Source organism: Lissotriton vulgaris, chromosome 8 (genome assembly GCF_964263255.1).
Source record: "Lissotriton vulgaris chromosome 8, aLisVul1.2, whole genome shotgun sequence".
NCBI lineage: Eukaryota > Metazoa > Chordata > Amphibia > Caudata > Salamandridae > Lissotriton > Lissotriton vulgaris.
In genome coordinates, this window is record NC_141696.1 from 171,669,497 (window position 1) to 171,813,675 (window position 144,179).

The following is a 144,179-nucleotide window of genomic DNA, read 5'->3' on the forward strand; positions in this document are numbered from 1 at the left end:
AGTCAATTTCATTAACAAGGAATTTACATTTCTCTTTACTCACAGTCATGCCTTTGCTGCTAAGAATTCTCAAGACTATTTCTAAAGTGACATTGTGTTCATCAATAGACTTAGCAAAAATTAAAATGTCGTCTTGAAAAGACTGTACCCCCTTCACGCCACGAAACAAATTTTCAATTAATTTCTGGAAAACGCTGGCCGCTGACGCCAGGCCAAAAGGCATTCTCAGGAATCTAAATAATCCAAACGGAGTTATGAACACCGTCAAATCTTTAGACTCCTGATCCAGAGTGACTTGATGGTACGCAGCCTTTAAATCGATAATAGAAATTTTTTTTGCTCCATTTACAGCAGCCAACATTTCCTGTATTCTGGGCAAAGGATATGTTTCTACTACAATATTTTTATTGAGAGATCGAAGATCAACACAGAGCCTAATCTCTTGGTTCTTTTTAAGGGCAATAACGATAGCCGAAACCCATTCGGAGCTATCAGTAGGTTCAATGATCCCCTGGGAACAGAGACCATCCAAATGCAACTTGAGCTTGTCTCTCACCCCCAATGGTACCATGCGAACCTTGTGTTGCACAGGTAAGGCTCCTTTTTTAAGTTTGATCCTGTGCGAAAAGCCTTTGACCTCCCCCACAACATCCTCAAAGACATTCTTATACTTTTGAGAATAGGAGAAATAGGATAATCCAAAGAAATACTGTGTACAGGCATTTCCCTCAACTGAATAGGATGATCAGATCCAGGACATAGATTAACCCCAAGTTTACCCAGGTCATACCAACCAACAATGTTCTGCCCATCAATTACGACATAAATTTTGGTAAAAATGACACGAGACTCAAATTTTAATGAGTCTTCAAAGAAGCCTAGCATTTTGATCTTAAAATTACCAAAAGCTTTAGGATTAATATCAGATTTGGCCAGTTTAACATCCTTCCATCTCTCATAAAAGAAAATATCAGATAAAATGGTCACAGGCAAACCGGAATCAGCCATAGCTTCAAAGACAATCTTCCCAACCTGAACTATCCCTAAAGGAGCCTTGAAGGGAAGAGAAACACTATTTATGTGACTGTCAAAGGAATCATCATAAATGGTAATGACTAAATTCTCCAAATCATCATGAACACAAAAACACTGGAAACAGCGGTATCAGATTTACCACCCTTCCTTTGAATCCTACAAGAAGATGCAAGATGACCAATCTTACCGCACTTGGTACATTTCCTCTTGAGAGCAGGACAATCTGGAGAATTCGCCAAGTGTACCTTTGAGCCACACCTAAAACAGCTTAAAACTCTACCAGGCTGAAAATTACTTTTACTGCGCATTTGAACAGCACAAATCGGGGCATCATTAGTACACTTGTTTTCATTAGCAGAAATGACTTTAGAAGACTCAATAGATCTCTCAATCCCCTTGGCCAAATCAATTACTTCAGCCAGGGTGGGGTTGCGACAGGCTAAGAGTCGTTCTTGAACTTTTTTAGCTGCACAATTAAAAACAAATTGATCCCTTAAAGCAGTATCAACATAGGCACCAAATTCACAATTAGCAGCTAACACTCTTAGAGCTGCTATATAATCCTCTACAGATTCATCTGCAAGCTGTTTTCTCTTATGAAAGGAATGCCTTTCAATCATGACGTTAGGCTCATCTTCGAATTGTTTTTCCAGTCTAGCAACAGCTTCGACAAAAACGTTCCATCCATCACCACCTTCAAGTGGAGGTGCAATGGGCATAAGGTTCTTGAAGATCTCAATCGCAGCTGTTCCCAAATAACTGAAAAGGATGGCCTTCTTCCTCTCCGCTGAGAATTTAGTACCATCAATAGCAACTAAATAATTCTCAAAAGTATCAAACCATTTTTTCCAGCTAAGTTTGGGTTTGCCAGGTATCTGTAGAAATATGGAAGGTTGATTGCAGATTTGAGATGCTGCCATTTTAAACAGTAATACAAACAAATAAGTTAAATTGCTATAATATGTGTGCAAATCACAGTAGAGATGAAATAGCAAAATGCACTTTCAGCAAAAGTAAAGTGTGCACATCACTGTAGTAAAGAAAAGATGAAATGCACTAGCTAATAACTGAAGTAAAAGAACTCTTTTCATTAAAAAAAAGTGTGCAAATCACAGAAGTAAAAACTGCAACCTCATTTAAATATTGTGTGCAAATCACAGAAGTAAAGACTGTAACCAGCACAAGTGAACACGACAGAAGGAAATTAAGAATTGCCAGTTTACCACACCTGCGCTGTCATCAAGAGCACTAAATGAAATATCGGCTTGAAATAAGCATGAGCAAACTACTGAATTCGCCAGCAGTAATCTTCAACAAGTCGAAGTAAAAGTGAGCGAATCACTGAATTCGCCAGAAGAAATCTTGAAGTAGTTGCTTAACAGCGTCGCGAAGAGAACGTTGCTGCGCTGTGAAGCAGCGTCGCGAAGAGAACGTTGCTGCGCTGTGAAGCCGATCTCAGAAAACAGCTGACAAGTTAAAATGGCCGTTACGTAGCGTAGTGTGCACTGCGTTTCAGTGAAGCGCGCTGCGTCTCAGTGATGCATACGGAATTCCCAATAGAAGAGACGTTGCGTGCTGAACGCGCTGCGTTCCACCAGAAGTCCGTTGAGATTCACGGACGTCATCAGATGGGAAAAAGGCAGAAACGCGTGAAGACCAACTGCCACAGAGACGCTTAAGCAATAAGCGAGTGGGAATCCCAAAATAGATCATAAAACACAGTACCTTAGAGCTTCAAAGAGGCATCACCTTAACCAGCATCATGAACAGCGCTTGAAGAAAATTGCAGCGTAAGTCCGAATCTTCAAATGAATTCGTCAAAAATTTTAAATGTGCTCAAAATCATAGTGGGTACAATTATATATTTAAAAAGAACCTCGTCGCCATTGTAAAGATGCGGAGGAGGCAAAATAGGATTTTAAAGTATGGATTTATTTAGCTCAATCCAAGGACCCACCAGAGCACAGAGCAAAGCGTCTAAATCAGATAAGCTCCAACCGCTTCTCTGATTTAGAACACCAAACATAAAACATTCTCAATTACATGGGCAACACTCTACAATGACATATTAAAGCTCTACTACAGAAAGAGAAGAAGGATATACCACAAAGAGTGTTTACCTTAGTTAATTATCTGGCTAGTAATACATCTTTGACGGAAATCTTTTGCTACATTTCTGAACTTTGCGTTGTACCAGTATTTTGTAAGGATTCTGGAGATTCTTCCCATGAAGTGACTTTAACCATATAGGAATCTGGCTGTTCCCTGTAGCATTGAGTCTGGAAGATCCAAAGATCATTATCATTTCTCTTCCAACCTACTCTGACCCACCTTTTCTTTTCATCCTCTTAGTATCTCCTGTTACAACTCTCTAAGGTCTCTTAGTGTTGTTTTTATTGGATTCAACAAAGAACAATTTACGTTATCTGCATCATCAACTTTCATATCATTCAAGTTCTGATTCTTTTTCTTGTTTTTGTCATTTTGTCCTAGTAATTACATTTTCAAGAGCACAGTGTTTCTTAGCCTGATCAGCACAGTGATTGTCCATGATATCACCAGGTTTATGAGCAATGCACTTTACCATTCATATTTCTGTAGGTTGCTGTATGGCTTCTAACAGGTTTAAAATGTATTCTCCGTTACGTAGAGGAGCACCAAAAGATGTGATGAAGCCCCTTTGTGACCATAATTATCCAAACTCATGAACCACTCCAAATCCATATTGGCTGTCTGTGTAAATTGTCACACTCAATTCATTAGTTCGACAACATGCTCTTGTCAAGGAAATCAGGCTCTGCTATTTATTCTGAAATTACTCCAGACAGATGTAATGCTTTAACTTCAGAAATGGAACAGACAGCACAGGCTGCTCTCAATATTCATTGGTTGCCTCTCGACATGAACCATCTACAAACAAAGTCAGATCAGCCATTTCAAGGGACGCATCCTTGATATCTGGTCTTCGTTTGGTACGTAACACCGTGACATTGATACAATCATGATTGGGATCTCCATCATCGTCTTTGTCATTGTTAGGAATCAGTAGCAGCGTTTTAAAGGATTTAAGGCATTGCACAGTCTTATTGAAATGTTCTTAGCTGCCAATATAGTTTCTTCATACTTTGTAAGGTGGTTGTTTGCCAGATGCTGAGTTTTAGTACTTAGTACAAATGAGAGACAAACACTATAAGTGTATGGACCATAACTTTTACTTCACTTTGTTTAACCCCTCCCATGCTGGTGACGGAACCGCTCCGTCACCAGCCTCGGTCGCGCTGTGCTGGTGACGGAGCGGTTCCGTCACGGCCAGCTCGGCGCGCTTACGCGGCGTGGATTCCGCACCTGTGCTGAGCATTCCATTGAGCGGGTGTGGCCGTGACGGAACCGCTCCGTCACAAGCACAGCACGCCCGAGGCTCGTGACGGAGCAGTTCCGTCACGAGCATGGGAGCGCCGCGCCCCCCCGCTCCTCCCTAGCACTGCTGTGGAATTGCCGCCGCAGTGAAGGGGTTAATTGCCAGGCTAACAGCTGCAGCAGACTTCAAACAACCAGGAAGAGTTGCAACTATTGGATGTAATGTAGCAGAGAAATAAGCAACAGAGTGCTTTACCTCTCCTTGCTTTTGAACTAGGATTGAAAGAGCACACTTTTCTTTTTCATGGCAGTAGAGTAAAAATTCTGTATCGCAATAAGCATTCCTAAAGCAGGTGCACTACAAAGATTCTCTCTGAGCTACAGGAAGGTTTCATGCACTCTCCATCAAAGGGTGCCCAGGCTACTACATTGCTGTGAGTAAGTCTTAGTAAAGACTATGCCGTAAGGGAAAACTTTGGAATCCACTGACAACATTAGCCGACCATTCCCATGGAAAACCTCACTTCCCTCTGGGTACCCGGTGGAATGGAATTGGAGAAACAGATTTATTGGACACTTTCCTTGCCTCTTGAAAAGTTATTGGCTATCCTCATCAAGAGGAATGGAGAAGAACGCTTGGCATGGCATTAGTCAAAGACTGTACACCATTCTGTATCTGCGGAATTTGTAACAAGATCACAGCAGGATTCAGTATCAAAGGACAACATGGAAATGTAATTTAGTTTCTTTTTCTAAGCTCTTGGACTACCCTCCATTTTCCACTTGGTTTTTCAGTGCCCAGCTTGGATGAGTTGCGAGGACCACCTAGCACCTCTCGTAAAGTACCCTGTGCTCATGGGCGGCTCCTCCATTTGAGTGAAGGAGCATCGCCCTACTGGTTAAAATGCCCCAGAATTGTCAAATTAAACGGTAATAAAGTTGGTTTATTTCCATTTCATTTTTCAATATAACCCCGTCCTGACACATCAGGACGGGGGTAGGGCCACTTCTAAGTAACAGTAGCAGGAAGGAGAGTGGGCTGCCTCAGCACTTTTCAAAGTGTGCATGCCTTTTTGGATGGCCATCTTGCTTCGGCCAACCAGACATGCACACTTTGAAGCCTCTAACCCACCTGTCTTAAGGCTGCTGAGTTACAGTAAGTGCAGGACTCCAGTGTCCTTGGGAGCAGTGGGTGAGGCTGCTCCCTCCAATCAGGACACTGCTCTCACAGCATGGGAGTAGTGTCAGGATTGGTTAAGGCACTTCTCAAGGGATCACGCAGCACGAGGAAGACGTGCAGCAAGGAAGGGGTCGGAGTCGGACGTGTTGCAGGTAAGTGTTTTTTATTTTTTATTTTTACCCATAACTCATTTGCCTGCCCCAATACTCTCCATAGATGCCCACCCCCACTGCCTGTACTAACATCTTTTTTTATGACAGACTTCATTCCCTCTTCTGCTTCCTGTGAGAACTTGTATTATCGATTTATAGGATAAATTGCATCAGGATTGATCTGAATTTCAACTGGTTCTGCACTCTTTATTCCCCCTATTTCTTTACCTCTGAAATCCCATAGCTCTGCTTTCACTGTATGTTTTAAATCAAGAGGCAGGTTGTCGTTTGTAAGAACTGGGAATAACTGAACTCTCAACTCTTGTGATTTAATTTTAAATGCTGAATCTTCATCTTGGGTTTTAATTGGAACACTATCTGGTTTGCAATAGATCACACAATTCATCTTGCAAAGTAAGTCTATACTAAGTAAATTAACAGGACTCACATTACACAATATGAATTGGTGGTTGCTTTCCATGGCTCTATTTTAACCGAGACATTTGGTAAAACTTGATTAGTAATCTGTTTATTGCTTATTTCTACAACTTGGACTTATTTTCCAGAGTGACAGGTTTGGGATCTCCATGGCCCAAACCATGCAACAGGTAGCTCCAGTATGGATGAAAAATGATGTGGGTGGCCAATGACCACACCATGCATGCCTCTAGGACTGCACCAAGCCTGCATCCTTCTCCCCCTTATGCACCGTCATTGCAAATGTGTCACATCTGGTAAAACCTGGTAAAAATCATTGCTCAGAATCAATAGATTCTGTAGACTAAACCTCCCATGAGTTTGCTGTCTGCTATGGCAAATTATGCTGGCTTAAAATAAAAACATTACAATACAAAAAGGCACAATTTGCAGCATTTTTGTTACAGGCACTAAGCATACCTATCACAAAAATTGAATTGGCCCAGATGTGTGGCCAGCAAACCAGCAATGTACAGAGCAGGGAAGACAAGTGTTTGGTGCCAGAGAGAGCGCTGATTTAAAATTTTAAGTTGCACACTCTCTGTCACCACCCTTTCCAGGATCAAATACATGATGCTGGGGGGGAGTTGTTACTTTAGCCCCTTCCACTCTCCGCCCACCTTAAATTAAGATGTGAGGAGAGCGGAGGGGGCTAAAGTAACAGCTCCTCTTCAGCACCATGTATTTCACAGTAATTGTGCATGATGTATGCTCTAGGGTGGAGGTGGGGAGAGTAGTTATCTAGGGTTGGGGTGAGCACATATAAGTGAAACGGTGGGGGGTGTAGGTGTCAAAGACCACCAAAGGAGGCTGAGACATTAACATGTCTGTTAAGTCCTGGTCTCCTGCAGTGTTTTGTTTTGTTATGGAAGCAGAAAGAGTAGGAACACACCTCTCTCATGCCAAGCCTCTTTTTACTGGCCCATTGCGGCAGCGCAGTGCCAATAAAAGGAGGTTTAAAGAAAGGGTTTAATTAGGATTTTGCTGTGACTTTTATAAAATTTGCAGCATTTTTACAAAAGTCACAGGTTCAAGATTGTTTGTGCAAATCGCGAAATTGCAAAATCCTTGAGGGTCTTGGTTGAAATCTAGAGTTGTATGGCATTTTGTTTGTAGTGTTTTGCTACAACACTGGATCTACAGGCATATTCATACGAAATTGCCCCTGATTTTGCACATTCTGCATAGGAGTATATTGGGCTGAGACACATCTTACTGTCCTAAACTGTGTTATCTGATTTGTATTCTATTGCATCTGGGGAACAAAATCATTTTTAATTTGGGTTGTGCCTATATTCGTGTTTCTAATGGTCAATTTCCCCACAGAAATGACAAGTAGTACTCTTCTTTATCAAAGTGACATTCACATTCATTCAGGAATTAGTCACAAACTCTCTACCCCAACCGTAGGCTTGTACCAGCCCATATCACTCCTCGTTCCAGCTCTGTGCATTCCCTGCACTCCTAAATTCTAATTTACACTCACACCAGAATTTGCAGAGTGGTCTGCTTAAGTCAGACACTCTGTTCATCACCACCTCCTTTTCTGAATCGTTTTTGGCCACTATAGGTGTGGCAGGGTATACTCAGACATGAGTCCCTTTCTCACTGCACCATCAAGATTCAAGCAAGCCGGGCCGACGACGGCTGAAATGCCAGAAACCGGTCCTCGGTAGCTTGTCTCCTTTCTGGTGAAGAATTGGCTTGGTAGTTTAGTCTGCCCTGTTCCCATGATGCACTGGGCCAGGGACAGACTGATTTGCATATAGCCAGGTTCTGAACTGGGTTGGTGCAGTGAGATAAATAACGGTGATGGATCAAGCCCTGATCTTTGGACTGGGTAAGAGTGGTCTGCTTAATTCAGACACTCTGTTCATCACCACCCCCTTTTCTGAATAGAATTTGCAGACGGCAGAAAATCTGTATTTGAATTCACCATCTAATTTTTTCCACCTCTGTTTATCTATTTTTTCTAAGCAATTATCAACTTCTATTTGATCTTTTTCTGCTTCTCATTGAAACAATCAACACAGTATTTAGTGTACTTGAATAACTCATCAGTGCCCTTAGTTTGCCAACACATCACACTCTGCTAAATATGTGAGCTAAGATCTCTGGACACAAACCAAAATCAAAAGCCGATACAGATCCGCTTATGCCCTCTCTTGCTGGCTTTTTGACTACTGTATTTACTATAAATCAGCATAAGCCACTCATATTGTGCATGCACTGACTTTTTACGCTCTTGTGTGGCTCTCATTATCATTGTCCAATTTATCTCTTTCTCTGGCACCTTCTGTTTTAAATGATCTATCCCTGCTATGCATTTTTCCTTGACTAGAGTAGCCATGGCATTATTAGGCTGAACTCTTGCCGGCTACTCAGTTGGCCATCCACCAACCGCTTTACAATCTGTCCCCAAATCCTTAGGAACAACGATCTCAAACCATGTATTTAATTCAACTCTAGTGTACCATCTGTCTGGTTCCTCTCTCAATTTCAGAAAATTTGCCATAATAGCGCAGAGACCACCCCCGGACCAAGGAGCATTTACACAATTCCTTCCAGGCACTTCTCGCAAAGCTTTTGTCTTCCACATATCTTTTTATTTCCTCAACATTATCCCGTCTTTTATGGAATCAAGTAAGTCTTTGATATGAGCTCACTGAGTCATTATCCCCATGTTTTGTATTTCTACCTCACTCAGTTCCATTCTATAGTTTTTATGCAAGCTGCTAGTATCGTGCAAATCAATGTTACATTCTTCTGCTAACTCTTAAATATCTCAATTCATCTGAACTATATACCAATCATTAGGTGTCAATTGTAACCTGTAGATTTTCCTGAAAATCAATTTTTAAATTTGCAATAATAATTTACCTCTTTTCGGGTGGTGTAGTAGGTACAGCTTCAACAACAAAGACCCCTGTATCCACAATAGTGCCAGTCCCACTAGGACCAGGTACAGCTAACAGTGCACTCTCAGGCGGAGCACGTGCAGTACAGAGTGCAGTTTCTTGTGTGCTCATACCTGGTTTGCCAGCACCCATATCAGGCACTGGCAATCTCTGTGACTGTACACCAACTGTAGAAGGAGGAGCTCTAGAAATCCAGCAAATTGTTTAGAAAATCATCACTGTTATCTGAATCAATTTCTAGATCTTTTTTATGATTTTAATTTTTAGACTCATCAATTTTCTTTTTCTCTGAATTATTAACTATTGCAGGAAAAACTTGCACATCTTGCAGTGAATCCTCCCTCCACACCTTTTTCTGTGTGCCCCACTTGGATTCTAACCACTGACTTACTGTACCTCTAAATGCTTTTTTATTTACTTTCTCTCCTTTTCTATGGCCACTCGATCCCATTCATTTAATGCTTCAAACTGTGTAGATCTAAGTTATGGCTTTCTCTAACACATTGCATGTTTTAGGAAATCAAGCTTTTCTGTATTAAAAGGACCCTATAAAGGAAATTGCATGTCTTTGTCACTCGATGTGAACTCGTGCCAGTCTTATCCATACTAAGATAATAAAGAGAGAACCCAAACCTTTGAGGCGGGTAATCTCAGGAACCACAGCACCAATCACAACACCCAATACAGCGTTGGAAAGGGCAGTTGCAGCAGAAGGACATAGGCTATGCAGATGCCCACCACATACATTTAAAAGGTAAAAGAACGTGCCAACAAAGTAGTCCCTTGTGGGCGTGTCTGCGTTGTGCTGTGGGCGTGTGCTAGGGCGAGACAAACGCAGGGGGTGTGTGGTACGTTCCGCCCTTCATGCCATGTCTCATATCGTGTGCTAATCCCACCCTGCTCCCTTTAAATACTCCTGCACCCCATAATCATAACCCACCCTTACTCCTTAAAATACCCCAACACCCTTAAACACTAACCCATCTTAACCCTATAAATATAGCCTGTACCCCAAAACCTCAACCTATCCCTAAACCCTAAAAATACCCCTGTACCCCAAAACCCAAACCTAGCCCTGAACCCTATAAATACCCCTGCACTACAAAACTCAAACCTACCCCTGAACCCTAAAAATACCCCTGTACCCCAAAACCCAAACCTAGCCCTGTACCCTAAAAATACCACTGTACCCCAAAACCCAAACCTACCCCTGAACCATAAAATACCGCTGTACCCCAAAACCCAAACCTAGCCCTGAACCCTTAAAATACCCCTGTACCCCAAAACCCAAACCTACCCTGAACCCTTAAAATACCCCTGTACCCCAAAACCCAAACCTAGCCCTGAACCCTAAAAATAACCCTGTACCCCAAAACCCAAACCTACCCCTGAACCCTAAAAATACCCCTGTACCCCAAAACCCAACCCTAGCCATGAACCCTTAAAATATCCCTGCACCCCAAAACCCAAACCTACCCCATAACCCTAAAAATACCCCTATACCCCAAAACCCTAACCTAGCCCTGAACCCAAAAAATACCCCTGTACCCCAAAACTCATACCTATCCCTAAACCCTAAAACTACCCCTGTACCCCATAACCCAAAACTATATCTGAACCGTTAAAATACCCAAACACCCCAAAACATATACCTCGGTACCCCAAAACATATAACCCTATACCCATACTTACCTTATCCAAACATTAAAAACAACATGTTTTTCATGTATTTACAACGAATTTCGTTGTAAATGTATGCGTGGTAAAAGCATATAAAATGTAAGCCATGCGTTATAATGGCATTGCGAAGTCATGGTACTTTCGTAATTAAAGTATGCGGAGTGATGGTATGCGGAAAAAAAGTTGCTTAATAATGGGTGTTTACCCCCCCTCGGTAAGTACATTGGTGGCATGGCAGCCCACATCTCCAGCAACATACTCATATTTTTTCACCACCCATTTGAAAAATGCACAGGCCTCTCTCATTGATGGCCAGCACCGACATACACTTTTAGACACACCTCCCGCCACAAGTTCTAGAATTGCGAACTTTAGAGCTGGGGAGCTACGTTTGAATCTCGGCATCAGCTCAACATCCTGTGATTCCAGGCAAATCGCTTTGTCTCCCCGTGCCTATCACAAATGAATGTGTTCTTCTGTAATGTAAATTGTGCTCATGCCATGTTGTCGAGTTCGCGCTATATAATATTGCAAGGAAAAATAAAGTTGGGAAACTCAAGTTCACACACTACTGAACGCGCACTCTTAAGTGCATCAGCAGTGCACTGTGAATCGGAGCGTTTCACAGGCCTGTCACAGATAAGAAATGCTATCAATACGAAATCCTACAAAACAACATACTACTGGACGGCAGCAATTCATACCCGGACAACGTCGGGACGGGCTGCTAGAAACCATATAAACGTATAAAGGGCAACATCCATACTCATTTTGAAGGCAGGAGTACCGTCAGGAGGAAACTTCTCCATCCATAACAGAAACCCTCGTAACTTTAGCCTTTTTTCAACACAGCACCTATTATTCTCTCTCAAATGAATCCAAAGGAATTACAAAACAAACAGACAAACAAACAACCAATTAACCAATCCCAGAATGGCTATGGCAAAGGTATCACAGTTTGACTTACAGTGGCAACCAATCAATGCAAGCCCGACGAGACTCTCAGCGTCGGTCGGTCAATTGCAGTGCTAATTCTCCATGAATGAACACAATGTCTCTCGCTCGTACACTTCACAAGTAAACAACATAATCTTATCTACTCAACTTCAATATGGGGAAGAAAACTTGTGATAGATTAAAATGATTGTGCAATTGATAGAAAGTGAACCAGTACCTCAACGGTACTGGTTAAGCAAAAAATTCACACTAAGGCAGATTTCCATCAAGTGGTGGTCCACCCCTGATTAGCACGTTTACTTCTGTGTACCGAAGAATAAATAAACACCAATCCATGCTAAACACATTTACCCTAAAATGTGAAGACTCATATTGATAAAGAAATCAAAATGAAGAATTATATGTATGTACATGGTACCTCAAGAAAACACACTACACTGCATGCAAATTCAACAATATATCTCGAGATCTTGGACTATCACTAATTTGATTACCATAACTTACAATAAGCATAAAAATTCAACAACGTCTTAGACGCACATGCAATTCAAATAATTAAAACCCTTATTCAAGCACAGTTAGGAATATCGATTTCCAATTCTTAGGTAGGAAAAAATATCAAAATCACAATGATTAAACCACCTAATGAACCACAAATTAACAATGCATAACCAAAAAGTTCACGTGCTGTATGTCCTGATTGAACACAAACCTGCACTTTAAAAATACAAATCCCATAATGCACCAGCAGTATGCCAAAACCACTCTCAATCACTCAGCATTAATTCCACCCTTCTGATACTCACAATCCTTTTGCCCAGGAGCAGCACTGGAATACTGCAAATAATTCAAAGTACGGACTCTTCGAGAGTATAGCCAAAATCCAGATATGGGGCAAAAAATTATTTCAGAATAGATCTCTTATCCTATCTCTTTGTACCATTCATGACACTAAGACTGTGGATGCACTATCTTTTAGAAAATCTATATGACACTGGAGTGCCTAATATTTGCGAGTATCAGGGACGGTGCTAACCTCAAGAACTATGAGGTAATGTGAGCCAGAGATAAGATTCAAAACAGGATTTCAAAATACAGTCTAGAAGAAAAGACTGACTCAAAAAGGGATTTTGAGATTAGAAATTTAGGAGAAATCATGAAGGTTTATTAAAAAAATGTAGGTGGAAGATATCATTTAGAAAAATTTAAATGCAGCAATGAATCAATAAAAATACATATAGGAAATACCACCAGAGGTCCAACACAACCAAACATTTAAAAGGTTCCTCCTGAACTGAAGATCCCTACCAAAACATTCCCTGGAGATTAAGATGCTCCTGGAAGATGAGGACCCAGATGCACTATTTTTGAAGAAACATGGCTACACAATAAATCTGAACCTGATCTAGTTCAAGCTCTGCCTGCTGGCTTTAGGATCCAGGGGAATGACCGCAATAAAAGGAAAGGCAGAGGCATTGCCATAATTCACAAAAACTCTCTTAAATGTAGGGTTGAACCCAACGTAACTTTGGACTGCGAAAGTCTTTTTTTAGCATCACTCTATCTCCAACCCACTTCTTTGCCGGAGTTCTCATTTACCGCAGCCCACGGGGGTGCGGGCAATTTCTCAAATCTCTTCCTGAGGTCACAGCCACATTAGTGGGCATGTCCCCCAAAATTACTCTCATGGGAGATTTCAACCTACATTTGGACGACCCCAATAAGGCAGATGCAGTAGAGCTCACCCAGGACCTTCTAGTTATTCAATTTTCCCAAAAAGTTATAGGCCCCACACACAAGAAGGGCCATACACTAGATCCCATCTTTACTAAAAACACTGAACTGTTGGTGAGCGACCCCGTCTGCATTCCTTTGTCAGATAATTTCCTGATCCCCTTCGGCATAAGCCCTATATTGGGAACCCCGGGTATCCAAGCCACTTAGAGGAAAGCATGCCCTTGGGCCAAACTTCCCATAGACTCATGGATCGCTGCCCTTGGCAATCTCAAACCTAAACCCAACTTAAATCTCTACACAGCTGTGGAAAATGTCACTAGCTGGATTGAGGTCTCACTTGATATGATCGTCCCACCTAAACTCAGCTGCAATCCCAGGGAGAAAAATACTCCATGGTACTCCCCTGAATTGCGAGTACTTAACAGACATGTAAAAAGCTGGAGAGGGAATGGAGGAAAGACTATCAGGATTTCAGCAAACAAAAATACAGAGAATCCATAAAATTCTATCAAAAAGAAATAAAAATAGCACAAGCCCGCTACTACGAAGGCATCATTACGGCTGCAGCTAATACTCCCAGGGCAATTTTTCGCACCGCAAAGGATCTCCTAGCGCTCACAAAATCTGAATTAGCTCTAGAGGCCTCCCCAGAATGTTGTAATGCACTGGCAGATTTCTTCCAGGGAAAAATTACAAAGGTTTATACTTCATTCCCTAGTTCCCCCTTTCCCAGTGACCTCCTTCCAATGGACAAGCCCACACTCTATCTACAACACATGCTTAAGGAATTTGCTATTCTGAAGCTGAATACGCTGTCAGAAATTTTCTTGCAAATAAAATCAGGCTTCCCTCTAGAACCAGCACATCCTACATAAAGCAGGAAATCCTCCCCATTTTGGAAATTGTAAATCTTTCCATCTCCACAGGACTAGTCCCCGGTCCATGGAAACACGCCATGGTCAAGGCTCTACTGAAAAACCCCAGTCTAGACCCATGTGACCTAGGTAACTATCGCCCAATCTCGCTGTTGCCGGCGATTGTAATAATTTTAGACAAACACGTGAACACTACTCTCTCTTACTTCCTAAAAACTCATGACCTCCTGCATGCCACCCAGACTGGGTTCTGTCCTAAACACAGTACCGAAACTGCTCTTCTTGTTGTGGTCGAGGACTCTAAACAAATCTTGGATTGGGGAGGAGTAGTTATAATCATCCTCCTCAATCTAAGTTCAGCCTTCGACACAGTTAACTTTGCCATCCTAGTAGAGAGACTAGGAAGGCTAGGGATCCAAGATGAGGTGATCTCTGGATACAATCATACTGAGATAACAGAACCTTTCAGGTTTTCTCAGGGGATGCAATGTCAACGACATTAGCGCTCAGCTGCGGAGTCCTGCAGGGTTCCTCATTGAGCCTCACCTTATTTAATGTCTATATGAGGCCACTCCCTGATATCTTTCTGCCTCACAGGATAAAAATAGTCACCTATGTGGATGACACACAGTTGGTCATAACTCTTAATGGTCCCCGTAACTTCCCCTCCGACTTCAAGACATGTTTGGAGAAAGAGGCCTCCTGGATGGAGCACTCCTGCCTTAAACTTAACGGAGGAAAAACCGAACTCATGCTCTTAGGTAACCACTCCAACATGGATCTTAAACAGATATGGCCCAAGTGTCTAGGCCCCCCCAACTCCCAAAACCAAGATAAAAAGTCTGGTAGTCTGATTAGACAATTCTTTCAAGTTTGACCACCAAGCAGTAAAGGTGACTGGGGCCTGCTTTGGTACACTCAGACTACTTTGAAAGGTCCTCCCTCTCCTGCCAATGGCTGTAAAAAGAATCCTGATTCAGGCCCTGGTCCTATCGCGATTGGACTATGGCAACTCCCTCTACTTAGGGGCTCCCAAAGCAACATTAAGGAAGCTCCAAGTGGCTCAGAACTGTGCCGGCAGGTTGCTGCTTGGGATATAAAAAACCCAGTCAGCCAAGTTAGTCCTAAAAATGCTACACCGGCTGCCTATCTCCGAAAGAATAACATTCAAGGCTCTCTGCATTGCCCATAAGACTATGTGGGTAACGTGTCCAGCTATCAACAGATCCCTCATTACCCCCTATTGCCGAAAGAAGGACCTGCGATCGGCTAATCTCAATCTTGCAGTCGTCCCCAAAATCAGGAAAACACGAGCTGGAGGAAGATCCTTTTCCTATAATGTGGCAAAACTTTGGAACACATTACCACCACATCTTCGTGCTGAATCCCATCTCCTTCCGTTTCGCAAACTTCTAAAAACCTAGGGGCATATTATCAAGGGGGTTTATCTCCTCTTTTTTGGCTTTAAAAGCCAAGAAAGCTGAGATAAAATTATCTCCCTATTACCTAGCTGTCGCTAACACCAGTTAGCGACAGCTAGTAGGAGATAGCGACCATCTTGGGCCCCTCTTTGCCTGTCAGTGATAATTATCACTAATGACATGCAAAGTGGGCGTGCCAAGATGTTAGCGACTGGAAACAGTCGCTAACATCGCTATCTCCTATTACCAACTTTAGGAGATATTCGCGCTAAGTGGGAATATCTCCAAAAGCTAACACCTGCCCTGAGCAGTTCTTAGCCATGTTATCCAATGGGAGGTGGATAACATGGCTAAGAGCATTAGCTCGGTAATGCATGAATATCGCTGACTTTTCAGCGATATGCATGCATTTCGGCCGATTTTTATCGCTTAGGAGATAAACCTTGATAATAGCAAGGCTCCTAAGCGATAAAAATCGCCGCAACACGGCGATAAAAATATTGCCGCTAAGCCAACATAGCGATAATTATCGCTAGTTGTTGGTAATATGCCCCTTGGTTATTCCAACAATCGGCCTTATAATTCCATCTGTTCTCTTTCCGTCACTAGCACTGGGATACCCGAGGGTAGCTATGTGCTCTACAAATGCTGAATAATAATAATAATCATAATGCACTTGTAATACAGCGGACTGGATATCCGTCAAGTTTGTGACAAGTAACCCAGTCCGGCAAACTCTAAATGAACCGTTAGTCTCAAATGTGCAGCAAATCAATGGACAATCAGTCAGCTTCCCTAAATTCAAGGGTTTATAAGTCTATATAGCCATTCTCGGCACAGGAAATCATGTACACTGCAAAGTCTGCATGGTGTGAGCATTATTACAGCAAACCATATTTCATAGTTCTAAAACGTCGCACAACCCTACAATCTTAGTACTAACCCACTACATGAATATTGATTCGCCCTTTCTGACCTAAAGTCATCCATAAGTGACAGAAAAAGAATAGTGACATTAACTACAGAAAACAATTGTCAAGGAATGCAATGCAGTGGGCTGGCAGGAGGAGCCCTGGAAAGTAGCAAAAGGCTGCCTCCAGCGAGTTCTTCTAGAACAGTATGGCCATACAACAAAATAGTGCACATTTTGCTTCATATAGTGTCAAGAGAAAAAATAAACACAGAATGTGCATCATGATTTGACAGATGTTTTAACAAAGATGGTTACAGGATCTTACTGAGGCCTAGCTAGTCTAGGTCAGAAAAAAACATTAAAACTAATCATAATGATTTTGTTTCAATTGTAATGGCTCCAAGTTAAAAACACATGTATATGTCTAAATGTAGAACAACTAATATTGATGCACATTTTTATTTCAATTGTGGAAAAATTAACACACTACTTAAAGCCTGATACAACTAGTCAACCGAAAGGAAGGAAGCTAAGAAGGGGCGATGTCTGTAATGTTCCCAGCACAATGTGTGCTGAGTGTTCATCAGAAGTACGGAGGGGGGCAAAAAAATACTTAAAGCAGGTTCAAGGAAACTGAAAATCCCCCAATTTCTGGAGGAAACTCCAAATAAGGCGAACAGTTGACGCCTGCGTTAACTCCACCATATGAATAGGAATGTATGACGTTACAACGCATACATTTACAACGCATGCATTTACAATGCAGTTTTGACATCGCAACATCAACTACAACACTTTCCATTACGTCGCATGACACTACATCGCACATTAAAAAAATACCTTTACAACACATTCCATTACATTGCATACTACCTTTACAACGCATACCATTACAACGCATACCATTACATTGCATTTAAGGTAAGTATTGGGTAGTATAGGGGTAAAAATTACTATTCTAACTCCAGTGGGTGCAACAGTAGGGTAAGCGTTGGATAGTGTAGGGGTACTATGCGTTGTAAGGGTATGCATTGTAATGGTATGCGTTGTAATGCCTGCGTTGTAGTGACATGCGTTGTAGTGACATGCGATGTAATGGTAGGAGTTGTAATGCCTGCGTTGTAGTGACATGCGTTGTAAAGGATGTTGCGATGTAATGACTGCGTTGTAAGTGTAATGCGATGTAATGACTGCGTTGTGAAGGTTGTTTCCCATGAATAGTACTGTGGTCTAAATTCAGCTGGTGGATTATACTCTTTATTTAGAGTTTCCTCCAGAAATTGGTGCAATTTCAGTTCCCTCTAAAGTATATGCTAGTTTCCTTCCTTGATTTTTCAGAATGACTCTATCCTTCATTATCTCAATAACTGTTTCCACACATTGTTGTTCCTAGACGATACACTGGCAATAAAGCAGTACACAAATCTTTAAAAAAAAAATGTATTAGCATTTCATGTTAGTACATGTCGCTTCAGTATTTTAGAAAATAAAAGCGAAAAAGAAAAAAATATATCATTCAACCTCTGCATTTACATTCGTCATTGTGGTCAAAAACAGGTCTAGTTGATGTAAGCTTTAAACCACCACATGAACCATGGGAGAGACGCCCCTTGCTTTTTCGAAGGGAGGGGCATGTAGGCGTCACAACTGCACCACGAGTTTTCGTGTCAAGAAGTCTAGAATGCCAGTTATACAACAGGAAACCATACCAGAAAGCGGTAATAAACAATTCAAGAGAAGGTAAATAAACAAGCAGAGGGGCTGCGTACGTAGTTGAATATCAGTTAGTATTAACCCGTTCGCTGCTTTTGACGGCCAACGGCCGTCGCGAGCAATACCTGGCTTGTGCTGCGCACTTCCGTTGGCCGACGCGGCCCGTCCACTCTTTAAAACCGCCACACCGCGGCGTAAAGGGGTTAAATCTTTACTTTTTCAACGTCCATAGGTGGTGGTCCCCGAGGTGCCTGGACGTGTAGATTGGGGGCACAGGGGAGGGAAGGGCCCCCAACATCTTTGAGGATAATCAGTACTTTTTGATTAATGTCCATGGCATGGTATGTAGTGTATTGAGGTCTTGCTGCCTCTCCGCTCTCTGTCTAGACCATGTGAGCGGGATCCTTACTCATGAAAGAAGGATTCCCTGATTATCTCGAAGTCTACCTCCCCTGTCCGGTCTCTAGGTGTCTCAGCCTGCTTGCCCCGACTGATCGCCATTGTCTGTTGACCCCTCTCCGCCCAACCAATCTCCCGGTGTTCCTTAGTTATCAATATCTCTGTCCATAAGTATACAATGGGGCAGGCCCGTACCAACCTAGCCTCCTCTCTAGTCAATGCCCTCTCCTCAGCTTTCGCCCATCTGGTGACATCCTCCCTCCAGGTCTGTACTCTAGGACCTCTGGCTGATTTCCAAGCCATGGATATTCGTCTTTTAGCCAGCACCAGCGCTAAGTCCATGAACCTTGTGCCAACTTTTCACGAGACCTGTCTCTGGAACAGTCCCAAGAGATATGCCTCCAGGGAGCAGGGCGAGATCGCCCAAAAGTGGTTTTCAGGGCTTTACTTATGTCGTCCCAATAGGGCTTCAAATCTGGGCAATGCCATACCATGTGTACAAAGTTGGCATCTAAGTGACCGCATTTGGGGCATGGGAGGGGTCCGCCCCCATACACCACCTTGAGCCTGTGCGGTGATATATACATCATGTGTATACAATTGAATTTTATATATTGTTATGTTCCTAGGGAGCTTCCGTGGGGAGGTTATTCTCCTTCATTCTGGATCCGACAGATATCTTTTCAGGTTCCTCTCTCACATGCCCCGCAGGGCCAGCAGGGGGTTGCACACCATTGTCGCAAGGGATTTGTAAAGCCATGGTACCAAGTGTCTAGTTAATACCAGTGTGACCGGTAGTTGCAGGACCTCCTGTGACCTCCTTGATGGAATATGAGCTCACATAGAAGATTATTTGGATCATTTAAATCATAAGATGAGCAGAAAGCATAACGCATGATTTAGCAAAATAGTGCATTCTTAAATGGACGCAATAAGATGAGATGCCTATCCTCTTCTTTTCTTAGGAAATACATCTTAAACGGAGTAAACAATAGAAAGCGATCTATGCTAATGATAACTGCAAGAAAGTATAATTGCAATATCAGGATCTACCTGAACGAAAGGTGTGTAAGACACAAGTGAAATAAAATAATATAAAAAATCTGTCTTATATAATCATTATGATCATTTTTGCCCTCTAGTGCATTATATATGAAAATGACTCATGTGAAGGCTTTACATTCAATATCATTGGCTTTAGAAAACTGTAGGAATCTATAAAGACCGTTGAAAAATTCAAATACAAGGCATGTACGGACCTTTTGAGATATTATCTCTAGAGTGTCTATTAGTAGGAATTGTGTTAGAACATCACTCTATATCTTTTCAGTTGAAAATGGAATTATAAAATCTAAAAGAACTGACGAATATCTGCCCCAATAAGGATGTGAGATATAAAATAAAAATATAAATGTAGGGTGTATTATGAGCATGGATGAGAGATCGTGTGAGAGATGTTTGAGGGTTAATGTATTGAAACTATTTTATTTATTGCTATAGGCTTTCTTTTACCATCTTCTTTCTTCTTCTTCTACTTTTTGAATAAGGAAAACTTCAAATGACTATGGGAGTGGTGTTCCATCCCCTGTTCTTAGTAGTAGATAGAATTAAATGTGTCATTACATGAAATGATTAATGAACTTGTATTGAAACGGTGTCATTTTATAACTCTAAATGTTCTGAACGAATTATTTATTTTTTCAAATTAAACTGCTGTTTAAATTAGATAATATGGAAATGGAAATTTAATAGAGATAATCCTTGACAGTGTGTTAATGATCTCTGAATTACTGGTTTAGTCTGAATTTTGAATATCTTTATGTTGTGTATTCTTTCAGATTCTTCGTATCATTTAAAAAAAATTCGTCATGAGGAAGGAAGGTGGAGCATATTTGTGATTCCCACCGAAACGCGTTGACACTCATTTTTTAAAAAGATCACTGGTTTTTAATGAATTATATTGCTTTCAATATTGTGTTTGTTGTGTATTTTTATATGAACTAGGATTAAACATGAGGATGAACTATTGTTAAATTGTTTGTATAAATGAGGAGTTGTTACTCGATACGATATGGATGCTGAATTTTAACTGTTTTCATAATACATGTAATATAATATGTAAGACGAAAGAATTTTTCAAGAAAATGTGTGAATAAATCAGAGATTATACATATATTTTTAATACACTGTCTGAGTGATATTCCATTCCATTTTATTACAAATGATTTTTGTCTCTTTATCCTCACAACCTCTTGGTATTTCAAGATATAATTGCTTTTGTATCTGTGAAAAAGAGTGTGTATGAGTTACGAGAGGTATTGAGATCCATGTGGTAGGTTTTATATACAGTTGTCCAAAAGGGAACAAGCTTCTGTTTTCTTGTTGTCTTTGAGACACATCTGCGTCAGCATGTTGCCACTGCAGAGAGTAGCGCCCCTGGGTTTTGGAGAGTAGTCGGTGAATCAAGCAGCCCAGCTAGTAGGGTCTCCATTCTTAACATGAGCCCAATAACTCCTAATCCCCCCTACCGCCCCCCAAACCATCCTGCAATACACTGGAGCTGGGAGGCTAGAAAATATAGTTTGAAGTCCGAAACCTCTAATCCCCCTCCTCCACAGGGCGCCGGAGCCAGAGGTACTCTATGATGGCTGCCGTCCCAGATCAAGTCCTGCACCAGCAGGGCATCTAGATGCTTAAACCACAAGGGTGGTACTCTCACCAGTAGGTTCTCAAAAAAATAAAGCAGCCTTAGGAACATAATAATTTTAGTGAGCGCGATCCTGACCATTATAGGTAGTTTGAGGGATCGCCAAAAAGCGACACAGGCCTTCAGGGAACAGAGGGCCTTTCCCAAACTAGCTTCCCAAAGATCTTCCAGTTGATGAAAGATCTGTATCCCCTGATAACGAAAAGAGGTGGGCGACCACATCAAATCCAAGGAAAAGCCCCGAGGCCGCGCCACTCCCGGAGAGATGGGGAAGATGTGCGTCTCGGATTTATTGACTTGCAGGCATGACACCGCTTCAAAACTCCCCAAAGATGCCAGAGCACGCATAATGCCCTGTGCTGCATCTCCTAAATATAAAAGGATCTTGTCTGCATAAAGGGAGATTATATGTTAGCCCCCTCAAATATTATGCAGGAGCCTCTGTATTCTCATCTAAATAGCTCTGCCAGGGGCTCGATAGCTAAGGGAAACAATAACGGAGATAGCCGGCATCCCTGCCTTGTGCCTCTGCAAACTGCGTATTGCAGAGAGAGAAGTTTTGACCCGAGCCGTCGGGGTAGCGTACAGCAGCCGTACCCATTTGACCCAGTTCTGCCCCAGGCCCATCTTCAGCATGACTTCAAAGAGATAGTCCCAATGTACTGTGTCAAATGCCTTTTCAAGGTCTACCAACATCAGTCGTGCATTTGGGGTTTCAAGGGCTGTGGGATGGTGCATTATGTGATATAGCCGCCTAAGATTTTGGGAGGTGCTGCGGGAGGGGATGATGCCACTTTGGTCTTCGCGTATGAGGAGATTCATGTGAGGGAGCAAGTGAAGTGCCAGGACCTTGCTAAGGAACTTAAAATGGGCATTTAGCATCAAGATAGGGCGAAATTCAGTAACCCGTACTCCTTGTGTCTTGACCTTGGGGAGCAGGATAAGCATGGCGTCGTAGGTGGATTCCGGAAGCTTACCTAGTCTCCATGCTTCTGCGTACATTTTCACCAACTGCGGAGTCAACGTCCCAGCAAAGGTTGGGTAGAATTCTGCCAGGAGGCCAAAAGGGCCCATTGTTTTGCCCCTGGGCATACCCTTAATCGCTTCCCTTAGCTCCTGCTCTGTTACAGTTCCCCTCAATTCCTTACGATGGTCTCCTGGTAGAGAGGTTAGCGGTATGGTCACCAGGAAAGTCAATTGTGAATCCCCTGGAAGTGGCACAGGGGCGGCATACAGCTGTTTGTAGTATTCATAGAATTCATTATTGATAACAGTCTGGGAGTGCAGCGACCAGTTGTCCTCCTATCTTACGTGTGTGATAGGGGTTCCTCTGGAGTCCGGCCTAACAAGCCACACTAATCCTCCCTGCCTGACCTTCCTCTTAATGCACTGTCTTCAAGTGTTTGAAGGTCCCTGCCCAGCTCCCTCTGGGTTCCGACCGTCAGCCAATGCGGCGACCCCTTGTCACCACATTGAAGGCCTCCTACTCCGTGAGCCTTGTGGATGCAGCACCATGGTTCTGGACAAAGTAGTCTGAAATCACCTCCGCCAGGGTGTTGCGATAGCATGCGTCCTCCAGGGAGGCTGGACCAAGCCGCCACGTGGGAATGGGCGGGTGTTTCCCCGTCAGTCGAACCCATAAGCACAGGACTGTGGTCGGACAAAGTGTGCCCCAAGTATTCTGAGTATGTGGCGTGCTGAGTGAGTCTCTGGAAGCACATAAACCTACCTATTGTGGTGTGTAGGTTATGAATGTGAGAGAAATAGGAGAACACTTGTTCCTTCTCATGTTGTGACCGCCAGACATCTGCCATCTTCCAGTGTTCAAGCCACTTTCTCAGCCCCGCTGCTAGTTTGCCCATCCCTGTCAGCGGGGGTGTTGAGCGGTCTAATGACACGTTCAATACACAGCTGAAGTCACCCCCTATCAACAAGTTAGCAACCGGGAGGGTAACTAGATGTGTAGAACTCGGAGCAGCAATTTATATGATCCCGGTATCCCTTTTAGGAGGATTGTAATACAACAATGAAGCGTGAGCTGTAGAGCCCCCCCCTTTTTGTAACTATGAAGATGAAGTATGACCAACAGACTCTAGACGATCTATTATTTTGAGACAGACTAAGAGCACGCTCGCCCGCTATCTAATATCTGACATGCTGGTACATGAATCTTTCATGAGGAACTCCTGAAATACGATATGTAATAAGTACCAAAATTAGGGGACCAACAGAGATAATCGGAACTGGTAATCCGGCTGGACTCCAGAACTATTTTTGATAGACATCTTTCTCAATTTTTATGGTCTGACGATATAAAGCATTATCCTCATTCTCTGGTCTTTGAAAGTTTGGAGGTGATATCTGGATAGGTCTTGAGGAAGGTGGTTTTGACATCTTTTATCCCACCGAAACGCGCGTCGACCTTGCATGGAACCCTGTATTTTTTACTGTGGTTTCCTATTGTGGCAGGAATTTTCCTGACCACAATTCCTACTGAACTGTGTACAGATTTGGTGTGTTTGTGTATGGTATGAAAGTGGTGGAATGAATGTAAGATGGGTGTTTTTGTATAATTTGAACCAGGGTATTATGTGTTTTGTTTTTACAATGTCACTATATGCATTCGAGAAAAATGTTTATCTTTGATCGAAGTTCTCACTAATAAATATGGATTTATAACCAGACAGGCCATGCAAATTTGGAATAATGCCAAGCATCTGGTAGACAGCTGGACTCCAGCACACTTACAGCAATTTCCTCAGGGCTGTGATCAGGGGCTGCTTAGATTTGCGTATTCCACCCTATGTTGGGACATTGGTGAATAGCACTTTCTCTTTATACACCTTAAATGTCTAAAGAGTTCTTCATAGGTACTGTTCTGTATGGATTGTTCAAAGATCTGTTAGAAGTGCTTATAATAGGATAAATACATTGAGGGCATGCCTTTTCGGTACCCCCACTTGCATGGCTGTCTGGCCTGTGGAAGGTGCCGCAAATGCAAGTCAGGATGGCTGAGTGGTCTAAGGTGCTGCGTTCAGGTCGCAGTCTCTTCTGGAGGCGTGGGCTCAAATCCCACTTCTGACAATCCTGTGTTTACTCTACTGTTTTTTTGAGAGGGAAAATCAGATCATTTCCCTCACATGGGCTTATATGGTTGTCTTCTTGGAAACGTGCAGTGAGTTTTTTTCTTGCTCAAGCCACTCATGGCCTAAGATGTGTGCTTTGTTTGGTTCATAATATCTTTCTCGCTCTGTAGATGAACAAGCAACATGTGGTCAGGATGTCCGAGTGGTCTAAGGCGCTGCGTTAAGGCCGCAGTCTCTCCTGGAGGCGTGGGTTCGAATCCCACTTCTGACAAAACTTTAAGTCCATTTTGTCTCGGAGTTCTTTTAGAATCTCAGCTAAAAATTGGCAGTGCACATAATATCTGAATAAGTAACAAACTTTAGTTTCAACGGCAAATGAATTTGCCCAATTCTGTCTCGGTGTTTTATGTGTTTTTTGGAGGTTCTTAAAAATCACTTTTATTAAAGAAATGAGTTACATTCAGTCTTGTGATATTTTTGGTTTCCAATAAGTAGATTGTTAATTTTATGTAACCTCATTTTCTAATGCTCCATTCAAGAGATGTTTCCAGTATGAAATGCAGAGCAAGGGGAAAGAGCACAAGTGATAGAGCAAGTGAGTGAGAAGGGGTGTTGAGGAAGGAGAGAATGAAACAAAGACAGAGTGAGTGAACGGCAGGTAGGCCTAGAAGAGGAGACTAGAAGTGAAGGCAACATGCTTTTCCCTGCTCTTGACCTCCCACCCATCCCAAACCGACCACAAACATACCTTCTATGCAACGTTGGTATGCAGAACTTCACGCCTCAGCTAGTGAGGGTGAGTCCCAGGCCAGGGGCTAGAGAGCAAAAGACTGCATGTGCTCAGACGTTCCCTGCTAGGGACAGTTGATCTGAAACAAGGCCTGCTCTCTTGTATCCAGCAAGGATCTAGAAATCCTGCATGAATCTGCAAGGCACATTGACAGCATACATTTGCATAAACTGCCCCACCTTCTGCTTTCTTACTTCCTGTGCAGTAGTTGTTTGTGTAGAGAGAGAGGTCGCAGGCAAGGTAATTTTGTGAGTAGGATACAGGACCCTAAATAGCTGGTGAGAGTGAACATTCAAGCCTACAAAGTATAACATTTTGGCTGGGGACCTGCAGGATGACATATAGCAAATCCAAAGTTAGCTGATCCCGCCCCCTGCCCCAATCCCACCAACCCGCCATAACCCTGTGGTCTTGCACAACAAAGGATATCAAAGTGAATCATCTGTTGTCTGTGGTGTAATAATTGGGATGTCAGTGTCATCTCCTTGCGAGGACATGGAGTCTGAGAGCTCTGACTTGTGTTCAGAGGCAGTGTCCATCTCCGATGGCCTCCTACATTCCTGCACAATGTCTGCCACTACCTGCAAGGCAGCCGCCCATATGAGTTAAGTTTGTGAGGGCGTCTGGCCTCCCTCAGGGCTATCTCTCAGAGCCCGTCATGGGCACCTCCGTACCCTCTTCCTAGACACCGAGGGTCGTATGTGTGTAGAAGGGAGAGTCTTTCCCGCCCTGTAGGCTTCCAGCCAAGTCCAGGCGGATTCCGGGTCCTCACAGAAGTGTGTGGCATCATCGAGGACAATTCGTAGTTTCAACGGGAACAGCAAGGAGTATTGAATATTATTGTCGCGGAGAGCCCTCTTTAGCTCCAAGAATGAAACCCTGCCAGCCTGCACCGCCACCGTGAAATCAGGGAATATGGAGACCTTCCCATTTTCAATCATGTAGGGGCCTGCTGAGCTGGCAATGCAGAGCTGCGTTACCACCGGTACTCAGTGTGCTCGTTTCAGGGTGAAAAAGGGGTCAGCAAACCAGCTTTCACCTCCGTGCTTAGCCATGTCTCCAGGTAGTCTACAATGTCACCCTTTGCGATTTTCTCTGGTAGGGCAACCACCCTGATGTTCTGTTTATTTTGGTCTTCGGCATCCTCCGCTCTCCACTCAGGAACCTGTACTCTGTCTTTCAGGTCGTTCATTTTGCTAGTGAGCATGTTGCATTTGGGTTTAAGGTCAATAATGGAGGCCTCAACTTCTTTGACTCGGTCCGCCAACTTATGGTGTTCTGTATGAAATAGGCCTAGGCCCACCTAGGCTGTGCCAATATCTTGTTGAAGGGTGGTTTTAGAGGCTTCAAAGGCTGCTAGGATCTTGTCTATCTGGAGACTTATAGGGTTCACTACCTAAGTTTTCTCATCTTTGTCGGTCTCTGCGTCTCGGGGCACCGCCTGCATCAGGTGGGGCCCCTGCCAATTTAAGTTTTGCCTTTCCCATCAGGGCTGTAATAGTTGGTGGTATATTGGGCATTACAAGGCACCCAGGGAAGGGTGCACAACCTCAGTGACACAGCTATGAAGGCTGTGTGCTGTGGCAATGCACAGCGGGCCTCGCCGCTCAGTCCCAACAGTGTCTCAGGCCGATGGCCTCCCCATCTTGCTTATGGAGGGGTTGCGCAGGGGATCCATGCCCGTCGGGCACAGGTTGGGTATGGGGGGAGGCAGCCAATCCAAGGCGGAGTGGCTCAACACCTAAGGAGGTAGAAAATGACCACTGACTGTTTATAGTTCTGCATGCTATCGTTATCCTCCCCACTGCCACTGCAAGATTATCTAAGAGTTCCAGGTCCGTGTTCAGACAAGTAGGCCACCACACCAGTCTTTGCTCCTGCGCACCCCCAGAGAGCAACACATTGACACTTTCGCCCTATGAACTCACAGCCACTCCAGGGGTTCTCTTTGAGGAGCAAAACACCATCCAGGGCCTTCTGTCTCCAGTGTGCTCTCCGTTAGTTGCCAGCCGTACCTCCTGTGTCTCAGTGGGGGGAGGGTGTCCTTGATTCGCCACAGCTCAGCCCTACTCGGTCCTGTCAGCCACCGTTCCTGTGCATCAGCACAACTCCTCCGTCTTTCACCTCCGCGAAGGAAGGGCTTCTCTCGTAGCTGCAGGCAGTTCAGAAGTGTTTGGAGAGTCCAGACCCTGTCCTCCACTAGACCTCTGCGCCGCAATCTCCACCACGTGTGTCCATGTCGGCCCCTCCAACAGCTGCGCCTGCACCAAGGGGGGTCATGATAAGCGTTCCCTATGCTCCGCTCTCTCCACTGCCCAGTAGGGCCATCTCACAGGGCTCCGAGCACCCGCTGCTCCGTCGCGGCCTACAGCAGTCCTTCCTGGGATATTTCTGCCAGGCTTATCAAGGCGTCACTGCTCCCGTGGTACGGGTCACCGGCAATCAGGCCCCCTCCAGCTTACCTTAAGGTCTCATCTCTCCCTCGGGTGGCCCGGTGATCGCTCAGGGGCCGCAGTCCGTGGTCCTTCAGGGCGTAGACCCTTTCCATAGTCTTTGGGCACAATACTCGTATGGGCAGCCGCCTCCTGTGAGAGGAGGCTCCCTAGGCCACCCCCCACCGGTACCAATGGTGGCCACAGCCCTCCTCAACGGATGGCAGCCCTGTTCAACCCCACAGGAGGCCGCTGTGGAATGGGCAGTACGGGATTGCGCCAGTAAGGAGCTGATGTAAATGTAAATGTGTTTATATTTATATAGCGCCTTCTACCCAGAGGTCTCGTAGCGCTGTATTCATACCGCTGTGGAACACTTCCTGGCTTTCCTGTGAGATGTCCACCTGGGCACCCCCAAGGTGAAGCCAGGCATCCAAGCGCTGCTGGGGCCGTTGTGGAGATTAAGCAAGCTATTGCCCAGAGTCACAGAGTGGGACCCATGATTAGACTAGGCACTGAGGCAAGAATTATCGGGTCTGGGGAAATTGAGTCCAAGAGCCGCTGAGGCGGGAATTGAACCCTGGTCCCGTGCCAGACCTCTGCATCAGGGTCTGCCGCTCTAACCATTAAGCCACGCTTCTCCACATGTCTTCTCTGATGTCACTGGATTTCGGGAGAAATGGTGGGCCTCACATGGAGCTGAATTAAAACGTGTCCGATGCAGCCGTCATCTTGGCCACAGCCCCACAGTACACAAATCTTAATGAGTATCTTAACGTGGACCAGCTGCAGGTATGATGTTCTAGTACAGGATTTCCAGTCACAAAAGTATTTCAAGTTAAAAATTACCTGAACAACCTGAGTTTCACATATTTCCATGTCACCCTCTCACGTTGGAGCCTGCTGATAGAAATGCAGGTTGCGCAGAAGAAAAGGGGAACTTGTGTTGTCAAGAACCATTGCTGCTAAGATGATGTTTAGGTGCCTTGAAATCTCTTTCCTCCCTGCATTGACAGACACTATGCCATGGAGTGTTGCCACTGTTGTTTGATGTATGCCAGCTGTTCTTTACCTTTTGACTTCTGGTGGACCTCACTCAGTCACTGCTTGAAACCGGTGACCCCCGCTTAAGCACTTTCTTTGATATGATCCTCAGAATAAAGTAGCAAGTATAATTTAAACAAAAATGCAATACATGAAATATTTAGGTCTGGGCAGTAAACTCCACTCCACCAGCAGAGTTTGCAGAGTTTTTGTCACTCCATGCTCCGCTTAGAGCGTGGAGTTCAGCAAAAACTCTGCCTCCGCTACGAAGAGGAGTTTACCAGTGTGGTGCCCCAAGCTGCAGCTCCATAGTTTATTTTCACCTTCTTTTATAGACATTGTTTTACTCCCTAACTCTCTTCCACATTGTAGTCCTTTTCCTGTTGTTATGATAAGGCGATGCTTGCAATGCAAACCTCCTTCCTTTTGTCCTGGGCCGATAAAGCCCTATAGCTTTCAGATAAGCGGATATCCCTCCCAAAGTGATCTCAGCAATTGGTAGATTGGACGGACGTCCGACCCCTCTCTATCTCTGTGACTGGCGGAACTTTCACTAGTGTCTCCGCACTCTCCAGAGCGATGGGGGCCTGCTAATTGATAAGCGGCAACAGAGAGGGATCGGTCAGCGGGAAAGGAGGAAATGAAATTAAATGAAAGTGAGTTTTGTAAAGCGCATTACTACCCAAAGGCCTCGTAGCGCTGTGAATGAATTTCTCTGAGGGTCTACTGAGTTATTTGGAAAAAAGGAAGGTTTTAAGAGTTTTGCGGAATTTTAAAAGATTGGACTCGTCACGGAGCGTGGAAGGTAGAGAGTTCAGATCATGGCCGCATTCAGGGAGAAAGAGCGTCCACCCCACCTGGCCCGTTTGATCTTGCGTGTTGTTGCCAGAAAGACCAGAATGGGCCCGTACGGAAGGAAGACCTTGGGTGGCCACACTAACGGGTAAGTACACCAATGGGTTAAGATTCCATTCTGTACATAGATTGTAGAAGGCATCTGCACCTATTTCTCCAACTCTTGGTCACGGCTTCTGTTTCTAGAGACTTTATCTAAGAGGTCTTTTGGTATGCACCTGCTTCCTGCCTTTAGAAAGTTGTGTTACCTCTACCCCCTCTCGCCTTTCCTGGATGGTTATTATTATGCCCCTGCGTTCCTCCATTCCGCTAAATCAAACTCCTCCTGAAGGAACTGTGGGTGATGACAATGTTTTCAAACAGCATGGGACAAGCATTGCATTGTACCTTGTGATGTTGTCAATCGCCAGATGTGGTACCACACAGTTAAAATTTACAGCCATATGTCAGCAAAGCCGTCAATCACAATATTGCAGATTGCAGTATATTTAAACACAGTAATCCGAACTCCCGACCTGCGCTGTACAATAATTATTTATGTGGAGTGTACCTGTGTTCGGGAGTCAACATTAATTCCTGACTCATTGACAATTCCTGAATTTGTCATGAGATCTCATTTACAACCACTGCTATTAAACAACAGCTAAAATAAGGCTTTGCACCCCTAATAGGACCATTAGACTGCAGGGCCGAGGCCCGCACATCAGTAGTACTGGTACACTGTGCTAATCCGGGACTACTCTGCCTGCTCTTGGAACTCAGCAGAATTTTGCTGAGTTTTACAGCAACTCTGCAGAATTCCGCGGAGTATAAACTCCGCGAGCTCCACCCTCCCCTAAATATATTTAATTTGATTCACAAACAATAAAATCTGTGAAAATGTTATTGTGAATAGGAAGTTTGGAGCTTTTTTAAAATTTACGGGTCAATTAGAGTTTGGAGGTATGAACTCTGTCATAGCAGTTAGTGTGAATGTACCAAACGTTTGGTGGATTGCCGTCATAGGTTTTGACAGCCATTCCCCAAACCTTTTGTTTTTTGTTTGTGTTTTTATTACATTTTCCAAAAAACCTCAGTAACAAATCAGGCACAATATTCACCATTAAGTGCTCAATTGATAATACAGAGTACTCTGCCAAACTCTGAGTTGAGCTCTGTGATGTATTTCTAAAAGATGATGCTATAAACTGCACTCTAGCAAATCAATTTGTCTTTTTTGCTCCTAATTCATTCACTCTTTTTTCCAGCACTTACCAGTGCTTCTTCAGTTTAGGCCACCTAACACCCAAACTAGATTATGTGTGCTGTACTTGTGCTGGACCCATGAATCAAGCTAATCATGGCAACTTAATTTTCAGTTTCCTATTTCAAATTTCTTCACATTCACAGATTGTTTTAAAACTTTCAATTTTCAATGTAAAAGATTTTAATTAATTGTTAAATGGAGACAAAAAAATCAATTAATTGTTAAATGGAAAATAAATGTTTAAACATTTTATCTATTATTTCAATAAATTATTTTTTAACATTTAAGTATATTTATTTATATTTTGAAAGTATTCCAAAAATGGAGTTTTAATTTAAGCTCCTACCTCCATTATTTTATATCGGATGGTGTTGCACTACCAGGGGTTGGCCATGTGTGGTGCTAGATGTACTACTGTTCCTTTTTCGTAGTAATTTACACTTATAAATTAGGCTCCACCACCTTTTTTCAGGGGATTGAGATATGTATGTTACACTTTTTGAGTAACTTTACATCCAGATTTTGTGAATAGCCAAAAGAATTAAAGTTACTTGAAAGTGTAAGAGTAAATTAAATATGTACATTTCATTCATTTCATTTATTAACTTTATTTCGGCTGTTATAGCCATAAAAGAACAGAAAACAATTAAAAAAAACAAGCTACTGAGAGAATCACAGAGATGATACATTCACGAGTAGAATAGCACATATTACTAATACAAATATAAGACACTTTTTAGGGATTTCGGTCGCTAAAATGCATCAAAATCGGAAGTAGTAAAATGTCTAAAAATATAAATTAATATCCAAAGTTAAAAAAAAAAGTATCAAATACAAGGTGTCTATCTATTCCTCGACTAAAATCATAAAATTAGTTTCAGGACTAATATTATAGCAGGTGTATAGATGTCTATAATAGAGCACACATAGTTCTAACAGGGAGAAAACCAAATTACAAATTCCCAGAGCTCACAATACAACTAACAATGAATCTCACATAGTTCTTACACATCGTAGACAAACTACGAGTCCCCAGAGACCACATTGTAGCTGTTAGGGAGATACCTACGCTTTGACCACATCGCAAATAAACATTTTGAGATCACAATAGCAAAAACCGGGTCAGTATCTGTTTTTAGAATCCTATAAACTTCTATATAGTTTCTAATTCCCAGGTTCCTGCATAATTGGCTCACCCACTTAGATCGGGCAATCTTGTACGCTGGGCAGAAGAAAACCACATGAATCACGGTTGCTTCTTCTGTTAAACACCTGAGACAAGGGCGACCCAGAGTGCCTCTCCACTTGTTTGTTCGGGCGTTAAGCGGCAGGGTCCCGAATCTAAATTGAAGATATAGGGCCCGATGTAGGTACCAAATACCGGTCGGAAACGGCCGATTTCGGCCGTTTCCGACCGGTATTTGGCCTACTGAGATGTAGGGGACCTTTTTTTGTCCGATTCGGTATTTTACCGATTCGGTAAAATTACCGAATCGCAAAAATACCGAATCGGTAATTTTACCGATTTTTTAAATTTGGGATGCAGGTGGGACTATTTTCAGTCCCACAGGCCCTTCAGATTCGGTATTTTAACACCCAATCCAATTGGGTGTTAAAATACCGAATCCAGGTGTGCATGCACATGTGTGCATGCACACCTATGCCATGTGACAGACAGACATGCCCTTAGGGCATGTCTGTGTGCCACATGGCTCACATGCCTTTTTTTGGGGTGCTGGAGGGTGTCAAAGTGACACCCCCTGCACCCTTGCACAAATCGGTAATTACCGAATCGGTAGGGGGGCGGAGCTAGCCGGCGTCGATGGCGGACGCGTGAGCCCTCGGCTCCTCGCAAAGCTCCAGAATTATCCTGCTTAAATATCCTTAATGGGCTCGAATTGGCTATAACTTGCCAGGAACCATCTGCTGGCACCCCGGGCACTCCGAAGACCCTTTTGGCTGGCTGCAGAGCGTGAATTCCTGTACATCCTGGGGCATTGTGCCTGGTGGCGCGCCTGTGGCGGACTAGGCCGAGAGCAGCGGGCTATCCTGGTGAGGTGGCCGGGCGACGTCACTGTACGTGCGGCCATACCTCCGGCGGCTGTCGCACGCCGAGCAAGCCGCGGCAAGATTGACACGAACACTGATTTGTGAGGCCTTCTACCTTACTGCCCCGCACTGCCCTGGTGGGTGAGGGGACTGGAGAAGCAGCGGAGCGACGAAACACCTAAACTGAGGCACCGCGCCACGTGGTGGGGCGACATTGAACCTGGCGTGGTAACCTGGCTCACTTGCACAGACTACGGGAGGCTGTGCCTTCTCCTCTGAGGCTGCGGAGGGACGTAACACCTGGGACAGCTGAAAAGGACAGGTCCCTGTCTGGCACCGGACCGTTCTGAAAATTGCGTACGGAGAGGCGTTGTCCGCCATTGTCGCCGCCATTTTTCTAGCATCGGATACCAGACCGCTGGCACTGAAGTATCGTGAACTGTGGTGGACACTTCTTTGCAGGGCACTGCCACGCATCGTGAACACAATGGGGAAGACCGAGGCGAACCAGGGGAAGATCTCCTTTGAACGGCGCCGCCCGAAGGGTGCAGAGGCTCCGGCACCGGACTCATCGCCGAAGGGTGCGGCAGCGGCTCCGACCCAGGCTCCGACGGAGCTCCGGGACATGTTGGCAGCCATGGAGAAAGGCATTCAGGAGAGTATCGCGGCGGTGGGCACCAAAATAGACGCTCTGTCGTACAGGATGGACCATATGGCAGAGCGTGTGGACAAACATGCGGAGCGCCTTGACATGGCGGAGCGTCGGCTCACTGAGGCCGAGGAAGCCCAGATGGAGTGGGACAAGGAGCGCAAGCAATTCGACAGGCTCCTGACGGTCATCAGGGACAAGACAGAGGACCTGGAGGCACGTTCCCGCAGATCCAATCTACGCATCACGGGAGTGGCGGAATCCACGCAAACGGGGAAAATGGAACTTTATGTGGAGAAACTACTGAAGGCACTCCTGGGAGAGGAAGTCTTTTCCCCCATGTTCATTGTGGAGCGCGCCCACCGCTCGCTGGGCCCACAGCCCCAGCCTGGCTTGCCACCTCGCCCCATAATCGCGAAACTGCTCAACTATCGCGACCGAGACACTGCCCTGAGAGTGGCGCGAGAGAAGGGCCAACTCCAGCATGAGGGCATGAATATCTCCCTCTACCCGGACTTCACAGCCAAGGTGCAGGAGGAACGGCGGCAGTTCGCGCCCTACAAGAAGCAGCTCAGGACGCTAGGCCTGGACTACGCCATGTTGTACCCGGCCAAACTTCGGATTAATACTGGTGGGAAGTCGTACTTCTTTACAGACCCGAAAGAACTGCATAAGTCCCTTAAGACCTGGATGCGGGAAAGGAAGGAGAACCCGAGTGGCCGGGAAGACGAGGAGGAGGTATCTCTGGAGGAACAGGATTGAACGCCGGCGGCGGGAGGGTTCGACCCTCTACACACGAATCTGATTACGGACCCGGACAATATGGGCACCCCGGCCTCACAATGGCGCCTGATCCACGATTTTGGAAAGGACAACCTGGTTACCCTATGATGCTGGTAAGGGGGTGTGTGCCTGGTGGCAGTATACACTGAGCCGGGGGAGCCGGACAGAAGAGGGGTGCTGAGTGACACTTTTCATCATGCCATGAGCAATGACTCTTGAATGGAGCTGAGAGGGGGGCAGTACTTGCACTATTTTGGAACAGTCGGGGGAGTACTGCATTGGTGCACTCTGCCCTCGAGCTTTTGGTTGGTGCTGCTCTCTGTGGAGTGGGTGTCGGACTATTTGACACTACACCGATAGGGGGTACATGGGGGGGGAGTGTGGGGTCTGCCTGGCCAGGTTGGGGGAGGTCGGCTGTGGGTGGGTAGCTGTTCTTGGGGTGGGAGTTGGTCTCGGGGTGGGGAGGGGGGGTGTTTGGTTGGGGTTGTTGACGGGGTCTGCCGGTGAAGTGTGTGAATTGAAGTGTTCTGCTGTCCTTGTCTGCGAGCGCCGGAGGGCGCTTATGGGTCGGGGTGCCCTACTGTGTCCTACACTACCCCATCTTCTGGTCCACGATCTGAACCCACTTAGCAATGGCTGATGCACCACCAACTCTGAACGCACACACTCGGAATGGGCTGAATTTAATGACCTGGAATGTGCGGGGTCTGAACGACTTCCGCAAAGTAAGGAAAGTCCTCAGCTACCTTAGCAGACATCACATTGACATAGCTCTACTGCAGGAGACACACCTACCACTCTCCAGCAGAATGCTCAAATCCAGGGGATTGTCAGGTAATACTGTGGCGGCGGGTTTCACTACGCATGCCCGAGGGGTGTTAATTTGGGTCAATCCGAAGTCACAGTTGCGACTCATACCGGTGCACGCAGATCCAGATGGGAGATATGTCCTGGCGAGATGTGTGGGTAAGGGGATGGACATACTAATAGTGAACGTTTATGGTCCTAACTATGACCACCCTGAATTCTATAAGACACTGGCAGCTATTGCAAGAACGCACGCACAGCCTTGGGTACTGTGGGGCGGGGACTTCAACTTTGTGTTTGACCCATCACTGGACCGCTCTGCGGGCCCTGCCCGGAGGCCAGTGGCCTCGGCCACGTACATGGCGGCTGAGATGATTAAATCTGACTTGCTGGATGTCTGGAGGGAAAAGCATCCGAGGGCGGGTGGGTTTACACACTATTCTGCGTTTCACGACGTACACACCAGGATAGACTACTGGCTGGCTACTCCCCCGGTACTTAATAACATTCACACGTGCACAGTCCTCCCACGCACGCTCTCAGATCATGCCCCTATTCTCCTCCACCTTGCAACGCCCAGGAAGGGGATCCCGGCCTTCACATGGCGGTTCCCGCCCTTCGCACTGCTAGACGAGGCCTTCCGGGGGGAACTGGCGGAGGCAATAGAGCAGTTCTTTACTACTAACATAGGCACGGTGGATGACTTCTTTACGGTATGGGAGGCATTTAAGGTATACATCAGGGGGGTGGCGATGTCGAAACATTCGGGTGTGCTGCGATCTATACGCAGGGACCTAACTGCCCTGGAAACGAAGATGGCGGATCTGGAGGCGGAGCAGCTGCGGCTGGGCGGCGAAACGGGAGATGGAGAGATGTCCCGACTCCTGTCTGAGTTTCAGGCGCTGGCGGATAGAGAGGTCCTTTACATGGGCAAATACGCCACGGCGAGACAATATGGGGAGGGTGAGAGGCCAGGAGCGCTCCTGGCACGTATGGCTCGTAACTCCAGACGACCGCTGGTCATAGAAGGTCTGAGAACTCCGGAGGGAGACACGGTGACCGATGAGGAGCAGGTGCTCCAGACATTCAGGAGCTACTATGCGGAACTATACCGAACTAAAACGCGGGGAGCGGAGGGTGAGATGGAGGATTACCTAGACCATATAGCCATGCCGTTCCTCAAGAACTCGGACAGGGAATTCTTAATGGCCCCCTTCCACCAAGACGAAATAGTAGAGGCACTGGCAAGCATGCGCTCGGGCAGTGCGCCGGGCACGGATGGCCTCACGGTTGGGTTTTATAAGGCATTTAAGGACAAGCTGTTGCCACACTTGATCACCCTGTTTGATGCCATCTGCGAGAACGGTGAAATGCCGACCACCATGCGCGAGGCGCTACTGATCACCATACCAAAGCCCGGTAAACCCCCCGATCTCTGCGGCTCGTATAGGCCCCTCAGTCTACTTAATGTAGACGCCAAAATCTACGCAAAGGTCCTGGCTACTCGCCTGGCCCTGTTGGTGCCCGGGTTGGTCGCCCCGGAGCAGTCCGGTTTTGTCCCGTGCAGGAATTTAACCTACAACATCAGAACAGTGTTAGGCACGATGCAGCACATTAAGCAGGAGAATAGCGCATTGGCGATATTTCTTGACATGGAGAAGGCGTTCGACTCGGTTGAATGGCCCTTCATGGTTCGGGTGTTGCGCAAGTTGGGATTGGGCGAACAGTTCCTTCAGCAGGTCGGCGCGCTGTACCATCGACCCTTCGCTAGGCTCCGCCTGGGTGACAGGGTGACGGACCCGATAGACATTAGCAGGGGTACCCGACAAGGCTGCCCTTTGTCGCCGCTGCTTTACGCACTGGTGGCGGAACCCCTGGCGTGTGCCATGCGGGAGTACCACAGCTTAGAGGGGGTTAGCTTCCCCACATACAAGATAGGGATATCAACCTACGCGGACGACACGCTGTTGTACGTCAGAAAGCCGGAAGTTAATTTGCCTGCGGTCCTTCGCGAGGTGGTCCGCTTCGGCTCGCTCTCGGGCCTGAAAGTAAACTGGGACAAGTCGATTGCGTTCCCGCTCACTCCGGTGACGCGACAATTCGACATGGACTACCCTCTGCAATGGACCGTCGACTCAGTTCGCTACTTGGGCATACAACTTCACTCGGACCCGGAAGTGCTCGTTCGAGACAATTATGGGGTGGCCTATAACAACCTAGTGGAGGACGTGGATAAGTGGATTCGCCTCCCACTCTCCCTCTCGGGTAGGATTGCACTTATGAAAATGGTGGTGCTCCCCCGATTTCTGTTCCTCTTCCTGAATTTGCCGGTGGTTTTATCCAAGACCTTCTTCCGACAGCTCACCTCGGTGCTGGTGAAATTAGCTTGGGGGGGGAAGCAGCCCAGGGTTAGCTGGAAGACTTTGATTCTACCTTGCGAACTGGGGGGACTGGGAGCACCGGACCTGGAACGGTATTACAGAGTCGCCCAGGCGTCGCACTTATACTCATGGGTGCACGGCGACGCACGGACCCCGCACCTTATACTGGAACGGCTGTTTGCAGATCCGCTCCCTCTACCAGCCACTGTCTGCCTGCCCACGGATCGCACAATTGGTCGGATGGTCTCGTTGAAAGCGACCAATCACGCCTGGAATTGCCTGATGCGCTCACGGGGCTGCACACTGCTTTACTCCCCACTGTTACCGGTGGAATGGGCCCTGTGGCTCGACCCGCTTGGTGAGAAGGGAGTGGTCAAGGCGCTGAGTTCTCTTGGCGTAACCAAACTGGAAGACCTGTTTGAGGGCGGGGTGCTTAAAACCTGGGACCAGCTAGCAGTCGCCGGGGCGGGACACACCCTCTTACAGAAATTCCAATACCACAGGCTCCGCTCGGCCTTTCGTGAACTGCTGGGGCCGGATTTGGAGGAACCTGTAGAGATCCCGGAACTGACCTACGTACTGAAGTCCACCTCCGCGGCGAAACTCATTACACAGCTTAACAAGCTGGGTGTGACACAGCAGTGTCTGCAGCCGTCGAAGGCCAGGGAGGCCTGGCAAGCGGACCTACAATCCCCCATAGACGATGGAATGTGGCGCTACTGCTGCACAAACACGCGCAGGATCTCTCTAAACGGACGGCACCGCTTGGTGCATTTTAAATATTTACAACGAGTGTATTATACCCCGGCTCGCCTCCATCGCTATGGCCTTCGCACCTCACCCGAGTGCGAGCGCTGCCGGACTCCGTCAGCTGATTTCTTCCATTTGGCATGGCTGTGCCCAGGAGTGCAGGCATTTTGGGGGGAGGTCTTTGCGGAACTCGATCAAATGTTAGGGGAGCCGTTGTCTCGTGCCCCGGCCTTGGCGCTACTCGGGTACTCGAAACCGCTAGCCCCGGGACTGCGTCGTCTGGTGGACATGGCGTTGCTCCTTGCAAGGCGGGTGGTGGCGACCTGCTGGATGAGGGGGCCCCTCCCCACCAGGGCTAAATGGCTACGAGACCTGCAGTACTGCTGTACACAGACGGAACTGTATAGCGATCTTCTTCCGCCTAGAAGCAGGCCCAAGAATTTTTGGGACCTCTACAAAGAGTACAAACAGAGAGGAGAGGAGGAAGATACTGACATCGCGGAGGAGGTGGAACTGCAGGATAGAGTGGTAGAGATCGAAGTCAATTCTGAGCACGGGGACACGGGGGTGGCGGAAATGGGGAGGCCCCTGGTTGACTGAGGGTAGCTGTGAGAACCAGTAGGTGAGCTGCTGTAGATGGTGGAATAAGGGTAGGTTTCTGGGGGGGACGGGGTGGGGACACGGGATAGGGGCACTTGGGAGGTGGTATAGATGGGATGGGTCAGGCAGACACACAGACACACACTAGCGGGCGGGGGGGGAGTTAGTTGGGAGCTGTTTACATATACATGGTACACTAGTCGTTGGATCGCTGACTAGCATGTAGACAATTGATTGCCAGTTGACACATCACTACGGTACACTACCGGCACTGGGAGCCCTCGATTTGAATTGTTGTGCTAATTTCTTCCTACTTTGCCGCCAGGCCTCCGGGATGCTGGCACTGAGGCTGTGTACGTTTAACATCTAACAAGTACTGTGTACCCGGTGTCGATCCCGGCGTTTACTCATGCACATGTGATAATGCTGGTGCTGTCAATGGCTTTGCTGTCAATAAAGATCTGTTAAATAAAAAAAAAATAAAAAAAATTACCGAATCGGTAATTGCCGATTCGGTAATGCCCATTGATTCCTATGGGCTTCAAGGCCCATAGGAAGCAATGGGGGATACCGAATCGGTATTTACAGAATCGGTAAATATCGAATCTTACAGATTCGGTATTTACCGAATCTGAAATACCTACATCTCCCCCCCTCTAATTTACCACTTCATAAATACCGATTCGGTATGATTCGGTATTTATGAAGTGGTAAATGTAGATTTACCTACATCGGGCCCATAGTTTTTTTGCTAAAACAGGTTGGATGGTGTCTATCACTTGCTCAAACTTGTACTGACACTTAAAATCAAAGAACCCAAAGGTTAGACTGGAGGGCTCCACAATCTGTACAGTGCGTGTCAACTTATATTTCTTCACGGAACATGCTAAGGATTTTTTTGAGATTTCCGCACATGAAACTTCAGGATTGGTCCATAAATCTTCCCTGCCCATTGCCCTAAATGAGTCCCTGATAAAAGCCAGGCAAGGGATCCTGCCCGCCCCTAACATAGACAGAACCACTTTTAGTTCGTCCCTATAGTTGAGCAGTTCTGGGGTACTCCAGATGCGCCGCCAGTACATCAATGGGCGCGCAGAAATTAGATCTGCTATAGGGCAAATGCCCAAATTCATTCTGTGTGGCACAAGGGGAGTATTTCTCTGGAGGCTTAAGATTTGCCTCATAAAGTCGTTTTCAGTTACTGTGAGAGCATTCGCCTGGCAATGTCCCCTCAGTTCTGCCCCATATAAGGTAGATCCCATGGCTTGTGTTTTAAAGATCTCTAATGGTGGGCTTACATCTTTTAGGGCCGAAGTTTTGTGTAATTTAATGATCTCTCCCATGGCCTGGGTTAAGTTTAAATTTGCCTTGTTAATTTGTGGTTCCCACCTAATTTTGTCGTTTAAGGTAAGTCCTAGATAGTCAAAGATGGAAACCCTATCTAGTGGGCTGCCATCCATCATAGGATGTGGGCAGTTGGTGGAATTTGCGTTAAAAACCATGTATTTTCTCTTGGTAATGTTAACCACCAGATTCCTCCTCTTGCAGAACTGGCTAAATACCTCTATGACACGCTGCATCCTCATACGTGATTTTGAGAGGAGCAGGGTGTCGTCCGCAAACATCAATGCAGGGAATTTGCGGTTGCCAGTTTTGGTGGATCAATATCTTTAACCGCAAGGAGGTCTTCAATCAATCCACTAAGACAGAGGGAGAAAAGAGTGGGTGCAAGCACACAACCCTGTCTAACCCCCTTTTCCACAGGAAAGGGAGATGTCAATTTACCATTCTTTCCAAACCTCACCATAGCAAATATTCCCTCATGGAGGCACCTAAACTGAAGGCATAAATACGATGGAATGCCTATATCTAGCAGGATGGTCCACAGCTGGTTGCGATCCACCATATTGAAGGTACAAACTGCCACCCTCAAGTACTATGTGCTTCCAATAGATCAGCTGTAACCTAAACAATTGATCTATGGTCGAGTTTCGACTTCTAAATACGGCTTGGAGGGGAGTTAAAATGTCATGGTCCTCCATCCATTCGTGAAGTCTGGCCAATAGGACTCTAGCATACATTTTTTGTGACACATCAATAAGACTAATGGGTTTATAATTTAGGGGGTCAGTGGGAGATCCTTTTTTATAGATAGGGATAATCTCCGCCCCAGCCCATGTGGGGGGGGGGGGAGACAATCCATTAAAAATTGCATTAAATAGTAATTGTAAATATGGGACCTAGACTGCCTGTTCACTTCTTTACAGTTCCCCAGGGATTCTATCTAGCCCGGGGGCCTTAGAATTTGTGAAATACAGCAGTGGGAAGGCCTGAAACCGCAAGTACTCACAGACTGAAAAATCAAGGGTCATAATGAAACCTCTGAACAAACTTAGAAAACTGGAATACATTTTTGCAATAGCTTATGCGGCCCACAATTAAAGTGTCCAGACAGAAGTGAAGGAAGTCCAGAGGCAGCTCATCACCCCTACACGTAAGGAACACTTTGTGGCTATCACAGAGGACTAATTAAGAATGAGCAAGATGTGGTGATGATCCCATTCTTTATAGTGACGGCTTTGCTTGGGGGCAGAGAGGCAATTTCAGAAAAGTCAGCTGAAAGTCAAGGAAGCACTAAAAAAGTCTCCTCAAGCATTAAGTGCTACATCACCGAGCACTCACTGGCACTGAAAGATCACTCCCACTTATCCATACTGAATGCAAGGAAAACCACAGTTTCTATGGAATATAAGAAGGTGAAAATAGTCAAGATATAATTAATTCAAAGCAGCATTATACCTGGAGACAATGTCATGATCAAATTTGTGCTGAACATTAACATTTGTGGTACCCAAGCCCTTTTCTGATGCGGTTATGTTATGTCAATTTGTATAACGCACTAATCATCCGTGAGGGTATCAAGGTAATTGAGCCGGTGTGTAGGCGTGTGGTAATTTTACAGTTTTGCGAAGAACCAGGTTTACAGCTTCCCGGAACTCGAGAAGTGAGGACGAGGCTCTGATGTATTGTGGGAGGTCGTTCCATGTTTTGGATGCTATTTAGGAGAAGGAGTGACCTCATGCTCTGCTTTTGTGAACGCATGGGGTGTGCACAAGTGAGAGTAAGGCTGAGTGTAAAGGTCTGGAAAGCTGGTTGTGAAATCCGATATAAGCTGACACAACACCAGGCTTACAGTTCAAGTGGTAGTTTATTAGGGGTTCAAGTAAACAGGAGCATCAGCGACCCCAGCCACAGCAATGACCCCGGCGGGTGACACTTTGCCTTCCCTCAGGCGCTCGACTTAGAACGCTGGTCGCGGTGACATTCGGCATGACGTCACCGCGAGCCGCTCCAATGTCAGCTGAGCTGCCGGGGGTGAGAAATAGTGGAAGATACCACACATCCCCCTCCCCTGCGGAAAGGACCAACGGACAAAGAACAACCATGTATTTCAGAAGAATTACATCATTACGTACTGCTCAAAATGTCTGGGTGGTCTGGTCATTCTCTGGCCAACCCTTCTACCAGGTTGGGGGTTCGACCACCGTTTCTTGGGAAGGAGACCACTGTTTTCCTCGGAGTCGTCCTCCCTCTCACTGCCTCTATCTGAACCTTGGCCGGGTGGGCAAAATTTAACTACTCTCCCCAGGTTCCAGATTTGCCCTCCTGGGTCTTTACAGCATTCCTGAACAATTTCGTGATCTTGGTGGGTCTACTGTATCCTGACCAACTTGCCCTGCCAGTGGGTGTCCTGATCTTTATATCATCACCTAATTTTTTTTTTCTTTTTTTTTTTTACAGTTCAAGTGGTAGTTTATTAGGGGTTCAAGGAAACAGAAGCATCAGCGACCCCAGCCACAGCAATGACCCCGGCGGGTGACACTTTGCCTTCCCTCAGGCGCTCGACTTAGAACGCTTCGTTGCGGTGACATTCGGCATGACATCACCGCGAGCCGCTCCAATGTCAGCTGAGCTGCCGGGGGTGAGAAATAGTGGAAGATACCACACTGGTCAAAGTGTATGCGGCTGTTCAGGTATGCTGGCCCAGTTTGGTGTGTGCTTTTTATGTGTGAGTGAGAAGTATAAATGGGCTGCACTTGTGAATGGGGAGCCAGTGGAGCTCTCTGAGGTTGGGTGAGAAGTGGGTGTGGCTGAGATTGAGTATGAGTCTTGCAGCAGCATTCTGGATGGTCTGAAGTATGTTTAGGAGCTGCTTGTAGTTGAGTCTGCTTGTGATGAATGCTTGCATGACAGTGTATCTGGTGTTCTGTGGCAGCCACTTGAAGATCTTTCTTAGCATAGACAGGATGTAGAAGCAAACAGCGCTCATCGCGTTGACTTATGCTATCATGTTGAGCTTGTTGTCCAAGATGATCCCCAGATGTCAGGCATTGTAGGTGGGTGTTTGTGTTGGTTCTAGCGCTGTCGGCCTCCAGGTGGCATCCCATGGGGAAAGTCCTGTTTCCAAGGCCAGTACTTCTGTCTTGTCGGAATTGAGCATCAGGCAGTTGTTTCTCATCCATTTTGCTACCATTGTCATGTAATGTTTGAATCTGGGTCTTGTGGTGATTGTCTTGTTCATCAAGGAGAGGATGAGTTAGATGTCATCGGCGTACATGAGGATGATGCCTTGGTATCTGTGCTATTATCCCTCCAGCTGTGGCGACAGTTGCTGGAAAGTATTTGCGTTCCACTTGAAGGGCTGCCATTTTGGATTGCGCGTTGACGACAGCCTCGAATACATCACAGTGTGGAGACGTCGATAACATGAGACGCGGATGAAGAACATTGGTGCTCGGTTGTTTGTCTCACCATTACCCTGACAATTGGAATACGAAGGGAATGGCATTGCATCTCTACTCCTTGTGCGTCCCAGCTGTGCGGGGATATTCTAAGAAATGGCAATAGGAGTGCACCGCCCCTGAACACTGCCCCCTTCTGGTGGTTGGAGGCACATTTTCCAAGGCTGACAACAGGGAAGATACAAAAGAAACAAGCTTCATGCTTTCTGGCTGGCACAGTTAAGTACCAGTATCATTTGAAAATTACATGATGTTCCTCAAACTGTGTACTGAACACACATATTTATGTTTTAACTATAGTTCATGGAACTTCTAAATATTATTTCAAGTTTGATATTATACAATCGCAACCCTTGGCAACGGTGACTACCTTTCACTTGTTAATTTATATTTGTTTTCCTTTTTTGTTCTCAGAACAGAAGACAACAGTTAATACCTTGTTGTTTTACTTAATGTTTGTTCATCAGCTCTTCTAAAAACTGCGGACTTCTAGAATACATCGTGTTGTCACTTTTAATGGTCATATTTGCCACATGTCCGGTATCCTCATAATTCTTCCTTCATGCTCCTGGGGAACCACCCTTTGAATGGAATATGTGGTATGTGATTTTTTGGCTAATGCAGAAGTATTGGATGGTGAAGAGTGTTCGCACCAGAGAAAATTGTCCAATTTTGAAAAATTCTTTAGGTGGTGTCAGACGACATTCAGGTCTAAATCTGCAAAATCCTCACAAACCTCTTCTGAAACCATACTAATCTTCCTGCCTTTGCACACTCTCCCAAAATGTCCTTTCCTTCTACACTGATTGCAATATTTGTCAATAGCGGACAATTCCTTGAATTACCAATGTGGCTGCTGCTCCCACACCTGCAACATGAAATACATCCTTTTGTAGAAACTGGGTTCACTTTTTTCCTACCCTTTTCGAAATTCTCAATTTTTCTGATTGCATTGACTCCAGCCCCGACCCACTTGACCTCTGATCTCTTCATTAATTTCTGGAAGTGCTCTAGGCCAAACCAACTGCATTATAGAGGGCATTGATCTCTCAAAACCTGATCACATTTAATTTGCTCAAACTCACATTTCGCAGGCAAATATCTGAGATCCTTATCATTGTTGCTCTCAACTGCACTTTGCTTCTTAGCATAAAACTTAAATCATTCCATTACTCTATCAATTCTGCACCTTTATGTGGTCTCCAACGTTTTAATGGCATAGCCAAATGTATTTTAATTAACCAAATTTATCTTGGCCCGGCGCAGTTACATTTTTCAACCCTTCACCAGAGAGTGGAAAAGAAGTGCAGTTTTGCTCAAATGTACTTTATTGCTGGATGGGCAACAAGTATAATTCATGGTAGACTCGTGTGACGCTATCTTAAGGATAAAACTGATTCAGGAATCGTGGAAGGCAAGGAAGTTGGTAGCTACAGACATCCACCCTGATAGATACACTGAGCACAGGAACAATATTCTGGGATATTCTTGGAGCAACATCCATTTTAAAGGTCATAGGACTTGTCGGAAGGTATATGTTGCAGAAAAATGTAATGCTTTTCTGGGATGGCCACACCAAGAAGAGATGGGAAAAGACTTGATCCCCGGGAAGATCCCCAGTTCATGTGCTTGATTCAGTTAGTGAGAAAAGTGAGGGTATGGCGCACAAGGATGGCTTCAGAACATGTGAGACATTTACATACAAAGGTTGCAAGAGAAATTCAGAGGATATTACACTGATAAGTTGGGAAGGTACAACTTCTTTGATCGCCACATTAGGCTAACAGAAGGAGCTAACTCTATTAGACAGCAAGTTAGGAATGTTCCACTATTCTATAGAAGTACGTTGAAGGAAATTTTTAAATTCCTATGTGACCCGGATGATACTGAACCAATTGAATCATCTCCATGGGTATCACCTACAGTCATTTCACCCAAGGGTTCTGGGGATTTGTGTCTATGTACTGATCTCCGAAGACTCAACAATGCAATTTGGGTTGATTGTCACCCTTTCCCCACTATGTATGAGAAGATGCGCCTGTTAGGTGGAACTCTGGACCTGGCTGGTGCTTATGATCAGGTGGTACTAGAGGAAAGGTACAAGCACTCATCTGATGGCATTCGTGGCCCTGGAAGGAATGTGCCAATAAAAATGGATATCCTTTAGACGTGTGAGCTCTGCCTCTGTGAAGGGGACCTTGGATGGTACTGATGGAGCCACAACCTTCACGGACGATCTATACTTATTTTTGGGGAGAATGTGGAACAGCACGATTTGAGATTGGAAAGAGTGTTCCAAGCCTTGGATGACAAGGGGTTGACTTTGAAGCTCAAGAGGTGCCATTTCAGAGTGAATGATGTGGACTCCTTAGTAAACACAGTCTCAAAGGATGGAACTAAGCCTAAGGACAGTCACATTTGAACAATTGTGGAGGCCCCGGAACCTATATTCAAAGACCAATTGATGTAATTGTTAGTTATAATCAAAGTTTGTGAATAATTACTATGCCAAAGTGAACCATTAAGAATGCTACTTAAAAAAAGTGCAATTCATTTGCGACGAGAGGCAAAGGGAATCCTTTGATTTGCTGAAGCATGACATTGTTCATGCTCCTTGCTTGAAACCTTTTATCATTGGGAAGAAGTGTGTTGTTGCCCTCAATGCAAGTTGATGTGGCCTGGGGCTGTATCACAACAGTTCTGTGTCTGTGGCAGGAGAACTTCTGGCTTGCACTTTTGCAACTGAGTGATCCTGCCTGTTTTTTGCAAGGGACACAATTTGTTATAACAACACATCACAAGCTCCTAGAAAATGTGTTACAGGGTTAGACAGGGTAGACAGGGTTACAGCAATAATAGCAAGATTAGCCAGGTTGAAGGTTAAACTGTTATGCTACCAATTTGTAATTGACTATGTGACAGGGAAGGGGTTTCAGCACGCTGACTGCATGTCCCCCCTGTCTTTTACAGACCAAGGCAAGGAAGATCATGGGAAGGAGACTGTTTTCTGTGAATTAGATATTGCTTTAGTGAATTAGTCTGATCCAACTTGAATTAGTACTGAAGAGGAATGGTTGGAAGCTTCATGGGGCGATTCTGTTCTGAACGAGCTCAGGAAATTTCAAGTTGTGGGATGGCTGATGTACAGAAGCTACATAGGGAAATCAAATCCTATGTGAAAGGCCGAGCAGAGGTAGCCTGGGAAGGATGAACTCTTGTGGGGGGCTACAAGACCAGTTCACCACATGCTTTAAGAGAGGGGATAATTGTCCAAAGCAAAGAGGGATATATGGGAATATGCCTCTAATTTTGGTGGTCAGGTTTAGTTGAGATGGTGAATGGAGTAATAATACGTTGCCCTCGTTCCCTAAGGTACCTGTAACTCGCGCTCCCAACACACACATTCTTCTCACCAATGATAATATTTTAAATGTTGCAGTGATGTTATCAGTGATGTTATAGGGCACAAGGCATAGTTACTAGAGATATCTATAACTGGTGTGTGTTTTAGTTTTTTTTTTAGTTTAAAATGATACATTGTCACTGAAATTTTCACCTAACCACAACATCACTTTAACATTTGATTTTTTTTAACATAAAGTAATATTTTGTTACCATACACAACACCACCCCTATGTCACAAAAGGCCTTCGGCATTCAGGCGTGCATGGCTGGCATTGCTCACGGGGCCTAGCAATACCTAGGCAGACCCCATCCCTTGAGCTGATTTGCCAAACGAATCAACAATTTGCCGAATTCAGGAACCCCATCCTTTGGGGGGGTATTTTTTCATTAAGGGGGACAGACAACCCCCTCTCAAGACTTTTGCAAGCCCTGGGACCCGATCCGCCAGGGCCTTTTTTTATTTAAAGGATGCACACAGCCATCTCTCCAAGCCACTATGGGCCCCGGGGTCCCCAACCCTCTGCCCATGTTTTTATTAAGAGGAGACATCATCAAGTGAGTGTAAGTGTTTTTAAGAGTTTATGGGTGTTAAAGATTTATACTTACCTACTACAAAAGTTAAATTAGTATACTAGGTGCAATACTTCTGAGTGATATTACTTGTAACATATATTATGTGAGTATCTGTGTGACTGTATGTATCTTTGTGTGTATGGGTAAGTGGCTGGATGGGTGTATAAGTGGATGTGTGAGTAGCTGTGTGGGTGAGTGAGATGTTGTGTGAGTGTGAATTGGTGAGTGAGTGGGTTTGTCAGTGGCTCTATGGGTGGGTAAGTGGGTGTGTAGTGACTATGGGTGAGTGCTTGGGTGTGTGAAATGTTGTATGAGTGAGTGACTTGGTGTGTAAGAAGCTAAATGGGTGAGTAAGTGGCTGTTTGAGTGGGTGTTTGGTTAAGTCAGTTGGTGTGTGAGTGGCTGTATTGGAGAGTAAGTTTATGTGTGAATGGCTGTATGGATGAGGTGGCAGATGTGTGAGTGCTTGTTTATATGTGTGAATGGGTATGTACGTGGTTGTGTTGGTTTGAGTGAGTGAGTGTGTGAGTGCTTGTATGGTTGAGTGAGTGGCTGTGTTGAGAAGCTGTATGGGTGAGTGTGTGGGCTTGTGAGTGATTGGGTAGGTAAATAAGTGGGTGTGTGAGTAGCTGTATGGATGAGCGTGTGGCTATGTGAGTGGCTGTACGGGTGAGTGACTGGTATTATGAGTGGTTGTATGGGTGAGTAAATTGTTGTTTGAGTGTCTGTACAACTGACTGACTGGGTGTGTGAGTGCCTCTATGGAGGAGTGAGTGGGTGTGTGAGTACTGGTATGGGTCTGCGAACGGGTATATGAGTGCATGTACAAGACGTTGTTTGGGGTGTCAGTGGGTGTGTGAGTGGTTCTGTGGATGATGTCATCAGCGATGTCATTTGAGATGTCTTCTGTGATGTCATCAGTGATGTAACTAACCATGTCATGAGTCATGTAACATGTGAGGTCATAAGCAGTGCATTGCAGGGGCGTACATTATAGTCAGCTCAGTTATTTATAACTGCTGAATTTCACTGATTTTGTACCAGGGAAATCTGAGCCTAATTATAATGCCCCTGTAACCTTTATTTTTTTGTGAATTTCTATGGTTTTTAAATTTTATTTTCTAACTATAGCAACCCTGTAACCTTTGTTTTTAAGTGAATTGCTAAGATTTTTCAAATTCTTTTTCCTAATAACAACGTCCCTGTAACCTTTATTTTTTTAAGTGAATTTCTATGGTTTTTTTAAATACTAGTCGTGTTTGCAGAGTGGGGGAGAAAAGAGGCGGGCCTCTGACCACCTCTCAGGAATCCTGCTATGTCGGACTTACTGTAGGCAACAGGAGGGCTTCTGGGCCCCCAAGAACCCTCAGCATCCAAGAGAACTACATCCCCCAATCAGCAATGTGCCAGAAGGCGTGTTTGCTGAGTGGTGGAGAAAGGAGGTGTGGCCGGCCGAACCATCATGCGCACTTAGCCTTTCTCCACCTAGCTGTGTTGTACAGCTGGGTGGAAAAACCAGCACAGGCTTCCAATCTATGTCTGAGCTCCGAACCGAGGCGCTCAGATCAATCCCAGCACAGTTCACATGCGGGGAGTTGCATACCCAGCATTTGAGCAGCGCCCGGATTGGGAGCTGGGAGCCTGCACAGTGTGCACTAGGTTTCTAACAAGGACGTGAGGATCGGCTGGAAGGTGGCGGTCATCGGAGCAGGTAAGTCATTTTTTTAATTGTCTTTTTTTGTGTACCCCCCTCCCTTCACCCCACCACTCCATAGTACGAGCGGCTGCTCCTGTTTAATTGTGCACTAGAGGTTTTATTTTTATTCCTCATGTTTGCAAACATGCTCACTCTTTCATATGAAAGACCTATGCATCAAGGTTTTAAGTAGTTTGTTGGAAAGGTGATGGGGTGACCATGTATTATATGGGATAAAGTACCCCCTGCCATACATGATAAGGATATTCCAAGTTACCTTCGGGTTCCATAACCTTACAAAAGTAACTAGACCTTTTGTCTTTTTCCTTTATATGGTTATGGAACTCTACAGTGACTTGCAATATCCTTATAATGTATGGCAGGAGGTACTTTAACCCCTATTGAATATGGTGAGGCACTTGTTGGAGTTACATGTAAAACCTTGCTTACATGTCCTATCCACCTGCAACACAAAAGTGTTCTACAGGTCTTCCAGACATTCACCCATGTAGTTCCACTAAACAATTGTACTGAAAAAGGAGAAGTTCCTAATGGCTCCTGCAATTGAAGATATTGCACACTTGCTCAGCAGCCTCATTGGAAGGAACTCAGTGCACTGTGGTTTTCTCCCACTTGTATAGGGTTTGGCCTATCTTGGTTAGGTAACATTGCTTTTTAAGAGATCCGGTTCCCTCTTCCTCCTGGATCCTCCTTCTTAAGACGGGATGCCTGGCACCTTTTCCTTCCTAGGATATCAATCCTCTCCCGAGGACTACGGTATCTCATCCACAAGTTGGGACTAACAGTAAGCCCCACGCCGGCCATAATTCAGTCGCATGACCCACCTTTCACTAGCCTTTGGCAGGGCTTCCAGACACCCAGCCCTTTACATGAATATTAAGCACCCACACATGCCCTAGTAACAGCCACTGCCACATGTTAGACCCACATGAGCTATACAGCACAGGGCACATGGGCTATAACCCCACAGCTTTCCATACCCTATAACCCACTAGGTGGAGTTTGATAGATGTTCAATGTTTAGATATGTGGTGCTTTGCTAACAGCAATTCCAGTCCGAGTAGTATTTGTAGTGACCCACCTACAGTTATGGTAGGGCGGGTCCCACATCACATGCACCCTATGGTCAGGCGTGGTCCAGTGGAATAACAATAGCCACCAGAGCCCCCGGGGTGCGAGGGGTGGGGGATGGAGCTCAAGGGGGGGGGGGCTATGGCCAGTGCACAGGTGGTGGGGCCCCTGGCCTTAGGCTGCCGACTAGGTCTGTAGAGTAGGGGACACCCCCTCAAGTTTTGTTAAGTCAATGGCGTGATCAACAGGATAGATAAATGTAGTCGTGGTGGCGCGTGTGTGCATAAGTACCATAGTTGGGCCCCGCTCCACCACGCCTACAGCGTTCTTGTGCATTTCAAGAATAGATCTCTTACTACTGTGAGTAGTGTTGCACCGGACACGCGGAGGCCAGTCCTACGCCACCCTATCGAACTCAAGAAGACCACATATTTACTCCAATTGTAGAACAGTGGCCATATTTGTGTCACACATAACTTTTATTTCTCCTCACAGTTCAAGGCAGAAAGTAATAAACATCTCTGTTTCAATGTGACTTTGTATTTAATGGTCAATTCACGTTATTTAGCCTTTGAAACAGCTGGTCCCTTTAAACTCGCTTTGGAAGGCAGTGTGATGTTACCATGGCCGTCTCTAAATCCCTAGCGTGCTTTTCCACAGAGAAAAAGTTACAGCACAGAGAACCAATCACGGAACCGCTCCTAATAGTTCTGGCATTTGTAGGTTGCTAATATATTCTGCGATATTTAATTTACTCCCATTAAAGCGTGATTAATTGAACTAATACGCCACGTTGAGGCTGCGCCATCACAGATCTGCACTTTGCGGCATTTTCATCATATATGTCTGAACTCGGTGGGAGGCAGAGCTCCCGGGGTGCGAAGATGGTTTTTGCCTGTGATTCTAGCAATGATTAAGGAAGCTGTTCTGAAATTAATGGAGCCTTTAATGTGTTATTTTGCTGCAGGGGCTCGTGTGTATAGTTTAAGAAAATGCCTCCATTAGACTACATCGGGTGTCTGCAAGAGACCAAAAGCAATTCTCCTCAGAGCAGAGACAGACAAGAGAGTTAGGGGCGTTGGGGGGCAATGCACAAACTGACAGATCAAAGATTCTGTAAGATTGACTCTATCCATCGGAAGCCATTTACAAATCCCAGCAAAGGAGGAGACCCTAGTCTCAGACTCTTCACCAGTAATTAAATCCTGGATGACACCAGACGACAGAGAACAGACCATAAAGAACTTAGGGGCATATTACCAACAAGTAGCGATATTTATCGCTAAATGGGCTTAGCGACGATTTTTTTATCACTGTCTATCGCTGGATATGTTAGCGGAGAAAACATGCTATTAGCAACGTTTTTCTCCATTGTGCTAAAATATCCAGCGATAGCGGTGAAATGCGTGAATATCGCTGAGAACACATTAGCGACGAAATGCTCTTAGCCATGCTATCCACCTCCTATTGGATAACATGGCTAAGAACTGGTCTGGGCAGGTGTAAGTATTTGGAGATATTCGCGCTTAGCGCAAATATTTCCAATGCTACGCCTGGCTTGCTAATAAGCAATAGCGACGTTAGCGACTGCTTTCAGTCGCTAACTGGTTGGGTACACCCACTTTGCATGTCATTAGTGATAAACATCGCTGACATGCAAAGCGGGGCCCAAACCACTCGCTATCGCCTAAAAGCTGTCGCTAAGATCAGTTAGCGACAGCTTGCTAATAGGGCGATAGAATTATCGCCGTTTAGCGGCCGAAAACAGCCGCTAAATCGGTGATAATTGCCTATCGCCCACGTTGGTAATATGCTCCTTAAACTGAAGAGGAACCGCACCGTAAAGCCAGCAAAGGTGCGGTGGTGTCATTGACACTGAAGACTGCACACCAGTAGTAGCTGTTGAATTTAAATAATGACTATACCCCTGACAGCAAGACAGCACTGAAACAAGCAATCATATCCACATGAAGCAGAGTCCAAGAACAGGTCAGCAGACTGCCCCCAGGGAGACCAACTCCAGGCACACTAAACATGCTCTCCAATCAGGGGCGGCCTTAGGCATGTGCAAGCTGTGCACCTGCACAGGGCCACCAAACCCCAGGGGCCACCACGCCAATATATATCCTTAATATAATAATCCTCTGAGGATGGATACATATTTGCGTGGCGGCCCCTGGCAGGGTTTTGGCCCCTTCCAAACACCCTGACACCCCCCCCTCTACACTGGCCTCTGCGCTCCGCCCCGCCCGGTCTCCCTCTTCCAGGACCCCCTACCTACGCTCCCTGCCCAGGGCTGCCATGAGCCTAGAGCCGCCCCTGCTTCAATTCAACAAAACCAAGGGGCGCATTGGTCAATGATAGGTGGGTTAGCAAACTGACGAGTAACATCACACCATAGCATACATACCCCAGGGGTGTATCAAAGGCCCCCGCAGTGCGGGGGGCCTGAGCTCCAGGGGGGCCCCTCAGCACAGTCCTCAGTCCTGCGAGCTTCTGAGTGAGCCCGGAGGGGGCCCGTCAATGTGCTTTACAAGGGAGCCCCCTCAACTTTCGTTACGCCACTGACATACCCTGCAGCTACTCTAAGCCGAATCCAAGAACAGCTCCGCATACTGCCCTCAACCAACTCCAAGAGCACCTAACGTGCTCTCCAACTCAACAAAACACAGGGGCGCATTGGTCAATGATGGGTGGGTCAACAAACTGACAAGGAACATCACAGCATAACATACACACTCTACAGCTACTCTAAGCCGAATCTAAGAATAGTGCAGCACACTACTCCCAGACGAACCAACGCCAGGGACATATAGGGCCCTATTTATCAAGGTTTGCGTCACGTTTGCACCACACAACGTGGTGCATGTGGGAGGTAAACCCTAAAATGCCAATTATCGAGCCACGCAAGGCCACTTTGCACGGCCCTGCGTGGCTTTATAAATCAGGAGTGCCGCAATGCAGTGCAAATCCCTGCATTGATTTACTGTGCCCTGGGAAGGCGTTCCAGGGGCATCGTGACAGGGGTTCAAACGCAACTCCCATGGATTTTAATGCATTCCCATATTTACCATCACTGGTAGACCTGGGAATGCACCAAAAAGATATGCCTTCTCAGGGGAGGCACAACAAGTAGAAATATCTTTATTTCTCACTCTGTAGCACACATACAAAGAGGAATATTCCTCTCAGGGTTGTTTTTGTGCAGGAAGGTGCCCCTATCTGCACAAAAATCATCCTGCATGCAACGCAGGTACCCCGGCACAATGGTGCAAGGGTGCCTGCGTCGGCGCTATGCTGCTCATTGTGCGCCAGTGCTGGGAAAAGGACAGGAATGCACTGTATTTTAATAAATACTATCCATTCCTGCCATCTCCCTGTTACTCAGCACAGCAAGGTGTCTTGTTGTGCTGTGTTGAGTTACTTTTTCTTAATTATGCCCCTTCATATGTCCTCCATCTCCTCAAAGCTTAAAGATGCATTGGTCAAGCATGATTGGGGTCAACAAACAGACTGAAATATCTCAGGAATTATTGAATCAGTTTTAAATTCACATGAACTAGTTACAGAGCTACATCCAACACTTCTGTATTCCTAAGGGGAAGTCAACACCTTCAACAGCTGCCTGCTGGCTTCTGCTCTCTGTAGTAGCGAATGTGCTATGCTTAAATATACTAGGGAAGGCCACATACCAGCATGCCAGAGTATCATGCAGAACATTACACACAGGATGGTGTTTTTTGCAAAAAATGCTATCAATTTCGTAATGAAATTTATACTTAAGCATAGCTTCTGTTTCAGTGGAAGACTGAATGAAATTATGAAACACAGCATTTTTGCATTTAATCATGTCCACCTGAGCAACGTAACATCCATCCACACATACACTCTCTACGGAAATATCTATGGTTCTACTGATAATATATTGACAGTCAAATTGAAATACACAAATCCTGTGCATTCATTGGCGCTTGGCAGCTTTTTATGCCTTTTATTTTATAGGGTGTGTTATTTATACATTACAAACCTATCACCAAGGAGCAGCGGAGTGCTTTAGAGTCTCAGTAGTATGAGTCAAGCATGCGGGGTCCCTGAGTATATGCAAGACCTTCTGCAAAGTGCCATGGGTATTCAGATGTAATAGCTTTGGGTTTGGATGAGGGTAGATCAGTTTATTGGCAGGAAGAATATAGCCTTACAGCCCGCTGCAGAAGGATATACCGGTTGTTAAAGGCCCTGAACCTGAGGTATAGGCCAGAACCATAGTCCAGGGCCTAAAACGAGGGAGAGGCCCTTTACCAACATGTATAGTCCGAGGCAGAAGGGCTATAAGGCTATTACAAAACTCCACCCACTAAGGGTAGAATGTTCTAAATTAAAGTGGGAGAAACAGAAAGACCTAAAAAGGGATGTTGTTGTAGAGTATTTATACCAGCCATTATAAGCCCAGAGCCACTCTGTTGTCTTCAATGGAGCTCTCAACATTCCATTGTTCTCAAATGGAGTTCCGGGACTTCCTTAGCTCTTTCCTAAAGTAGGGTAGGGAGGGTTATAACCTGAGTTGCAGAGAAAGTTTGCTCCACAGGCTTGATTTATAGAAGACCATGGGTTTTTCCATTTTGGCTTTCTGAATGTCTGGCTTTGTGACAGGTGGGATGCGGTTTTTGCAGAGGCCCGTGGGTGTTACATTTTTCTCAGTAGTGTAGTCTGGTGTTGAAAGCAAGCCTTTGTAAATCATGAATGTTTGAATTTGATTTGGGCTAACAAGGAATTGTCTAATCATACCAGTTCTCTGGTGCCTATACGGCTCGAAGACAGTAAGTCAAGCCTTGTAACAAATATTGCCATTATCCTTGAAAATGCAGGACCCATATACTATTATGAGCTCAATGAATCACCAGCTGCCTTCTGCTTAGGTTTTGACTTCCAGGAGGTAGTGAGGTCACACAGTCAAACCTCATTCTTGCAGGGTGTTGTGGGATGGAACATCTATGTCAGGCTGCTATTGCATCACTTGTTATACATACAATATCCCACTAGTGCTACTTCTTGGGTCTCTCACAGCCAATGTGCACTGGTGCACATGCTTTTATGGCACTTGTAGTTGGCCATCTCATGATCACTGGGAGCAGAGAGAGATGCTGTGATGCAGGGTGCAGGCACATGGACCTTTCATGACATTCAGGCACAGAGAGGTACAACAATGCAGGGTGAAAGCTAATGGGCGTCCCATGAACATGGAGCCCAGATAGAAATGCGGCAAGGTAGAGCATATGTGCATGTATAGCTCGTAATATCTGGCACATGGCGATTGTCACTCAGGTCACACAGAGGAGCACACCAATTTCTGGGACAGCAGAGAAGGGAGAACCTAGGTCAGGTGGAGCAGCTGTTTCCAGCTCCCAGCTTCAGCAGGTTGGTCATCTCTGACCTCTTTGCAGCAAGATGTTCATGCTGAATGGGGTCTCTTGCTGAACAGGGCTGGTTCTCTCCATGTCGGGCAGTGTAACTCTTAGTTCCTTCAGCAGAGTCATTGTTTAGTACCTGGAGTTCAGACTGTATCATCTGAGAAGGGAGAGAGCCATGGATGCTGCCTCTGGTCCTCACCTTCCTCTACTGCTTATATCCAGTCCAGAGAGTAGTTGCTCCAAACCAACGGTCCAGTAAAAGTCAAAGTCCACTTCAAATGTTAGGATAGAATTAATCAAACCAAAGCGCATGTTCTTATCAGTAGAGAACAAAGCCATGGCAACCTTCTTCAGGTGAAACTGTCACTACTATGTAGTGATGTATATTTCACTCAGACTTTTTCTACGTCACGACACAAAACACAGATTGTGAAGTGATGGGCAGACAGCCTGTATCCAGTGCCTATCTTTCTCGCTCTCTTTCCATTGGTCCTTTTGCATGGGATGATATCCAGTGTCTCTCTTTCTCGCTCTCTTTCCATTGGTCCTTTTGCATGTGATGATATAAAACATCTCTGATTCTCGCCTAATGTGCTTTTTCAAGCTGTCATAGTGCAGTAATGCAGTAGGTCAGGCGAAAGGATCAATGGAAAGACAGCAAGACACAGAGACACAGGATATCATCACATTTGAAAGGACCAATGAAAAGAGAGCGAGAAACAGAGACACTGGATATCATCACATGCGAAAGAACCAATGGAGAGAAAGCGAGAAACAGAGATGTTTTATATCATCACATGCAAAAGGACCAATGGAAAGAGAGTGAGAAAGTGAGACACTGGATATCATCACATGCAAAAGGACCAATGGAAAGAGAGTGAGGAACAGAGAGGCTAGGTATCATCACATGGAAAAGGACCAATAGAAAGAGAACAATAAACAGATACACTGGATATCATCCCATGCAAAAGGACCAAATGAAAGAGAGCGAGAAACAGACGCTAGATATAATCCCATGCGAAAAGACCAATGGAGAGAGAGAGCGAAACAGAGACAGTGGATATCATCACATGCAAAAGGACCAATATAAAGAGATCAAGAAACTGAGACGTTGGATATCATCACATGCGAAAGGACCAATGGAAAGAGAGCGAGAAACAGAGACACTGGATATTGTCACATTCAAAAGGACCAATGGAAAGAGAATGAGAAACAGAGACACTGGATATCTTCACATGCGAAAGGACCAATGGAAAGAGAGCGAGAAACAGAGACACTGGATATCATCCATGCAAGAGGACCAATGGAAAGCGAGCAAGAAACAGAGACGCTAGATATAATCCCATGCAAAAGGACCAATGGAAAGCGAGCAGGAAACAGAGATACTGAATATTATCAGATGCCTGGTTGTACTGCTGGGCTTTGTCTGCTCTACAGGAGAGTTGTCATCTAACATGTAAGGGAAATCTTCAGAGTCGCTATAGTTTAAGCATGGAGGCTTTAACATTAAATATTGTCTATGATATACCAGCTTAAACCCATTGGGGTATATTAACAAGGCGGCGCTATAAAATTATCGCCGCTTTTGAGGCCGTTTTCGGCCGAAATGCGGCGATAATTTTATTGCCTTATCAGCAAAGATACGCTATCGCGTGTTTTGCTGACTTAGCGCCCGTTTCCAGCTCGCCTAACTTTGAATCTCTAATGAGATGCAAAGTGGGCATGGCTGTGAAACCAACCAGGGCAAATATCGTGAAGGCAACTTCGCGATATCAATAAGGAAGGGTAGCGATTATTTAAATTGCGTAAAGTATGCCTTAACGCAGGAATTTAACGTCTGTTAAATTCCTGACTAAGGCATACTGAACATAGGGGTGGATTCTGTGGCTAAGACAACAGGCCCTATCATCTAGGATATCGCCGTTTTCCACCATGGAATATGGCGATATCCACACAATCTCTGGAATTTTTATCGCCTCGGCGATAACAGGCTAACCGGGCAATAAATTCCAGAGATAGCCGGCGATAAATATGCAAGCGCTAAGTGCGCTTTGCTATATTTACCGCCGGCCCTTGTTAATATGCTCCTTAGTATTTCTATTCTCTTTAAAGGTTTAATGCTCAATCTTTCTTCTGAGCAATTATTTACAATAAAATTCGATATTATACCAGAAAATTATCAGGGTTACCATAGATTGTTTGCCAATGGGAGCTACCTTCAATATTTGAAAATACATTTTTGTGCTTTGTTTACGTTTAATTGACAAGGCGATAACTGTAAAATGAAAAACATTTATTGGTATTACATGTTTAGTTTCTACTCTAAGTGATAATTAAGGCTCCCGGTTTTATAGTATTTATTTTTTCACATTTCCGTAAGTATTTATCCATATTTATTTCTTGCCAGTATTTAGTTTGTGTTTTGTGAATAAATTCAGTTGTAAAATCGTATATTTCCACATTTAACTGATAAATGAGCACTCGTGCTTTGATGCCTGTCGTGTTTTAGCAAATGAAGCAGCCAAAAATGACATAACAATACACCCACAGGTAAATATTAGCATTATTCTATAAATATATGCTGGAGAACCCGTTTGTGTGCCTGAAGCTTTGTGCTTCCTATATACTGCAGGCCACATGGGCATACCAACACGTAAATCACGTATTCAGTTTTATATGTCAAAAGTTTGTTGATTTCATATTCTCTTGCGGTACAAAAGGGGGTGGTGATAGACGGAGCATCTGAACCAATCAAACACTCACACCCAGTCAACAGATCTGGGTTTAATCCATCACCGTTCTTTAGCCCACTCTGCCACTCCAGTTCAGACATGGCCATATGCAAATCAGTCTGACCCTGTGCCTCATGTGAACAGTAAAGCCCGAACTGCCAAGCCATGCCTTCCCTGGACCGGAAACAAGCTTCCTCAAACCGGTTTCTGGCATTACAGACGTCTTCAGCCAGGCTTGCTTGAATCCAGTGGCAAAGTGAGCAAGGGACTCACGTCTGAGCAAACCCTGCCAACTTATGGCAAACAAAGCGGCACAAAAGGGGGTGGTGATGGACGGAGCATCTGAACCAATCAAACACTCACACCCAGTCAACAGATCCGGGTTTAATCCATCACCGTTCTTTAGCCCACTCTGCCACCCCAGTTCAGACATGGCCTTTGAGTGAGATACCAGTGCAGTACAATACGTTCTGAATCGTATGGCTGAATCTACCTGAAGCAGCAAGTGTGAAAGTTCAGAATCCTAATGGATATCTGCTTATCAAACACACAAATACTATCAAGTTTGTAATCCTTAGCAATCACTCAGTGTAAAACAAACAAATGCTATAAGGTCTTTAATCCCTAAGGCTGACTCCTTGTGAAGGAAGTAAATATTGAAGAGTCCATTATGTGGATGGATGACCCCTTGTGAAACAATGGCCGCAACCTTCGTCAAGTCTCTTGAGAGTCATGTGGGCTCACGGGATATGTAGGCCTCCTTGTCTTTACTTAGGTGTTTTACAAAAGTGCGCCTTTCTGAGATGCAAGGCACTGTACAGGCAGTACCCAAGCTCTCTGCCTTCTTCCACCCCTTTCTGCTCCTGAAGGTATGCACAGTCATGAGCCTCAGAGTAGCCTACTGCACGGGAACAACACTCACTGCTAAGCACCGGCATCTTGGGATGTAATAATTGATATAGGATCAAGGTACAGGATTTCCTTAGTTTTAGGAGAAATCTAAAAACCTGGCATTTCCAACTTCAGTAGAGAGCTTTATGTCGGTCTGTGTTTCTGTTTCTGTCTCTGGGTCCTTCTTAGCATAGGGGACACCCTGCGGAGTAGCCGTGCGCTTTACAAGTGCCAAGTAACATAACATAACATAACATATAGTCCATAATGAGCTCTCCATAATTTACCAATGAATGTACTCAAAGATTATACCCATACCAAATCCTTCTGGCCATTCCAAGATCTCCCAGGTCCAGAACCTCAAAACCAGTGACACTTTGATACAGGACCTGCAAAAGACGAGAGAACAGTTGTTATTAATTCAACAAGCTGTCCCTAAAACTGCTGCAAGTGATGGGTAAACACCTAATCCAGGCAAGCTCGTACAAAAGAAAATGCATTAGAACCACTTAGGAGTGTTTTAATTGCGTGCGACTGATTCTGTTCAGATGGAGCCAACACCAACATAGCATAGTCTCTGGCTCAGTCCGCTTCAGGACAGTCCTCTCATTTATTTGTCAGCACCCCAAGATTCAGTAGCTCCCCTCAACACTGACAATTCAGAGGATTCAGTGGAATCTGTTATGCAAGAGTTAGATTCTGCATCTGCAACTTCAACACTTCCACACGCCCAACATTTCAATGTACCTCAGTTACAACCCTGAGCATCCATCCAGTAACTGTCTGCATACACAGTGGACTTTAGCTCAGGAGACACAATAAGATAAACGTTTTGTTCAGGTAATTAGAGATCTGTTTGTCTGTCAGTGCAAAGACAAACAGATCCGTCAAAAATTGTTATCCATGGGTACCCCATCATTGGACAAAGTTATCGAGAGTATTAAAATTTCACAAATCTCTGTGAGGAAGCTTGAGGAGAAATCTCCAGAATTGATAAGTGTAGTTAAATCTGGTGAAGGTTCTCGCAAAATGACTGATTTTCATATGATGATAACAGAGAAAAAGGTTGTCGTGCTAAAACGAATGCACCATCTTCCAATATGTGTTTCCGTTGTGGAAATCCTCCACATGGCAAAAGTGGGAGTATGTGTCCAGCTAAAAATGTATCATGCAATTATTGTAAGAAAGTATGGCATTTAGCTAAGGTCTGCCAGAAGAAAATGAATAATACACTTAGGCATAGATGCATCAAGGTAAAATCCGCTCGCAAAGGGGCAGATTCACAGAATCTGCCCCTTTGCGACCGGTATTTTTGTATTTGGGATGCATCATCCCAAATGCAAAAATCGCAAATTAAGAAATCGCAAAATTGCGATTACTTTCATTTAAGGAATCTCAAATATGCTTTTTGCATATTATTATAGGAGTTTATAGAGCGCCTGGTGACGTCTCTCGACGTGTCCCCGCGCTGTGGAGAAGAGTGTTGCTTGTATGGAGCAGAGCATCAGACAGTTTAAGTGGTGAAAAGATATGTTTTTAGGTGTTTCCTAAAGAATGTTTCACTTTTTTCCTGTCTGATATTCATAGGAAGGGTATTCCATTCCTTGGCTGCGAGAATGCGAAAGGATCTACCTCCAAGTCTGGCTTTTTTTGGGCGCATGATCTTAAGCAAACCTGTTCCCTTCGAGCGAAGGGATCTGGAAGGTTCATAGGGTGAGGCTAAGTCAAGCAGATAGGAGGGGGCTCTGTGGTGAACAATTCTGTGGCACCAGAGAAGGGCCTTGAATATTATTCTCTTTTTTATGGGCAACCAATGTAGAGCATCCAAGGAAGGTTTGGAAGGAGCTCTTCGCGGAAGTCGTAGCACAAGGCGTGCTGCTGAATTTTGTAGGACCTGTAACTTCCTGACGTTTTTTTCTGAGGTTCCCAAAAGAAGCACATTCCCATAGTCAATTCGGGATGTGATGAGGGCCTGCGTCATGGTACGCCTGGAACTCAGGGGAAGAAGATCCAGGGTGCGACGGAGTGTCTTCATCACTCCGAAGCATTTTCCAACTATTTTTTTGACATGACTGTCAAATGAAAGTTTGGTGTCAATCCAGACGCCCAAGTTCTTGGCCTCCTGACTGGGGGTGGGTAATGATCCCAGACATGAGGGCCACCAATCCTTGGTCCAGTTGGTGTTGTTCCCACCTATGACGAGTACCTCTGTTTTTGTTCCGTTTAATTTGAGGCAATGCTCGTTCATCCATGTAGCCACCTTGCACATACATGAGTTGAAGTTATCTGCCTCAGAGGAGGGGGATTGAGACAGGGAGATCAAGAGTTGAGTGTCGTCGGCGTAAGAGACAAGCTCTACGCCGAACGATTGGATCACCTCTGCCAAAGGGGACATATATAAATTGAACAGGGTGGGACTCAGGGTCGAGCCCTGAGGTACCCCCTGTTCTAAGATCAAACTTTCAGAGAGATAGGTCCCTCTTTGGACCTGAAAGCTTCTGTTTGTTAAAAAAGCCTTCAGCCAGCATAGAGCCTTTTTAGTGACTCCCGCTCTGTTTAGACACTGTAGCAGTATGGAGTGAGCTACAGTGTCAAACGCGGCACTGAGGTCCAGCATGATCAAAGCCATAGTTTTGCCTTTATCAGCTCCCTCCCGCAGAGTTTCGATAGCTCTTAAGAGAGCCGTCTCTGTGGAGTAACCTGTTCTGAAACCCGATTGAGATGGGTGGAAGATATTTTGGGTTTCGAGATGGGTCATTAGTTGGACGTTGACCACTTTCTCGGCCAACTTGGCAAGGTAGGGGAGTAGGGAAATTGGGCGAAGATTCTCCAGTATGTCCTGACTTAAATTTGGTTTTTTCTTAATGGGAAACACTATGGCTTGTTTCCAGTCAGCAGGGAGGGTGGCTGTGGAGAAAGATGTTTCCAACATACGTCTAAAGTGTGGCTCCAGGACCGGGAGGCTAGCATTTAATATTTTCGGAGGTGCGGGGTCACGGGGTGATCCAGATTTAATCCCCTTACACATTTTTTCCAAGATTCCAGTTGGAGGTACAGAGAAGGCACATAGGTGGAGAGACGTGTTGATGTGATCTACATTCTCTGAAAAATCAATGCCAGATTTTATATTGCCAGAGAAATTAGCGTAAATGTTGGTGATTTTGTCAGAAAAGTATTTTGCAATTTTATTACAGGTATCCACTGAGTCTTTCTGAGAGGTAGGGTTGGACTCGACTGTGGAGATTTCTTTATAGATTTGAAATAGCTCTTTAGAGGAATTCTCCGCTTCCACAATGCGTGTGTTATAATAGGAGGCTTTGGACGCTCGCACCAGTTTATAGTAGTTTTTTTGAGCTGTTTTATATCTAATTTTTGTTTCTGGACAGAAATTTACACGCCAATCTCTTTCGAGTTTTTTGCATGCTGTTTTAGCAATCTGGAGCTCTTGATTATACCAAGGGGCAGTTTTTTTCGTTCTAGTAGCATTGGTAATAGTGCGGTTGGGGGCGGTCGTATCCAGTGCTTTAGCGATATTGTTTTGTAGCTGAGCATATACAGTCTCACTGTCATTTCCTATTGGGAGGCCGGTGGCCTGGATTATGTGAGAAAAAGCATCTATGGAAAAAATTTTCCAGCTTCTACGCTTGAAGCGCTGAGAGCTTTGGTTATATAACTCCGCCTTTTCTAGTTGAATAACTATCGGCACTATGTGATGATCAGACCAGGGGATTGGCTGAGGATCAAAGGTCTCAATTCCCTTCCAATTTCCAAAAATTGGAAGGGAATTGAAGGGAATGCATTGCATGCATTTTTAACATTGCGGCGGGTGCAGCTTGAAGCCGCACCCGCTGCAATGTTGAAAATAGAGGATGTGACCGCCATGGTGGCGGTCACATCCTAATTGCACAGGAGGGAACTCCGCAGGCCATGCGGAGGTTCCCTCCTACTCAGTGATCGCGGACGGACTCAAGTCCGTCCGCGATCATAATGGGCCCCTAAGTGTGGGAGAAGGTGATTCATGTTCTGATAACATTCACAATCATACGAAGGTCGTCCAATTTCAGGTGATCCTGCATCATATGTTGATCCCATTGTGGACATTCTTGTAGGTGATACAATTTTAAAACTTTTGGTTGATTCAGGGGAAGACGTGTTGTATCCTGCTTAGCACCTGAATCTCTGTGCCTGGAGTAGAATCTTCTACTCCTCAGGTTCCTATTGAGGTTGTTGTTGTTTGAATGTACACATCTGCGGGTTGATACTGAGGGTGCAGAGAGAGAGAGTACATTTGTACTATGGAGGCAGCCCAGTTGCCTTAATAGATTAAAGTTCCTCTCTAATCTTTTACTGCGTCTGGAGTCCATTACCACAGTAGAAGCAGAGAGGTGCAATTTTAAAGGTTTAGGTAAAAAGCACCAACTGTGGTTATCTGGTCGAAAGGGGCCGTGACATAGTTAGAAGTTTCGGCTAACCGTGATGGAGGATTCAGGATTCAGGAACCAAGTTGAGTCTGCTGAGAAAAGTACCTTAATTCCTGGTTCTGGAGCATTGTGAGGTCCTGCGTCAAGAATGTATCATGCAGCAACAGCAGTTCAGAGGAGCTGTGGGCTGCGATCCGAGGTCCTGTGTTGAGGATGCGTCGTGCAGCCGCAGTTCCGAGTTCCTGCGTTGAGGATGCGTCACGCAGAGTGAGTTCCGAGGAGCTGCGAGGCTGCGATATGAGTTCCTGTGTTGAGATGCATCACGCAGCAGGGGTTCTGAGGAGCTGCAAGGTTGTGATGCGAGGTTCTGTGTTGAGATCTGCCACATAGCGGCAGTTCCAATGAGCTGCAAGGTGATGCAGGGCACTGCACCAGTTCTGCTAGGACCACAACTGGGGTGGCAGAGCACCTCCAGGTCCGCTTCCGAGGGTCCAGGATTGAGTGGCACCACTTGGGGAGGGGGGATGAGGGCTCTCAGCAGGCAGACTCCAGGTGCTGTGTTTAAGGTGGTTGGAGCCTTTTCGGTCCCTGAGGCTATGATCAGGAAGCCAGCCAACTTGCCCTTGGAGTCACTCTGGTGGTCCTGGGTTCAAGATGCATGCCCTGTCCTTCTCGCTCAGGCAGCAGGGCAGCAGATTAGCAGGCAGCAGACTAGCAGTCCTTCTTGCAGCAGATCAGCACAACAGTCCTTCTTCTGAGTCTTCCACGGGTCCAGGAGTGCAGTGAAAAGTGGGTTGGATGGTCCTATTTCTATACCTAGTGCCTTCTTTGAAACGGAGAACTGCTTAAAATTGTGATTTAAAATTCAAATTTACCAATAAAGAGGAGTCTAAATTACAAGTTCTCAGACACCAAAAATGAATTTCCAACTTGCTCCCAGTCACATTTTAGCACTAATGTAATAAGACAACCCAATGTTATCCTAAGGGAGAGGTAGGCTTTTTTCATTACAATGCACCCTGCCCTATGAACTGTATGGGGCCTACCTTAAGGGTGACTTATATGTAATACAGAGGCAGTTTTAGGCAATGCAAGGGGGTTATACTGCCAAGTCAAATTGGCAGGTTAAAACTGCGTGGAGGCTGCAATAGCAGGCCTGATATATGTTTTAAGGAACTACTTAATTGGGTGGCACAATACGTGCTACAGGCCCACTAGTAGTATTTAATTTAAAAGCCTTTGGTATACCACTTATAAGTAAATTAAATGTACCAATAAGCTGCAATCCAATTTCACCATGTTTTAGGGAGTGAGCACTGAGGGGCAGATTTATGAGTTCTGGCGCATCTCTGCATATCAGCAGGGATGCGCCAGAACTGATGCGTCACACAATTCCCTCCTTGCGACACCACAGATGCGCCGCATTTACATTGCAGTGCACCATGGTGCAAGGAAGGGCAGATGCATGACGCATCCTGTGGTGTACGGGCAGCGCATTACTGGAGTAGCGTCGCAAGTGCGACGCAACTCCTGCAATGTACAGAGGCCACCCATACATAACGTGGTGCGTCACTCCTAACGCCTGCTTCAAGCAGGCGTAAGGATTTCACGCAGCAGCGTCGTAAAACTGACTCCGTGAAATCTTGTAGAGTTCACTGCGTCAGTTTTACGGGGCTTTCCTATGAGGGAACGCCCACCCTGCGACAGAACGCCCACATGAAACCTGACGCAGGTTCGATGTGGCGCAGGGCTTTACAACGTGACGCATCTGCCTAGATGCGTCACGTTGTAAATAGGTCGCAGGGATGCGCCACGTTTCCACGCCGTTGCGTCACACAACGGCGGCGTAAACGTGGCGCATGTCTGACATAAATCTGCCCCGAAGTACTTTAGCCCTAAATAGCAATGGTAACGCCCACACAGTTTAAAGGCCAGCAAAACCTAATTCAGAAAAACTGAAGGATGAAGGCAAAACGTTTGGCAAAAGTCCACCATAAGTCTGACAGGGCTAACATTTGCCAGCAGTTCTGGTTTGTTGACTCAGATGTAAAAATGTACTTAGACATTTTGCAATGCATCATTTCCCCTTAAATGTACACATGTAACTCCAAAGTGCAGAAACACACTTTTCTCTATTTCTATGTACCACAATGATTTCTCTTTATAAAATTCTTCTATATATTAGGTTACATGTTTAGGGTTTGCTGTAGCCACAGAAATGCAACTCTGGTTATCACCTCAAAAGAATTATTCAGATTTCCAACATTAGACCCGGGGTCAGAACCTTTCAGAGAAACAGACTAACAAATTAGTCAGTAATGGTACATTTATTACTTACGTTATGCTTCAAAAGGCACAGGATTTTGGCCCATACCTTCAAATTAAATCAAATGTGTGTAAAGCATTTAAGCAGTGCATAAACAGTACAAAAAGTTTTTAAAAACCACAAAATTCCACCACCAAATTCTGTAACAATCAAAAACGTTTGTGAGCAAAATAAGAAAAAAATTACTAGATTTTTTAAGATTTAAGTGAAAATACGACTATAAAGTACAAGTGCCAATGATTTGAGGCATATTGTGATGGAATCCTGGTCGGATGCAAGTAGATTGGTCCAGGAGAAAGTCTGTAAGCTGAAAAGTTCAGAAACATTTCTAAGTCCCAACTTTTTGAGAAGAGCAATCCTCCCTGAGCAGGCTGTTGCTGAAATTGTGGACGCTGCTGTGGAAACAAAGGCCAGATACAGGAGACAGGTTGGTCCCACTAGAGCCCTTGAGCTTTAGAGATTTCTCACTGAAAACGCAATGCAGAATGGAATGTAGGCGTTTTTTCAGAGATGCTGGGAGCCTTTCATGAGACAGAGCTGCAATTCAATCAGATGCTGCGGAAAGACCTGCCATGATACTTTTTCCTGCGGGCCGCTGAAGGTCAAAGTTTCCAAACTTTCTTCTGGTGACCAAACAACCACAGGAAGACACTTCGAAAGGGGAGGGCACGTTGTGACTCTCAGGGACTCAGGGGGATATTATCAAGGGGGTTTAGCTCCGCTTTTTTGGCTTTAAAAGCCAAGAAAGCGGAGATAAAATTATCTCCCTATTACCTAGCTGTCGCTATCACCAGTTAGCGACAGTTAGTAGGAGATAGCGACCATCTTGGGCCCCGCTTTGCATGTCAGTGATATTTATCACTAATGACATGCAAAGTGGGCGTGCCAAGATGTTAGCGACTGGAAACAGTCGCTAACAACGCTATCTCCTATTACCAACTTTTGGAGATATTCGCGCTAAGAATATCTCTAAAAGCTAACACCTGCCCCTGAGCAGTTCTTAGCCATGTTATCCAATGGTAGGTGGATAACATGGCTAAGAGCATTAGCTCGGTAATGCATGAATATCGCTGACTTTGCAGCGATATTCATGCATTTCGGCCGATTTTTATCGCTTAGGAGATAAACCTTGATAATAGCAAGGCTCCTAAGCGATAAAAATCGCTGCAGCTCGGCGATAAAAATATCGCCGCTAAACCAACATAGCGATAATTATCGCTAGTTGTTGGTAGTATGCCCCTCAGTCTTAGGCCAACAGCAAAGTCCAGTCGAGCTCCATTTGCCACTGGCCAGTTGATTATTTCCAAAACAAGGCCTCTTGCAGCTTTTTGTGTCAATGTAGACATACAGGAGATCAGCCAAGTAACCCCTTGGAGTCCACTTTGTCCTGGGTACAAGAGGGCACAGGCCAGGCCTTCAGGGCTCCTCTCATGTCACAAACAGCAGGTCCAGTCCTCATCTGATCTTCAGCTTGTGTTCCGAGGAAGTCTGGGTGAGGGTTCAGCTTTGCAAAGTTCACCAGCCTGTGGGCGAGGGACATCCTAATTCACATCGAGTCCCTATCTGACCAATGCAGAAAATGTTTCTGTTTTCAGTTTTTGTTTTCCTTACTGTAAACGGACTCACAGTGCCTCTCACTCTCAAAACTGAAGATGGGAAAACCATTCTCCCTTTGTGCAGAGCTGGTGTGCCTTCCTAGAGGTGTGTCCAGGGTAATGAGCAGTTACCTCATCTGTGGTCACTCTAAACCAGTTTTGGGGGATAGCTTTCCTTCCACGTGGTCTGGTACCAGCCAGACTAGGGTAACAAACGCTGGGCCTGGGAAAGAAAACACCCCACCCCCCCGCTCTCAGGGCATTGATCTTGATCTGGGAGTAGTTTTCACATTAATTCTGGTCAAGTACAGACTAGGCAGTTTCTGGAGAGCTGATGCAAATTAGACTTCAGCAGCTACAGGCAGGGTAAAGTTTTTTTTAATACAACCCAATTTAGTTCAGATTGGATTTTTATTCAAAATAAAAATAAGTTGTTGAATGGAGTCTCTAGCCAATACAGGTTGAAAGTTATAGATTAAAGTATATAATCTATATTTTGACTTTTCCTATGTGCCAGCTACAGCCTGACAATGTCATTGTGGACCTAGTCACTGGGGGAACATGCCTTTTCCAATGTCACACATGTTCAACTCTTCAATCGAATGCACCCTAACATGTGGGCAGCTAGGTGGGCTTAGGAGTGACTTTATTTAAACCAGATGATCCCATTTATCAAAAGGGTGCTTTTGACAGGTCTGTGCAGCAGGGTTCGTGCTGCTGCGGCCATGATTCACAGGATAGACCGAAAGCCATGTTTTCACTGCCACTGTAGTGGAAGTCACATTATGTGCTGCAGTCCACAAGGGTCATTTAGATTTCCCTGCCATGTGTGTATTTCTGTACCATGTACTATGGTCTTATAGAAAAGTTAAATGTGCAAATCAGATTTTAAACCAATTTTGCTATATTTTAGGGTTCAGAGCACATACACTGGACACTAAATAGCAGTGCCCTAATGTTGGAGTTCAGGATTACCAGTGGAGGAGTCCCAAAATAAAATGAAAAACTGGGTTTGACGATTCAAAAAGGCAACCCTGAGCATAGGGAAACTCTGACAGGTATGGACTTAGACATACTCGGTTGCAGCTATCAGATCTCACATACAACATCTCACTGAAACCAAATATATATCACTTCATTTCTTCAAGATCCAGTTTCATCAGTGCAAGAAAAAAGGTGAACCGGACGCTGCTACATTGGTTGCCCTTCTAAATGTGGGTTCCTTTTATTCCCAAAAAGAATCTATTAAATGCATTATGTAATGTAAATTGATACTTGTATAGCACACTACTCACGCTCAAGGCACTTGCACGAATACCACTGTGGAACCCATCCTGGCTTTCCCTGTGAGGCGTCCACTCCTGGGCACCCCCAAGGTGGAGGCCAGGCATCCTTAGCGTTGTGGGGGCCGTTGTGGAGATTAAGCAAGCTATTGCCCAGAGTTGCAGAGTGGGACTCCATGATTGGAATAGGCACCGAGGCGAGAATTGTCAGGTCCGTGGAAATTTTGAGCCAAGAGGAGCCCAAGACTCGCCGAGGCGGGGAATAGAACCCTGGTCCCGGGCCAGACCTCTGCATCAGGGTCTGCCGCTCTAATCATTGAGTCACACTTCTCCATGGGAATGGGAAATGAACCATACCAGTTTATAGCACATATCTTTTTTCATTGCTATTGGAATACAGAGACTATCTGAATAATATATTCTTTTCCAGATATAACATATTTAGATTCTACTGTCATCCCATAAGACTTACATGCTCTTAGAGAAGAACAATTACTAAACTGTACATTCACAGAATTAAAGGGTGTGATGACATTTTCCGGGAATTTGATCCATTATTCATCTCTTTTTGCACCATATATGATTAATGCCAGTCAGAGGGTGGTGGCCTGCTGAGATCACTTGAATTTTGATGCAAACATGTCTGGTAAACAAACACAGACAACGCGGGTTGGTCATGGCATTGTTTAACTCCCTTGTTGGCCTTTAAGTACACAGGCTGCTCTAAAGTGCAGTCATTTTTGTGCTTTCAGACCTTTCATGATTTCTACATCACTGTTGGATATTGCAATGTAAGTATCATTATTTATTAGAAAGTAAACCAGTTCTTGTTCTTATTAATGCAGAATCTTGTGAAAAAATGCTAGGTTATATATTGGTCTGCGATCAGACTATTGAACATCCAAACTGTGTGTGCCAGCTCTAGGTCACACCACACATCTGAGTTCAACCTATTACTTTTTTTTAGCCAAAGGCTTCTATCTTCTTTGTGTGAACGATTCTTGATGCGGCCTTCAGATCAGGATTGTGAATGTTATCATTCTTACTGCGGTGTTAACAACTCTCTTTTTGCAACGGCTCTAAACCTCATTGCGTATACATGTATCAATGATGTGTCCATTGTCCTCTTTATTCCATAGTTATTTTAGACTGCACAGCATATTGTTACACATTGAAGTGTAACCTCTACTTGTGCTGTCCTCCATTCTCTTAAGTAACAATCACACATAAAACTGGAGGAAGGCACTGGTGGGGGTGTGGAGGGGGTGCGAATGACAGTAAATGAGGCAATCTTGTGCTCTCTTTCTTTTTCAGACGTGTGCACACAACATTGGGCCTGATTATGATGTTGGGCAACACCGTTGCTGATTAGAACTCCCCGGCCATAGGTCAGCAGTTCCGACCCCACAATTTGGATGTGACTCCTCTATGGGCGGTCGTAAACATCCGTTTCTAAATGGAAGCTTGTGCAGCGGGTGGAAAAGGCCCACAGCACAAGCTGCCATTGACAGCTTTTCCATGTTGGAAAGGCAGACATGGAAAGGCTGTCAGAAAATGACATCATAATCCAGACGGCATAGCCCAGGCAGGCGCTGTCGCCATTATGGGATTGTGAGTCTTTCCGATGCTCACACATATAAATATGCCATTTATATGTGTGAAGCATACCTTCGTACGGAGCTAAAGTGCAAGGTCAGGGCTGAACAGGGGACTGAAAGCTGCCCTGGCAAATGTTTCCAGAGCAGCCCCCATCCAGTACATAGTGAGCAAGCGAGCGCAGCGAACGAGCCCGACCACTACTAGGGGAGTTTGGGGGGGGTTCACCGCCCAAGAAAATTTTGGAAAAAGACAGACCAAAATGGTGCATTTTACAGCATATTTTTCATTACGCATTTAATTGTATTAACTTTTAAAGCACAGTAAATAGTAGATGATGACCTTAAAGAGCACCAGGTTATCCAATCATTATGCCTACAATTAAGGCAGGTCAGGTGCCCCAGTGCCTGCTTGGTCACGAGGGGTGGTTGTGGTAGATTGTGGGTGTGGTGACGAAAGTAAGTGTACGTGTGCTGCGGCCTGCACGCACCGGCCACTTGGCACCCTATCCCTACGCACGCACAGTACAGTAGCTGGGTGGACTGGTATGATAACTTGGGTTGAATTTATTAGTGTGTGTATGAGGCACACACACTACTAAATGCAACCCAACTACTGCACAGCACCTCTGTCTGTCTGTGCGGGACACTGCCATTCGTGATTTCGAGGTCAGCTCATCAATGGCAGTTGTGCTTTTTCTCCGCAGAGCAGAGGCATGAGTCCACACTGCACTGTTCATAGCTGCCAAGGTTTCTGATTGCTTTGTGTGACATTTGCAAAAATTCGGTGTAATTATGAGTGACATTCAATGACTATGAGTGACGCTTTCTTGTGAGCAAAAATCAATCAATGAACATGAGGGAAACATATAAATATCAGAAATTGCACCTATTTGAGCAACAAGACTATCTAAGATCTTAAACTGCTGCACTAGTGCTGCTGGAAAATTCCATCTGTAAGTGTCTCTGTGTGAGACTGTGATTGCACCAAGCAACCCACCCACTGATCTAGTAGTCTCAAAAAGATAGAATATAAAAAAAATGGCGTGGTCCGAAAATACAGATAATTACAGCTTGTATGATAGCGGTTATAGTTAGTGGAATGCTGTAAAGCTATGCAGACCAATGGTTTGACAAATTTCCAGGATTTCATTTCTGAAATGGACTGAAAAGTGCCCAGATTTATATTAGCTTCCAGCACAGCACTATAAAAAGTTCACAAATAAATACAGTCAACAAAAGTGTATCATAATCGTTATGGGAAATATTCATTCTAAATAAAAGATTAAGGGGAGGCAAGGCAATACAAGAAGTTCAGGCAAAAAGCAAACAGCAACTTGTGGCGTTGTGGTTTGTATTTACGCGGCTTACACCTGACCCCTTTCCCAGTGACAGACCCTTAGAGAGAACAGAATATGCCCACAGCACCTTGAAGAAGTGCAGGATTTAAAACTAATAATAAAAGCATAGACAACCAATAACTAACACACACAAATGGAGAATGGTGCCGTCAGGAAACTGCAGGTAATTTATATACATGCCTAGCATGGGCACCCTCTGGACGCTTTAGCTTCAGTGCTCACGGCCACACGCAGCTTTAGCATGCTCATTAGGTAGTTATGTCTATTTCTTGGTGCATTTCCACGGAGCACTTTTGGATTCCCCCTCAGCCCTACAGGCCTGTATGCTGCCCCAAGTTCTCTTGTTTTAATTGTCCCACCTTGACTGCCCCTCCCTCTGACCCAGCCTCAGCAGTGGAGCCCCCCACTTTACGACACCTCCAGCTTCTTTCATAGTCACACCCTGTTCACATCGGTCACTTAATTCTGGCTCTATCAGCCCTCATTCCCGGCCCCTCTCTCATTCAAAACAGCCTTTCACGTGAGGATCAGGGCCGCGCTATTAGGTGGATTATGGCGGTGCTCCAAGCGGCTGCATGAGACCCCCGCAGACGGGCCTCTGGGGTGTGCGTTGAGGGGCCGAGGTGATAAAGTGATAACATCACTGCATTTTAGCGCACTTCAAGGACACAGAAAGTAGACAGGAGCTTTTCACGGTAACCGAAATGAGGGAAGTGAAAGGGTCACGGCGATCCAGAGGTGGTGCTAGAAACAGTAGGTGCAGTCCTGCCAACTACCACACATCAGGTGTTAGTGTAACGCATTACATTGTGGTGGTCCGCATCCCCGCACTGAAATGCATTAGCCATACATTATAGCTGTTAGTTTCCGCGGCTGGCTGACTTATGACTTACACCAGTGAGTCCTGAGTCGCCCACACTGGCCGGTGCGGTGTGTCAGTGAAATTTTAAATAATACAGCCTGCAGTCGGTCAGGCTGTATGTGTGCTTCAGTCAGCCTCGCCTGGCCCAACCCAATCCACCGACTATGGCACCTGCATCATAAGTAAGTGAAAGGGACAGCTCAGCTGCAGTATTTGTCCTCATAAAGAAACACTTGCCACTTGTTATGCCGTAATTTAATTGCTGAGAGAGTCATCAACTTAGTGGCGGTGTTCAGCTATGCTCTCCCACTGCAATAGAGCGGGAACTCACCTGCACCTCACTCTGATGCCCCAGGTGGTCGAGGCTCCGTAGTACAGTGAGGTGGTCCATGTCTGGACACAAGCAGGTGCCCAGTGTTCTGGGATACCAAATATTACACACAGCACCGGATTGGCAGCAAGACTTACCCTTGCTCTCGACCAAGATTAAAAGACAGTTTCATTCCCACGTCCAACAGCCTGCTTCTCAGAGATAGGAGCCTGGACTTCACAGCCATCAGCCGATCAGTCCTTGGCAAGTCTGATGCTAGCCAATCAGAACGTGTCCGTGGAAGGGTGCCCAGATTGATTGGCTAGTAATGTTTTCGGGCAGCACAGTGGAATAAACTTTTTAGTTAAAAACGTTGCCCCAAAAACTAACTTTGATCTTACTCATTAACCCCTTAAGTGCTGATGACGGAACCGCTTCGTCATCAGCTGCGGGTGCGCTGTGCTGATGACGGAGCGGTTCCGTCATGGCCCGCTCGCTGCTCATGCGCGGCGCGAATTCCGCGGGCCATGACGGAACCGCTCCGTCATAAGCACAGCGCCACCGACGCTGGTGACGGAGCGGTTCCGTCACCAGCATGCGGCCGCCGCGCGGCCGCCCCGCCCCCTTAGTACTGCGGTGGAATAGCCGCCTCAGTGAAGGGGTTAAAGCTTTCTGACACCAATAAACTATATGAACGATTCAGTTGTGTTGCTTATCTCAGTATTACCACTACCACCTTTTGCAAGTATGATGCTGTTGCTGTGAGAATTCTCTTCAAACTGAGCGCCACTGCGATGCAAACGGGGCCATTACGATGGCGGGGAAACTTTAAACTATGCCGTGTACGCCCGCTCGCGCTGGTCCGCCAGTGGCCAATGACACTGAGGCCTGGTGACCTGACGTCAGCTATTGCCGCCGCGATATACTGTGAAAGATACACAGCACTGCCAGCTGTGAACTGAGCCCAAGTCTGATGCAATCTGCCAGATAAGAGATTGGCAGTGAGAAGAGGTGCTAACTTTGAGTGCTCCACGACGCGCACAGACGTCAGACACAGGCCAGGAAGCAGGACGGCCTTCTGATTTTGTTGCTGGGGCCGATTTTGAAAAAATCGGCAGACCCAGTAACAAAACTGGCCACTTGTAAAGAAACCAGCCCCCACCCCTTCCGGCCTCCCGGGGGATTGCCCGGTGCCTGGTATTACCAACCCGACCCTGTGCAAGGTCCAGATATCTCATTAATCAATCACCATGCTGGGGGGAGGAGTCGAGCCAGCGACCAAGATGGCCGCTTGAGCATCGGCTCCGCCGGCCGCCACATCCTGACCGACTATCCGGCATATTATCCTGAGCCCTGTCCCTACCATCGGGTGGGGGACCAGCACCTGAGTCGCTAGGTGAAATTCTGGCTTGTTTGGCGGCTGCGGCGACCGAATATCGTCGTCGAGAAAATTGGGGCCTGTGGTCTCGGAGACCGGGGACCCGGGTGTGGAGCAACCCGGGGCAGAGTGCAACAACATCGGCCACAGAGACCGGAAGTGGCCGGTCGGATCTTGCTTTGTCGCATTCGGGTTGCGGCTGCGACGACGTGCGCCTCTCAACCTGACTTGGAGGTTGAACATCGCAGGACCGGCCTACACTCGACTGAGGAGTGGTGGGTTTCCCCTGCCTTTGCGATCGGGATGGCATCGAGAGACTCTGAGAAACCTCAGCTGAAGACCTCGAAATCTAATCGACAGGTCCAGTCGAATCGTATTGATAAGTATGCTATCTCCAAGGGGTCACCAGTCAAAGCAAAACGACCTCCGGCTGGAGGTACCAGAGGGGATTCGGTCAGCGATGACCCCACTATGAAAAACCTAATGGCCACTATCACTGGGGTCCAATCTTCCTTGGGCAAGATGGACACAAAACTGGACACTGTCACGATTGAGGTGGGCCTTCTCAGGGCCGACCTCACCAAAACCACTGAGAAGGTCAAGAGCCTGGTGGTTAAAACAGCGAGCCTCCTTGAGGATGTCTCTGAGCTCCAGAAGGAAGTGCGCGACCTCAAGGCGGCTCAACATCAATTTGATCGTAAGCTCAACGAATATGAGGGTCAGGCATGCCGCAACAATGTCCGCATTTTGGGGGTTCCGGAGAAATCTGAAGGGGCGACCCCAGGCCTCTTTGTCGAGAACCTTATCCTTAACCATCTCAAGCCGAAGGGCCTTAGTAATTTCTTTACTGTGGAGAGAGCACACAGGATTCCCGGAGGCCGCCCGAAGGTTGGGGCACCTCCGCGTCCCATCATTGCCCGGGTCCTGAACTTTCGCGACCGGGACACTATTCTGCAATCAGCGAGGTCCACTGGGCCGTTGTCCTATGAGAACGCTTCGCTGTTGTTTTTTCCGGACTTCACTCAGATGGTCCAGAGACAACGACAAGGCTTTATGTCCATCGAGTGGCGGTTGAGAGACAGGGATGTGAAGTACTCAATGCTGTATCCCGCACGATTGAGGATCGAACATGATGGAAAGACTTGGTTCTTCGATAACCCTGAGGTGGCCGCGGACTGGCTGGACCGAATTGAGGGTTTGGACTCTGGGGCTCAGGCCCGAACGGACAGCGTACTGCTTGGAACTGTAAGCCGCACTCATCCTTTCACTGGCGCAGGGGGTCTGGTTGGGGCTGTTCGTTCTTCCCCCCCCCCATCTGGACTATTTTTGCCCGAGACTCTTTTTATGTTATCATTCCGGTTGGGGGGGATGACGGTTGGTTTGGGGTGGTGGGGGCGGGCGGCCTGTTGTAAGGTCCTCCTCCGTTTTTCTACTTTTAGATACTTGTTAGCGGGGGCGACAGGCACACTGCGAGTTGGGGATGTGCATTTGTTACATGCAGGGGTGCAGGGTGGAGGGCTGGGGATTTGGCTGTTGGGGAATTTTATGTGTTGATTTGTTTGTTGTAAGTGACCAGGGATTGCTAAGGGTGCCATCGGATCTCCTGTTCTTCCTTGACATGATGCATGGCTTCCGCTAGACAGGGCCTGGTGTTCTCCGGCCTCAGCTGGAATGTGAATGGATTGGGTGATAAGATAAAACGCACTATGGTGAACCAGTTTATCAGACTGCATATGCCAGATGTCGTTTTGCTGCAGGAAACGCATCTAATAGGGAAACGATGTATGGCGCTACACAGGGGAGGGTATAAGCTTGTTGCTCATGCTGGTTTTACCTCTGGCTCGAGGGGAGTGGGCATTTTAGTGAAGAACTCCTTTCCCTTCACAATTCGATCGACCTGGTCTGACAATCGCGGTTGTTATATAGGCATATCGGGTCTCTGGGAGGGTAGGGCGGTTACGTTTGTATCTATCTATGTTCACCCGGCGTTACAGGCTGATACGTTTTATGACTTAGGTCGGTGGTTTCTCACACTGCCCGTCGGCATTATGGTGCTGGGCGGGGACTTTAATGCAGTCATAGATGGCGAACTAGATAGGCCCCTCCCATGAGTTGTTGCCCTCTCGTAAGTGGCTACCCGACTTTATTTCTACGTCAGGGTTGTTAGATGCTTGGCGTCTCAGACATCCGAGTGCCACTGAGTATACACATGCCTCTGCGGCACACCATTCTCTCTCCAGAATTGATCATGTGCTTTTGCCGGCCCAGGCGACCTTAGTCAGTGAAGTGGCCCACCTGGCGAGGAGGGTTTCTGACCACTCGCCAGTCTGGCTTCGGCTGTGTTTGGGGCAGGGTGATATTGGTAGAATAGCTTCCATTAATGCGTGGCATCTGAAAGACCCTGTGGTGAAAAAGGAACTTATGCGGGTCACTGATAGTTTTTTTCGTGAAAATGAAGGTTCGGTCACATCGAGGTGTTCCCTCTGGGAAGCTTACAAGACTGTAATAAGAGGGGAGGCCCTCTCCCTTGTATCCGGGCAGAAGAAGAAGAGGAGGGAGGAATTGGATAGAGTGGAGGCGGAGCTTTTGGCCTTGGAAATAGCAGCTTCCTCCGGGAGTGACCCTGGGGCGAGCCATCGCCTCGGGCTGCTCCGGGATGAATACAAGTCAATGACGCGTGACGGTGCGAAGGTGCAGCACGCCTCAACACAGAGTAGGTTCTATGAGCATGGTGATAAGGCAGGGAAGTTGATCGCTTGGTTGGAAAAGGGCAACTGGGGGTCGCATTTGGTGCCGGAACTGAACGTGGGTCCCCCGGTCACGTCGGATCCTCAGTCGATAGTTCAGGAATTTGCGCGATATTATGAGGAGGTATACGCCGTGGCTGGAACGTTCACTGAGGTCGACAATGTAGATATGATTTGTGATATACCGATGCCTGCCTTGTCGGACGATCATAGGAAATTGCTAGACTCCGCCCTCACCAACGACGAGGTGGCAATGGCTATAAGGGGTGTCTATTCTGGTAAGGCTTCAGGCCCCAATGGTCTCCCCATCGAGTTGTTTAAGCCAAACGCAGAAAGATTGGTCCCTTATCTGAAGGAAATGTACATTGAAAAGCCGGGACCTGGGGGTGCTGCCCTATGATCAACGAGTAGCCAACATTGTAGTCATTTATAAGGAGGGTAAGCCCAGACTAGACTGCTCTTCGTACCCCCCTATTTCTTTGTTGAACGCGGAACCCAAGATCTTGGCCAAACTACTAGCTACCCGGTTGGTGAAAGTTATCTCGACCATGATCCATCCAGATCAGTCCGGTTTTATGCCTCGGCGTAACACCACACTTAATCTCCGTCGGTTGCATGGTGTGGTGGCGGGCGCGTCTCACATCCATGAGCCAGCAGTCTTGTTGTCTCTTGACGCTACTATGGCTTTTGACCGGGTGGAGTGGCCCTACCTTTTCGCGGTTTTGACAAAGCTGGGGTTTGGCCTTGTATTTCTTGGCTGGGTCCGTCTTTTATATTCGGCCCCCATGTCTCGCATGGTTGTGAACAATCATAAGCCGTGTGACTTTTCTCTTGGACGGGGAACACGGGAGGGATGCCCCCTCTTGCCTCTTTTGTTTGCTTTGGCTTTGGAGCCACTAGCGGCCTGGGTGCCGTGGGACCGCTCGATCAGAGGGCTGCGTTGGACTGCGGAGTGGGAGGACAAGATCTCGCTTTACGCTGATGATATTTTGCTATACTTGACCTCCCCACGCAGTTCCCTTATTGTTTTCATGGACGTCCTAGCCATCTTCAGCAGGTATTCGGGATTTGCGATTAATTGGGCGAAGTCAGTCCTTTTTGTGTTGAGCGGAGACCCCCCTGAAGTGCCTGAGAATTGCCCTGTTAGACTGGAGTCGGTTAGCTTTCGCTATCTCGGGATCCAGATTTCTGGTGATCCTAGGGTGCGCTTCCGGCTGAACCTGTTGCCCCCCTTAGTCAGACTCCGGTCGGATGTTGCGCGGTGGAAGACGCTCCCACTCTCCCTGTTGGGCCGGGCCGTTCTTTTCAAAATGATGGCTCTCCGGCGATTCCTATATGCACTGCAGAACTCCTTTGACCCTGTGCTGCAGTCGTACTTTAGCGAGATTGAGTCTCTACAGCGTAGCCTTCTGTGGGAGGGGAGGCCGCGCATCGCTCTGTCGAAATTGATGCTGCCGTGGTACGATGGAGGCATTGGTCTGCCTAATATTCGGAAATATTACTGGGCGTCTCAGTTGGCCCCCATAAACCATGCTATATACGGCTCGCTGGTAGACCCCGGCTATGCGATGGACCGCGGTCAAGTGCCAGGGGGAGAGTACACCCGTGTTCTATATGCGAAGCGTGGTCGGTTCCCGTTGGTGGGGCCTCCCTCGATCTCTACAAGAGTGTGACATGAGGCCAACAGAGACCTTAAATGGGCTGGTCGCTTGACATTGGCTACTCCCCTGTGGAGTTCTGAGATGTTGGGGATGCTCTGGAAAACCAAGGGGTTTGATCGTTGGGACTTGATTGGTGTAACGCAGGTTCGCGATATGTGGGGTAAGGATAGGGTGTTGACTTTTGAGGAATTGCAGGCTAAGTATCAGCTGAACGAGACAGAACGGTTTAGGTACCTACAGATCAGTCATGCTTTGAGCGCAGCAGTCGACCCCAGAGGTGAGACGCCTCCAGTGTCCTCCCCACTGGAGGATCGTTTGCTCGATGGTCTAGTGCCCACTAGGGCGATCTCCTTAACATATAGCAAGTGGATTAACCATACAGAGGACCCCTTGGTGTTGTTGCGCAGACAGTGGGTTGCCGAGGGCTTTGCTCTTGACGATGAGGATTGGAGGGAGGCGGTGGCGTCCCTCAAGGAAGTAGCGGTCCCCATGAGGCTCCATTTGGTTCAACTTAGGATTTTGCATCGCTCCTATGTCACGGGCCCAGGATTGCAGAGGATGGGCGTGGCTGGGTCTGCTGATTGCCGAAGAGGGTGTGGGTTGCCTGGAACGTTCCTGCACATATTGTGGGTGTGTGAGAGGGTTTGTGACTTCTGGACCAAGATACATTCATAAATGAGTGAAGTATGGGGAGTGAGGGTCGAGCTGGAGGCCAGGAGATGCTTGTTAAATGTGTGGGAGCCTACAGACCTGCCAAGGCATGGTAAGGTCCGGGTGGCTCTCGCGTGTGTGATTGCTAAACGAAATATAGCGCAGCTATGGGGTGCCTCTCGGGTAAGGAAATGGATGGAAGACCTTGACTGGTGTATGTTTCGTGAGAAGTCAGTGTATGTATCCAGGGGGCGACCCCGCAAATGGGTCAAGATTTGGGTAACCTGTAATGCCTATTGTGGTGATATCTGTGAGCCGCCGGATCTGGAACCTACAGACATGGACTGGGAGGACGCCTAGGCCTGTTTCCTTCTTCTTAATCTCTCGCTGTTGTAGTTGGGAGCTTGCATCCGTGAATATGTAACAGCGGTCACCCGATACACCCTGGTCAATGTTTGTGTATTGTATTGTTGTTTTCTTTTGTTAATAAAAAGAATCTTTAAAAAAAAATCAATCACCATGCTGCTCAACCTCACTGATGCAATGCCAACCTCCAATTCACACGTCACACCTCTTGTTGCTCCAAGCTTAATATCTGTCCACCTCTTCGCATATGGAATCACTACTCTGCTCAAATGCTGTGTCATTTTCACACATTACATTTACCATAAAAGTCACTTAAAGAGAGCAAAGATATTAGTTACTGGGTTTTGAGCTATAGTTTGGTTCACAAGGTGCCCCATCGTAAACGTGTATATATGTCACATGAGACTGGAAACTGTTTTACGATAAGAATCTACGTGAAGATCTACAAAGATTTAAAGCTGATATACTACACTTGAGGGGGCTGATTCACAAAGGTAAACTTAGACATTTGGTCTAAACTTAGACCAAACGTCTACGTTTACGACTTTGGGAATTCACAAAGTGCATTTATGAGAACTATCTATATGTCCGTACTCGGGCCGGAGAGCCTCAGTTAAGTGTTAACAAGAGTCCACCGAGGCTGAACCAACTCCCAGGGACAGTGACTCCACTGCTGGGCGAGGGGCACATGGGTGTGACCTAGTGGTTAACGTGTCAACTTTGGAACAAGGAAGACTGAACTGTAGACCAACTCCTGCACTTGAAAGTCTATTAATCCTGGTCAACCTCTTTTCCATTGTGACTCAATTACTATATCTACCAAACACCTGGAGAACTTAGAAATACTCTAAAAATCTGTTTGTGCACCATAATAAAACAGGGGAAGCAATCAGTGGATACAAGGAAATTTACAGACAGAGGGCATTTGCTCAAATTTTATTCATATTCCGAATTCTAGAGGTGGCCTTGTGAGAATAAACTGACCTTTCTTCTTGTCTTTTCCTTCCCACTGCAGGAAGACCAGTTAGGGTGAACACTGGAACTTCATCAACTTGTAAAAGGCCTGTAGTTTCACAAGCAAATGTAAGGCGAGACCTGGGGAATGCAAAACTTTGTTTTCCCCGCTAGGCTGGCTGCAATCCCAGTAGGAGGGAAGCTACATCCAGACCCAGTTTTGAGTGACCAGAAGGGGGGGGGGGTGGATATTTATTTCCCTGGGTTCACCTCTGGGCAAGTATACAGGCTTTGAATGAGGGAGAATTTTTTTTTTCCATTTTAGATTTTAGGAGTAAGTTCCACTGTGAGATTGTTTGCACCAGGGCATAAATAGACATTAGAAGAACTCAAACGTAATCCTACAATTAACGCTATCAAGCCTAACAATGCAATTAATTAAAATTGTACATATTATGTAACTACGTCTATGACTAGTAATGTTCGTTTTCATACTATTTAGATTCATTCAGCACTAATTTCCTCAAAGCACTCAGTCTGGTCGGGAAAGGAAGTGCAAATGTACGGAGTTTTACACTATTATTCCAGAAGTCGCTCTCATTGTCATCAGTAGGGAGATAAGTCCACTCAGGAATAGAGCACCTCCGACAAGGCACTCTGTATCTTTTAGACCTTCTGAGATCTGATCCTTCACTTTAGTTTCCATTCAGCTCAGATTCGCCAGATGGCTCCATGCTGGGTGCAAGTTTCTTTCACAGGATAACTTCAACCTTCTCCTTTCTTTACTCTTTGGCCAGCTTTTTTCTGCCACTGCTCGTGGTCCCACAGTACTAGTTCCTTCTTTGAGGTCAGAATCTGATTCCTTCACCACCACAGCACCAGCTTCTTTTAGTTCAAATTCAGCTTCAGATTCGTAGAGATCCCCATCAGATCGTTCAAGTGCTGTCTCAGGCTCTGTCTGGTCCCCTGCAGCTTGGCTGACCTCTTCCCATGGCCTTTCGTCCAGTGCAGGCATCTCTTCTGGGAGAGGCGTTGTTATTTCGTCAAGGGGACACAGGACTCTGCAAGTGTGGGACACATGCACCCAATTAGGATGACCACTGCAATTCACTGCAGTCATAGTGACCAAAATCACCCGGTACCACGCCAATGGGGCTTAAGACAGTTCTTTTACTCACATGTTTCTTCACCATGACCCACTCACAGGGACTAAGGTCATGGCACTGCTCCTGATGTGGTGGTGCTGTCACCGCTTCAATATGGTGAGACACAGCACAAACCACGTCAACAAATCCTTTACAGTAATTGAGCACCAAATTGTCTGTGATGTTAACAAGCAAATTTTCAGGCACATCAGGCAACCGCATAGCTCTTCCCACGATTATCTCATGGGCAACAGTTCTGTCCTTCGATTTGGGACACTGCAAAGACTCATCAGCACGTGCGGCAAAGCATCAGGCCATTTCAGAGATGCTGAAGCACACACTTTAGCGAACCTGGATTTCAGAGTACCGTTGACCTGTTCCGCGATACCTGAAGCTTCTTGCAATGTAATCTCTGCTCCACCTTGAATGCTGCACATAGCATTCTTAGAACCTCGTTATTAAAATGAGTTCCTCAGTCTGATGCTAAAGAGGTTGGAAATCTTAATCTCAGAATGAGTTTCCCCAACTACAGCTGAGCTACAGTGAGGCTGTCACATCTCCTAGTTGGGTAGGCTTCCACCCAACGCGAAAAGATTCACACTACTACTGGAATGTACCACATCCATTGCATACTGGCATTAAAAGGACCTCCAGATCTTCCTATATGACTCAGTGTAACAGGCGTTCATTTTCCCACATTAATTTACTGACAAGTCACACATCTGTAACACAATGCCTTAGCCATTGCTCAAAACTTCGGGTTAAACCAAGTCTGCCTAAACAACCTCGCCATTGCAAACCTTCCTACAAGCTTTGACCCATGACAATACCACATAATCGGAGGCAAAAAACCTTTAAGGCAGTATTGCTCTTCAATCTCCTGAAACCAAAATGTCATCCTCTCATTTCACACATCCTGCTCTGATCCAACCTTGCTGTTCCTCCACAGTAACTTCCTTTTGTAATCTCTTTACTTCCTCCCATGTATCAGCAATTGTCATAAAAAGATTGAAATTGTTTTCATCAGCTCCCTCATTTGTGTATTCGCCATTGAAATTGGAGACGTTTAATGCACAATAACGTGCAACTTTGTCTAGTAGCAATTTCTAATTGTCACAAAATTGTTTCCTTTACAATGGGAAGAGCATTTAATGACAGCAACTTGTGCAGGCATTTGCAGAGCCTCTAAAAGTTTTCTCACATTTTCTCCATTGTGGATCGGGGACCCTGACCAGGTCATGAATCCCCTTTGAGACCATAACTGTCCGAAGTTGTGAACGACACTGAACCTATACTGCCTTTCAGTGAATATTGCCACTTTTAGCTGGTCTGAAATGCAGCATGCTCTGGTAAGAGAAGTCAGCTGTTTCAACTGCGCAGAGAATACTCCTTGAAGCCAGGCAGCTTCCACCACTCTTATAGCAGTACAGACAGCATAAGCAGCCCTCAGGTTTCCCTCATTGTCCATGAGACAAGAGCCATCCACAAACAGGGTGCAATCATATTCAGACAATAGCTCGTTAGGAATGTTGGGACAGGCTTGGCGCATAGTTCAGGGACATCGAGACAGTCAGGCTCTACTTTGATCTCATCCTCATCACAACCAGGTAAAGGGAGCACAGTAGCAGGGTTCAAAACTGAACCTCTTTTGAAGGTTACGTTCTCAGCAGCCAAAATAGTCTGCTCATACTTTGTGAGCCTACTATTAGTTGTTGAGTACGAGTTCGAGTCAGCAATAGTTCAAGTGAATGGGGTACATAGACAATCAAAGGGTGAACCATTACAATGCTCTCACATCTCTCTATGGTGACACCTGCTGCAGCAACAAATGTGTGACATTCAGGCAACACTGATGCTACAGGATCCAGAGTAGCTAAAAATAGGCATCATGTCTATGGGCACTTCCATGATTCTGAGTCAATTCTGAGAGTGCACAACCTTCTCATTCGCCACAGAAGAGCAAAAACGCTTTGTTGTAATCTGGCATTCCTGATGCAGGAGTGAGACAAAGGATTTCTCTCAGCACCAGGAATGCATTCAAGCAATCATTGACCCATAGGCACTGGATCGGACACATCCATATGTGTCAACCTCTGCAGAGGCTTGGCCACTAGGGAAAAGTTGGGCCTCCAGTGACGACAGTAGTCCACCATTCCCAGAAACATCCTGACCTGTGTCTGTGTGCGAGGCAGATTCATTTGTATGATCTCTCAGATTATCCTTGTGACACCTTTCTCGCACCTTTCACAATGTGATGGCCTAAGTAGAGGACTTCTGTCATACAGTACTGCACTAACTTGGGGACACTTTATGTCCATTCTCAGCCAAATAGTTTCAGCAGGGCAATTTTATCTTTTTTACATGCTTCTTGAGTATTCAATGCAACCAGAAGGTCATCGATATACTAGACTAGGACATAATTACATGACATGACCAGAGACTCCAGATTTTTCTTCAAGATGTGGTTGAAGATGGAAGGATTTTCTGTATAACCTTGAGGGACATGGCACCATGTTAAAACACAATTCCCCGGCCGGAAAGCGAATATGAATTGGCTTTCCTCATGGAAGACCTGGCAAAGATCAATGACAGTGAACCATTCAGTCTCACATGGAATCTGAAACAAAATCATGGGTGGATTTGGTACCACGGAACTACAATGAACCACTATGTTGTTCATTTTTTTTAGATCCTGTACTATGCGTTACTTACCGCTCAGCTTCTGCAAGCCCATAATTGGTAAGTTACTTGGACTGCCCAGGATCTCTTTCACAATGCCTTAATCAATCATAGTCGCAATCACAGAGGTAATTCCAGCAACTGTCTCGGGTGTCAGGTTATACTGTGGTGTTCTCGGATATTCGGCATTTGGCTTAACATGGATACAGACAGGCTCAGCTCCTCAGATGAGTATAATGTCCCTTCCAGAAAAATCCCAAACTAGATCTGTCACTGTATCTCTGAGATCCAACGGTAAGTCTTCTACTGTCAACATGGGGATCAATGAAACACACAAATGCTGGTTTGCCAGTTTGAAGGCAATGTCCTCATTGTTCCTCTGAAGCTCAATACCCTTTGGTGTAAAATAGATGGTGCACTTTAACCTGCACAGCAAATCACATCGTAATAGGCACACGACACTAGAATCACACACCACAAATTGATAATTATCTTCAAATGTCCCTATCTTCACAGGCACTTTTTCAGTAAGGGGGTCAGGCAATCTTTTATTTGCAACTCCTACAACTTAGATTGTTTTTCCCAGGAGGGGTAGGTCTCACAGTAGAGCAGGTAGCACCAGTGTCAATAAACAAAGTGATGTTGTGGCCATCTACATCAGCAACAACATATAGCTCACCTAGGTCTAGATTTAAGACTACACCAAGAGTCTTCCTCCCCCCTCAGGCACCCTCATAAGGACTGATCTAAGCCATACCTATTAGATGCATCATATATGGGAAACTGTTGGTACGGGCCATTATGATGGGCCATTTTTTGATTCCCATTCATCTCTGTGTTCTGATTAAACCAGGTGCTATTTCGAGCTTGCTGTGGAATTGGGGTTGCGGTTTTTGCATCATAGGCCCTTGGGAATCTGCTGAATTTTGGAACCTCGATCTGAGTACATTATGGGGTGGCATAACATTACTCTAGGGTTAAATAAACTCTCCAATCTGTTCTTGGTTTACAGGATTAAAGTGACATTTGCGTTTCCAATGCCCCAACTTGTTATAAAAATAACATGGGTTTTGATTTCTTTAAAGTGGCAACACCAACTCCAGTCTTGGGATCTATTAGGACACCTCTTCCCCTTCCTTGCCCCTGAAATCCTCCATCTTGTTGCATCGGAGCCCCAGACTGGTAGACTCCCTGCAAAGGGAAAGAATTCCCTACATAAGGTTGTCCCTGATGCCTTTTAGCAGCCTTCATCTGTGCTACCATCAACTTGTCTTTCAACTGCTTGTGCTTCATCTCAATCTCATCACATAAATATTTAGCATAAGGCAGAATTTCGTCAGCAGACTTATGTTGCCAACAAATCAAATGTTGTATCATCATACTAATTTCAGGTCTCAGCCCAGTCACAAATTGGGACCCAACTTTCCCATATCCTTCGGTTCTAAGGTGTCCATCCCACTATACTGTTTGAAAGCCTACAACAACCTTTCATAAAACTCAGGAATCATCTCCTTAGGTCCTTGAGTCGTCCTATCTATCTGTACCCAATCATCTTGCAGTGGCACTTTAGCTTTCAACCAAGTAATCACCTGCTCGTATTTCTTCATCATTATGGGTGATGGACCATGTTTTAGAGGATCTCTCTCGGGCTTACCTTCGGAACATTTTGAAGCAATTTTACATGCTGAGATAAAATCACTAGGGACTACAATCTCAAAAAGCCTATTTTAATTGATCCACAACACTTTCAAGAATCGATCAACCTATTTGTTCCAGTCTACAGGCTTTTCTTTCAACATTCAGGAAATCATTGATAAATGCTGCAAGGTCACCTCTACTCCAAGGTACATGCACATTACCTCCGCTCGGTACTTCTCGCGAGGCGAAAGCCTTGACAGCCATTCTCGTTTCCCCCAAAGGAACAGGTGCCTCAGTTGTTCCTTTGGAACCCTTTCTTTTTGCCCATCTTTCTTCGTATTTTGTCCAATGTACTCCAAATCCAACTAGTTAGAATTAATTCTCTAATTTGGGTTCAATCCTGGTAATCTGTGATTCTCTATGAGCTGATCCCTAAATGCAAGTCTATGACTTTTCTGCAAAGCCTTCATTCATTGTATATCAACATCATATCTCTGACCTAATTCAGATAATTTCTCATGAGCCTGTCTTGCTCTCCTAGCAAAATCTATACTCATGAATAACAATGTATTTTGTTGGTAGGTAGCTATACGATTAAGCTCCAAACTCCCATTTATCATTGCATCAAATTCCTTTTTTAATTTAACCAAGTCTATCAAATCTACCTTAACAGGCGATTTTATAGTTCCATGGCTCACCTCTGCACTCTGATTATTATTTGAATTATTGTTATTATGTTCCTTCAACCATTGTTCTAAATCTTGTAAATCCAGTAGATGTTGACTCTCAGAGCCCTTCATTGTGTTGTGCTGCCCTGGGGCTTACTATTACCTACATTCGGGAAAGTTTCCCATACAGGTAAATCCATACCTGCCAAACCAGCAAAATACCTTATTGGTCTGAATCCAATCTGTACTACAGAAGGATCTGTACTTGCTGCACATGGTAAGCCCACATTCATTGGAACCAATGGGACAAATTGCATTCTCTGGCTATCTGTTCCTCTTTCTGGTACCTTCGGTTCTGTAGAACCAGGCTCTCTCTCACTCTCCTTCCCAGCAGGACTAGGGTCGTACATAGGGACTATAGGACCAATAGTAACAGGTACTCTAAGAGCATCTGGAAGTTCTGAAACCAAATTGATGTTAACATTTCCTGAAGAGCCTGGGACACACGCTCCCATTTTTACTCCTGCTATAGTCTGTGTCATGCCAGGTGATATAACCCAACAACACCAGAACTAGAAGCAGCCGGTGCTGAAGCACTTCGAGAACTAACCATAACACTTTGTATTTCCCCCACCTCCAAAGTGGGTATTATTATATCGGGGTGGACATACGGCTAACAGTCCATCCAAAAGGCTGTCACCTGCATCACTGTCACTGTCTGCATACCCCTCTCCCTATTTCTTTTCCTCTCTACTTTTCTCAGCATCATTTCCCTCAATTGTTATGGCAGGGTATAACCTCACCCCATCAATCATGTCTTGCATCCATCTCTTTTGTTGTTCATCCCATCTTGCATCTGCATATGCACACATCACTTTCTTCATCCTCCCTTTATATTTGTCTCATTGTTATACATGCGCTGAATGCTCCCATGCTTTAAGTGCTTCAAACTGAGTGGGTCTAGGTAATGGTTTCATTGCAAACAATATTCCTCTCAAATGATCAATTATTCTCAAATTAAAAGTACCTTAGTGGGGAAACATTAATGCACCCTCTTTCTCTGTGACCTTGTGCCAATTCTTGGGGCAGATAATAGTATTGAGCCTTATATTCATCACCATATAATGAGCTTGCTATCCTTCCTTGCCAATTCTAGTAGGTACATCTACGTCTCCTCGTATCATATCCCTTACTGCTTTAAAACATCTCAATTTTCAATCTTTGAGTTCAGCAATTTCAGCTCAAATATCAATTAAGCAAATTGTTATGTTCCGCAGTAACATGATCACCAATAATAGCACAGCATTCGAATGACAATTTCAACCAATCCCAGCGCAGCGTTACGCCAACCGACCTATCCCAGCACGGCACATTCTGACGCCACTCTCACTCCTCGCAGCAGTTCACTCTCCTTAACAATCTTCCACACACTCTTTCTTGCTCAATTTTCATTACACTAAAAATAACAATTGTTTGCTTCGCTAAAAGAATCAATAGAATTCAATCACCCAAAGAACACATGTTCACAAATTAAACCTTGACCAGCGGGAAATCACTTAAATCAGTATGGTTTCTCTTCTGTGCAAAAAGGTTCACCACATTAATTACAACTCTATCTTGCGCACGAACGTTCCCCATCTCAATTGTGCCATTGATGAAGTCTCACGACAAACCCCACCCCAAAAAACATTAGCAGGCAATTACAGCACTATATCTTCTGCACCTTTATTATATATATCCAGGATGTTGGGTCACTTTGGACCCAATAGCAACTTCACCAACAACTTCAACTTCAACAACTTAACATCACACTAGTCTCATAACATCTCCTCTAAAAATCACATAATCAATATTGCACCACAAGCTAACCATGGTCCTCATACACACAACACTACTAATACTCATTCCTCCGCTGTTTCAACGCACACCACTGGGACTCTGTCTAGTCTCCACGTCTCGATCTTGGATTCTGGACTAGGGCCACTGGAGTTGGGCTCTAAACTGTTCTAGGTTAGATTCTATCTCCCTCTACTTCAAGATCTAACCATCCTCTGCTACCAGCTGCAAGAGATTAGACCCACTTAAACATTCATCTCCAATCATATGGTCTTGGTAGCAGCTTGAGAGGTAAGAGGGAGAAAACAATCACATTTGAATCTCAATACAGTGTAACCAATTTCGTTACACAATAATTCACTGGACTACTAAATCCGAGTTTAATAAGATTTAACTATACATTTAGAAACAAATCAATATAGACCAGTCTCAACATTATCATATAGAAATATGGAACAAACAAAATGAGTCAAAATCTTCTGAAGAGATTCACCCTATATAGCACAAAGCAGAAGACTAACTCTATGATTACAATGCAAATAATCATGATAATGAATTGAGTATTAAACTGCACCAAATGAGCAATCTGTCTTTCACTACACTGCCTTAAAGGGGCAACCCTAGACTGTAAAAAGGGGTTCCAAAGACAACCAGTAGCCAAAGACCCTTTTTATGTTGCCCGGCGGTATCGCCTCTATGACCCACCAATGTTAATCAATGAAGAAGCAGGCGCTGGAGACTGGAAGGCAGGAAACGAGGATTTTATTCTCTCCGGAGGAGAACACATCAATTCAGACAGCAAGTATCGTCACGAGGTGCTCTAGCCACATCTCTGAGGCCTGGCCTCTTATACTAGGGTTTATGACCTTTATTGCACATAACACATTCTCGCAACACGTCGATAGTTGAAAGAACATCCTCGGAATCTCCCCATCAGGCCCGTTCCCACATACATTTACAGTTGGATTCCCCACCCCGGTCACAACAGGTGATGGTTGCCGCACAGCAGGGCATTCCGCCGATTCACGGAATGCATGGGTTTGATCGGATCTCATAGGGTGGGGGCTTTGATCGGTTCGAGGGTCTTTTGATGGGGAGGGGAAGCTTCCTACTGTACGGGGTAATAAACAGTATCCGCAGGGCCAGGTGGCGGCCTGGGAACAAGGAAGACAAACGGGGACACAGGAAAAAGGGGGTTTGCATCAAAAGGATCTGAGGCCATGAAAGGAATGAGGGGAGGTGTCGCGCTGGGAACAGGATGGGATTCCGTGACGAAGCTGCGCTGAAGAGGGGTTTATGACCCAAGGCATGAGAGAGCGGGGGTTGTCAGTGTGCGGGGGGAATGCTTGCGAGGTTAAGAGAGAGAGAGAGACGCGCTGGCTATCAGCGAGGGGCAGGGAGGCCATGGTGCTCAAAATGGCTGCCGCTTACGCGCACGAATGGGCTTGGAAAGGGGCAAGATGGCGCCGATAATGTTGACGTTTTGCAGTCTAATCTTTAACAGTCCTCCCTTTTCAACATATCTTAGCCAACTTGCTTACTCAATGTCAATCTTCATCAAATTCCTAACCTCGGCATCATATATTGCTCTCATATGTTCGTTTCCAAAGTCCACAGTCTTAGGGCAAATACAATTTACACATAATGTACACAGGGGTGGTAGACATTGAATTCCTAAACATAAACCGCATATTACAACCACAGGAATCAGGATAATGGTGAATAGTCTCCAGCCCCAGTTCTTAACGGTGGTCCAGAACCACCCACCCAGCGACCATTCTTCTTGTTCTTGGTGGACTTCTGAAGAGAGTCTATGAAGATGTTCGATGGCCTTGTACACTGAGGGTGAGTTGTCCGGTATGTACGTACAGCAGCTGGACCCAATAATGCGGCATGCCCCACCACGATCCGCAAGAACCACATCCAGGACAAGGCGGTTCTGGAGGGCCACCAAGCGGACCGCTTGAAGTTCAGCGGTGTTGTTAGCAAGGATACCAGCCGTGATGTTCATTGTTGTCTCAACTGCTTGAGTCAGATGTCGGATGGCACGGCTGTTTGCCATCGGGCCCCAGAGGGGGACAAGTCCTTTCATAGCATCGATGAATTGCGCTCCTGTTGAGTCGGCTTGTTCGATGTCCTTGGCTCGTTTTTGTCTGTGATGATTTGCTGGTGCCACATAAGTCGGAGGAAGGATGAAGGAAATGAAACAAGTGCCCCCCCAGCCTTTGGGGAGCCAGGTGTAAGCCTTCGTGCCGCAGACGAAATACGTGTTTGGAGATGCCACAAAGGAAGGTGGGTCGGCGGAGTCCAGAGTTCTGGAAAACCGGCAGGCACTGTGGCCTACCAGCTGAGTCCCAAGCCCTTCCATGCACATGTGGCCGGTGACGTTGATGACTGACAGGGCCACAGTCAGAGTGGCAGCCGTTCGTTTTCGCAGGTAGGAGAAGGTGGTTCTGGTTGGATTATTGAACACTTGCATTTCAACTTGTTCTTTAGCAGGGATGTCCAAGTGGATTGTGTTGTTGTTGGTCTGCGGGCAGAAGTGTGTCTTTGTTCTGTTCCGCCAGACCCCGTGGTAGAAATGCGTTACCGTTTTGCTGGAGGTGGCATTGTCCTTAAAGCTTTCTTGCAGAAGCATCAGCCAGGCAAGACAGGAGCCGTGAACTGAGAAAGGTGAAGGGATGAATGGTATCGAGTGTCCAGTGGCGTGGGGTAGCAACCCACAGATCCAACAGTTGGTGGCATTGGTGGCAAGGTTGTGCTGGTGAAGTAGTTGTACGAAGGAGTTATTCCAAAATTCCTTTCGCCTCTCTCTGAGTTGGGGAGAGAGCGAGATTAGATAATGTTCCTTCATGGTGGTAGGCTGGACAGTGGTCAGGAATGTTTCGTGAGCAGGTGCATTTTCTTCCACAATCCAGAGTGTGGTCATGAGGAGAAAGCAGAAGAGGATTGTGATGAAGAGCGCAATAGTCTTTGGGCTATGGAGTCTGTCTGCTTTTGGGTTTCTGCGGGGGGTATTTCCTGTTGCCTTCATTATCTTCTTATTTGGCGCTTCCATCATCTTCTTATCTGGCGCTTCCATCATCTTCAAGGGGCTCGGTAGCGGGCAGAACCACAGACTTTGTTTGCTTCTCTCCGGGTAACCCTTGGTAGTGTTTAGGTCACCGTTCTGAGATTTAACTCAGTCTGTGGTCTACTTAGCCGAGACTCCCTCCTTTCGACGCAGGAAATACCCTTCTTTTGATGGCACTGTGGGATCAGAGAATTTTGAAAGTTCAAGTGTGTCGGTATCAGGATAGCAGGTTAGTGACGGTCGGTCCTTGTTCAGGAGCTCTTCTTGGTTGTCGATGTTTTTGGTCGAGGCCAGGGTCGAGGAGATCTTCTTACAGTGGTGTGCATGCAGCCAGTTGCGTTTTCCCTCCACCCGTAGTGCTGTTCGGGTGGTGATGAGGACTTGCCAGGGGCCCGTCCACCGGGGTTCCAGACTCTTGGCACGCTGGAAGTTCCGGATCAGGATAAAATCCCCAGGCTGAATGGTGTGTCCGGGACCCCTGGAAGTGTCAGGGATGGCATGCAGCACCTGTTGATGGATAACAGACAGCGTTTTAGTCAACTGACATAAGTAATCAGACATTAGGACGTCCGGGACGTCATGAATGGAAGTTGATTTCGGTGCAGACCAGACATTCATAGGCCGGCCGAAAACAACCTCGTATGGCGTCAAGTGGTGTTTGGTGGGGGTGGAACGCATTGAAAGCAATGCCAGGGGGAGTGCGTCTGGCCATTTCAGTCCTGTGGTAGCTACTATTTTGGCCAATTTTAGTTTCAGTGTGGCGTTATGTCGTTCAACTAGTCCAGCAGATTGGGGGTGGAAGACTGCGTGGAACTTTTGTTTTACACCCAACCCCTTCAAAATGAGTTGGATAACTTCGGCTACGAAGTGGGGGCCATTGTCGCTCCACAAAATTCGACAAAGGCCGTAACGGGGGAAAAACTCCTTTAACAGTACTTTTGCTGTGGCCATAGCAGTGTTGTCACGGGTTGGATATGCTTCCACCCATTTGCTAAATGCGCACACCACCACAAGTACATATTTCAGGCCTTGACATCTGTCTAGTTGGATGTAGTCCATCTGCAGGACTTCAAACGGGTGATTCGGGACCCCAAACCCTCCCCGGGGTACTGCAGTTCCTTTCCCGGGATTGTGTTGCAGGCATATCAAACATTGTTGGACCAGGCGTTTGGCGGACTCTGTGATCTTATCATTGTGCCAAACTCTGGAGACAAGTTCAATCATAGGGGCTGATCCTATGTGGGCAGGGGAATGTGCCATAGTCAGTATGGGAATCAGATATGAGTCAGGTAACAACCATTTGTTTGTGTCTTTTGTCCGCCAGCAGCCTTCGTCATCTTTCAATCCCACCCGTGTCCATTCAGTCAGTTCGTGTTGTGTGCTAGCCATTTGAATGTCTCTGATAGTGTCCCTAGCGTCAGACCATTTTTCTGCTTGTGACCTGGTCACATACATGCGTGTTGTCGTCCTATTTTCAGCTGTCGTTCGGGCAGTGAGGTCGGCTAGTGCATTTCCCTGTCCAATAATGTCTGTCACCCTTTTGTGTGCCTGGCATTTGATGACGGCAAGCTTTTTGGGGAGAAGGACGGCTTCGATCAAGGCGGAGACTAGATCCCCGTGCAAAATGGGGGTGCCGTGTGAGGTCAAGAATCCCCTCTCCCTCCACAGGAGCCCAAAATGGTGAACCACCCCGAAGGCATACTGGCTGTCGGTGTAAATGTTTGCTGTGGTTCCTGCTGCTAGAATACAGGCTCGTGTCAGGGCAATCAGTTCCGCTGCCTGGGCAGATCGTTGCGTTATGCGGGCTGTCTCGACTACAGTTCGAGCCGTGGTGACTGCATAGGCAGCTGAAGTGGTGCCATCGGGGAGTTTGATGCAAGAACCGTCCACCCACAGCTCTCCGTCGGGGTTGGGGAAGGCCGTGTCTCTGAGGTCAACCCTACTTCTGGTCTGTTCGTCTGTGAGGGTCACACAGTCGTGTACAGGGTGCGCATTGGGATCGTTTTCTGGTAAGGGCAGCAGGGTTGCTGGGTTCAGTGTGGTGCATCTCTTCAGAGTGATGTGGGGTGCGAGCAGAGTCAGTTCGTATCCTGTCAGTCGTGCACTCGTCAGGTGTTGCGTTTTGGTTTGGTTTAGGAGGGTGTCAACTGCATGGGGTACCAGTACTGTGAGGGAATTCGAGAGCACGATCCCTTCACTCTGTCGGATAGAGATCGCAGCAGCAGCTACGGCTCGAAGGCAAGCAGGCAGGGCTCTGGCTACAGGGTCAAGAGTGGCTGAGAAGTAAGCGCATGGTCGTTGCTTTGAGCCGATGGACTGGGTCAGGACAGATAAAGCGCACCCCTCCCTTTCATGGGTGTAAAGGGAGAAGGGCTTTGTGTAATCGGGGGTGCCCAGCACAGGGGCCGAGCAGAGGGCATCTCGTAGTTGCATGAAAGAAGCCTGACACTCAGGGGTCCAAGGGAGTGGGAGAGGGATGTCCTTTGCTAACAATGAAAGCAGTGGTTTTACTACAAGGCTAAAGTTGGGTAACCACTGTCGGCAGAAGGAGGTGAGGCCTAGTAGGGAGCGGACCTGTTTCTGGGTCTTAGGGACGGGGGTGTCGAGAATGGTTTGGATCCGGTCAGGAGTCAATTTCCTTCCGTCTTTGGACAAAAGGTGGCCTAGGTAAGTGACCTGGGGTTGGCAGAATTGCAACTTCTTCTTAGAGACCTTGTGGCCATTTTCTGCAAGGAAATGCAGGAGTTGAATGGTGGCTGTGACAGCTAGTGGAGTGGTGTCGGCTGCCAAGAGGATGTCATCGACATATTGTACTAACACCACTCCATCGGGTAACTGGACTTGATCCAGTTGTCTCTTGAGGGCCTGGCTGTAGATGCTAGGGCTTTCTGTGTAGCCCTGGGGTGCTCGGCAGAACCTATATGAGCGGGCTTTTAGGGTGAAACCGAAGAGATATCGGCTGTCTGGGTGGATGGGGATGGAAAAGAATGCGTTTTTGAGGTCAATGACAGTGAAGGTGGTGGCAGTGGAGGGAATCAAAGTCAGGATGGTGGTAATGTCCGAGACCACAGGGTACTGAGGTACCACCACTTTGTTGATCTCCCGAAGGTCAATGATGAAGCGGTATGCTTTCTCATCTCCTTCTCCCTGTTTCTTAATGATGGGCAAGATTGGGCTGTTGCAAACGTTGCTAACTACTTCCTCTACCACTCCTGCGTCTATCAGTGATTGGATGATTTCTACCAATGCCTTCTCGCCCTCGGGCGATATCCGATATTGTGGAAGTTTTGGGAGTGTTGCATCTGGTCGAACAGTGATGTGCACTGGGTCAATCATCATGCGCCCTACATCCGAATCCGTTTTGGCCCACAGATACGGAGGCAGAGTGTCAAGCAGGGAAGTGTCAGCGTCGGTGATGGAAAACATGTGTCTGGGGGGGCAATGTCTAAGCAGAACAGGATTGTCGTAAAGGAAAACTCGGACTCCATCTTGAGAACATCTAATCGTTGCTCGGAAGTGTTTCAATAAGTCGAGTCCCATGATTGCGTCAGGGCTATTGGAGGAAAGCAAAAACGTAGTGTCAGTGGTGTTGTTTTCTAAGTCAAAGAGGATTGGGGCGGACAAAGGGTTAGTGGAGGGCGTCCCATCGAAACCTGTCGATGTTATTAGTGAGCCAGACAAGGGTGCCCTTGGAATCAGTCGTTTAGATAATGCACTACGTGTTGCGCCAGTGTCTACCAGGAATGGTGACTTTGTACCCAAGACCTTAGCAGTGACATAAGGGCCTTGCTGGTCAACATGGAGCTCGACTGGATCCCTCCCTTGCCCTAGGCAGTCCTATGCAAAGTCATGAACATCATCGTAGTCAGATTGCTGGCATTGGTTCTGTCGGGGTCGGTCAAATGTGTTTGGCCTACTTGATCTATCATTAGTTGCGTTGTTTGGGGGCCCTCGCTGTGGTCCCCTATTTCTTGGTTCGTTTGCTGAATCTCTAGGGTCTCTATTTCTGGTGAGTTCCAATAGAACCGGGCACTGAGATTTCCAGTGGCCCGATCCTTTACAGAAGGCACACTGGTCCTCCCTAATGTCTGTACGTCCAATGTGGGGAGTTGAAGCACGGTCTTTGGGAGGTGCCGTTTTAGGGACGCTCATCTGATGGTTTCCCCGGTATTGGTCTCGTCCCAGAGTCACCCCTTGCAGTTGAGCCATCATCACCCTCTCCTTTAATTCTTTCTTCTTTCTCTCTGTTGTTCTATCGTTTTCGTTTTTCTGATGTTCATAATATTGGGCCATCTGGAGGATAGCCGTAGGTTTGGAGGCTGCCCAACTACTTTCGCTGGCTTGCAGTTTCTGCGAGACCTCCGGTGATAAGCCCTTAACGTAATTCTGGACAAACAGATGGTGTCCGGTTGCAGTGGTCAGGTCCTGGCCGCTGTAATCGGAGAACACCGTTTCAAACCGGGAGAAGTATTCCGATACATCCTCCTGAGGTTTCTGGCGACAAGCCGTTACTATCGACCAGTCCACTTTCTTTTCTGGGATCAGGGTTTTTAATTTCTGCACGATTTTATCCGGGAGGTCTAAAATGGCTTTCAAAGGCTTTTGTCCGGGTTCTCGTTGTCTGTCTATGCCATCAAGTTGTGACCAGTTATGTCCAAACAGCTCAGAGTGGTCGACTTTCCGGATTTGCTTCCACACATCAGCTGGTAGACATAACCCGAAAAACAAATCGATGTCAGCTAGAGTCATAATCGTCGATCCTAGGGCCGTACCTAACTCAGTATAGAAGGCAGTGGGGTTTTTACGTAGGTCAGGCAGAGATTTCCGGAAGGTCAGAATCTCTTGCCGGTCCCATGGTTGGTAGACCCAATTGTACACTACCCTTCCCTTTGCATCTTTGTTGTTTGCGTCATCGTGAGTCCCTTCACCTCGTGGAGGAACCCAGTAAGGGGCAGCCTCTCGTATCGGCATCATAGTGTTAGGTCGTTCAGTTTGTGGGTTGGTTGCTACGGAGGTAGTGGATTCGATTTTCGGCTTTTGTTCAGTGAGGTGGCGGAAAACCTCAAGCGTACGCGTAAGGAGGTCCGTCACATCACTCTCACTCTCATCCCCGATATCAACCTTCCGGTACAGAGTCGTTAGGCTCTGTGGACCTTTTTCTTGATATCGGTCCTCGTATGCATTTAAGACATGGTAACACAGTTGTACAGTAAAGTGTCGTCTGTGACTCCCAGTATAAGAATTAAACACATCCGTGACGGACTCTTCATCCTCCCTCTTCTCTACCAGTATCTTTGCTATCTTGTCGACCCCTGCTCGTTCATGTTTGCTTAGTCTATATGCTCTAGCAGGACCACCCCCTCGGGCTTCTGGGTCGCCCAGCGTTGTCGTTTGCGTAGTATCTAATACAAGGAGTTCAGCCGGCACGGAGGCCATGGGGGCTGAAGCCGTGGTGCTACTCTCGCTTGTACCTGGGGGTAGTGGGTGCTGGGCTAAGGGTTGGGAAGGGGCATATGGAGGGGGCATGTGGATGATCGGAGGACCTAGCAGCAGATCATCGTTGGTTCGCTGTTTTGAGTGTAATTCAGGGTAGAGCGTGGAGGGAGTTCTAACCAGACACTGGCTTGATGTTTCTATTTCTAGCTTCTGTTTGGTATCCTCTCTTTCTTTTATCTCTTTCTCTAGTTTCTGGGCCGCTAGGTGGGCTGCTTTCCGCAGCTCTTTTCCCAACCTACTCTCGGTTCTCTTTTTGCGTTGTTCGGCTTCTTTTCGCCACATGCCGAAGCTGTCAAGCATAGTGGACGTCGTCTTGTTTTTACCAAGGGCTGTTTCTAGTGCGATTATTCTATCATTTTCGAAGGATCCTATCAGTGGCCACTGACTTTCTCGATCCTTTTTCGTATATTTATGCCACAGCTGGCTATAGGCTATAGCGACTAATCCATGCTTCGTGAACATGTCCTTATTAGGGGTGCCTTCCAGCGGAGCCGGATGGTTTATCCCTAATAAGCGGTCCGGGCTAAACAGGCTACTAACCAGTGGGGAGAAGACAGGCATGACGGATCACAATGGGATAATAGTCAGCACTACCTATCTTATCACTGCGTGCAAAGACTAGACAGAATATTTCTATTCTACGTTGTTTGCACGTAGTGAATACCTCATGAACCAATCTTGAGCAATCAATGTTAGGTCAAAAATAAAAAATCAATATGGTCAATGGGGAGAATAAGTAGGTTCGCAAAGGTTCGCGTCACCTACCCTTTCACTATCTGTAAAGAGGGGACCTATTTTTCCCTGTTTGCAGACAGAGAATCTCCAGAAAACAATCTATAACAGTTAATCAATGGGGGGAAGGGGCAATTGTTCAGTGGGGGAGAAAGATAGGTCCGACGGGTGCGTACCTATCCTTCGCTGTTTATAAAGGGAGAGCCTGTTGTTTCTCCGTTTGTAGACAGTGAATCTCCAATAAATTAACAAAAAGTAATACTAGTATTTTCTCATCAATTATCAATCACTTTCAATTATCAATCACTTTCGCAATTTGTCGTGTTTACACGACCTTACCCGGACCGCATGGACAGTTTCTTGTCTTCCGAATCCAGCGCCCGATCGTCCTCTTCTCTTCGTACTTCTCGTGGCACTCCTGATGGTTCCCAGTCAGGACCGCAGATCACTCGAGAGAGGTCTGTTCGGAACCAGTGAAGTTCGGATGATCGGCTGTCAGACGAGGGTCTATCGGACAGGGTACCTTCCGATCGTTGCAGTCGTTCACTCTGTCGTCAGGACCTCTCCCACTGGATCCACGAGTCGCTGATGGGCCCCACGTTTGGGACGCCAATTGTAAAAAGGGGTTCCAAAGACAACCAGTAGCCAAAGACCCTTTTTATGTTGCCCGGCGGTATCGCCTCTATGACCCACCAATGTTAATCAATGAAGAAGCAGGCGCTGGAGACTGGAAGGCAGGAAACGAGGATTTTATTCTCTCCGGAGGAGAACACATCAATTCAGACAGCAAGTATCGTCACGAGGTGCTCTAGCCACATCTCTGAGGCCTGGCCTCTTATACTAGGGTTTATGACCTTTATTGCACATAACACATTCTCGCAACACGTCGATAGTTGAAAGAACATCCTCGGAATCTCCCCATCAGGCCCGTTCCCACATACATTTACAGTTGGATTCCCCACCCCGGTCACAACAGGTGATGGTTGCCGCACAGCAGGGCATTCCGCCGATTCACGGAATGCATGGGTTTGATCGGATCTCATAGGGTGGGGGCTTTGATCGGTTCGAGGGTCTTTTGATGGGGAGGGGAAGCTTCCTACTGTACGGGGTAATAAACAGTATCCGCAGGGCCAGGTGGCGGCCTGGGAACAAGGAAGACAAACGGGGACACAGGAAAAAGGGGGTTTGCATCAAAAGGATCTGAGGCCATGAAAGGAATGAGGGGAGGTGTCGCGCTGGGAACAGGATGGGATTCCGTGACGAAGCTGCGCTGAAGAGGGGTTTATGACCCAAGGCATGAGAGAGCGGGGGTTGTCAGTGTGCGGGGGGAATGCTTGCGAGGTTAAGAGAGAGAGAGAGACGCGCTGGCTATCAGCGAGGGGCAGGGAGGCCATGGTGCTCAAAATGGCTGCCGCTTACGCGCACGAATGGGCTTGGAAAGGGGCAAGATGGCGCCGATAATGTTGACGTTTTGCAGTCTAATCTTTAACAAGACTATAAAGCATGTAGTAAAGGTGACATTAGAAAGGTGTCAGATGTCGGAGTCTTCAGTAGAACACTTCAACCCAGAGGTAGTGGACTCCAACTTTTATGCTTAACAGCTTCAAAGGTTTAAAGGCATGCAAGATTGATCCGCGCTCTGCCCAATAGCGTTTTGATAGCATGTCAGAAAGTAGGGACCCCATCTGGTCCCCATGCAAGCTGCACAGCCACATCCATGTATAAATGAATCAAGTGAATCAAAATTCTTCACCACAATTTAATCTTCTGTTTATCCACTTTTAATCCATAACTTTTCACGTTTTTCACATTCAAACTGCCTTTCCAGGCTTTTCCCAGTAGCATAGGAGAGTTTAACATTTACACATTTCACAATTTTTTTTAAAAAAACCCAATGCATTTCGGGATTGTTCCCTTCGTCAGGGGTATCATGACGGTAGAGGAAAATTTAGTTCCGTTTTATCACAATGAATCTTCCATCAACCTTAAAGCAAATAGCTCCTTTCCTGGTTGTGAACTGACGTAGCATAAAGCCACACAAGCAGACGCATAGATCTGCTTCACGCGAAGTCCTAAAATGTCTCTCCTGTCCCTCACTAAGTTACAGCATAAAATATCAATTATATTCAAGGTAGACAGTCCCACATGAGTTAAGCTAGTACTTTTCCACTATTCCGTCACAACTGGATACTTGCACCACCTTCCCCACATTGGTAAGTTGCAACTTCATTTGTCCTTGGTCATTCTTTTCCTCCTTCATGAGAACTCTCCTTGCCAAACTTCGTCATCTCATACCTTGCTTTCTAATTAAAACAAAATCATTTTATGCTAACTAATGAGGCTTTGTCCACACCTGCAGTGGAAATAAAATACTAGCAAGTACATTCTACATAGAAGGTTAAATATAAACTACATGTTAGACGTTGAACGTGAGCTTGAACTGAACGGTTTCTTAACGCCCACTCTTGTCAATTTAGCAGTGCAGAGGGTCACAGAATACATGCACATTTATACACAATAATAAATGAAGCTTCTTAATACATGAATAAATTGTAAAGAATTACGAAGATGTCCAAATGCACCTGCATGGAAATAATTCTTGTTACACGTATAAATGTTTGAACATCAGTCTATACATACACATTCTATTTTATTAACCTGCCAATGTGATAGATTTAAAACATTTACTCCTCCTGATACATTAATAGGTAAATGTTACATAAACCTTTATTTGTCACATTCTATGCACAAATCTTCACATGGAGTACTTTAAATGTGCAATACTTCAATTTCCTTAGTAACATTAATCACACAGAATATATTCAAGTGCTGACTATGCATGATTATGATGCACTCCTACAGTATCCCGGGATGGGATCAAAATTACACTTCACCACAGTCTCATGGAACTCATCATCAAATACAGCCCACACCCTTGTCCTGCTGGAGGATTCTGAGTTCCGTTTAAACAGATTGAGGGCTAGATTTTAAGGGGTGGGATAAATAAAACGTGACGAATATACATATACAAGTGCATTATATCCTATGGCACTTGTAATATATAGGAAGGGATATCTGTCACGTGTGATGGAGCATTCCATCCAGCATGATCTAAACAGGCCCTAAATCTGATTGCTGAAATTTTAACCAGGCAAAGGCACCAAAAGTACCTGGCCAATGAGAAGACTTCCCTGGGCATGAACTTTTCCTGCTATGAGCTTTTGACCGCTAACCAACGACTTCAGCAGGACCTCAATCAAGAGCTAGCTGGGTTTGAAGGGCTTTATTGAATACTGCATGCAATCTTGCCCCGCTGGAGGATTTAAACTTTCATTACAGAGATTATGGCCAGATTTACAAAGATTATGCATCAGGTTTACAACACCGTTTTGATGCAGACCCGAAGCAAAATCCATTTTGGTATTTACAAAGCAACACAAATGTTGATTTGCATTGCTTTGTAAAACACAGCACATTGTGATGGCTTGCATTACTTTGTAATTAAATCAAAAAGATCCTCCACAAAGGTCTGACTGTGTTCAGGGAAGTGTGTTACTCATCCTGGTGTGGATGCACACAGTGTTTGCTTAAATACCCTCACACACCAAAAGGGCCCTTGTTGTCATGCTTCATCATAGGAGTCTTCCCGCCCAGCTGCGGGACAAGGTGTGCTACGACCTACGACTACGAACAATACTATGTGTAGTGATGGGGTAGTGAGAGGAGGGGTCAGGGGTGAATATGGGTAGGTGAATTAAAAAGGACCTGGCCTAATGGACATAAAAAACTTTAATAGTCGAGGCTGGACCTGTTAAAAAGTGATGCAGAGATGTCCTGCCTATAATATGCGGATACTCCTATAAAGTCAACATCTTTCGAAGCAAAGGCTTCTTCATCAGAACTGAAAGATCCCATCAGTACTCACTATGATGAAATCCCCAAATAGGTGTGCTATATACAAAAATTTATAAATGAAAAATAAAAAATGCATGAATTTTATACGATACCTGATAGTACCATTTATGTGTTAATCTGAAAGAGAAAGTACAATTAATAGTGCTTTACCCAGCCGCAAACACTCGAAATCTGTAAAAGGAGAATGGTTAAAAAAGTGAAAAATCCACACGGTGGCTGTAGCATGATCTTAGTGCTATTGGTACCGTGGTGTATCAGTGTAAGGACCTGGAGACACACGAGACACAGACACATAGAACAGAAATTATACACTCTATTTATGTGGCTAGAGTAACTGTCAGAAGATTGGCATGTACATGATGTCATCAGTCATTGGATAATACATACTATGGAATGCAGGAGGTAATGCTCCATGAGCCTCTTGTAACGGGTAGGGAAGGGTGTCGCCAAACGTAATTCTGTTAAGTAAAGCATTAGGGAGAAGTTCGGTACATTGCTGGTGATGGTCTGATGCCTGCAAACATAAATACACTCTCCAACGGCTATGCCGTACTTATGTTTTGGTCGATACAGCCAAGCCTCAAATAACGCCAACCTGCGGCACCGTGATGGGAAAGGAACCGCTGGGAGGCTCTATTTATGTTGCCATTAATTGGCCTTAGCCGTCTGCACCTGCGCAAAAGAGACACCCCGAAGCACCCGGTAGTAAAAACCAGTACTAGTTCCGGAGGTGTCTAAGCGTCAGGCAATGTTGCCATAGTGATGCGCGTGTATTAGCGGACGTGAGTAAAAGCTGCTAGTAAAACTGCAGCTAGAGCGTGGCGTTGCCGAGCTAGTTTCGTTGATTGAGGCCGGCGTAACCAATTAGTTCAGGAGAGTAGCGGAGTTAGAGAAGAAACCGAGTCAGGGTTATTGTCTGAGCGCAGTTGTATAGCAGAAGGCTCTTCTCATATAACAAAGGAAATATGAGCAATCTAACAGACGCACAGTCCCTTAAAAACCTCCTTTACAAATAAAACATGTTGGAAACATCCCCATGTACATACATATATACAGGGAATTCAAGTTCTTGTAACCAACAAGCTATTCAATGGTACTGTTGAGTTTATATAGAAAAGAGGCAAGAGTGTGTTCTCTGGGGGCGCTTAAAGACAGTTGCCGTAGGTTGTGCGCGATATGTCAACCATAAAATAATAGAGTGAGCAGCATGCTCAATGGTTGAGTCAGGTTATCATTAAGAAAAAGGGGGAAGTTCATACATCAAGATAGTTGGGCCCAGGGGATGTTGTCATTATGGCCAGTGATGTTGGTCCCCAAACGGAACACCCATCTTTGTTCTTTTTCTAGTAAATCTCTCTCATTTTGGATTTGCTCAATGATAGTCCACTTCAAATCGTCCACTGTGTGGGTCATGGTCAGATAGTGGTTCGCTATTTCTGTCGTATTTTTCTTACAGCGTACATGTTGGGAAATGGGATACCTGATAGCTTGTTTGACTGCTCCTTATTCTATATTTTAATGATCGAATCGTACTGCTAACATACTTCTTACCACACCTACATTCTATAATGTACACAACAAACGTGGTGTTACAAATAATACAACATTGAAAGTGTATCTTCTATTGTTCGGACCCTCAAACTCTTTTTTTATCATATGCCCATGTGCAGTCCACACAATGTCCACACTTGTAGAAACCAAGTGTGTAGGTTGTCATCCAATTGGTACTCATTCTGGCACATAAATAGCTGGGACTGAGCGGGTTAATAAAACAAGTTCCTCTACGATATGTAATCTCTAGCTTGCTAGTAATACAACCCACCAGTCATGTCAGTGTTTTCAGGCTGCATATTATTGGTCCTGATAATTTAGTATAGTCTTTCACCAAGTGTACTTTATTCTGTCGTACATCTTGTTTGGTGAGTTCTTTCAATGTATCCTGTCTATCGATTCTCTCTATCCTGTATCTGGCTTTGTTCAGTAACCTGTGATCATATCCTCTCCATTTAAAACGTAAGGTCATATCTTGTATACATTCTATAAAATCAGAATTCTGGCTACAGTTATGTCTAGCTCTTAGAAATTCTCCAAAACGGATTGCCTCTATTTGATGTGAAGGATGCGCACTTCTGGCATGTAATACAGCATACCAGGCAGTCGGTTTCTGATACAATCTACTTAGTATCTTATTCCTTTTAATATATAGTTCAACATCCAGAAAAGTGACTTTATTCTGACTGTACTTGCTCGTGAACCTGGTATTAAACTCATTACTGTTCAAGTATTCAACAAATCCCTGGAGTTTCTCCACTGTGACTGTCCACACCATCAAACAATCATCTATGTAACGTCCCCAATACAAAATTGAGTAATTCCATTCTTTGCCCATGGTGTCACAGATCCACATCTCCTCCAACCAACCCATGAACAGGTTGGCATATGAGGGAAAGAATATGGAGCCTATGGCTACTGTGGTTCCGTGGTTCGAGGGTCTGTGGTTCGGAGATTCTGAACCCGTTCAATGAAGGTCGTCGGATATAGACGATTTTGGTATCAGCAGACCGCAAATGACGAGTGTAGTGTGTACAAGTGTTTTTGTCATATCCGATCAATGAGAACACTACGTATTCAGGGATTTCGTTCAAACCCTCGGGTTCCATTTTGTGTGCGGCAGCCATTTTGTGGGGTTGCCCTCACATAGGCCGAAGACTATGGCCGAACGAGTCCTTGGGACACGTACACCTTAGCTGACTTTTGCGTGACCTGGCCGAACTGACTCCCTTGCCCAAGGCTGACTTCGCTAAGCCAGTTTCTTGTTAAACAGCTGGTCAGATAAAGATCAAAGAGAAGGACATTGCTTAGTTTATGGTACACGCACCCACCCTTTTATCTTGCTTCTCATCTGTTTCTGTTCTTTCCTTTATGGCTTAATCACTGATTTGGGTCGAGGTTTTATGATGGGTTTGTCCGGCCTGATCGAACAGGAATAATGGAATTTGCTTGGTCATTTATGGTGGGCTGGACAACGGAAAGTGGGATTGTCGTCATGCGATATGTTTGAAATGTCACTGTTTCATTGGTCAGTTTGAAAGTAATTGATGCTAGCCAGGAATGTGATTTTTGGCATAAAAGACGATGCTCCGCTCCATGAATTTGCGCAGTCTCTAGCGAACCACCCGTGTTGTGCTTTGTAGACCTCTGTTCCTGGTTGCAGCCAATAAATTTGGTCTTTGACGTCATGAAGAAGTGTCCTGTGTCTCTGTACTCTAAGACAGGAGAACTCAAAGACATCGGGCATTTTCCCCTGGCGCCGCTGGGTTCTAAAACTCGGTTCTTCAGTTGGCGCGGCCAACGTGGGGCGACGTCAGCGGTACCGGTCCAAGCCCGAAGTTCGTGAGGAGCTTCGTGTGGAAATTCTGGAGGAAGGCCTGCCACTTCTTCGACCCCTGTATGTCGTCGTGGTCCAAAAGTCTTTGCTGCGAGGCTCCCCGCTTTCCGACGGCTACGAAGGACTGCTGCCCTGACTGTCGCCCTGTCTTGGAGCCATTTGATGATTTGTAGAGCGAGACAATAGACGGGTCTTCTGGTGACGCCATCGACATTTCAGTTAAGTATGAGTGGAGCGTCTCCCAATCCTTAGTTTTGTATGGGTATCCTTCGGGATTGCTTTGATTTGGTGCCTGCAGGCCCCAAAGCTGAGGGACTCGTGTTTTCACGAGGCTATCGTTTTAAGATTTCCCTTGAAGTTTGAAGCTAGACTAGTGAGCATTACATGCCTGGTCTTAGCAGACTTGGAAAGATTATTTGGTTTTGGTTGTACTAGGGATTCCCGATTGGAGGATTCGTGTCCGGTTCCTCCAATTGGAACTCCGACCTATGAGCTCTACGTAAAACATGGAGTGGGCCCCATCGCGTATAATGAAATATGGGTTAAATATACTAAGAATGACGGTGTCCTACAGTGGCCCCGTTATGGTAGCTTTGAAACAGAGATTTTAGATAATCTCGAAGTTAAAATGTTCAAGAAGAAAGCCCGGCCGGCAATGTTTGACTCTTTCCGCATATGGCGAAAAGAAGCCAAACAGAAAGGAATTAAGTTAGCGAAGAAGAATAAAAGAGAACGAGGTATGTCAATGGTGCAAGCTGCTATACAGTTTAGGGATAGTGAAGAAGAACAAGAGAATGAACAGATGCTTAGGCAGCGTAAACTAGCGGTAGATAAGTGCTACCCAGCTTTGCCACCTCAACAACAAGAAGAGAAGAAAGATCTTGTGAAAGATCCTTTAATGTCGCATCTATTGAGTTCGCCACCCCCTTATATGCAGGATGCTACGGCACCGCCACAAGTAGTTGTTCCGCAACCTCTGGTTGCTTTGCCACCTGTGATTCCTCAACAGCCAGCTCCTCTTCCGCTGGCTCCTATTCCTTTGGCGCAGCCTTCTCAAAGGCCGCCAACTTTGCTACCTTCTTCGTCTGCTACGCCTACGCCTGTCTTGTTTACTCCTCCTGTTACTGTTTCGTCTTTGGTTTCCTCTAATTTTGCTCCGTCTCCTGTTCTTTTGTCATCTTCTTCTTCTGCTCGACAGAGAATGACTGATGCTGTTGCTACTTTCTTTTCTCCTTTGTTGAGTTTGTTGGGTATGTCTCCTGTTGTCGAGCGTAAGCAATTGCGTAGTCAGTTGCCTGATGCTAATGAAAGGACAGTGTTGGATCATTTAGCGCGTAAATGGGTTTTGTATCCTACGCACTATGATCTTGAGAGTATTATGGATGTTTTCCATCAATGGGAAGCGCCCAAAACCAAAGGTATGTTTTTGATATGATGTGTTCGTTCCTTCGTGAACAATGGGACGGTAGTGAGGACGATCAAACTCCGCCCGAGTTGTATCGTATACGTTCAGAGTTTGCGAAAGGGACTGTTGTGGTTCCCGAGGTTGAGAAAGCCGTTGCGACGTTGTTGTTGTTTAGGAGTGAATCTCCTTCTCAGCGACTGTTTGAGCCTGATTCGTCAGTTAGGAGAAAAGCGCGTCAATATCCGATGCGTGAAGTTCCTCCAGTTTGGAGACCTGGTGATGCAGCCGCTCATCCGCCTGTTCTTCCACATTTTCAACGAGTCTGGGTACATGTTCCTTGGAAGCGTGCGGAAGTGTTAGCCCTTAAGCAGACTTTACCTGATCTGCGCAAAAATCCAGCAGGGTATTATAAGGAGTTATCTCAGACTGCGAGTTAATGTATCATGAATCTAGCAGATATCGATATGTTGTTTGGGAATGTTGTTCCACAACCTATTTGGGCAAAGATTCGTCATGAAGATCATGCGCATGAATTAGCTGATACATGGAATAATTTAAGAGCTGCAGATGCTAGACAAGTAGGTGGCGCTAAGCCTGAAGATATAATTGCTGAACTTCCTGGTAGGATTATTGATTATATGAAGACTTTGATGCCCGCTTTGCGTGTTAATTGGGATAAATTGTCCGCGTGCAAGCAGAAGAAAGACGAAAGTGTGTCCGACTTTTTCACTAGGTTCGAAGAGACATTTATAGACCACAGTGGTCAGGACATGAGTACAGAAGGTGGTCAAAGGTTGTTCGTTGACAAATTTGTTCATAATTTGCTTCCAGAATTGTGTAATAAGCTAAAGGATTCTGAGAGTGCTTGGGCCGTTTCTACGTCAGCACAGATTTTAGCTACTGCCCAGTACTATGAAAATAGACATAAGGATGAGATAGAGAAGGCGGACAGGAAGACTAAGGAATTGAAAGACTAAAGTGCTTTTACAGCAAGCTTATCCGCCTCGTAAAAATCCGCGTGATTATCAGCAACCTCAGCAATATCAGAGAAACTCGCAAAGGTTCGAGTCTTCTCAACAGCGTTTTCCTGTGGGTCCTAATCAGTGTGCGTATTGCAAAGACGAGGGTCATTTTAAGAGTAGTTGTCCGGTTCTGTTACAGCGCACAAATTGTGTTTCTGGTGTGAGAGGTCGAGGTGTTTAAGAAGCTCCTAGAGGTAGAGGTCGTGGTCTGAATGCGTGTTCTTTGCGTCCACAGAACTCTATGAATAGCTTTGATCAGCAGAATGGTGCGTCTGGTACGACGCCACAGTATTATGCAGACGACTATTATGTCGAAGGTGAGGATGTGGATGGTAATGATTGCTAGGAAAGCCAAAGACAAAGAGAGGGAGTTGTTTCAGTTCCAGTAGATCAGAGTGGACCCTATGTTGAAGTGATTGAATCAGGTGTGTCAGAGCCTTTTCTGTTGGATACTGGTGCTGGGAAGAGTTCTATCATGCACTCTAAACTCCCTGGCGCACCTTTGTCAGGCTTCAAGAATGTTTCAGTAGGTTTTTCTTGCGCCCCAGTTACTAATCAGATTTCTAGTCCGTTGTCTATTTCTGTTGGACCTTGTGAATTCGAAGCACCCCTCATTCTGACGACTGGTTGTAGTGAGAACTTGTTGGGATTGGATTTGTTAAAGAGATTGTATGCAACGCTATATTGTTCTCCTTCGGGAGTACATCTTACATTGGGTAAGAGAGTGATCTCTCCGATGTATTTGTCTAAAGATCGACTTCCACCTGATTTGTCTTCTCTCCCTGATTCTCTTTGGCCTACTGGTCCGAACGATGTAGGCCTTTTAGAGATTCCGCCATATGTTGTGACGTTGAAAGCCAATGCTAGATTGCCACACATTCCACAGTATCGCATCTCTAGTGATGGTGAAAGAGCACTTTTGGCAATCATCTATGATCTCATTGGGAAAGGTGTGATTGAGGAAACGAGAGGTAATGTGTGCAATAGTCCGGTTTTGCCTGTTCTGAAGAGGACTGATTCTTCACAGCCTCCTGTATATAGGTTTGTGATTGATCTTTGGAAGGTAAATAAGACTGTAGTTCCGCAATTTCCTGTTGTACCTGATATCACTGCTTTACTGACTTTGATTCCGGCTACAGCCACATGGTTTTCGGTGATTGACTTGAAGAATGCTTTCTTCAGCATCCCGATTGCCGTGGAAAGTAGAGATATTTTTGGCTTCTCTTTAGGAGGACGAAGTTACCGCTTTAAGCGCGCTCCTCAAGGCTATTGTGAGAGTCTGTCGATCTATAGCCAAGCTTTGAAGACGCAACTTGATTTGTTGGTTTTACCTGATGGTGCTGCTCTTATTCAGTACGTTGACGATTTGTTAGTTGCTGCAGACAATGAAGAGATTTGTAGAGAGGCTACTTTGTCGTTGTTACGTCATTTTTCTGATTTCCATCATAAGGTTTCTCTTTCGAAGTTGCAAAAATTGTCGACAAGAAGTTACCTACCTAGGTCACCTCTTATCGAAAGAGGGAAGGAAACTGACCCCAGAAAGAATTCAGGCAATTGCGAAAATGAGTGTGCCTACTACACAGAGAGAAGTACCTGCTTTCTTAGGTATCACATCGTACTGTAGACAGTGGATCCCTAACTTTTCGTTGCTTGCGAAGCCTCTGATAGCCCTTACTGTTAATGATACTTCAAATCCTATTCCTTGGACCGACTAATGTCAGAAGAGCTTTTCAGAATTGCGTGCTGTGCTGTATTCGGCTCCTGTGTTGGGTACCCTTGACTACAGTAAGCCTTTCACATTGTATGTCCACGAGAGAGAGGGATGTGCATTGTCAGTTTTGACTCAATTATTTGGCGATAAGCAGCATCCATGTGCTTACTTTTCATCGACTTTGGATCCGGTAGTTAGGGCGTTGCCGAGTTGTTTGAGAGCTACAGCAGCAGCAGCTGTTTCGATTCGACAGTCTGCTGGTTTGGTAATTGACAATACACTGATTGTGATGGTTCCACATGCAGTGGATACCTTGTTGAATCGTACCAAGACACAGCACTTAACTAGTGCTCGGTTTTCGGATTACGAATTGACCTTGTTAGCGAGTCATGTGCATATAAAGAGATGCAACACGTTGAATCCAGCCACGTTGTTGCCGATTTCGAGTGAGTCAGACGATACTGAACAGCATGATTGTTTCCTTAGGACTGAGGAAGAAACGAAAGGGAGGATAGACCTTAGGGATACTCCTCTTCCAGAATGTGATGGCACTTTATGGGTTGATGGTTCGTGCTTTAAGCTTCCGAATGGTGATACGACTGCGGCATATGCTGTTACGACTTTGCATACGATTGTTGAAGCTGCACATATCCCACATAATTCATCGCAAGCAGCAGAGTTGATTGCATTAACGAGAGCATGTGTGTTGGCGAAAGGAAAACAAGTGACTGTGTATACTGACAGCCAGTATGCAATCGGTGTGGCTCATAGTTTTGGACGTTTGTGGAGAGAACGTGGGTTCCTGACTTCGCATGGAACGAAGATTCAGAATGGACAGTTGGTGAATGAATTGCTTGAATCACTTACTTTGCCATTGCAAGTAGCGATAGTGAAATGCAGTGCGCATAAGAAAGTTACAGATGATGTTGGTCGTGGTAATGCTTTTGCAGATGAGGTCGCAAAAGAACCTGCGAGAAATGTGATGAGTCAAATGTATGTTGCAGGTCCGGCGAGATGGGTTCCAGATAGAAGTATGTGTGAAGATACGATCGAGAGTGTGAAATCCATCCAAGCTGAAGCCACAGAGAAAGAGTTGAATGAATGGAGAGAGAGTAAGGGTAAATTGGATTCGAATGGTTGCTGGATCGAGTTGTCAGAGCATCAGAGATGGTTGTTACCCGATGCGTATGTGCTTCCAGTGGTTACAATGGCTCATGGAATGGCTCACATTAGCGTGAAAGGGATTTGCATGTTGTTGGCTCCGGTTTGGCAGAATGCAGGAATTCTGAAGTGTGCAGAGAATCTGGTTAACAACTGTATGGTGTGTTTGATGTACAATCCTGGTAAGGGAATTCCAACTCCAGCTGGTCATTTTGCTCCTCCCACATATTCGTTTGAGGCTTTGCAGCTAGATTTCATCCACATGGAGAGGTGCAACAACCTAAAGTATGTGTTAGCGGTTGTTTGCTCTTTTTCTAGATGGGTGGAAGCCTGCCCTTTGAAGGACAATACTGCCTTGTCCACAGCGAAAGCCCTTATCAAAGAATTTTTCCCTATGTATGGTTTGCCGAGAATGATCTGGAGTGACAATGGGAGTGAATTTGTGGGTCAAGTGATGAAGAGAGTATGTGATGGGTTAGGAATTCGGCAGAAGTTCCACACTGCAAATCACCCCCAATCAGCTGGTCTAGTTGAGTGCCATAATGGCACCCTGAAATTGAAGTTAGCCAAAATTCAAGCGAGCTCTGGTTTACAATGGCCAGATGCTTTGCCTCTAGCCCTTCTGTCCACTAGAATGACTGTGCATTCACGAATGGGTTTGAGTCCGTATGAAGTGGTGTTTGGTCGCCCGGCAAATATTTGGGGAGTGCCGAGGCCGACAAAATTTAGCGAAATAGAACATCCTTTGTTGCTTGACTACCTGTATGAATTGACGGCTAAATTGCGTGTTTTGCATCAACAGGTTCACGATTCGTTGCCATCAGCTTCTGACGATCCAGGGCACGCTATTGAACCTGGCACCTGGGTGCTGGTGCGCAATTTTCAGCGGACCAAGAACGATCAGCCCCGGTGGTGTGGCCCCTATCTCGTTCTTTTGGCTACACGATCAGCAGTACGAGTGCGCGGCAAGAAAAACTGGATCCACGGCGTACACTGCAAGAGGGCTCGTTTGCCTCTGCCGTACGACCAGTGGGTCCAGAAAGGACTTGCTGATTCTGAGACTGAGACCGTGCCCCGTTTTCTGCCATTCAGCGATACCCGTTCGATTGGAACAAATACAGAACAAGAAAGTGACAATCTCTTGCAAGAATCTGTGCCTCCATTGAATCGTTTGAACACTAGTGAACCTGAACTGCTTTTCCGTGAACAGACATTGCCTGGCAAAGAGCGTTATAATTTGCGACCGAGAGTCGCAGGACTAATAAAAGTGTGATATTTTTATGATTTTTGCAGGTTGACTCTCCTCCGAGGAACTACTTTGATTTTTGTTTTTCGAACCGCCATCCGGATTCAGCTGTAGGGTCGCGGTTGCCGAAGTCTTTGGAGTGCAAGCCGAAGATGTTAGGTCGACGGTTCTGGTTGGCCTAAGGGAGTTGCCCTGGGCTGACAGAAGCATTCCTTAGCATAGAACACCCTACCACCGCGAGCAGCAAATTAGAGAGGATGGAGTTTTTCGAGATGGAGAGACCTGTTGAGACAATAAGCTTTAAGAGCAAAATTCGTACATTAAAGTCCAGGAAAAGATTTTTAATATTGTGTTCATTTATGTTGCTTAGCTTAATGATGTTTTTAATTGGATATGTGACATTCTCTTTTCGAGTGACGTTTGCACCCACTATGCAACCTATGCCTCCTCCTACTATTTCTTCTCATTCTTTTCACCCTCTGCCCGAACATGAGATAGTTAGAAGACTGGAATTTGCTAACAATTCCTTTGTTCAACTCCTGCACCAACACCAGCTAGTTATGAACATGACAAATTGTTGGATTTGTGGTCTAATGCCCCATACGACCGATAAAGGTATTCCGTACCTGGTTTTGCCTTTCAGGTTCAATGGTTCTATTTGGGCATATAGAACGATGTTCATTTATGCTCATAGTGTCTATCCCCAACGTTCAGCGAAAGATAATCTGAAGAATAGTGCTCTGGCCAAGGGTATAGTCGACATGGTCAAAGGAACTAGTTCGTATGAGACTATTTCGAAAGATGAGAGACAACCATACATTGGTTGGAACGTTACTGGATATGGAGTTAGTCTGAGTTTTAACCAGCGAGCGAAGAGTTCTCCACCGATTTGGATAGTGCCCCATCAGGGTTGTTATTGTCTGCAGGGTAATGGCAAGAATCCGAAAGCTCAGCTAGGGAAGAGTGTCTGCACTGAGACTTACGCATTTGCATCTCAGACTTCCCCAGCGTTCCTAGCAGCTAAGGGTACCTATTTCATCTGCTATGATAAGGCATATACATGGTTGCCCCCTGACTTCTCGGGCACATGTTTTGTTTCTTTCCTGTTGCCTCCACCATTTACAGCTGCGGCAGATTACCATAAGATGAGAGTTGCTAGAGGTGTCTTCCGTAAGGAAGATACCGCAGGGCAAGAGTTAGAAGATTTCTTTAAGGGTTTTCTGCCCTTCTGGGGACTGATGGCTAACAGCAGAAACATTCGCCAGTTGACGAGAGTGGTTGAGTCCACCGTAGTCGAAACTGCCGGTGCCCTTAGTAACTTGACTGCTGAGCTCCAGTCGGATCGACTTATGACACTTCAGAATAAAGTTGCTCTTGATGTCATACTTGCAGACAGAGGTGGAGTGTGTAAACTGATCCAATCGAGCTGCTGCGTTTTCATTCCAGACAACGCTCCGACAGTCTTCCAGGCCATTTCCAGGCCACATAAGATCTCCGAGTCTGTACATATAGACAAGGGAGATTGGTCGTTGATGGGATGGTTTTGGGGATTGATATCCACGTGGGGATGGAAGATTTTGATGGTCATTGGGATGATCTTAGCTATCCTTTTTCTGTTCTGTTTTTGTGTACAGTGTGCTCCTGCTATATGTGGCCTCTGTGCTACTTCGTGTGCGAGGAGGCCTGTCCAGAGAGAGTTGCTAAGTACAAGGATGATGCTACAGCAACATCTTGATGAATATAGACCTGGATTCAGATTGACATGGGTTTGGGTTTATTGCCTATGTAAGGGCAAAAGGAGCGTCTGTGGTTCCGTGGTTCGAGGGTCTGTGGTTCGGAGATTCTGAACCCGTTCAATGAAGGTTGTCGGATATAGACGATTTTGGTATCAGCAGACCGCAAATGACGAGTGTAGTGTGTACGAGTGTTTTTGTCATAACCGATCAATGAGAACACTACGTATTCAGGGATTTCGTTCGAACCCTCGGGTTCCATTTTGTGTGCGGCAGCCATTTTGTGTGGTTGCCCTCACATAGGCCGATGACTATGGCCGAACGAGTCCTTGGGACATGTACACCTTAGCTGACTTTTGCGTGACCTGGCCGAACTGACTCCCTTGCCCAAGGCTGACTTCGCTGAGCCAGTTCCTTGTTAAACAGCTGGTCAGATAAAGATCAAAGAGAAGGACATTGCTTAGTTTATGGTACACGCATCCACCCTTTTATCTTGCTTCTCATCTGCTTCTGTTCTTTCCTTTATGGCTTAATCACTGATTTGGGTCAAGGTTTTATGATGGGTTTGTCCGGCCTGATCGAACAGGAATAATGGAATTTGCTTGGTCATTTATGGTGGGCTGGACAACGGAAAGTGGGATTGTCGTCATGCAATATGTTTGAAATGTCACTGTTTCATTGGTCAGTTTGAAAGTAATTGATGCTAGCCAGGAATGTGATTTTTGGCATAAAAGACGATGCTCCGCTCCATGAATTTGCGCAGTCTCTAGCGAACCACCCGTGTTGTGCTTCGTAGACCTCTGTTCCTGGTAGCAGCCAATAAATGTGGTCTTTGACGTCATCAAGAAGTGTCCCGTGTCTCTGTACTCTAAAACAGGAGAACTCGAAGACATCGGGCGTTTTCCCCTGGCGCCGCTGGGTTCTAAAACCCAGTTCTTCACTACCCCTTGTTTTTATCGGTACCATGTGCCTTTGAATAAAAATACATTATTGTCAAAAATCAACTGCATCATATTGATTAACATTTCTGTATGATCCCACAAACTCGCCAATCTAGTATTCAGGATACGTATTATTGCATGCAACCCTGTAGCTTGTTTTATGCTAGTGTATAAAGCTTGTACATCTAAGACCACCATTACTATATCAGACTCCCAAATCAGATCTACGAGGATGCCCAAAATGTGTTTGGTGTCACGAATATACAAGAGTAAATTGCTGATCAAAGGTTTCAGAAAAACGTCTACATATTCTGACATTCGTTCCGTAGGACTATCATTCTCTGATATGCTCGGTCTGCCCGAAGGCAAGGGAGGTCTTGGCGTATTTTGGGTAGAGAGTAAATGCAAGGATACCTCGGTTTATCCACTTTTAAATACATATATTCATCATCGTCCAACAACCCTTGTTCACACCATAGTTTCAGATGTTGATTAATGGTATAAGACAAAGTCCATACTGGATTGGCATCAAGAGTCTCTTAACATTCTTGATCACTAAGCTGAGTAAGGATCTTGTGTTCGTAGTTCAAGTTCAAGTTCGGGTATTTATATAGCGCACTACTCACCTAGAGGGTCTCAAGGCGCTAGAGGGAGGGGTTCATTATTTGTCGAATAGCCAGGTTTTCAGTTCTTTTCTGAAGGAGATGTAGTTCTGAGTAAGGCGGAGGTGGGTGGGGAGTGAGTTCCAGGTCTTGGCAGCCAGGAAGGAGAAGGATCTGCCACCCATGGTGGATTTTCGGATGCGTGGGACTGCGGCGAGGGCTTGATTGAATGATCTTAGTTGGCGGGTGGGTTTGTAGAAGGACAGTCGAGTGTTGAGGCATTCGGGTCCTAGATTATGAAGGGCCTTGTGTGCGTGGGTGAGAAGGCGGAAAGTAATTCTTTTGTTGACGGGAAGCCAGTGGAGGTCTTTTAGGTGTCCGGTGATGTGATCTTGGCGCGGGATGTCTAATATGAGTCTTGCTGACGCGTTTTGGATGCTTTGTAGTTTTTTTTTTAATTTTGTTGTAATTCCGGCGTAAAGTGTGTTGCCATAATCCAGACGACTCGTGAGCAGTGCATGGGTGACAGTCTTTCTTGTCTCGAGGGGGATCCAGCGGAAGATCTTTTTGAGAATGCGAAGGACGTTGAAGCAGGAGGACGAGACGGCGTTGACTTGTCTGGACATTGAGAGAGATTAGTCTAAAATGAAGCCAAGGTTACGGGCAAGGTCTGTGGGTGTGGGTGCTGTGCCCAGAGCGGAAGGCCACCAAGAGTCGTCCCAAGCTGAGGGGGAGGATCCAAGGATGAGCACCTCCGTTTTGTCTGAGTTGAGTTTTAGGCGGCTCTGTTTCATCCATTCGGCTACTTCTTTCATGCCTTCGTGAAGATTGGTTTTGGCGGTGTTGGGGTCTTTGGTGAGGGAAAGGATTAGCTGGGTGTCGTCGGCGTAAGAGATTATGTTGAGGTTGTGCTGACGCGCGATAGAGGCGAGAGGACTCATGTAGACGTTGAAGAGGGTGGGACTGAGTGAGGATCCTTGAGGTACGCCGCAGATGACTTCGGTGGCCTTTGAGTAGAATGGGGGAAGTCGGACTCTCTGAGTTCTCCCAGCTAGGAACGAGATGATCCAGTTCAGGGCTTTTCCTTGTATACGTCAATACGTTTCATTAAGTCATTAAGTCAATACGTTTCATTAAGATAATACTTCCCCCCTTGTTTGCCTCCTTGATTACTACATCCTCCTCCACCCTTAGGCACCGAATGTAAATAGTGATTGCTTTCTAAATATATTGTGAACTTCCCCTTAGGGCGCCACCTACTTAGTGAAGACCACCCATTAGAGAGAAAATTCTCTTACATGCACTGTTTTAGTCACTTAACTAATAGACAACCATCACGTTGACATGTGTAAGGTGTGGGTATTCCCAGACATTGGGCCACTACATCTGTGATGAGGCACTTAGCATTGCTATCTGCTCATCTGGATAGTAAGGAAACCTTCATTATAACCCTGTTTTGTTCCTATTCAAAATGATGACCTTATGACAAGCCAGATCTACTTTGACAGTACTTGCTGATGTTTGCACCTGGTTACCACCTACTTCCACCTGATGATAATTTGCACCCCTAAAATGTTTTTTTTGTCACTATTTGCAAACTTGATTATTTCACACATAGGGGCCAATTAAGATGGAGGTGGGATGAGACAGCCATTGTTGCGGAAACAGGAACAGCCGACAGGTAGTCGGCGATTTCGCCTGCCAATTTACGATCCAACTACCGTGGAGGCGGTTCGAAACATGCCTTTTTGCATTGAGGCTTGTGCTGCAGACCAGAAACAACAGCAGCACAAGCCCCAAAGCCAAAAGGCCTGTTTGAAAACATCCTGCACCCTGTGACAGGCACAATGCAGGGCCTGCCCCACGACGCAGGGATGTTTAGGGGGGCAAAATGGGTGCCCTCCAGGGCCCATAGCGGAGGGCCACGGAGGACAGGGGCACAAAAAAATCGTGTCTGACAGTCTGTTCACGTCAGAAGAACCAATGTAAAATGGCTGACGGAAAGGTAGATCATTCTCCCCACAGCGGTGCCTGAGAAGGCACTTCCTCCATAGCGGGGAATGTGATCAGACCGACCACCTGATGTGCTCCTTGAGCCCGTCGGAAGCTGTTGGTTGGTCCCTGGGCCAATGCGGTCAGACCGACTACATCCCAATGCGGTGGTCTGACCACAGTTAGAGATGTCCGTTGGACTGATACCGACGGTGCGGGGAATGCAATCAGACCGACGGCCTGATGGGCTCCTTGAGCCTGTTGGAACCTGTCGGTCGGTCCCTGGGCCAATGTGGTCAGACCGACTGCATCCTAATGCGATGGTCTGACCGTGGTTAGAGATGTCAGTGGGACTGACACTGGCGACACGTCGGTCCCACCAACGACATGTCGGTCCCACCAACATCATAATGGGCCCAATGGTATTAGCAATTCCCTATGAGGAAATCAACATGGGCCTGATTCACAAAGGGCCTCCGCACTCATGAATGAGAATTCTCATTGCGAAGATTCTGCCCCGAGTGTGGAGACTTCCCTACAACTGTAGGGCCTCCACAACGAGTGCTGCGCCACTTTGTGACTTGAGCCTACTGTGTCCGATCTCTGTGCAGTTTTAGCGATCTCTTCTTTGGGATTTTCTACATGGATTGTCGTGTTTTTGAACTTGCTGCAAGTTTGTGACTGGTTGTGACTTGCAAAATAATTGTGCATCAGGCTTTAAGTTAGGTATCACATATGTTTAGGGTTGCCACCTTTCTTAGAACAAATATTTACCATTTGGTTATGTTAGCCAAGCGCTTGTAGGTAAAGATACATTTGTGTATAATTGACTTGTCAGGATACTTTTGGAACATGACAATTATACCTCTATGTGCTCTAATAGTCATTCTGAAACGATTTAGACAAACCTCGAGTCCTTTTTAAATGATTTCAATGAATAAATACCAGATTTCACTGTTTTTCTCAACCTTTTACCAGTCTGGAATAAAAAATACAGGGCAGGCCTGTAAAATAAATGACTAGATGGCAACCATACTTGCGGGTTCTACAAAACTCAGGGACCTCACTGCTGTGTTGGGTAGCAAGATACAAGATAATCTAAGATTTCATTCCCGGAATGGACATTCATTTTCTGCAGCACTATGTTCTTTGGCATTTTCACAGAAGCAGATTTTGTTTTTCAGACGATTGACCATCTGGAAATGTTTTTCTTGCATTGCTCCTTCACACCAGCTTCTCTTTCTTCCAAGCTCCACTGACTCTCCTGCTGTCTTTCCCCAAGCTGCCTTAAAGACAGCATTAATTCCTATCCAGCTGCTGCAGATCCACTTCTAAGCCTCATAAGGTAATGTAACATTACTATGTTGGTTGCCACCATTTCTGCCCTGTGCTGTCTCTGCCATTCAGCCATTTTGAGTCACTGAATGTAACTGACCTATTCATAATGAACTCCACTCTGCAGCGAGTTGATAAACAAGGAAGTATGAAAAAACACATAGCTAAGGACCGATTCTGAAAATAACACACCATCTGGGGGGTCAGCCTCGTATTGGAATGCCCCCAGAAACTATGACGCCATTTGGCAGCGTTGAAGGACAATTAATTTAATTGAACAATCAATTATCTGTTTACAAAAAAATTGAGAAACGAAATAAACAATATTCTAATCCACTCTCCTCCTCTAAATAGCCTTTCACAGTCAGTACAAATGTACTTTTTTTTTTAAGCAAATTCAAATGTTATGTTTTAATACGCTGCAACATTTTACGTTCATGTGCTTCTCAATCTAGGCGTATATTGAAAAATGTATGAGGATTTTCGAAGATTTCAGAACATTAAACATATGCTTTCCTACCCCCAAAAAGATGCCAACACTAACCACTGAGATGCGCAGGAGATGAAAGGTAGCCAGTTCTTTCGCTGGGGGTGTTGGGCATATTGTGTGGCTTGAATTAAGAATGAGTGCCCAGCCTTTTTTTGTCTCACCTGAGATAGCGTATGCGCTGTCGCTTGCACAACATTTTGTTTACTTAAAAGGGGCTTAGAGCTTGCCAATTGCTTATTATTGGTTAGCTTTATTGTCACTCTCATCTCCTTGCTTCTCTCTGGTCAGAGCGTGCCGGCTTCACTTCCTCTTGTGTTTGTCCCTCCCCCGGAGCATGGCACATGTACTGCTTTCTTACACAGTGTCCTTCCACTGCTTGAGGTTTCAGAGGTACTTTACTTTTGTAGTTGCAGTACTCCATATGAGCACACCACCTCCATTCTGCAGTGTTTTTGTGTCTTCAGGCATGATTGAATGCTTCATAAACACAAGAACATAGGGGCATATTACAAAGGGCCTCATCGCCGCTTTAGCGGGAATTTTTCCCGTTAAAACGGCGATAATTTTATCGCCCTATTACCTAGCTGTGGCTAACACCAGTTGGCGACAGCTAGTAGGAGATAGCGATCATCTTGAGGCCCGCTTTGCATGTCAGCGATATTTATCGCTAATGACATGCAAAGTGGGCGTGCCAAGATGTTAGCGACTGGAAACAGTCGCTAACATCGCTATCTCCTATTACCTACTTTTGGAAATATTCTCGTTAAGTGCGATTATCTCCAAAAGCTAACACCTGCCCTGAGCAGTTCTTAGCCATGTTATCCAAAGGTAGGTGGATAATATGGCTAAGAGCATTAGCTCGGTAATGCATGAATATCAATGACTTTTCAGCGATATTCATGCATTTCGGCCGATTTTTATCGCTTTTGAGATAAACCTTGATAATAGCAAGGTTTATCTGCGATAAAAATCGGCGGAGCTCGGCGATAATAATATTGCCGCTAAGCCAACATAGCGATAATTATCGCTAGTTGTTGGTAATATGCTCCATAGTCCTCTACAAGGGCTCAACATGCTGTCAGGCTCCTTTCAAAGCAAGTGTCATCTACGACTTTTCATCTGGAAAATGCACATGCACTTGAAAACGCGTAGATCTGTTAGCAATGTACTATTCACAAACCTTAATCCTGACAGATCCGTCCAGCCTTTCAACCTTCTGAAGTCAATAAAATGGGTAAATCGAACTTGGTAGGGTAATGAACACATGTAGCATCAAGGGCTTTGAAGGTGTTGTTTCTGCATAGGGATGACTTATTAGTTGAAAGGAAGGTTTTCCCCTGACAGGTCAGGTTTCAGGTTTAAACTGTAGCAGCCTGGCTGTAGTGGTAGGCCGGGATCCATGTTTTCCTGTGGTGTCACACTGTTGGATGGCACAATAGGGGCTGCAGTCCTCACGCTACATTTACCCTTCCAAACGATGGGTATCATTTCTACAATCAATCAATCAATCAGTGACACTTATAAAGCGCGCTACATACCCGTAGGGTCTCAAGGCGCTGGGGAGGGGGGGTGCCGCTACTGCTCGAACAGCCAGGTCTTCAGCTTCTTCCTGAAGGAGAGGTGGTCTTGGGTCAGGCGTAGGTCGGACGGGAGGGAGTTCCAGGTCTTGGCGGCCAGGTAGGAGAAGGACCTTCCTCCTGTAGTCGCTCTTCGGATGCGGGGGACGGCGGCGAGGGCGTGGTTGGCTGATCGGAGGTGGCGTTTGGGAGCGTAGAAGTTGACTCGGCTGTTGAGGTAGCTCGGGCCTTGGTCGTGTAGCGCTTTGTGTGCGTGGGTGAGGAGGCGGAAGGTGATTCTCTTGTTGATGGGGAGCCAGTGAAGGTCTCTCAGATGCCCGGAGATGTGGCTGGATCGTGGGATGTCGAGGATGAGTCTGGCTGAGGCGTTTTGGATCCGCTGGAGTCTCTTCTGGAGCTTGGCGGTGGTCCCGGCGTAGAGGGCGTTGCCGTAGTCCAGTCGGCTGGTGACGAGGGCCTGGGTGACGGTCTTCCTGGTCTCTGTGGGGATCCACCAGAAGATCTTCCGTAGCATGCGTAGGATGTTGAAGCACGCCGAGGAGACGCTGTTGACTTGCCTGGTCATGGAGAGGGAGGAGTCCAGGATGAAGCCCAGGTTTCGTGCATGGTCTGTCGGTTTGGGTGCGGTGCCCAGGGTGGGAGGCCACCAGGAGTCGTCCCAGGCGGAGGGTGAAGAGCCCAGGATGAGGACCTCCGTCTTGTCCGAGTTCAGTTTCAGGCGGCTGGTCGTCATCCACTCGGCTACCTCTTTCATCCCTTCGTGCAGGTTGGCTCTGGCGGCGGCGGGGTTGTTGGTCAGGGAGAGGATCAGCTGGGTGTCGTCGGCGTAGGAGATGATGCTGAGGTGGTGTTTGCGTACGATGGCCGCGAGGGGGCTCATGTAGACGTTGAAGAGGGTGGGGCTCAGTGATGATCTTTGGGGGACGCCGCAGATGACTTCGGAGGCCTCTGACTTGTACGGTGGTAGGCGGACTCGCTGTGTTCTTCCGTCGAGGAAGGAGATGATCCATTCCTTCACCTTATGTTATGGCCATACAGGTGATTTAAATATGTCAATCAGGAACTGGCCACATTTTACATGGTTTAGTGGTCAAAGCACGTACACTAGGCACTGGAAAGCAGCTTCCCGGTGTGCAAAAAACAATTCAGCAATTTAAATAGGAGCCGCCACACAAAAGGGGGCATTTTCTCACAGTTTGTGATTGGAGATGTATGTTGTTGTGAACACAGTGGTACCTGCCCACGTGGTCTGTGGATATCTTCTGCTGTGCTGGTTGGGTGTGCAGTATTCTAACTAACTAGGGGGCATATTACCAAGCAATAGCGATAATTATCGCTATTGCTTGGTTAGAGACAAATAATTACCGCTGAGCTGCTGCGATTTTTATCGCAGATAAACCTTGGTATTACCAAGGTTTATCGCAAATGCGATAAAAAACGGCCGCAATGCATGAATATCGCTGAAAAGTCAGCGATATTCATGCATTACCGAGCTAATGCTATTAGCCATGTTATCCACCTCCCATTGGATAACATGGATAAGAACTGCTCAGGGCAGGAGTTAGCTTCTGGAGATATTCGCGCTTAACGCGAATATCTCCAAAAGTTGGTAATAGGAGATAGCGATGTTAGCGACTGTTTCCAGTCGCTAACATCTTGGCACGCCCACTTTGCATGCCATTAGTGATAAATATCACTGACATGCAAAGTGGGGCCCAAGATGGTCGCTATCTCCTACTAGCTGTCGCTAACTGATGTTAGCGACAGCTAGGTAATAGGGAGATCATTTTATCTCCGCTTTCTTGGCTTTTAAAGCCAAAAAAGTGGAGATAAACCCCCTTGATAATATGCCCCCTAGGTTTTTAATATTCATACAATATATCTGATATGACCAAATAGATTAACCTATAGGTAGATGGTTTACAGTTTTAGCAGTTGTCTTCGACTGAGAAACTGAGCAACTTATATAACAATCAAAATTCACATTGCAAATGAAGGTGAGACCTAGATAAAGGAGAGCTCTACCCCTGGTACACAACTGTACTTTCAAAATGTTTACCCTCAAAACTCTCTGCCTGAGTGACTATCTCTGAGCATTGAGGCCTTGATGGCTTCTATACGCCCTAAGCCAAACCCCTCATATATAGAATGTGTTCTTGTCTCATCCTCTTATTTACCAGCTATGCTTCCGTTGTGTCCTCTGCTTTTTTTTAGTGGAATCTCGCCCATTTGTTTCGGGAACAAAGGGGCATATTATCAAGGGGGTTTATCTCCACTTTTTTGGCTTTAAAAGCCAAGAAAGCGGAGATAAAATTATCTCCCTATTACCTAGCTGTCGCTAAAACCAGTTAGCGACAGCTAGTAGGAGATAGCGACCATCTTGGGCCCCACTTTACATGTCAGTGATATTTATCACTAATGACATGCAAAGTGGGCGTGCCAAGATGTTAGCGAACTGGAAACAGTCGCTAACATCGCTATCTCCTATTACCAACTTTTGGAGATATTCGCGCTAAGCGCGAATATCTCCAAAAGCTAACACCTGCCCCTGAGCAGTTCTTAGCCATGTTATCCAATGGGAGGTGGATAACATGGCTAAGAGCATTAGCTCGCTAATGCATGAATATCGCTGACTTTTCAGCGATATTCATGCATTGCGGCCGATTTTTATCGCATTTGCGATAAACCTTGGTAATACCAAGGTTTATCTGCGATAAAAATCGCCGCAGCTCGGCGATAATTTTTTAACGCTAACCAAGCAATAGCGATAATTATCGCTATTGCTTGGTAATATGCCCTTAGGTTTTTTATATTCATACAATATATCTGATATGACCAAATAGATTAACCTATAGGTAGATGGTTTACAGTTATAGCAGTTGTCTTCGACTGAGAAACTGTGCAACATATATAACAATCAAAATTCACATTGCAAATGAATGTGAGAGCTGGATAAAGGAGAGCTCTACCCCTGGTACACAACTGTACTTTCAAAATGTTTACCCTCAAAACTCTCTGCCTGAGTGACTATCTCTGAGCATTAAGGCCTTGATGGCTTCTAGACACCCTAAGCCAAACCCCTCGTATATAGAATGTGCTATTTTCTCATCCTCTTATTTAGCAACTTTGCTTCCGTTGTGTCCTCTGCTTTTTCTTTGAGTGGAATCTCGCCCATTTGTTTCGGGAACAAAATCTTCTGGATGTTTTTTCTAGACTCCAATCTTTCCTTTTGACAGCACTGGGGATTCTGGTTTTGAGGTGTAACTAAAAATTAAAAAGTATTTTACTTTTAAAAGTTTGAACCCATAAATACAAACGCAATGGTGATAGCCGATTTCTGAGATTGCAAGCAGCAACCATTAAACATCAAAAGTTTGAAAGGTACAAAATGTAATGTCCTCGGAAGTTAGCTGTGGACTCATATGTGCTTTAGTCGTGCATTAATAAGGGCACTGTATCAAAGGTACCAAGAACTATGGCTGTGTTTACCCTGTTCCCAAGGGTCAACACTAGTTGCTCATTCAATGTCGATGAGTTAAAGGGTTGCATCTTGTTTGCCATATTTATTTTTGATACATTATTTACGAAATGACTTAGAGCATGTTTACCCGCAGGGGAAATAGAGTGCTTTATGTAGACCAGTTTGGGGCAAAACAAGAAACAAAGAACAAGCAGCCAAAATCGAGCATAGGCTAGCCATTTGAGAGCTGAAGGAGCTGGGTGGACTGCAGACCACAAAGGATGTGTCAAATGGGCGGAGAATAAGCAGGTCTTTTGTGCTTCAAGAATGAGGAATAATTCAGCAATAGAGAGACTTTAGTTAATGGAGAAGATTCAGGGGCAGGGTCATCTGTAAGAGGCAATTGCTTTAGTATCATTTGGATAAAAGTGGAAGGGTTCTATGTGCGGAAGAGAGATTATTAAGGTTAAATTTAAAAGAGAGAATGCCACTGAATTTCCTAGGCTTTCCTCATCTTCCGATCCCAGTAACAAACTGAAACTAGTAGCATGCCTAGGTTGTGTAGTTCCCTTATTTTCATGGTGAAGATTCAATTATCAAAAATATTCAATCCTGCAGTCCGGCCTTTTCTCCCTTGAGGTTTCATTTATAAAGCAACCATCCTAGCCAATCACGAGCATTCTCTTGGTAAGGTCTAAGGTCCCTGACACACTGTGGAGCTCTGCCATTGACAACATTTTTCCAGAAAGATCCCTTGTCCATTAGATTTTCGGCAACAGTTTGTGGGTCCCCTGTTTCTGAGGGAACTCTCAAACGAAAAACTGGCACTCTGCTGGGACAGTAGGCCTATTGACATCCCTGTTTAGGTGATGTCCATTGTTTTTGGCAAACTGAGGGCACTTTCAGCCTTTTTCACAAAGGAAAATGTACACTTTTGACGTAAGTTTGCTATTTGTTTGCTATTCACAAGTAGTGTAGTTTTACGTGTATTATTTTTATGACTACAGAGACTGGCCTATCTTATGTAGGGAATTCTCTGCAGTTGTAAAGATGCTACATGTAAAAATACCCGCGTAGGCACTTTGATTTTAATTCTTCTATGTTTGAAATGTGTGTGACCAATATGTGCTTCAGTAGTGCCATAAGGACTGTGAACATCAGCACATGTGCTCACTGAGATAGTTCTTGATTACTATTGATGCTCTGTCATTAGAGTTACCCACAGATGACTGAGAACATCTGTATACTTTTAAGGATGGCATTTGCAAGAAGTAGAATTGATGCTGCCCACAGAGGACAAGTAGAACAGTCCATTGTCATTATCCTCTTTTCTACAGTTTCTTTGTACAGGACTGTCTAGGAGGAATACACAAGATCTGCAACAAGAGCAGGACCTTCAGTAGTGTATGTATGCGGTGACCACTCTAATGCATTCTAGGAGGTGAGCAAGGGGTTCCCTTCCCAAAGGCTCATCTAGGCAAAGTGGCAGCCTCCATTATCCTGGATGGTGGGATTTTGATTTGTGGAATGTACTCACTTTGATTGGCAGAGAACTGCTGCCCAATGGCTGAGGCGTTTAAATAAAAACTGAGGCTTCCTTCTTGCTTTTTGAACAATATTGAACACATCCCTTCAACAACATGCATCAGCGTGCTCCTCATTTTATCCCTGGTTAGGAACAAGCATGAAGGCCCTGCTGAGGTTCTGCTAAATTGCCCTTCTTGTGATTCCTCTGGCATTGCCTGTGTGGATTCCCCAGCCAGGCCAATGAGTTCACAGGGCTTTTAAACCTCTCAGCCTCTCACCAGAGACTTGGGAGATCTGCTTCAGGGAATAAGTGCACATGCAAGTGGGCACCTTGGTGGCCCTGCCTGATCAGCACACACCCTGTCTGAGCCACCCTTTGTTATTTGGTTCCTCATCCTGTTGCTTAGAGAGTGTCCATCACCCGCTTAGCTTGTGAGCTAGTTGTAGAGACAGATGCAGTTGTTAGAGTACATATTTATATTGTGAAATATTAGAGTTTTATGGAAAACTCACAACTGTTTCTGGACATTGTCATCTTCACTGGAACTGTGATAACTGTTTTGCACTGTACCTAGATCCCCTCATATGCCACCTCCTGTGAGCTTGGTCTTGACTGCTTGCCCATATCTGCACCGAGAGACAAGAGACTGGAAGGCCAAGAAGCATGCACAATCCGAGCACCTAGAGTCCTCTTGGAAACACAGGCACTCACGCCCATGATAGTGCTTTATTGCCCCTGTTGTTGAATGGGACAGGAAAAACAGCCTGACAATGGCACCTAGTGGAGAGATTTGATTCTGAGTCTCATAGAATATATTACTATAGCCCAAAATGGATCAGAATATAGAAATCAAGGAGACTCGGAACTCATTTATGGGAGGCTTGCATCATGTTTGCACCGCGCAATGCGTACATGTGAGGCGCAAAACTCTAAGTTGGATTTTTGAACCCACGCAAAGCCACTTTGCATGGCTTTGAGTGGTTCCAAAAACATATGAGTAACGCACGCTGCGCAAATCGCTGCATTGGGTTACTCTGCCCTTGGTGGGCCTTCCATGGGCGTTTTGCATATGTCTTCTCATGCAAATCCATTGGATTTTGACTCATCCCCAGATTTACAAGAAGTTGTACACTTTGGGATGCAACAAAAATGTACACATTCCCAGGAAAGGCATAATGAGGAGAAATATCTCCATATTTCCTTGTTTCTTCCTCCTTCTGTGTGTGCTGCATTCTGTTCTGCATTGCCTTAAATACGGTGCATTCTACCCTTTCGCTGTCACGGAGTGCAGCGCAAGAAGGTGACTAGCTGTGCTGCATTGCCTGACCCCCACAAATGAGCCCCGAAGATTGGAATCATGAGGGCAGAGAAACTGAAAGAACAGTGACATTTAAAATCCTCACAAAAAAAACATTTGCTGCAAGAATCCTTGCTGTGGTTTTAGGCCTTGCAGGGTGAAGGCAGACACAGCACACGGTGAGACATATTTACAAGGAGTTAACGCCACCAGAACATCCCTTTTTGTGACGTTCTGGTGGTGGTAAGTCCTACACCTTATTTACAAAGCGATGTTAAGCCACTTAATGTAGCTTAACACCGCCTTGTAAATAATGCCCCTATTCATGCAGCACTTAGTGTGAAAGGGGTGGGCAATGGGTGTTGCAGCGGGCGTTCCGCCACAACACCCATTACTTTTTGACGCCTCCCCACATTGACAAGGTATGGGGCAGCACCAAAAAAAAAGACCAGAAAATAAGACCAGAAAATACCTGGTCTTAAACAGGTGACACAAGGAGAAATGTTTTATATTTCCTTGTATATTGCTGTTTCCACGTGTGCTGCATTCCGCAGCACGCATGGATAGAGCAATCACCTGTTAAGATTGTTTATGTACAGGAAGGTGTCCCATCCTGCACTTAAACAACCCCCCCCCCCCTGCAGCATCCAAGCAAAATGGCGTTAGTGGGCCTGCGCTGGCGCTAGACAGCTTCTTTAGCGCCAGCGCTAGTGGAAACACAGGGGGGCGCCGTATATTTGTAAATACAGCGCATCCCTGCGTTTTGAAACTGACAGAGCACAGCATTACCAGTTATGGTGTAACACCGCACTCTGCCAGATTGTTGTACATATGCCCCTGTATCTCTGGCACCTCTTCTCAACAGCACTACTCCGGCCCTGTAACTTTGCAAACTCCAGAGATAATCGCCATTCAGATTAAACAGATGACAGTTGATATAAACAATGCTAGGTCAGCAGAAGCAGACAGAAAGTAAGAGAGAGAATGTATGTGGGATACACTGCACACAGGGCTGGACTGGGAACAGAAACCGGCCCTGGCAAACTGCTCAGCTGGCCCCCCTGGGGTTAAGGGGAGTGCAGCCGAGCAGTTTGCGACAGCCGGTTTCGGACGATTTTGTTACAGGGTGCGATATTGCTGACCCCCGGTAACAAAAACGGCCCCCAGGGGCCCAAAAACGGCCTCCACCCTCGCGGTCTACAGGGGAAATGCCCGGTGCCCGCTATGGCCAGTCCGGCCCTGACTGCACAAAGGCAATGGAAATCTCCCCTGCTCGTGCTTCCTGCCTCTTTTAACCTCCACAATCTGAAGGACCTAGTAGAATGCACTCTGTGGGCAAGGATGCGTTCCTGTGGTTTGCTTGGTATGAGCTCAGGTGTGAAGTTTATGAGCTTATACAGAAGAAGAAAGCAGTGGGCTTAATTAGCAGCTTTTCTGTCAGCGATATGGACATCTTTATGGAGTTGGTGTCATAACATGGTCGCCTAAAACAAATTATCGCCTGCACCGAGGTCCTGATCAACCATCTCACTCCCAAAATCTCTGATCTCCCTCAAGCCGCCTTTGCACTCAATGGACCCCCGCCGTCCCACCTCTCCTGTCTTTACATAGTCAGGTACTGGGCTTGTCATGCGAAGCAATGGCCCAAGGGGATGCAAGCACATGACCAGCATTGCTCATGCCAGAAACATGGCCTTTGGAGCAGCATGGCACACTCATGTCTGCAAACCCTGCTTGTCTTGTTGGCTCGGCTCAGCTTCCATCCTGTTGCTTGGCTGTTCCTGATCTCTTGTCTAGTGGTGCTCAGCACAGGGTCTCCAGCTTTGAGATCTGTGACTGCAGCAACCTCTGCAGAAAAGAAGGATTAAGACAAGGGACGAGGTGCCCTCCCCGTGCACCCGCCCACCCACGTACACCTTATGCTGTGTACTTGCCCAGTGGTGCCTGAACCCTACCTCTCCCTCCTGCCACAACTGCAAGGTTGAAGACAATCATGAGCAAGGCAAGCTCAGCACTTGATTGACGCAAGGAGAACACAGTGTGAACTGAGGTGGAACTGTGCTTGAGTGAATGACGCCCACTCACAGGCTCAAGCAAAACCCAAGGTCACGAATAAATGTTCCTCATTGTGTAGCTAAACATCATCTGGTGGTTGGCACTATTGTCAGATATAACTAACAGCGAGAACAGTCTAACCAAGCTATTCTCCCAGCACATAGGGTTTATAGATATTGTTTTGTAATTGCATTTATATAGCGCTTACTACCCCTGACGAGGCGTTGGAGCGCTTTTTTGGCGGGTAGCACGCTACTCCGGAACCCATAGAGGATTAGTGTTGAATTAGTATAGTGAAACATGCAAGTACATTTTAAGTGGTGGATAGGTTAGTCAGTTATTTCGATTTGGAATGATAGCAGAAGGATAGAGGAGGACAAAGGTTTGTATTTATTTATCGCTTGTTGACGCACGCTATTCAGGAAGCCTATAAAGGATTAGTGGTGAATTAATAAAGTGAAATATGAGGTCATTTCAGTGGTGGATATTAGTCTGTTACTTGGAGTGAGAAGGATAGCGGAGGGATAAAAGGGGGAGAAAGATTTGCATTCATATAGCACTTGTTACCCCTGATGGGTGTTGAAGCACTTTTTTGGCGAGCAGCACGCCACTCCGGAACCCTTAAAGGATTACTGTTGAAAATTAGTATAGTAAAAAATATGAAGTAATTTGAGTAGTGGATATGTTATTCAGTTATTTGGGTAGTATATTAGTATAGTTTATTGAGAAGTGAACATGTTAGTCTGTTAATTTCGATTGAAAAGGATAGTGGAGGGATAAAAGAGTGAAAGATTTTTTTTTAAGGTCTTAGTAATAGGAGGAGGCTTTTGGATGAGTAAAAAGGAGTTTTGGAGGGGAGGACTCAGAGGAAAGTGTTTAGAAAGGTTTGTTTTAGGGGATCGGTATAGTAAAAAATGTGCCAGATGATGCAAGATGGGGTAGAGTAAGAGATAAAAGGTGGTCTGTTAGGTGTAATTACAGCAGGGAGAGTGTGTCTGAATGGGATGTAGTTATGTATGGTGTTGATTGGCGTTGTGTTAATGATGAGTGTATTGGTTAGTGGTATAGGATAGAGTTGTGTACTGTTTGTGGGTGATGGTGGATATGTGTGGTAGTTGGGATAGTAGGATGTGTTGATGTGGTTTGGTTGGGTTGGTGGTGCATGCTGGTACATTAATCTGTGCATAGTGTTGTGCGTGGTGTACATTCGGGATGAGTGTGTTGCTCTGTTTGTGGATGTAGATGGTGTGGGCTGGGTATTGCTACATGAGAAAAGGGCAGCATTTCTGGCCCTGGTCCTGGTCAGACTCGAACAGGCTCAAACAGGCAACTACCCTTGTCCTCTCCACCCTTTACAGGCTCAAACAGGCAACTGCCCTTGTCCTCTCCACCCTTAGCCTCGACGCCCGGGCTGAGACACCCTAAGCCTGGCCTTTTATAGCCCTAGTAATCATGTTAACCCTTTCAGCCAATGGGATTCCTAGCCCTAACATTATCCAATCACAACACTAGCCCTAAAATCTAGAACCAATAGGAGATCAGGACCTTACAGCCAATCTTAGCCCTAGTCCAAGCACCCAATCAGTTCAAAAACCCTGATCTCAACGTCCAATAAAGGCCTTAGCTCTGCCAGTAGTCCCAGCCCAAGTCCAAGCAGCCAATGATACAGGTAGCCCTAGTACCTTCTTTCAATAGAAAGCCTAACCCTACTCTTAGTCCCACAACTAGTCCAACAAAAATCACACCAGAAGCCCTAAATAGCTACTTCTAATTAAAGGTCTAACCCTAGCCCTAGTCCCGCCCTACTCCCAACAACCAATAACATAGGAAGCCCTAGTCCCGACTTCCAATATAAATCCTAACCTAGCCCTAGTCCCAACCCTACAATGATTGAATCACAGACCCAGAAACCAATAAGAACCCTCAGATACCCAACCAATTAGGACATTAACCCTAACCCATTAGGAACACCAGACACAATCACCCATCAGTGTACACATGTGCCAACCACTAGCAGACCATATAAGGTCCCAGCGACCTCAGACAAGGTTTGCTGGCCAGGGAGTTGGAAGCTGCTTCTCCTGTTCAGAATCTCCTAGGAGACAGACAGGCTCAATCCACACTTTGGACTTCTGCAGGTAAAGGCTTCACTAACTCGAAATCTAACAATACTCTTTGAATAAAACCTTTCTCCCCCTGCTGGCCAAAAAACGAAGTGCACAGGCCCCAGTAAATACAGTTTTCAACAGCTCACAGAAGCACCCTTTGATGTAGAACATCCCTGTTGCTGGGGGGGGCGGGAGGAGGCAGGGGGGCTAGCCTCACTGGCTTGTGAACACAAAATGGTGGCTGGGGGTGCACTGTTTTAACACACAGATCTTAGCACTGACCAAAGGAGAAAATTGGGGGGAAAACAGATTTGTCACCAAGGAATGAGAAGGACAAACTACAGAGGTTGGACTGCAAATCCCCCAATTCAACACGTTAAATGCAAGCCATCATGGGCAGGGAAAACCACAAGTTTAAAACACAAAACAGGTGATAAAATATGCAATCACAGGCAGGTCAAAACTGCAATTTTAAACTGTAACAACCACGTGCAAAGACAGTAATCACAGAAAGGGAAAATCGTTTTTTAAACAACTTTTGTTTTGGGAAGAGATAGCAATAGTCTGTCTCCTTACCACTTCCTGAACTCTGCACACTGCAATCTGGGGCACAGGTAGGCTGCAATTCACAAGATGCCAGGAGAGTTGGACAGACTGGATCTGTGTCTACGTGTGTAATGTAAATGGGTTTGGTGAAGCAGATTAATCCCAGTTTCAGTGTTCCCCTTCGAGTGAAAAGGCCTGAGGTGTACGACCCAAAGCAGGTGGAACATGAGGATTAGGGTATATAATGGAGGAATACCTCCTATCTCCTCCCTTTCCCCTCCTACCCGTTCAGTTTACTTATCGTCAGCTGCTTCCTCCTCAGGGTAGAGTGAAACTTGAAGGGGGCGTGGGTGATGCATGTCACATCCGCAAATGAACAGGTTAGTGCCTGGGTCTGACAGAAAGAAAAGCCAGAAAACTGACCTTTCCTGATTAAATTGGATCACCTTTGAATAACCTTGGAGAATTTGTTCTAGATTTTAGACAGAATGGAGGAAATTGGTAGGTGTGTTGGGCTGGATATGTGAAGAAATCTGGGGGGGGGGGGGGAGTGTTTCAAACTCACACTTGCTAAAAATACCAGGGGCTTATATACAAACCGCTTGCGCCGCCGGTACGTCACTTTCATCACATGTTAAAAGTGACGCACCGGTGGCGCAAGGAGCTTGGAACTGGTAAATAAGTCCCCTAGAACCTTATTTATTGGCTTTTGCCGTAGGGCAGCGCTACAGACCTCCCTGCTGCGCTACCCTACAGCAAAAAGAAAGGGCAGGAATGCGATTTATCTATATGATATGGCGCATTCCTGTCCTCTTCCCCTGCGCCCGTGCACAATGGCCTGCCGCGCGCCAACGCAGGCACCTTTTCCCCAATGGTTCAAGGGTGCCTGAGTTGCGGGATGATTGATTTTGTGCAGGAAGGGACCCTTCCTACAAAAAAATCAATCCATTCAGGCTCTTTCCTTTTTCTATGTGTGCTGCATAAAGCCGCACACATCGAAAAATGAAAGCACGAGGAGAAATGTTTTCATTTCTCTTTGTTGAGCCTCCCTATCGCCACACCTGAGGTGGCGTTAGGTTTTTACGCATTCCCAGGTTTACAATGCCCCGTTAATCTGGGAATGGTTCAGACTGCCTGGGTGTTGCGTGGAAACACCCAAACAACACCCATGGAACGCCCCTTTCACGCAGTTTTCTGCGTGAAAGGGGCATATATTTATAAGGCCATGAAAAACCACTTAAAGTGGCTTTACCTGGCCTTATAAATATGCGGTGGCACATTGTGCCACTGAAACTTCAAAAAAGTGACACTGCAGGGGTGCAAAAGTGCCGGTAGGGCCTCATAAACGAGGCCCCTAGTTTGTAAAGCATCTGTGCACATGCTAGCAGGGAAATAATTGGGATTTCACTTTTGTCAGGGAGTTGCACGCATCACAAGTAGTTCAGGGGCATATTATCAAGGGGGGCAATAGGCAATTTTTGCCGATTTTTGGCCGCTAAGTGGCGATAATACTATCGCCCTATTAGCAAGCTGTCGCTAACAGTAGTTAGCGACAGCTTGTAGGCGATAGCGAGCGGTTTTGGGCCCGCTTTGCATGTCAGCGATATTTATCGCTAATGACATGCAAAGTGGGCGTACCCGACCTGTTAGCGACTGAAAGCAGTCGCTAACATCGCTACCGCCTATTAGCAACACAGGCGTAGCGATGGAAATATTCGCGCCAAGCCCCAATATCTCCTAAAACTAACACCTGCTCAGAACAGTTCTTAGCCATTATATTCAATGGGAGGTGGATATAATGGCTAAGACCCTGTTAGCGATAATGCGTGAATATCGCTGTATTCTCAGCGATATTCACAGATTTTGCCGCTATCGCCGGGAATTTGATCCCGTTTGAGATAAACGTTGCTAATAGCACGTTATCTCAGCGATAAAATTCCGTGATGCGCGGTGATAAAAAAATTGCCGCTAACCCTACTTAGCGATAAATATCGCTATTTGTTGATACTATGCCGCTCAGTTCTTGGGCATTACTAGTGTGCTACAACGTCCTGGGGGTCGAAGACGTTTCGTATTCCATGGGCCTCAGAAGTCTTCAGGGATACCCCTAGGCCTACCACACAGGGGATGCAGGCCAATCAGAGAATTGCAAGGGATTTACTGAGCCCCAAGAAGGGAGATATGACAGAGCACCGAAGCTCACACCACCATCCTTAATCCCTGCCAGGGTGTATCAGAATCGCTTGGCTAAGGTCTAATTGAGGGCGTTAGGATCTAAGCAAGCAAAGAGTTGATGGTGCATAATGGGCGTGATTCACAAACATTCAGCTGTGTCTTACTCTTGTAGTACTCCTGCATTCGACGAGTAAGCCTGGAATAATCCTACAGTACTTCTGACTAACTCTAAGGAGTAAGATAGGTGTGCAAGTGTATGTCACTCATAGTCTTTGCTCAGCGAAATATCGATGTACTTACCTGTAAACTAGATACATTAATGGGGTAAATGCAATCGTGGTAAAGGCACAATAGTTGTAAAAAATAGTTTTTGTTAAAACTTTAGTGGTTTAGACTAAGTAGTGGTTAAGGAGTAGTTGTTTAGACTGTAGTAGTTAAAGTGGTCGTTGTTCCATCATACAACCCTTTTAGTACTCCTGCATTCGACGAGTAAGCCAGGAATAAGCCTAGAGTACTTCTGACTAACTCTACGGAGTAAGACAGGATTACTACAAGTGTATGTCACTCCCACTCTTTGCTCAGCGAAATCTCTATGTTATAGAAGTTTGGAAAGGAAAGTAAGAAGAGAAATAGATCACAATTTAAAAGGGACAGAGCATTAAAGAGACAATTTTTAGTAAGGATCAGAATAACAGCATCTTTCATGGAGTAATGTTTGGGTGCGGCCAATATATTGGGGAGCACGAGGGGCAGAGTTGGAATAGCCATTATAAGGGGCAGTGAATCACAGTCGGTATTACTAAGGTGAGCACATATGAAAAAAGAGAAATTCAGAATATGTGAAATTACTGTTTTGCTGCTTCGAGTGTTAGATCAGCAGCAGAAAAGCCACATGCCTTTGTCCAATGTCTCACATGGAACTGTGGGGCATATTACCAACAACTAGCGATAATTATCGCTATGTTGGTTTAGCTGCGATTTTTTTATCGCCGAGCTGCGGCGATTTTTATCGCTTAAGAACCTTGCTATTATCAAGGTATATCTCCTAAGCGATAAAAATCAGCCGAAATGCATGAATATCGCTGAAAAGTCAGCGATATTCATGCATTACCGAGCTAATGCTCTTAGCCATGTTATCCACCTACCATTGGATAACATGGCTAAGAACTGCTCAGGGGCAGGTGTTAGCTTTTGGAGATATTCGTGCTTAGCGCGAATATCTCCAAAAGTTGGTAATAGGAGATAGCGATGTTAGCGACTGTTTCCAGTCGCTAACATCTTGGCACGCCCACTTTGCATGTCATTAGTGGTAAATATCACTGACATGCAAAGCGGGGCCCAAAATGGTCGCTATCTCCTACTAGCTGTCACTAACTGGTGTTAGCGACAGCTAGGTAATAGGGAGATAATTTTATCTCCGCTTTCTTGGCTTTTAAAGCCAAAAAAGCAGAGATAAACCTCCTTGATAATATGCCCCTGAGTGCCGTAGGTAGACATATGAAGTTAGGAAAGGTTATGTACGGTTGTTGGGTGGTTTGATGAGATACAGGGGGTAGTTGGGATCTTGACTGGAGAGAATCGAAATTGAGAAAGAGTCAAATGCCTCTTGGGCATAGGACCAAGAACTGGGTTGGGACAAACATTGGAATGACCACAGATGAGGGAACCATAGGTCATAGAGAGAGGTAAAGAATACATTACTTCCAAGTCCTTCAAGCCTGTGAGCAGGGGAAGAGATGGGAAGACAAAAAGCATGGAGTGGGGAGCCAGAGGTAAGAGACCAAGGAGGACAAGGTTTAGGAACAAAAGATAACATCCTGGGAGGAGCTGGATGCATGGGACCAGGGAGATGGAAGTTGGGACAAATGATAGAACTATAACTAGTGTTGACAATAAAGCCGAAGTGGCATTTTTTCCACTCTGCCATATTCTCCTAGGGCCGAAGACTGCTTTCAGAGCAGGATGGGTCAGCATCACCCACCCATGCCCACAATGCTCCCATTCTAGCCATGGGGGTACAAAAGGGGATGATGGACGGAGCGTTTGAGCAAATCAAACACTCACCCCCAGTCAACTGATCTGGGTTTAATCCATCACCATTCTTTAGCTCACTCAGCCACCCCAGTTCAGACATGGCCATATGCAAATCAGTCTGACCCCATGCCTCATGGGAGCTCTAGCATGGCCTATTGCAGTGTTGAGTAGGTATGTATACTTTTGCAAGAGCTGATTTTGATTTCCAGTTGGGCCCTGTGTGGTATTGCTACTAATGGTTGCTTCATGTAGGCTACCTGTTATGGAGTGTTTATGTTCCGTATGGAACGTTTATTGTCGAAGAGAAACAGTGAAGGCAGTTATTCATGATGTGGCTGGAGTTAAAAAACATATTAATAAAGAAAGTTACCTTCAACTCCTAAACTTGTCCTCGCTTTGGATTCCTACCAACTTCACACTGGCGACGAGTGGCTTAAGGACCTACCTTTGGGAAAACTTCAACACACTTTGGTGGATATTGACAATGAAATGGTACAGCGCGGCACCACAAGCAATTTTGCTGCGCCAAGCTTCTCATGTCACAAACGCAGGAATGCGCCGTATTTACAGGAATATGGTGCACCCCTGAGCTCTCCCCTGTGCCGGCGCTAAAACAGCAGCTGTGTGCCAATACAGACACCCTGGCACCATGGTGCAAGGGTGCCTGCATTGCAGGGATGATTGTGTTTGTGCAGGAAGGGAGACCTCCCTCCACAAAAATTAATGGTGTTTTGCTCCTTCTATGTGTGCTGTAGACTGCAGCACACATAGAAAAAGAAAAAAACGAGGAGCAATACAAGTATTTCTTTTCGTTAGCCACTTTTACGCCTCCCCTTGAAAGGCATTCGTTTTTGGCACTGCCAATCCTTGTAAATCTGGAGTAGTGTCAAAAAGCTGTGGGTGTTGCGTGGGTACATCCACAACACCCATAACACACCCCTTAAACGCAGAATACTGCGTGAAAGATGGCCATTTTTACAAGGCTGTTCAAAGCCATGCAAAGTGGCTTTGCATGGGCTTGTAAATATGGGCCAGCACACAGCGCCACCGGAGGGTCAAAAAGTGCTGCTCCGGTGGCGTTGGGGCTTTTAACCCCTTGCCCGCGGTCGAAATTCCGCTCCTGTGCGGCACATTCCGATCGCGGGCGTGGTCATGACGGCTGGGAGCCGTCATCAGCACACGAGCACTGTGTGCCATGACGGCTCCCAGCCGTCATCAGCATCGAAGGGGTTAAATATGCTTCTTTGAATTTGCTTTGTTGTCATACCACTGGATGCAGATTACTTTCTCCCCTCATCGTCCTCCAAGGTACTGTGCTATATTTTTTACTTTACAGGTGCTCCGGACTCTTTATATAGGCGCTACTATTTCTTTTCAAGGATTTATATACCATCAACGTGACCATTACTCTAGATACTTGGCTCCTGTCAGGGTCCTATATTTACTGTCATTAGTAATATAATCACCGTCCCTTTTTATTGTGGACCATTGTTTTGGATTCTCTTCCTTTTTTTCAGTTCCCTGTTTATATTCATCTTTTCAATTGGCGTTGGATTTCTTCATAGGCCTGCATCCACAGCAGCTGTTTCAACAGCATACTACTCTGCTTGTTTTTGGCCCGTGTTTGGGCCCGTCAGTGCGCAAACCCCACATTTCTCTTGTCCTTGCCTTTGTGCGACACCGCCATTGTACGTGTGGCAGCTTCACCAGCGCTTGCCTGGCCCCTGCCCGAACTCTTGCACCTCCCTGGACCTTGGGGACCCTACGGATCCTATCTGGAACTTGCGTGATTCCAGCCCTGTGAAGCACTATGAATCAGGCGTTAGACTAACACATTTCAGCGTGGTGGTCCGCATCACTGCACTGAAATGCAAAGTCCCGCATTATATTGCCTTCTCAGCTGTCAAGCAAGAGCACTGCTATGATGCACCATGACTGGGTGGCAGTGCGTGTTGCGGGCTGTTCCCTGTAGGTTTCAGGGACTTACTCATGTCCTTCTCGTAGCTCTGTACTCTGTTAGATGTAGCTTACACAGGACTGGACACACCATCGGCCGACCCTACAAGGCATTACTGCGGAGTCATTGCCCAATGGCTTGGCTTCTAAGACACATTGTACTTGTGCGACTATAGAAATTTGAAAAGGCGGGGTGTCAGTGAGCCACGGTGTCAGTGTTGTTGGTGGTGCCGCCCGCGGCGGTACAAGCCCTCAGCATTTCACAAAGTTTTTGCTGAGCATTTGAATGGCAGTGCAGGTCCTCCTCGCCGCTCGCACCACGGGGGTGTGGATGAGGATCAATTCCCGGACCCAGTGCTGGCCAAGGCTGACTTGCCGTTGTGGTGAAACCAGTGAAGTGGCTCAGTATTGCCATATGTTCACCGGCACAGCGGGATGGATCCTGTGTGGCGATAACGTCTACCACGACCTGACCCACCAGCACTGACGACTGAGCTGTGGTCAGTCCGAGTCAGCAGCCTGCCTCCCAGAGTGAGTACTGTTATGGCGTCAGTGGTCGAAGTGGGGGAAAAAAAGTAGGGGAACTGTGGGCAGAGAATCAGAGAGCGAGAATAACCCGTGGATCGGGTCTGTAGGCGGAGTCAGAGGTGTGGCAGTAAGAGCAAAATATCCCAGTTTTTTGTATTTGTTTCCCATTTCACTAACTGGTTACAGCTTATTACGGTATTTAATTTAACCAATGGATACACATGTTTATTTAAGGTTTAATATGAGTTATTGACATTAAAATACATTCACAAAGTGGGATACATTTCCAATCACAGAATGTCCCAAATATCCTTTTTTTTAAAACAAATTTTATTAACAGATTTTCATTTTTCGCAATATGACTACTGCAGTACAATTAGCATGTGGATCAGCACAATCAGTATCTTTCCGTTTGTGAGCTCAAGTCCCAATATCCTTAAAAGTGGAATCGCAAGCCATCTGTCTTCCAACCATGGAGTTTCTGTCATCCGCACTTCTCCTCCCTTTTTCACAAGAGCAGTTCAAACATGAATGGCAAAATATCCTAGTTTGCAAATGTTTTCCACATAATTATGGCACTGCCATATTTGCCACATAATACGTCATCTGCTGCATAATCTGACGATTTTAACTCATAAATTGATTATAGCTCAAACGGATCAATAGTTACTAACAAATGTGACTTGTGCTTCTGTGAAGTGGAAGGCCCTTTGCAAAGGTTGACTGGTCACCTTTTCCACTGCTGCAGTTGTATGTTCCACTTGTACTAATTGTATCGTATTGTATTGTATTTATTTCTTATACCGCGCAACTGCCACCCTACGGGTATCCTGGAGCCTGATAAGGATGTAGTTCGATGAAGCAACAATACAGGGGTAATTATGTCAGATGAAAAAGACAACCGAACACTATTTGATGGAGCCTGGGAATTAAACTTTGGCGAAGAGCCATGTTTTTAGACTCTTTCTGAATCCTAGCAAGGTTTCGATTTGCCTAATATTCTGGGGTAGCTCATTCCACAGCCTTGATGCCGAAGTACAGAAGGCTCTACCTCCCATCCTTGACCTCCTAATCCTGGTGGTTGCTACCAGCCCCAGGCTGGAGGAGCGCAGGGACCTGGTAGGTTTATACCAAGTGAGCCTTTCCTGCAGTGGGATGGGTCCCATACTGTGTAATGCTCTGTAGACGATACATAGAGACTTCAATGCCACTCTGCTACCAATTGGCAGCCAGTGTAAGTCTCTGAGCGCCAGCGTGGTAAAGGAGCTACGAGGTCTGTTAAGAGCCAACTTGGCCGCTATAGACTGGACTCTCTGGAGCCCCTGTAAGATGTAAAGGGGGGCTCCCAGGTATAAGGAATTACAATAGTCCAGTCTAGCCAGGACCACACTTCTGACCACTAGCGGTCTAGTCTCATCTGGCAGAAGGGGCAGGATCTGTCTGAGCGCTTTCAACAAACCGTAGCAGACACTGATGGTTTTATTGGTCTACGAGGTCATTTGGAGCTCGGCATCAAACATTACTCCTAAATTGCGCACGGTCTTAACTGGGATGCAGGGCTCAGCTCGCCGCGCAAGCTTGATATCACAGGATGGTTGCTGGCTCAGTTTGACTGACGGGCAGTAAACTATTTCCGTCTTCCCCTCATTGAATTGGAGGGAATTTATTTTCAGCCATCTAGAGACCTTACTCATGCAATTCTGGAAGGTCTCCATGTTTACTGCCTGCTTTCCTTCTAAGGAGAACACCAATTGGGTATCGTCGGCATAGTTTATTAAATCGATCCCATATGATTTTATCATAGGGATCAAGGGCTGCAGATATAAAGTAAAAATAATTGGGCTAATCGAAGAACCTTGCGGTACTCCATGACAGACCAAAGACTTTGGAGAAGTAAGGGGGGCAAGGGTCACGGCCTGCTGTCTACCCATCAGGTAGGATTGTAGCCACTTTAGAGCTTTGCCTTTCACGCCCAGTTTCTCCAGCCTGCTTAACAGAACTGCATGGCTAACATTGTCGAATGCGGCCAACATATCGAACAGCACAAGTACTGAGGAGTTGCCACTGTCGGCTCGCATTCGAAGAGTGTCCAACATGGTTGCCAATGCAGTTTCTGTTCCGTGTCCTGGGCGGAAGCCAAATTGGTCCTTGTCCAATAGGCAGTTGTTTTCCAGGTAGCTTGACAAGGACCTACCGAATAGTTTTTCCACGATCTTTATCGGTAGGGCAGGGGAGATATGGGTCTAAAGTGTGCCAGGATGGTGGGATCTAGTGAAGGCTTTTTTAGCAGGGGAGTAACCACCGCCTGCTTCCATGCCTCCGGTACTACGCCTTCCTCAAGGGACTGACGCCAGATCTGATGCATCCAGGGGAACAGCTCTGGCCCGTATTCCTTCCAGATCTTATGTGGAAGGGGGTCTAAAGGGGACCCTGATGACACACTATGTGCCAGGCTAAGGAAGAGCTCCTCTGTCAAAGGGGTAAAACTTTCCAATGATGATAAAACTATTGGTGGTTCCTCCTCCGCTAGCAGCTCTGCCAGGTCATTACTACTAGCTCTGTCCTCCTCCAACCCCCCCCCCCCCACAATTTTTGCAATTTTTTCCTCAAAATAAATGGCAATCTCATTACACAATTCTTGGGTTGCGACCACCTTATTGCTCATGCAGGTAGGGTGTGAGAGGTCCCTTATGACATTAAAAAGGGTTTTGGTACTGTTGGGTGATTGGAGGATAGTGGTGGCATAGAAGAGTGCCTTAGTTTTTGCCCCCTTTGCATTTTGCCTGCTCCACTTTCAGCAGTTGTTTGTCTGACTCTAAATAGCGTCTTCGCCATTTTCTTTCCGTCTGACGGCATTGGTTACGCAGGGATTTCAGCTCCTCATTGAACCAGGGGGCTGATGGTTTCCTTTTGTTCTTTACATTTTTCAAAGGGGCAAGTCTATCCAGGGTATTTGTGATAAAAATTACAGTATTCCCGATAGTTTAGATCTATTGGCCCCTCTGGGTTGTGGGATATCTCACTAGTAAATGTAGGCTTTGATTTGTCGGTTAGTAGTTTAGCCCAATTTCTCCCCTTCCTGTAAGTTACGGGCCCTTAATTCCGTTCCCTTCAATGGGTGCGGAGATCTGGAAGTGAATCAGGGAATGATCATTCCAGCACTGAGGTAAGATATCAATCATCTTAGTCTCAGTCTGGTTAGCAAAGATCAGGTCCAGAATATTACCACCTAAATGAGTGGGTTTGTGTACCAGCTGATCAAGGCCCCAATTACCACAGATATCATGTAGATCCTTCAGATGATTACCCAGGGATCCGTTGTCCCAAAGATTGAAATCTCCCAGAATCATCCATCTAGAGTGGGTCAAAGCAAGGGCAGCAATGGTATCGAACAGCGCCTGATATTGTGTATCCGTGCCGGGCAGCCTATAGCAGATTATACTAGTCTGAATTCTTCCTTTGGGTTCTTGCAGAGAGAACCCCAGAAAAATCCCATTCATTCTTATAAATCACCCTGAGTCCCCCACCTCTTCCTTGTGGCCTAGGTTTATGGAACAGATTATACCCTTCCGGGCATGCAAAACCCAGCTCTACAGAGGTGTCTGCACAGGTCCACGTTTCCGTGATAAAAAGGGCATCTAGATCCATATCATTTAACAAACTTGACACCTCCTGGTCATGTTTAACCAGGGATCTGCTATTAATCATCCCGCAATATAGAGTTATGATATTTGTTGGTTGAGATATTAGAGGTATCCCCCCTGTCCTCTTTCCTATATTCAATAACTCTTCCTTAGAGTACTTTAGTACAGCAGCATTCATGGCCCTTGGCCCGTCCGGTGCCCGGACGGGCACAGACGGGCTTTCCTCTGGCGTTCCTCCGGCGCTCCGCTGCGCGCATGCGCTGCGCGCCTGCATATTGGTCCCCTAAATAGTGTGTGGCGAGGATAGCACAGCAACACTAGAGCGCTACCCCCCGAGACGTCCAGGGAGCGTCTCAGAGCACCCACACCTAAGATGGCGGTCGGGAGTAGGCGGCTGGGGATTCACCAAAGTGGTGAGTGATGCTGTTTTTAGCAAAATTAAGGTGCAGGTAGTGCGGACGTGTGGGGAGCAAGGGCAGTGAGCATTAAACAATATAACAACACAACGAGTCAATTTTTAACACAAGTCAATTTTTAAAAGTTTTGCAGAGTATTACGACGATTTAAAAATAGGCAACGTCCAGATACAATTTCTCCCTGCAGCAGCAAGACAATCCTAATCAGTACTCGGCGTGAGCCCGACTAGTCCCCTAAATAGAATTTGCCGGGGATAGCACAGCAACACTAGAGCGTTACCCCCCGAGACGTCCAGGGAGCGTCTCAGAGCACCCACACCTAAGATGGCGGTCGGGAGTAGGCGGCTGGGGGTTCACCAAAGTGGTGAGTGATGCTGTGTTTAGCAAAATTAAGGTGCAGGTAGTGCGGACGTGTGGGGAGCAAGGGCAGTGAGTATTAAACAATATAACAACACGAGTCAATTTTTAACACAAGTCAATTTTTTAAAGTTTTGCAGAGTATTATGACGATTTAAAAATAAGCAACGTCCAGATACAATTTCTCCCTGCAGCAGCAAGACAATCCTAATCAGTACTCGGCGTGAGCCCGACTAGTCCCCTAAATAGAATTTACCGAGGATAGCATGGCAACAATAGAGCGCTAACTCCCGAGACGTCCAGGGAGCGTCTCAGAGCACCCACACCTAAGATGGCGGTCGGGAGTAGGCGGCTGTGGATTCACCAAAGTGGTGAGTGATGCTGATTTTAGCAAAATTAAGGTGCAGGTAGTGCGGACGTGTGGGGAGCAAGGGCAGTGCGTATTAAACAATATAACATCACAACGAGTCAATTTTTAACACGAGTCAATTTTTAAAAGTTTTGCAGAGTATTACGACGATTTAAAAATAGGCAACGTCCAGATACAATTTCTCCCTGCAGCAGCAAGACAATCCTAATCAGGAAACATCTTTGCAGAGACTGTTAGCATGTATAATAATATCAAAAAAATTAAAGTATCAGACAATTTACAGCACCACTAATACCATAGTAGGGTGTCAGAGCACTTTACATCACACATATTACACAGAGACAATCAATCATACGTGTGTAAATCACTGCATAGGAAATGTTACATAAGACAAAGGACTACAAGGTGCAGGAGTCACATGACAACCATACTAGTAGGCAGCATAGTTTAATAGTGATTGGTCTGGAGAAATACAAACTCAGAATTTAAAACTTAATACCATGGTTGGGGTTCTCTTTAATATTCAGAAGTGATTTCTACCCAAATTAACCCTTTTTTTCAACATTGGGATAATCAAAGACTGGGGGAAAACATAATGCTCTAATTTATACCTTGCAGTTTGCAAGCAGCTCTTAGATGACAGTTAATAGCTCACTGTTCTATGTTAGAATTTTGACTTATAAACTGCAAGTAACAAAAGGATCTCACTGACAAAAGCTGTAATGCACTGACCTATTTACATTATGTACACTTTGTGATCTGCATGGTGCATGTTGTTAGCAGCAGGCACGTTAACCATCTGTGCTTCCTTTCCATGA